At 44.8% G+C, this 144,179-nt stretch overlaps 2 protein-coding genes across 6 annotated transcripts; one reads left to right on the plus strand and one right to left on the minus strand.

The window, feature by feature from the left end:
- The first annotated feature begins 14,757 nt into the window (after nucleotides 1-14,757).
- Nucleotides 14,758-119,237, plus strand: USP49 (ubiquitin specific peptidase 49). Of its 5 annotated transcripts, XM_068269485.1 has the most exons (9): nucleotides 15,152-15,275; nucleotides 69,102-69,181; nucleotides 74,577-74,675; nucleotides 79,616-79,744; nucleotides 83,581-84,913; nucleotides 85,083-85,287; nucleotides 95,159-95,267; nucleotides 99,857-100,059; nucleotides 118,624-119,237. In XM_068269485.1, exons 5-9 carry the CDS (start codon nucleotides 83,597-83,599, stop codon nucleotides 118,842-118,844), a joined length of 2,055 nt encoding a protein of 684 aa, XP_068125586.1. In that variant the 5' UTR covers nucleotides 15,152-15,275; nucleotides 69,102-69,181; nucleotides 74,577-74,675; nucleotides 79,616-79,744; nucleotides 83,581-83,596; the 3' UTR covers nucleotides 118,845-119,237. The 5 variants fall into 5 exon arrangements, with proteins under 5 accessions (XP_068125588.1, XP_068125586.1, XP_068125584.1 ...); XM_068269487.1 differs by lacking the exons at nucleotides 15,152-15,275; nucleotides 69,102-69,181 and adding an exon at nucleotides 14,758-14,778; XM_068269483.1 differs by lacking the exon at nucleotides 69,102-69,181.
- Nucleotides 119,238-128,355: 9,118 nt separating this feature from the next.
- Nucleotides 128,356-136,047, minus strand: TOMM6 (translocase of outer mitochondrial membrane 6). Its single transcript, XM_068269489.1, has 3 exons — nucleotides 135,839-136,047; nucleotides 131,815-131,933; nucleotides 128,356-128,522 (listed from the first exon to the last, which is right to left on the minus strand). The coding sequence occupies exons 1-2, from the start codon at nucleotides 135,946-135,948 to the stop codon at nucleotides 131,837-131,839; spliced, it is 207 nt and encodes a 68-aa protein (XP_068125590.1). The 5' UTR covers nucleotides 135,949-136,047; the 3' UTR covers nucleotides 128,356-128,522; nucleotides 131,815-131,836.
- Between the last annotated feature and the right edge of the window lie 8,132 nt (nucleotides 136,048-144,179).

Consider the following 144,179-nt stretch of genomic DNA (forward strand, 5'->3'; position numbering starts at 1 on the left):
ATTGATGATGTGACTGCTGACAAAAGCAGCAGGATGAATTCAGAAGTGTTTCTGGCAATATTATCTGCTCATATTCAGCCAAATGCTTCAGAACTCATTGGAGGGCGCTTGGGTCCTGATCATGTCATATCATGTGATCGCGGTCCAGAACAGGATGTTGGCATTACAGGGGAAGAAGAGGAGAGGCGATCCAGCGTTTGGAACAGGTATATATGAAAGCTCTCCTTGGGCTTGCTCTGCATTGGGCAGCCTGACTAAGTAGCCTGCTGCTGCTGCCCTTCCCCAAGTTGTCTAAAATGAGATAACTCTGGCAGAGCTTCTAAAGATTTTTCAGCAGATTTACTGTCCGACCGATTTTCTGATCGGTTTCCATTCACTTCTATAAAAAATCGATCAGAAAAACGATCGAAAATCAGATTTGGACAGATGGGAAATTATCTATTGAACCATCTCTCTGCCAAAAAAATCTCATTGGTGTATTCCCAGCATAAAAGGTAAACTGGTATCAGACTCCCACTATTCAAGTTCTTGTACATAATCCTAGCTGAAATTATCGATAATTTTTTACATAGATTTGGTCTGTATTAATTATTGCAACTCTTCTGGATTTCCAGAATAATATTCCGGCCTGTAAAGACAGGCTGTACACCAACAGTACAAAACCACACTTTATGCACAAACTATCTGCACTCAGTTGTTTGCAATAATAAATCAGATTTTGCAGTGACAGCTTGCCCCTGTGTTCTTTCACATCATAATACAATTGCTCCTTTCAAAACAGCCTGAGCAAGCTAAGGAATTTGGAGGTTATAATTGTAGTGCTGCTGCCCTTATAGTGCTGACACAACACCCATCTATTTTTAACAGACACCAACATACCCTTCATAACAATTATCTGGCCTGGTAATAATTTGTAATCCTTTAGGGCCCGCTTCCACCACTATGGAATAAGCAGCGGAGTTGTTTGGGGAAACGCTGCCTATTCCGGCAATAGCATGCCGCTCGAATCGCATGCTCATGTGATACTGGGCGACATGCAGCAGTTTTTCGTAGCACGCCTCCAAATCCCTAAACACAACTATAACGTTTTGGCTCCGCAGCAGCATGGATGCCGTGACCGGTTTTGAAACCGGACGCTGCACCTACTGGAAAAACAATGTATAGGATTCATGTGGCACAAGGAAGAGATCAAATTATACTTGTGACTAGACACAAATAAGGGGGAATTTAACAGGCTACACTCTCTAAATACATACAAGGTGCCAGTGGCGAAGCTAAAGAGCTATGGGCCCCAGTATGAGTTTTACATGCCCTCACCCCCAAGCACTCTATATAGACAACAATTGATATGGCACACCAAAACCTGCCAAGCACAACACAGTGTCAGAGGTGCAGGAAGGGGATGGGGAACAGCTTGTTAATGATTATTATCATTCAAAGGGCTCTACGGGACCCCTCAGGCCCAAGTGCGGTTGAGACCTCTGCAACTCCTATTGCTACGCCACTGCAGGGTGCATTTCTCTGTTTTCCTTCTGTCCTGTGCAAGAGGTTCAGGTCCACTTTAAACAATTGTAATTGTAATGTACTGTATATGCCTAGCTACTTGATGCATTCATTGAAGAATAATCAGCGCCTTCCTATCACTTTCTTGCCATCAGTTCCTAATAATATACTACCATTAAGGCACTAAGGAAACTGGTAAACTGAAACCTTCCACTATTTCCCTTTCCTGCTGAATCTCTATAGCAGCATATGACCCTAGCTATTCTGAGGATAGTTACTAGACTAGCGCATGCCAGTCAGGCAGACATCAGATATTTATAATTAAATGGTCCTATGGAGATTGAGAGGGCTGGTTCAGCGCATTTGAAAACTGGAAAGTATTAATTTTCCTTTCATTTGTTTTTTTGTTCAAACAAATAATTGGTTAGCTGACTTGCATAGTTAGAGAAAAGATGCCCATGAAAATTAGCACCACACAATTTAAAAGTAATACAAAAATATGTACAATCTTTATTATATCACATTAGACAAAATCAATAACTCCATGATTGATCAATTCATTCAATTGACAAATTTACATTCATCACTATTTAATTCTTGTTAAGTATAATATTACTGATAATTCTACCTTACTTTAAATATACTTCAGTCCACTGTACACATTTTGAAAAAAAAATAAATATATTATTTTTTATTATTTAGTATTTATATAGCGCCGACATATTACGCAGCGCTGTACAGTGTATATATATATATATATATATATCTTGTCACTAACTGTCCCTCAAAGGAGCTCACAATCTAATCCCTACCATTGCCATATGTCTATATTATGTATTGTAAGTACTGTAGTCTAGGGCCAATTTTTTATGGGGAGCCAATTAACTTATCCGTATGTTTTTGGAATGTGGGAGGAAACCGGAGTGCCCGGAGGAAACCCACGCAGACACGGAGAGAACATACAAACTCTTTGCAGATAGTGCCCCGGCTGGGATTCGAACCAGGGACCCAGCACTGCAAGGCGAGAGCGCTAACCACTACGCCACCGTGCTGCCTATATATATATATTATATATATATATATATATATATATATATATATATATATATATATATATATATATATATATATATATATATATATATATATAATGATTTCTGATTTGATCAATCCGACTCCTCAGTTTATGAAACGCCTAAATCCAGGTACTCAAACTTGCTCAGTCTCCACAGCCCAGAATAAAAGTTGGCCTGAAAACTGTAGCCCAAGGAATCTAAACTATAATATTACCCACTTGAGCCATAGGGGAACATGGACATTACCTTGCTCATCAGTTGTCCTTTCAGTTATAACTGACAGCAACTGCTATATTTCAGTTCTGAAAAAATCTTGTGAGAACTGGAAGGAATTGTTCTAAGAAGAAAATGGTGATCTTCTAAGAGGAACTGACGGTGAGGTAAGTAAGTAATATTCATTTTCAGGTACATCATGTTTATTTGAAATCATTTTACTTGGTTCAGATTCACTTTAAAGAGAGCCCAAGGTGGGTTCATAGATTTCAAAAAAACCTAGGATACCTGATTCGGGGAGCTGAGCGGATTGGGTAGCCACAAATCCGTCGCTCCCATGGGCCGCACTGGCCCACCTTCACTTTTGTGACCTCTGGGTCATTATGCTGGAATGAGAGATTGTATCTCTCATTCACGTGCAGGGAGGTGGGGGAGCGGCCAGGGAGAGAAACCCTGCAGGAAAGCCCCTGGCGGGCGTTTTTAACAGAGAATCCCTCTCCCCTATGTTTACCTCCGAGATAGCGACACTATTTGTCGCTAATCTCGGGGAAGGGGGGGGGGGCTATAGTGCAGTGGTGGGGGGCAGAGAGCGGCGGTGGGGGGACACAGCGGCATGTCGAGTCAGAGAACATGCCTCTGTGTCCCATCTGCCCCCCTAAGAACCGCCTCGGGTTCTCTTTAAGGACCAGAGCACTTTCTTTCAACTCTCACCATGATCACTGTATTATGAGGCAATGAAATTGGTGTGGTGGGTGTGTGTGCAATATCGTGGCCGGAGCACATAAAGCCAGTGTAGTTAACGCTATGCTGTGTCAGGATTAAGCACCCATAAATAGAAGCAAAAAATGTGGGTACACACTAGCTGCGGAAACTTGGGCGCTGCCATACTGTAAAATTTGGGTGCCCGCTATTTAACGGTCAACATATTTCACAGCATAGCCACTATATATAACACCTGAAAATGTTGGTCAATGTCAGAATGGCAGTGGGTGGTTAAGGTTAGGTATGGTGGTGGGAGATTTTATTTTTTTATTTCTGTCCCCAAAGTAGGGCACCTTCCCTTTTTCCTTCACTGTCCGTAGAACAGAACAGTAACCCTTTTTAAACTGTTACCTGAAACAATCGCTGATAAATATTTGGGGCAACAGTCATTGCAAATATATGCATATTTTTTAGTTTGTGGTGGGGACATTAGCATGAGTGCCCCTCCATAGTGACATGAATTGTTAAACGTACCCTGTAAAGTGTGTCAGGTGTTGTATAACTGCCTATGTGGGAGGAAAGCCATACAACCATAGGGAAATGCACAAGCTCAATGCAGTTAATATAATGCGTGGTCAATATCAAGGCCAGTGTGCCAACTACTGTAGTGCTTCTTTTAAAGACGAGTTTCTAGCCTAGCTACCGCTTTTAAGAGGAGCTGTCAGACATACTATCTCAGGGAAAAAAACAAATTATATAAGTAGATAAATACTTTCTCTACTTACATAACATATTTCCTTATGCCTCCATGGCAGCACTAATGGGTAGTAGTCCCGCCCCCTACCCCCTATAGGACAGGTAACTAGATAAATTAAAGGTAGGCCGACTCCACCCTGTCTAATTTTTTCGTCCTCAAGCCTCGACAGTGTAACCAGTCAAGTGCACTCTCACCTGTCAGGTATTTCATCAGGTTGGCCTCTCCTGGTGTGGCAACAGACCCTAATAGGGTTTTCGTGCATGACCCCGTTCTGCTGGTCTTGGGGGTCGCACGCCAGATACTGCCGGGCTGTCGGGTAGGAGGCAAATTGCTTCCTTAGCAGTATGGCGCTAAATGCTGGTCAGGGGCCCTGGGTCCCCTAGATTGATCGGGGAGCCGCACTCCGGCTTCCGGGAGGATTAGCTGGACATCCGAGCGCGCGCGCGCGCCACTTCCGGTTTGCGCTCCACGCGGACAGGGATACGGAAGTACGTGTTCGCGGCGCCGCAGACTGTGCGTTCCAAGCCTCGGTGCGGCTGGGGGGAAGGAGGAGGCTTCAGGAAAAGGCTGGGTTTAACCTACTTTAGCAGGCAAGATGGCGAAGTCGGCGTCCTCAGTTCCCAGGAGCGCAGGGACATCGTGGACACGCTTTGCCAATTGCCAGTACTCAGGGAGAGTATCTTTCCTCCGCAGAAGGTAGGAACCAGTGGTTTCCTGTGTTTTTCTATCTTTGTGCCTCAGTGAGCGGTTTGAGTGCGCACAGTATTAAGTCTTGTGTTTCTGTTATTTTTCTGTGCAGTTACACTCTGGCACTCCCAGATCATGGACCCATCTGTGCCCGTCATAGACCTGCAACAGACTGATAGGTGAGATGCACTTAAGGTAGGTTTGTTTTTCCCCTGTTTAGGAAAAGAATGCGATAATAATAAGACATTCGTTTGTCTTCCGACAGCCCCATCGCAGAACAATCAAGCAAGCATCCAGAACCTCAATCACCCCGGAAGGCTTCTGCTAAACGGAAACATCGTTCCAAAAGTCTCCTAAAAAACATCATAACAAGCATCCCCCTAAACACTGTTGGGCATGCGGAGAAGACACACTCCCATGAAAGCTGGTGTGCGCAGAATGCTTTGGCCAGATGTCCAGAGAGGATCAATGGCCAGTAGAAGTCTCTGACCTTATTCGACAGGCGGTACAAGTATCAATGTCGCAATACATAGCAGCTCTCCCGCAACCGGTTATACCACCGGTTATACCCACCGAACCAACCCCATCGACCTCCCATCAATCAGGAGAGGTGGACAAGGAGGAGAGTACACTAGGGTTCAACTTCGCACTGGTAGAACCCTGCGTCCAACGCAGTGAGACAAGCCATAGAGTGGGAGGATGACTCCGAAGAGGAATCCGAAAAAGATAGAAAGAACAGGAAAACTTATTATAAACATCTCAAAAAATCGTGCACGGCTTTTCCCTTCATGGATGAAATTAGCGAAGTAATACAAGAAGAATGGCAAAAGGCAGAAAAGAGGATTGCTATGGCTAACAGACTGTCAAAACTCTATCCCCTACACGAAGAGAAAGTGGAAATCTTTGATAAACCACCAGTAGTAGATGCGCCTGTCATCAGACTCGCAAAACACGTAACTTTGCCGCTGGATGACGCAATATCCTTCAGAGATACAATCGACAGAAAGATGGATATGGATCTAAAAAAATCATATACATCCTCGGGAGGCGCCATGAAACCGGCTATCGCACTTACGTCAGTAGCGAAGGCAGTGGCCGCCTGGACGAATAATTTGGAGATAGCCATTATGGAAGATTCCGACAAGGAAACACTCATAGATGCTCTTCAGGAGTTTAAACTAACAGCAGACTTCCTTGGTGAAGCCTCGGTAGACATCATCCGTTCCACGGCAAGAGCCATGTTAAGTGCTGTGACAGCGAGACGCGCCCTGTGGCTGAGGTCCTGGTCGGCAGACCAAAACTCAAAGCAGAACTGGTGTAAGATACCGTTCAATGGGAAAAGTCTGTTCGGCGAACAGATGGACAAGGCCATATCTCGAGTCAGCGGGGGTAAATCTGGTTTAATACCGAGTGATAGGAGACCTAGAAGATCTTATCCGTCACAACAACCCAAGACACAACAGTCAAGATTTAGAAACACTAAAAGTTACAGACCTAACAAAGACTATAGGAAGACGTGGTAAGGTGGCCAGGCAACGTTAAGCAAGCTAAACAAACAGAAATCTTCCAGCACTTCAGGGAATACCCCCAAGAGTTTTTGATGGTGCGCTCGCCCACTTGTGTCCAGTGGGGGGCAGACTTCGTTCCTTTCGACACATCTGGGCGGAAAACTATTTGAACAGATGGGTGGTAAGAACAGTATCAAAGGGCCACAGATGGACCTTCAAACAAGAACCACCGAAGACACTCTTTACTCCCTCACGAATACCGACATCACAAGACAAGAAGAACATCCTCACAGTGTACATACAGGAACTGCTGACAAAGAGAGCTGTTGTCCCCACCCCTCCGCAGGAGAGAGGAACGGGAATTTACTCCCCACTGTTCTTTGTCGTAAAAAAGACGGGCGACCTAAGACCAGTGTTGGATCTTCGAACATTAAACAACTTCATAGCGCTTCCACGATTCAAAATGGAATCTCTCCAGTCCATAATCCAAGCAACAAGAATAGCAGATTGGATGTTGTCCATAGATTTAGAGGACGCGTACTTACACATTCCCATACACCCAGACTTCCAGAGGTTTCTAAGGTTCGCAATAGGAGACTTACATTTGCAATTTACCTGTCTGCCCTTCGGCATCAGCACAGCCCCAAGAACTTTCACAAAGATTCTAGTTCAAGTAGTAGCAGCTCTTCGTCTGAAGAATCTGAGAATTTACCACTACCTGGACGACATCATCATGCTTGCTCAAGACAGACAGATAATAGTCCAGCAAAGAGATCTACTGATAGAGACTCTACAACAGCATGGGTGGCTAGTCAGCTGGCGGAAAAGTCAGTTGTTACCAACCCAAGACATGATATTCCTAGGAGCCAGATTCCAGACACTCCACAATGCGGTGCGCCTACCAAAGGAAAAGAAATGGAAGATTCTACAAAAAGTACAGAAAGTCCTTTCCTGCAATTACTTGAGAGCGAGACAATGTCTAAGTCTGCTCGGTTTGTTAACTTCAACGATTCCCATGGTGAAATGGGCGCAATGGCACTCCTGGCCTTTCCAATGGGGTTTCTTAACCCAGTGGCGGAAGTCGAATCTTGCACAACGGATCCAGATAACACCAACAATGAAAAACAGTTTGTATTGGTGGCTGGACTTGAACAACCTGGACAAATATCAACCGATCCAGAAAGAAAGACCTATTCTGATAACGACGGATGCGAGCTCCAGGGGATGGGGAGCTCACCTGTCAACGCAAGTAGTACAGGGGACATGGAATCAGGAAGCATCACAAGACCCTGCGAACATTCTGGAGTTGAGGGCCATTTTACAGGCCTTGCAGGCGTTCTCCTCTCAGATAACCAACAAAGCAGTACTAGTAAAGAGCGACAACAAGACAGCGGTTGCTTATATCAACAGACAGGGGGGTACACGCAGCCTCCGCTTACTACAGCAGACGTCATTAATTATACAGTTTGCAGAGTCGCACCTAACAAGTTTAGAAGCTATGTATACTCCGGGGATGGAGAACAAGATGGCAGACTATCTCAGTCGGACGTCGATCAACAACAACGAATGGGTTCTCAAATCAGAAAATCTACCGCAAACTCTGCAGGAAGTGGGGAACCCCAGAAATAGATCTCATGGCAACAGTCCAGAACACCAAGTGCAAACGCTTTATCTCCAGGACCTATTGTCATCAAGCAGAGAGCACGGATGCCATAACAGCGAGATGGACATTTACTTTAGGGTATGTGTTCCCCCCGGTACCCATGATCCACAGATTACTCAGGAGACTAGAGCAGGAGAAAGTAACCATAATCGCGATTATACCATTCTGGAACTATCGTCCCTGGTTCCCCCTCCTATGGCAGCTGAAGATACTACCACCTTGGAAGTTACCAGTGACCCCGGATCTACTAATGCAAGGCCCAGTACATCACCCGGAACCCCGCAGACTTCATTTGATGGCATGGCTCTTGAGGGGCAAAGGTTAAAAGATGCGGGCTGCTCTGAAAATGTGATTAATACTATCTTGCAATCAAGAAAGACTACTACAAATAAGACGTACCATCGAATTTGGGAGAGATTCATGTCTTTCGCGAGAACAAAGAATTTTAATCCTAAAGATCCAGAGGTCCATCATCTCTTGGATTTTCTTTAGACAGGTCTGGAAAAAGAATTAAGTTATTTATCACTTAAAGTACAAGTAACTGCTTTGTCCGCCCTGACGGGCGTGAGGTGGGCACTGAACCCATTGGTAATCCAATGTTTGAAAGGAGTTATAAAGGTAAGGCCTCCAAGAAAAAACATGTTCCCTGCTTGGGATTTACCGCTTGTATTGAAAGCCTTAAGAACCTCCCCCTTCGAACCTCTCTGTGGCATATCACCTTAAAAGAAATCTTTCTAACAGCCCTGTCATCTGCACGCAGAGTCTCGGAGCTTGGAGCAATTGGGACAAAAGAACCTTACCTTTGCTTTTTTCCTGACAGAGTGGTCATTAGACCCATGCAAAACTTCATCCCAAAAGTGGCTACCTATTACCACTTTAATCAGGACTGGACTCTCCCCACTTTCCAGGACGAGGAGTCACAATCTCTGCACAGTTTGGACGTGGGACGCATATTAAAGCGATATCTGGAGATAACAGCAGACTTTCGTAAGGCTGAAAACCTCTTTATTATACCGGCTGGGTATAGGAAGGGGCAAGCCGCATCTCCAAGAACAATCGCGTCATGGATTGTAAAAACAATACAGATCGCTTACAAGGCTATCAGTCTGGAACCTCCATCCGATCTAAGGGCACACTCGATGAGGTCCATCTCGACATCATGGGCAGCTTACTCCAAGGTGTCGGCGAACCAAATTTGCCAGGCGGCAAACTGGAAAAACATACACACCTTCATACAGCACTATAAAGTTGATCCTGCAGCTAATTCTTCTGTAATATTTGGAAGGACGGTGTTGTCGGCTCGTCCTTAATTATATTTTCTTTTTCTTTCAAACTGATTATGCTAATAAATTGGTTTTCGTGCACTTGCAATTAGACTCTCCCTCCCTATGTTATATTTCTCATCGCTAGTTAAATCCCATTAGTGCTGCCATGGAGGCATAAGGAAAACGGAAAATTGAATACTTACCTATCGGTAATTTTCCTTTCCTGATGCATCCATGGCAGCACGGGAGACCCACCCACGTCTCGGCAAGTCCGAAATATATACACAGGGTGGAGTCGGCCTACCTTTAATTTATCTAGTTACCTGTCCTATAGGGGGCGGGACTACTACCCATTAGTGCTGCCATGGATGCATCAGGAAAGGAAAATTACCGATAGGTAAGTATTCAATTTTCCGTTGTATTGCACTGTCCACGTTATGATTCCTGTGAATTTTATAAAGGAAAAGTAGAGAATTCTATTCTAGACAGTTTACATATTTACTTTGGCTATTTTGAAGCCAGTCCTGATGTATCCGCCCGTAGTCTCCTCTGCCTGATTTGCCCCCCCCCCCCCCCCTTCATTATAGAAAAACAAAAGTTTGCTTTCTTAAAACAGAAAGATTTGCAATAATTCAGGTTGGAGTGAGCTTGAGATGTCTCCCAGAGCATCACTGCTGAATATATGCAAATTAACCATTGTACCCTTAGAAGCTAAACACACCTCCAGAACCGCTGGAATGCAATGATGTGTCAGCTTGTTAATTTGTACAGAGCCATAATAATCCAACATGCATACAGACTGTTTCGGATTGTTTGATCCTCATCAGTGCATGGCATGGATTAATTTGGCTCTATGCAGTAGGGCTTGTAACACCGAGAGGTACAGACTAACCAGCAAGCTCATGGTGACCCAGAACTCATTGGAGTGTGTAAGGGACTACAATGGTCCTAAAAGCCCCCTTACTAAGATGTTAAGAAAAACAAAAGTTTGCTTTCTTAAAACAGAAAGATTTGCAATAATTCAGGTTGGAGTGAGCTTGAGATGTCTCCCAGAGCATCACTGCTGAATATATGCAAATTAACCAAATTTTACCCTTAGAATCCAACAGTCTGTATGCATGTTGGATTGTTATGGCTCTGTACAAATTAACAAGCTGACACATCATTGCATTTCAGCAGTTCTGGAGGTGTGTTTAGCTTCTAAGGGTACAAAGGTTAATTTGCATATATTCAGCAGTGATGCTCTGGGAGACATCTCAAGCTCACACCAACCTGAATTATTGCAAATCTTTCTGTTTTAAGAAAGCAAATTTTGTTTTTCTTAACATCTTAGTAAGGGGGCTTTTAGGACCATTGTAGTCCCTTACACACTCCAATGAGTTCTGGTTCATTATAGAAAGTGCATTGTTTCAGCCTGAGAAATTTTGGCAAATCAGAGAGAAACAGAGGTGTGGGAGGGGAAAACAGGAGGGAAAGAGGCTTTGGCCAATTAGGCTGCATTAGTTAAGTCCAGGCATGTGCAGAGGGGGGTGCTCTGGGTGCCCAGGCACTGCCCCTTTTAAAAATCTTCAAAAAAGGCCCCTCTTGCTGCACAAAATAAGCTCCGCCCCCGATTGTGATAAACCCCACCCACCCGTGGGAAGCTCCGCCCCGTCTGGGACACTTTCAAGTGTACAGGCCCAGACAGGAATCCTAGTGTGGCATACTGACCTCTCCCTCCACCTAGGACCCATACTGACCTCAACCTCCCCCAGCACCCAGTGACCACTCCTTCCCCTAGCGCCCACAGTAACCTCTCCATCCACCTAGCACCCACACTGACCTCTCCATCCACCTAGCACCCACAGTGACTTTTCCCTCCTCCTAGGACCCATACTGACCTCTCCCTCCCCACAACCCACAGTGACATCTCCCTCCACCTAGCATCCACAGTGACATCTCCCTTACCCAGCACCCACAGTGACCTTTCCCTCCATCTAGCACCCGCAGTGACCTCTCCCTCCACCTAGCACCTACAGTGACCTCTCCCTCCCCCAGCACCCACAGTGACCTCTCCCTTCACCTAGCACCCACAGTGACCTCTCCCTCCCCAGCTCTAGCAGTGATCCTGCCTACCCCAGCACCCACACTGACCTATCCCTCCCTCAGCACCAACAGTGATCTTTCCCTCCCCCAGTGGCTACCCTTCTGTCCCCTGCAGCACCCACAGGGACCTCCCATTCCAAAAGCGGCACCTACAGTGACCTCCTATTTCCAGCACCCACAGTGGCTTCTCCCAACACCCAGCATCCACTCCCTCCTCCAGTAACCACACTGACTTCTCCCAGCACCCACAGTGACCTCCCCTTCCTCCAGCATCCATACTGATCTCTTCCTTCCACAGCACCCACAGTGACCTACCCTTCCCCCAGCACCAACACTGACCTCTACCTCCTTTAGCAGCAACTATACCATTCACAGCAGCACCCATAGTGACCTCCCTTTCCTCCAGCACCCACAATGACCTCTACCTCCCCCAAGACCCACAGTGACCTCTCCCAAAGGACCCACGGTGACCTCCCTTTCCTCCAGCACCCATACTGATTACTGACCTCTACCTTCCACAGCACCTACAGTTACTCCCCCTAGCACCCACAGTGACCTACCCTTCCCCCAGCACCCACACTGAGCTCTACCTCCCTCGGCAACCACACTGACCTCTACCTCCCCTAGCAGCAACTATGCCATTTATAGCAGTACCCACTGTGATCTCCCACCCCCTGCACCCACAACAATCCCACCAATATTCAGCACCCACATTACACTCAACTAGTAACCCCACTATAGCAAGCACCCAGTACTTGCACCAAGCACCCTGCACCCAATACTCACATCTGGCCCCCATACGGCACTTAGTACTTGCATCAAACAGCCACATGACACCCAGTACCTGCACCCCTTCAACCTATAGCTGGCACCCATTACTCACACCCACATGGCACAGTACTTGCACCCGGCCCCAACATGGCACTCACTACTCACACCTGCACACACAGCCTCCACATGGCACCCACTATCTGCACTCACATAACTAGTACTAGCACCCAAAGTACCTGCACTCAGAACCCACATAACACACAATTCCCACCCAGAGCTAGCACCCAGTGCATACATGGCACCAAGTATTCACACCTATGTGATACTCAGTACCTGCACCCAACACCCACATGCTTCATCTGCAGTAGTTCCAGTTGCACTAAGCCTCCACTTAGTGCCTAGCACAAACACTAAGCACTCACATATGACATCCAGTACTTGCACCCAGAACTCACAAGGGACTGAGTACCTGCAATCAACACCTACATGATGGGTGATACACACCCATACAGCCAGAATCCCCAGAATCCACATAACACCCTGTGCCAGCACCCAGAACCCACATGGCACCCAGCATCTGACTTTAGAATCCACATGACAACAAATTCCCCACTAGCAAGCACCCATCACCCATATCTCACCATGTACTCACTCCCAGTATCCACTTGGCACTCAGTATTTGCACCTAAGACCCACATACCCCCATAATCAACACCCACATGGCACAGTACTCACACGTCACCAAGTTCCAAAGCCATTATATACACATAGTACCCACGTCCATGGCCAGCACCCAAATAGCACCCAGTACCCATCCTTGGTCTGAACCCATATGAGAATCGGTAATCTCCCATGGCACACATCCAGACCACACATAGCACTCTACTCACTCATGTCCAACACTCACATGGCTCCCTGTACCAATTAACGCTCATATGGCACCCACTATTGTTTATTACCATCTGCTACTCATTCAGCACCCAATACTGCTTAGCACCCACTGCAAATAAACACCCAATACAAACTGGACCTTGGTTCCCACAGCAGCTTGACACAGACTGTACTTTGGCATCTCAGCACCCACTGCAACTTAGCACAAAGTGAACCTTTGCGTCATCCCATCTACTGCATCTGGGCACCCACTGCACCTTAGCACTTACTGCAGTTTTGCATCTACTAATGCTTAGCAACCACTGCATATTGGTAACCATTTCTTCTTTGCCTGAAAAGAAGCTTGGGTGCTGATCAAGAGGGACAGAGGTCCCAGTAATGAAAGACGAGTCCGTGCCTCCACTGTGCCCACTCTAACCCATTAAAAGTGGGCACCTATCACTGCTGATTTCAGGGTGGTGGCGCCAAAAGAGATGGTTGGAAGGAGACACAAAGTCTGCCTGATACTGCTATAAAGGTGTGTGTGTGTGTGTGTGTGTGTGTGTGTGTGTGTGTGTGTGTGTGTGTGTGTGTGTGTGTGTGTGTGTGTGTGTGTGTGTGTGTGTGTGTGTGTGTGTGTGTGTGTGTGTGTGTGTGTGTGTGTGTGTGTGTGTGTGTGTGTGTGTGTGTGTGTGTGTGTGTGTGACACCAAGTATCTGCACCCAGGCCTAAAATTGCACCCAGTACTCACACCTGCACATAGCTTTCACATGGTCCCCACTATCTGCACCAAGCACCCACTTAACCTGTACCCGCACCCAAAGTACCTGGATTCAAAACCCATGTGATGCCCAAAGCCCACCCATAGCCAGCACCCAGTACAGGCATGGCGCTAAGTATTTGCACCCATGTCACATCCAGTACCTGCACCCACATGACATCCAGTACATGCACCCAGATCTTACATGGCACTAACTACTTGCAATCAACACCCGCATGACACTCGATACCCAACCATAGCCAGAACCCACATGACACTCAGTACTTACACCTAGAACCTACATGGCACCCAGCATCTGCATTCAGCACCCATGTGAAAACCAATACCCCCCTAGCCAGAAACGAGAGGGGGAGAGCATGTGGGGAAAGGCGTTGCCAGGCCCCTTTTTTAAATATGAGCACCCCCCACTTAAGGACCCTCTGCACGGCCCTGGTTAAGTCTGAGGGGAAGTAGAGAAGAAAAAAAAAAAGGCAACCCAGCATGCCCTGCAACTTCTCTTTTGTGTACCAAATAAGAATCATGTAAACTAGGGAATGATAATTTATCAACAAGAAAAGTAATAGTGATTTTTAACTTTTGGATTGTCTGATTAGCATCCTTATTACTCGTTTACCAGATAAAAATAAAGAATTGATTTTTTATTTTATGCCCGACAGTTACTCTTATCAAGTAAATCCTCCGTTCCTTGTGTTAGTTGGAACAAAGCCTGTAGGGATGTGTACTCTAGCCCTGGTACCAGGAAGCTCTGCCAGCCCGCCTGGCACTAATGATAGCACGCACATCCTGTATACACACATAACCAGCTCAGACGGGGATAGCAAAATTCCTGTTACACCAGCATATGGCTAATTTCCCATTCCATAATGCGTTTCAGTTTACAGCAAACAAGAGGGAACGGTAAGCTCATCTTACTCTACAAATATAGCTTTTAGCTCGCTTATGGCCAACAACCATTAGCGCGTTTGAAGCTCTCAGACACACTGCTCCTTTAAGAGTTCTTTGTCTCTAGCAACCTTATTTACCCTTTTGCGGCTCAACCACACTTCCCGCTGCCCATCGCATTCACAAACGGGAGATGCGTTATCCAAACGCCTTTCCTTTATCCAAATTACGTATTTTGCGTAGTTCTAAAAGAATGCTCAAAGCACAGCCTGCGTGTGCTGAGCGTGGAGGAAGAAGGAGGCGACGCCTTGAGTGACAGCCATCCGCTCCAATCACACGAAGAAGAGGGACAGGCGCCGGCGGCGGGAACCAATCTGATTTAGGTATAGCGATCCGGGAGGCGGAGACGTGCGCGGTAACGACGGGTGACAGGTCGAGTGAAAAGAGCAGGATCAGCCGAGACATGAGGCGGAGACAACGTGGAGGAAGAGGGGCGGGCACCGGAGAAGCAGGTACCGGGCCAAGAGGGGCGGGGGGAAAGGGGAGGAGCCCAGGGGGAACCGGAGGAGGAGGTACCGGGGGAGGAACACACAGATCTTGTATACAGGCACATGTAAATAATACAAAGGCAGAAGTGCAGGTACTGAACCTAATGTTATTATTTCTACTGTTTCTTATTAGAGGGTACGGCGTTGATTTGCTATGGGCAGCAGTCTGTACAGTGTGAGTGTTGCTGCTTTGTGTTCTCCTTACTTCTATGCCTAGGAATACATACATTTCTCTAATAATGCTGTACATATAGCACACATGCACTGGGGATTGTCCCAAGGCAGCCATCCATAGCAGATGTGGGCTTAGTATTAGGTTTCCTGTGTTATGCTAGTCTGTCCTACAGATGTTCAGCCTGAAAGCTGCACTGCTTCCAGCTCATCTGGATCTTTAACGCTTCCCCTGATGTCACAGTGCTGTCCCTGCCTGAGACTCTGAGCTGCAGGATGATGGGACTTCAGCTGCTAGGCCTTTGTGACATGTAAACTTTTCAGAGTCTTCTTGTTAGGGATTCCTTGCACTTGTCCAGCTAAGATGGTGGTTTAAAACAGAGCTGGTGTAATTAAATGTTCTAGTACAGATCTAATCAGAGGAGGTGATCTACTGTACATTGTACATTTGCATGGATTTTGCCAGCAGCTTCCAAGAACTCTTAATTCTGTTGCAGTTTGCTGTTGAAAGTAGAGATGTGCAAACTGATTGACTTTCGTATAGAATGTCATTATACAGCAGCCAAGATTAGCGAGATTGAAACAGAATGTTGTCCAGGACTGGACAATTTCAGAAACAAATGATAAATTGACAGCTTTTGTTAATTATTGGAAGACTTTCAGCATTGTTGATGAAACATACAATTTCTGTGTAAAAATTATGCTAGTATTTAACAAAAAACAACAAACTTTTCTTTTCTATGGAAGATATAAGATTCTTTACGTAGTTTAGTAGTCTGGTGTGTGTGTGTGTGTGTGTGTGTGTGTGTGTGTGTGTGTGTGTGTGTGTGTGTGTGTGTGTGTGTGTGTGTGTGTGTGTGTGTGTGTGTGTATACCACTGGTTTCAGTTATGTTCAAGCATATGTGTTACAGTTTTGTATGTCCTGTTCAGCACCACTTAGTTTATGTGACTTTGTTACTTCCGAGGTGGAAGTGTGTGGTAATTAGACCTAGTATCTAAAAGAAGGGGTCAGTCTGTCCAATCTAGAAGTACACACAGTGAGATTTTCTGGCAGATCGATTGTTTCCAATCTGATTTCTGATCGATTTTTTCCATATAAGTCAATAAAATATCGGTCGGAAATCAGATCGGACATGTTTAAAATAATAGATTTGACAGTAAATCTGCCAGATAATCTCATTGTGTGTACCTAGCAAAAGGCTACGCTCACAGTGATGCCTTGCGGTGCAGCATAATAGCAGCTTTTTTTTAAAGGGAACCCGAGGTGAGATATGGAGGCTGACATGTTTATTTTCTTTTAAACTGTGCACATTGCCTGGCTGTCCTGCTGATCCTCTGCCTCTAATACTTTCAGCCATAGATCCTGAACAAGCATGCAGATCAGATGTCTATGACAAATCTGACAAGATTAGCCGCATGCTTGTTTCAGGTTTGTGATTTAGACTCCTACTGACTAGAAAGATCAGCAGGACTGCCCGGCAACTGGTATTGTTTAAAAGGAAATAAATGTGGCAGCTCCCATAGGTCTCACTCCTTGGGTTTCCTGCACTGTAATACACCACCTATAGCAATGTTTACAGTGCAGCGGGTGCAGTATAACGATGTGTTACCGCAGATTGCTTGCATACTTTTCATTGACTGTATGTGACTCAACACTTGGGCACATCTGCAAGTCTTTCTCGATAGTGCTGTGGTTGAGAGCATTCTGCGCTTGCACAGTTTACGTGTTTGCGAACTGCGCAGAATGCTTCTGAGCATGGCTATGCAGTCGACAGAGGCATGCATTGTAGCCTGCTACCCCAGCTCAGGTTGAGGATCTCTCAGCGGAGCTAGTGGCTAAGCCTGAATGATTTTAGGAACCTATTGAATTGCCCAATTTCCGTCAGAGATTGTGATTTCGATTCATGACTTTCTTTAAATCAAGCTTTAGCACTACATTCACAATGTACCATAAACCTTTACAAACATGCATTGACAGAAAATTCCATCATACTATCAAAGGGGAGGAGGGCAGCAGAACAAAAGCAACAGACCAGATAGACTGCTAGGGGCTGGAAAAGGCCCCAGGTAAGAAAATCTAATCCCCGCCCCCCCCTTAGCATGTGGTTAACCCACCTTGGCGGTATGAAACATTCCGCCAGGGGGAAGCGCAGCAGTTTTTTTTTATTTTACTTTGTTTAAATCATGTAGCGAGCCCAGGGCTCGCTACATGATAGCCGCTGCTCAGCGGCATCCCACCACCCTCTTCGATCGCCTTCGGCGATCTCCGATCAGGAAATCCCGTTCAAAGAACGGGATTTCCTGGAGGGCTTCCCCCGTCGCCATGGCAACGGGGCAGGATGACGTCACCGACATCAGCGACTTCGGGACGTCATTGGGAGTCCCGATCCACCCCTCGGCGCTGCCTGGCACTGATTGGCCAGGCAGCGCACGGGGTCTGGGGGGGGGGGCCGCACTCCGCACCCGATAGCGGCGATCAGGCGCGGAGCGGCGGCGATCGGGCGCGAAACGGCTGCGATCGGGGTGCTGACGCAGCTAGCAAAGTGCTAGCTGCGTCCAGCAAAAAAAAAATTATGTAAATCGGCCCAGCAGGGCCTGAGCGGCACCCTCCGGCGGCTTACCCTGTGTCACACACGGGGTCACCGCTAAGGAGGTTAATCTTGTAATATTTTTTTGTCAAATATCTGATCTGAATGCTTGTTCAGGGTCTATGGCTAATGCTGGAAATAATCCATGAGTTGTTTTGTTTTGGTTTTTTTTAGCAGATAGATGGCCCAATAGATCATTTCTGACAGGTCCGATCTGATTTTTTGATCATTTTTCTGAACGATTTTCTCCTCCAGAAGTGAACTGAAATTGATCAGAAAAAGGATCGGAAAGTAAATCTGCCCAAAAAACTCATTGTGTATTCCCAGCATAAGAGCATTAAGCCCCATCTACACCATACAATTTTTTTTGTGCTATTCAATTTGATTTGATTCAATCCGACATGTCCGATCGGAATTCAATTCATTTTGCCATTGCATTGAATCCCGATCGGACATGTCGGATTGAATTGAATCGAATCAATGAATCGAATCGCACAAAAAAGGTGTATGGTGTAGATGGGGCTTTAGAGGTAGAGGATCAACAGGGCAGCCAGGTATTCTTTAAAAGGAAATAAATATGGCAACCTCAATATGCCTTAAAGTCACCATTTATCACTCAGTTACTTTTAATTCATTATTTATCTCTCCTCATTTAACTTAAGTCATGATCTATCTCTCCTTAACTGACTCATCTCTACTGGGCTCATTTCTGCTAGGAGCTGATTCCGATTCAGCCGTGGCTACCATTCTGCCGTGAAGTCGCAGAATCACTAAGCCATACCATTAACTGGTAGAGGGATTTGGTTGCATTCTGCATAAATCTGCAGCATGTCTGTTTCTCTCCACTGTGCAATCTGGACGGCTAAATCACTAGTTAGATAGGCAGCGTTTCCCAACCACACTCATATGCGAGGAAACGCTGCAGATTCGGCCCGAATTTGGGTGTAGTGAAAATAGGCCCTAACTCATGATTTATCTCTCCTTATTTGTTTTTCTCATGCATTAGCTTTCCGTAAGGTGGTCAAACATTCAATGATTTTGAGGCCTGATCGATCATCTGATTCTATTGAATTGGGTGAAAATTGGAGCTACAACATGTCCACCTAATCGAAGATTCAATCGATTTCAGCCTAAAATTTGGTCGATTGCATCGATCAAGCATGCTGGAAAATCTCAGACGAATGTACTTGATCAGGTGCGCAGTGGTTACGTCGTTCGATATAGCAACAGGCGTACGCAACTGACCCCTGTCTCCCCAAGTGTAAAATGTCCCAGTTAAAGGGAATCTGAACTAAAAATAAACTTATGAGATAAAGAATTGTGTGTATATATACAGCTAAGAAATAGAACATTAGTAGCAAATATGAGTCTCATATTGTTTCCAGTACAGGAAGAGTTAAAGCGGAACTGAAATATTGTTTTCAAATGCAATAAAAAACATACCACTGGATTCTCTGGTATTCATTGATCACAGTCATGTAATTTTCGCAGCTCCCCGCTGCCGCAATCACTGGATTTTTATTTTTTTCTCTGCTTCCGTGATCCACTAAAGATGGCAGCGATACCTAAACCCTTCTGGGGCATTGCGAGTCAATGCTATGCGTTCAATTGCTACTAAAAATGTACACAAGATGACTAGAGCACTGAGCTCTAGTCATCTTGGAGTGTACTGAGAGTGTCCTCTCAGTACACTCCGAGATTTTGTCCTGCTCCTCCATATGTTTGGTTATGCCTGCCTCGTGGCTGCTCCGCTGTCATTCACTGCGTGTGTCCTGGCTCACCCTGTCACATCTGAGCAGCCATGATCAAAGAGCCCTTCGGAACGAGTTGAAGGAACGAGCACCGAGGGGCGGTGAATGGGAGGAGATTGCAGCCAGAGGCTATTTGCATAGGTCGCACTGTCAGAAAAGCACAGGCTCTTCCTGTCAGCACATCATCGACTTATGAGTCGATGATTTTAACCAGCGGATTTCGGGACCGGGAGAGCCTTTAATCCCAGAACTACACAGCTGTAAGGTATGTGAGAATTAAAGGGACATAGTGAACTGAAAAATAATTGAACAATACCAGTTTACAGTTCCGCTTTAAGAAAATTCACTTGTTATCTATGCAAAAGAGCTTCTTTAAGCTCTCCAACTAATTTAGTTGGCTACAGTGCTATTTTCTCAGGCACTTATGTCAAATTAACAGTGAAAGACAACTTCAGGCAAGATTTTACTGCAGGGAAGTTCAAATGATCATTATCTCTGCTCTGTTTCATAGTTTAAAATACAGAGTGTAGTTTGTAAACTGCAAACATTAGACAATAATGCACTGTTAAAAAAAAGCTATATGAATGAAAATGAGACTTTTTCTTTTGTACTAATGTTCTTTTAATTATCTGTACTACACATACAATTCATTATATCATAAGTTTTTTTTTTTTTTTTTTTTTTTTTTTTCCCGCTTCATTGTCACTTTAAGGTGAAAAATAAGTAAGCTTTGTTAAAGGGAATGTCCAAGCAAAATAAAAAAAATTAGTTTCACTTACCTGGGGCTTCTACCAGCCCCATGCAGCCATCCTGTGCCCTCGTAGTCACTCACTGCTGCTCCAGTCCCCCGTTGGCAGCTTGCCGACCTCGGAGGTCGGCGGGACGCATTGCGTACATTTTTACGCATTCCCGCTAGTGCAGAAACATTAACACATAAATTTTTACGCATTACTGGTTCAATGCGTAAAAATTTACGCATTGAACCAGTAACGCGTAAAATGTATGTGTTAAGTTCCTGCACTAGCGGGAATGCGTAAAAACGTACGCAATGCGGCCTGCCGACCTCCCAGGTCGGCAAGCTGCCAGCAGGGGACTGGAGCAACAGTGAGTGACTACGAGGGCACAGGATGGCTGCATGGGGCTGGTAGAATCCCCAGGCAAGTGAAACTCATTTTTTTATTTTGCTTGGACATTCCCTTTAATCAACCCAATAACCTGGCCTAGAGTTAATTCATGCAGTACTGTACCAGAAATGGGTAGGTTATATGTACATTTTATTATGTTACTTCTTTAAATCATGACCTAAGAATTTTTGATGATAAATTTAACTGAAACTATAAAATACATTATTTTTCTCACAATCATTCAGGGCAAAGATGAGATGTCGTTCCTCCCAGACACAGGAATAAACAGCACTACCCCTATAAAAAAAAAAAGTAACTTGGTTAGTCCACCCTCCAGTGCTGTTTGTTCCTGTTGCCAGGCGGATCAGTATCTTCCCTTGGGAATGTGCCTGTGCCCTAGAAGGCAGGGGTTCTCTTTCAGTGCCTGCCGAGGCTTTGATTCAGAGGCAGCCTGGTGTAGTTTCCCTGCATCTGGACAAATGTGGGGTTTGTCCAGCTTTTTACCCCTGCTGTAGAGTGGTGGCAAGTATGGATGATGCATGTACCTGGTTTCTGGTGCCAATTGAATATGGTGCAGCGGATGGAAGTTGGAGAAAACCGCATCCTGGGAAGCATGATGCTGACATGCAGGAGCAGCTGTCTGCTGTACCTCTGCTATGGTGGCATGGGAAGCGTGGCTTGTGCGGGCCAGTAGCTGGATATCGGGCAGGGGTGCGTCTTCTGTGTGATGGGTTGTGGAACGCATCAGAATGGTCTTTACTGGAGTTTCCATCTGGTATGCCGGAAGCAGGAATTATTGGCCAAAGTGTGCGCAATACCCTTGCTATGCTCCACCTGTTTGGTCATCTGCTTACCAGGAACTGTTAAAGGAATGTGGCGCATGCTGGACGGGTGGCATTGGGTGAGTGAACAGCTGATGCATCACTAGCCTGTTTGCTAAAGCTCTCATGTTACGTATAGATAATGTCATCTCCAGCACAAGCTGAAAGTTCTTCGGCTTCCCCTAAGGTGATTATTTATTTTTATCTTTTGTGAATTGCAAGGCAAATATTAAAAACAACTATTTTGATAAGTAAAACATTTGAGCTAAATGAAAGTTTGTGATTTTTAGCCTCTAGACACAGGAAAAACTAGATTTGAGAATCCTGTATGTACAGGATCTTCTCAAAAAATTAGCATATTGTGATAAACTTCATTTTTTTTCTGTAATGTACTGATAAACATTAGACTTTCATATATTTTAGATTCAAATACACACAACTGAAGTAGTTCAAGCCTTTTATTGTTTTAATATTGATGATTTTGGCATACAGCTCATGAAAACCCAAATTTCCTATCTCAAAAAATTAGCATATTTCATCCGACCAATAAAAGAAAAGTGTTTTTTAAACAAAAAAAAGTCAACCTTCAAATAATTATGTTCAGTTATGCACTCAATACTTGGTCGGGAATCCTTTTGCAGAAATGACTGCTTCAATGCGGCATGGCATGGAGGCAATCAGCCTGTGGCACTGCTCAGGTGTTATGGAGTCCCAGGATGCTTCGATAACTGCCTTAAGCTCATCCAGAGTGTTGGGTCTTGCATCTCTCAACTTTCTCTTCACAATATCCCACAGATTCTCTATGGGGTTCAGGTCAGGAGAGTTGGCAGGCCAATTGAGCACAGTAATACCATGGTCAGTAAACCATTTACGAGTGGTTTTGGCACTGTGAGCAGGTGCCAGGTCGTGCTGAAAAATGAAATCTTCATCTCCATAAAGCTTTTCAGCAGATGGAAGTATGAAGTGCTCCAAAATCTCCTTATAGCTAGCTGCATTGACCCTGCCCTTGATAAAACACAGTGGACCAACACCAGCAGCTGACATGGCACCCCAGACCATCACTGACTGTGGGTACTTGACACTGGACTTCAGGCATTTTGGCATTTCCCTCTCCCCAGTCTTCCTCCAGACTCTGGCACCTTGATTTCCGAAGGACATGTATAAGTTGCTTTCATCTGAAAAAAGTACTTTGGACCACTGAGCAACAGTCCAGTGCTGCTTCTCTGTAGCCCAGGTCAGGCGCTTCTGCCACTGTTTCTGGTTCAAAAGTGGGTTAATGCTTCCATCTGCTGAAAAGCTTTATGGAGATGAAGATTTCATTTGTCAGCACGACCTGGCACCTGCTCACAGTGCCAAAACCAGTACTTCAGTTGTGTATATTTGAATCTAAAATATATGAAAGTCTAATGTTTATCAGTACATTACAGAAAATAATGAACTTTATCACAATATGCTAATTTTTGAGAAGATCCTGTACACTGGCTAGCCTTCCAGAGGCCTGCACTCAGCGGGCATTTTCATAGTTGTTCAAAGCAAAAGGCCTGACTGAAGCTTCTTTAACATGACGGGCAATGGAGAGGTGGCTACGGTATTGAGTCACATCTGAGTGTGCGACGCAACATGACCTGTTCTTTTGCTACTGGGTAATCTCACTGCATGTGAAACACTGACACCCGTGTGGTTACAAATGCTGCCATTCGTTGCATGAAATGGTGACCTAAGGGTGCTCGTGGCCGACAGATGGAAGACAGAGCTGCCTGACAAGCACGCAGTTCAGCCGTCCATCTGAAAGAGTCCTTCTGAAGGTTCTCTATGGCTAGATATTACTGGAGAATGTGAGTTAAAAATTGTTGCAGGTGGCAAAAGGCCACCATACATTTAAGGTGTATGGTCAAGTTATCTCTTCCTCAAATGAAATTTATTGGATGCTATAAGTCATTGCTGGATGCAGTGTAAAACTGTGCAGCCAATGATCACACAGAGTGCTTACTTATACCTCCTTTAGGGTGCTCTATGCTATCGGCTGTCTATGCTCTAGCACTGTTACTGGTCTGAGAAAGCGGGCTTTAACTCGCGAAACGCGTTGCCTGTGCTAATAAAATTCTCTTTGTCTGTAACAAGACTGTTATCATTGAGGTAAGCCACCTCACCTTTTTTCGATTTTATTGCTGCTTTTAACTTAGTTTTATCCAACAAATGTTTTTTGTTTACTGCTAGATGGCATGAAAAAGTAGCCAGTGGGGTGCAAAGGGGGGAATGCAGGGCCAACGCAACTCTGCTTACAGCATAGGAAAAGCATGATGAGGCAAGCTGATGACAGCTGGGTGGAGCACCCAGCTAAAAGAGTCCGGGAGAGCACTGGTCCAGAGAGCAGGAAGTGAACATTTTGCTTTCCCTCAATTCTCTTTCCTCTACTTTTGAGCAGGAAGTAAACCTTTGTGTTCCCTAACTTTCCTCTGCTTAGAGTGATAAGCTCAGAGAGCAGGAAGTAAACCTTTTGCATTCCCTAAATTCTCTTTCCTCTTTTTTGAGTGATAGACTCATCAGAGAGTGGGAAGTAACGTATTTTCCCTCATATAAGATGCACTTAAGATGATACGACCTGCCATGAGGTCAGGGTCTCTTCACATTTCCCCTGTGTGTCTCTGTCTCCCCCGTGTCTCTGCCTCACTCCCATGTGTGTCTGCCCCCCCCCCCCCATTTCCTGTGTTTCGCTGCTCCCCCGTGTATAATTAGCAGTGTCAGGAGCGAGTCTCACCTAATCCATGGCTCCCTTGGCGATCGCAGACCTCTTCTCTCACATGGGGTGGGGTGCAAAGGAGGGAGTGCAGGCCGACGCAACTGCTTACAGGATAGGAAAAAGCATGAGGAGGAGAGCCGATGACAGCTGGGTGGAGCACCCGGCTAAAAGAGCCTGGGGAGAGCACTAGGTCCAGAGAGCAGGAAGTAAACCTTTTGCATTCCCAACTTTCCTCTACTTTGAGTGATAGGCTCAGTGAGAAGGACGTAAACCTTCTGCGTTTCCTAAATTGGGTGATAAGCTCAGAGAGCAGGAAGTAAACCATTTGTGTTGCCAAAATTCTGTTTTGAAGATAGGTCCACAGTGTTCTCCTCAGAATTGTTTTCCGGACAGATGGCATGAAAAAGTAGCCAGGTGGGGTGCGAGGGGGGAATGCAGGGCTGATGCTTGCCAGCAGCGGAGGAGAATGAGGAGGAGAGCCGACGACAGCCGGGTTCTCGCCAAAATTACCCGGGTAGAGCACCAGGCTAAAAGAGCCTCGGGAGAACACTGAATAAGCATTGGTAAGTGATGTATGGTCCGGTGTAAGTCGAGAAGCAGAAATGCAGACATCAAACCAACAAACGTTGATTTGGATAATAACTTTTGACGACTAACTGTACATGGTTAATTGCAAGCTATCGAAACCTTACATTTCTCTTCAGACATTATACAGAACTGGATCAGAACCATACAAAAGTGAACTTACATAAAGAGACTTCTATAAAATTAGTCTCTGTATGTTACAATTCACTTTTGTACGGTTCTGATCCAGTTCTGTATAATGCCTGAAGAAGGAACTTAACGTTCCCAAAGCTTGCAGTTAACCATGTACAGTTAGTCATTACCCAAATCCACGTTTGATGTCTGCATTGGTGTGTTGTAGTCCATTTTTAATAAGTCTAGAACAGTGTACGGTTTTTAAAAATTCTTGCTGCAAGTATGTGCATAAAATTTCAAAACACAAATGCTAAACTTTTCTTCACACAGAATTTTACGTTAAATGCCAAGAAAACATAAGTGTTGTTTTCCTGGCATTTGAATGTTGTTATGGCACTTGTTGCAGCTTTGAAAGTGCCAGGGAGGCACTAGATGTAGACCTATGCTCTGTATTTAACTGTACCCTTGGAAGCATCAGGTTTCTAGAGCTCCTTTTGCACTGTCAAAGATAAATACATTATTTTACCTCCTTGCTGTTCTGATTAATTCTGAGTTTTATGGTCTAAAGTGGTGCTTTTTTTTGTTTTAAAGGGCACGTACACACACCGTATTGTTACAAATGACGGGTCATCAGACCCTCCCACGGGGCGGTCGTTCTGCCGACAGTAGCATGTGAGTACAGGCTGTCGGCAGACTGATAAGACTGTTTTCGACTGATCCACTCTTATCAGTCTGCCGACAGCCTGTACTCACGTACTACATTCGTCAGAACGACCGCTTCGCGGGAGGGTCTGCCAGACTCATCGATTGTAACAATACGGCGTGTGTAAGCGCCTATACTTTTGAGCCTAAATTAAGAACTAATTAGTCACCCCCCACCCTTTCACCCCTCCATCAGCATATCAATTAAATCAAGTTACAGTAAAAAAAAAAATTTTTTGTGAGGTTAACTCTTCACTTTTTTTTTTGTGAAGTGTTAACCTCTCCCAGACTTATTAACCCCTTGTGTCAACTATACTTGGCCTTAAAGTAGACCTGAACTCTTGCATGGGACCAAAGGAATTATTACATTTATGGATTTAGAAATATACATCAACGAAGGTACCCTCCATTACAAAAACATTCAGGAAACCAACAGCTAGTAACGCTCTCCTCCATGCAGCGAGCAATCATCCTTCATCCTTGGTTAGGGGCATCATGACCGGACAATTCCTGCGGGTCCGACGAAACTGTTCTGTGAGAGGAGATTTACGTGACTAGTCCCAACAAATGTATACATGTTTTAGAGAATGCGGCTACTCGCATCGCGCCCTTCGCACGAGTTTGCGGAATGCAGATGAAAGGAGCGGAGTTCCTTGCTAGTTCCTCGAATGGAAGGAGTTGTGAAGGAGGGTAAAGATGCTGACACCAGAATCATCACAAAATATGGGGCACATTGGGATGAGATCAATAATATTTTTGCCACTCATTGGCCTGTATTGTGCCTATATCCAGTAATAATAAAGATTGTTGGTCCAAGACCAATGGTAGCCAGGAATTTGAGGTATGAACTGGTGCACACGGTCCTCCCCCTAAAAACTGGCAATAATTGGTTGGAGAGGAGACCCCCCCCCCTCCCCCCCCCCCCCCATGTGTTGATGGCTACCTAGCTGCCAGAGCGTAGATTTCAATACCCCCGACGCCGCGCGCTCTCGCCGACTTCGCCGCTGTCTCCCCTCCGCAGCTCACTCGCTCTGCTGTCTCTATAACAGCAGAGCCCTGTGAGCGGGTCAGGAGCCGTTTTCCGCTGGCTCCTAACTCTGTCTATCAAAGTAAGAAGCTCCCATTGGCTTACATTGATAGGCAGGGTCAGGAGCAAATGCAAGCAGCTCTTGGCCGTCTCACAGGAACTCTGCCTTTGTAGAGACAGCAGAGTGGGTGGCTGAGGTTCCCGGCGTGCGGCGATTGTGGCGGGTAGGTGCGGTTATACGTCGTCCCGCCGTTTCTTGTACTAGTGGTCTCTGGTGCTTAAAGGGGCAAAGACTGCTGGTACTTGAGGAACTTCAGCCTAAACAAACATACTGTCATTAAGTTACATTAGTTATGTTAATTAAAATAGATAATATATTCTCTTACCCACCCTGAACAGGCAAAGTTTTGTGAATTCATGAGGGCAGCCATCTTTTTGGTTGAAAGGAGGTGACAGGGAGCATGAGACACAGTTCCAACTGTCCTGTGTCCTGATCACCCCTCCCAGTTGCTAGGCGACGAGAACAACCTCAAAAATCCCATCATGCTTTGCATAGCATCAGGGGATAAACCCCGGGCAGTTTTCTTTGATGGGGCGGAGCTTAGCTTCTAAGCAGCTAAAAATTAGTCTTGGGTATGAAAAAAAAAAAGAAACACCAAGCCATTTCAGTGCTGCTGAGTAGATTTTTAGTCTGGAGCTTCACTTTAAGTGGTTAATGGGACAGTTGAAAACATTTTACTCTGGTGTTCATGTTCTATTGGTGTTTACTGAGTAGTGAAAAGGCTCCACAAGTAGCACTTTAGGAACTGCACCTATAAACACCTTCTAATGTGCAGCATCTGCCTGATGACTGCACCATTTTTCTGGTGCTAACTATTCCTTCTTGTGGTTGCATCGCATTTTGACTGATGGGTAATTTCCATGCAAATGGTGGGACCAAAACACAAGCGGCAGTTGCAATGCTGTACATGGTGAAAGTGGGCCATTCATGCGATTCAGGTGAATGAACCCTTAGTGCCCGTTTTCACTTGTATTTGCAAAATGCTAGCGATTAGCGTGGAAAAATCACTGTACACTCTTGAGATTTAATGATCGTGATTAGTGCTTTTTAAAGGGGCACTACAGCAAAAAACGTTAAAAATAAAAATGGGAAGTCAGTGCGTCTTATAGTTCCGACTGCTACATGTTTGGACCTGTGCCTGTGTGCTCTATCCCTGTGTCTACTATGTCTGCATGTCCCCCCGTGTCTGCATTTCCCTGTGTTGCAGTGTCTGCCTGCACTCTGTGGCCCCGGTGTTTGCGTTGCCCCAGTGTCTTAAACACATACAATTAGCTGCCACATATTCAACAGGCTGTCCCCAGTTTCCCAAATACATACCTCTCTTGCAGCTTTGATCATCGTGCAGTCCCCTGGTACCGTCATAGCTTGTATTAATCAGGAAGTCCCGGACATCTTTTGCAGAGAAATGCACCAATCTGGCGGGGGCGCTGGCCTCAACCGCCAATCACGCTGCGCACTGTTCGAGTGATGGTTTTAAGTGCGGGACCACCTCTCCGTCACTGGGGCCAATCACAGCGCCCCTCGTCTGATTGGTGTATTTCTCTGGGGACAGCGCGATGATCAAAGCTGCAAGGGAGGTATGTATTTGAGACAGCTTGATAATGAAGTGGTGTATGTGTTTAAACCACCAGACACGCAGACCAGGACAGGACACGCAGACAACGGGAACATGGAGTACATGCAGATACTGGGACACAGAGACACACAGACACGGGGACATAAGGAGATAGGCAGACACTGGGGCACAGGGGGGCATGCAGACACTGGGACAATGGGGATAGAAAACACCAGACATAGAGGAAACCGTGGACAAGGGGGACAGAGCACAGGGCATCGGACACCAGGACAGAGGACACAGGTGGACAGAGGACATTGAGACACCAGTGGACCAACAGGGATATGTGAGGGAGCAGGCTGGTGTTGTACTTTGTTCTCTGGTTGCACTCGATGGACGTATGTCTTTTTTCAACCCAAGTAACTATGTAACGGGGGGGGGGGGGGGGGGGGAGGGCACAAGGGGGACAGAGGACACAGAGGGACATAGGTGAACACAGGCGGGCACAAGAGGTACAAGAAGACATAAAGGGGGGGCATAATAATTAGGGGAAAAGGTCCATAAGACGCCCCTGCAGTGTTGCTCTGTCCAACTGCCAGAAAACTGTGTAAGCGAGCAGGGAAGCTGGCCAGCATCATTGTTTAAATCCTTTTTAGGGAATATCTTTGTAAAGAATTAAAGCTTTGCTGAGAATCCCCTATGAAGAGGTGGACTAGTCCAAAACCTGTCACTTCTGTCAGATTTCTACTACCTTCTGTAAGTGACAGCAAAATAGGAGAAAAGTAATTTATGGCTCATTTTACTCTGGAAAAAATGTACTTCTTATTTGTATATGTTTGCACAAATGTTACAGTTTTTCGCTGTAGTGCCCCTTTAAGTACTGAATCGCGATCGCTCTAGAATCACTGTAAAATGTAATGCTACATGTAGAGCGTTTTGCGATTGCCGTTAATTGCGGATCAACCGCAATTGTGGCAGTGAGAGCACTGCCATATAGTTTGTATTGTGCTAGTGCTTTAAAAAGCGTTGGCGCAAGTCAGCGATTAGCAGGAATCACCTGCTAATCACCCCAGTGAGAATGTGCCCTTAGTTCTGTCAGGCAAAAAGAAATCTTTGTGCGCCTTGACAGTCTGATGCTACGTACACACATGCGACAACGATCGTTCGTTATGAACGACGAACAAACTTTTAATTGAAGAAAGAACGACCTAAGTAAAGTTAGTTGTAAAAGGTGTGTAACGATCTGATCGTTAAAACGAACGTTACAACAAATAAAGCAACGATTGCGCTTGCGCATAAAAATGAAAAGTTCCATGGAGAAATAGTGAAATGCGCATGTCAAGCCTAGTACGAACGATCGTTTCCAACAATATACTACTTTTGCAAACGATCGTCGTTGGGAAAAATCCGCCAAGCTAGATCATTCGTTTTGAACGATCTAGCTCGTCCGTCGTTAGACTTCATGGTCGTTGGCTGCTTTTTTTTCAAACGATCGTCGTTTGGAATGATCGGGGAACGATAGTTTCAAACGACTATAGTCGCATGTGTGTACGCACCTTTAGTCTATTGCAAGCAACATATCTCAGTTGTTATTAGGGATGATCGATGAGATGCACATATTTCTGAGTTTATGTAAATGTATGCAATTTTTTTATGCAAATATATGCAGTTTTAAAATGAACCAGGTTAAAATTGATTGGTCCTTTTAAAATTTACATAAACTCAGAAATATTTGCATCTCATTTATCATCCCTAGCTGTAATAAAACAGTCTCATGCCTACACTAGGAGACTTTTGAAAACTGACACTTACCTGGGGCTTCTACCGGCCCCCTGCAACTGTAATGTCCCACTCTGTCCTCCAACGATCCTCCGTTCCCCGCTGCCGGTCTCGGTCTAATTACGATTCTAATTACGTGCTTGCTCCTGCACACGTCATCTGGAGCTTACTGCGCAGGCACAGTACAAGAAAACGTTGCACTGCTCCTGCGGAATAAGCTCCCGATAACTTGTGCGGGAGCGAGGACTATTCGTCTTGTTAGACCGATATCAGACTGGGACCGACGGCAGGGAACAGAGGATTGTAGGAGGATGGCGCGGGACATGACAGCTGCAGGGGGCCGGTAGAAGCCCCGGGTAAGTGTCCGTTTTTTATTTTCACATTCCAGAACCCGTTTAATAATCCAATGGCATAAACTTGTGGGTTCACTTCAATCCACTTTTATCAGCATAGTGCATTTTGGGATCACCTGGTGCTTGTCTGGGATCCCAAAGCACAGCTGAAATCAATCTATTGGGCCCCAGGCATAAGCAGATTGCAGTCAATAGGTCCTTTCAGACTGCACGCGTTTCCAGCCGCGTTTTGGAAACACGTGCAGGAGGCCGACACGCACGCCATCAGACAGTGCATAGAGTGCACTGTCTGATGTTCACACTGCATGTGTTCCGGAACTGTGCGGTCCGGGGACGCATGCTGCACGCAGATTTTGTTGCAAACGCGTGGCTGTCCCATTCACTTTTCAGTGATGGGATCAGCCACGCAACGCATACAAACGCGGATGGCATGCGTTTGCATGCGTTGCGTTCCGCATGCGTGGCCGTCCGCAATGTGAACCGGCTCTAAGCGTGATGCAGAAAGTAGTCAGTTTTAGAGCTCCTAGCCAGATACTGCAAAAGTGATTTATGTAACATCAGTTTATCACACCAAAAACCTCTAGCAGATCCGCCAAACATTTTATAGGTTTTTGAAGCAGATTTTCAGACCGATTCTATGCATGTTTAGAGAGATTTTCTAAACATGGCTAGTGATTTTTGGAGCGTTTTTGTTTAGCAGATGTCATGTATTGTTACAGTAAAGCTGTTACTGAACAGCTTCTGTAAAACAAAAAAAAAAGCCTGGAAAACCGCTCTGATGTAGCGTTTTTCAGAGCGGTTTGAGCTTTTCCTATACTTGACATTGAGGCAGAAACTCCTCTGCAAACTGCAAAAATGCTGCAGGAGCCACATTTGCGGTTTGCTAAAAACCTAAAACCACTGGTGTGCACCATCCCATTGAGATACATTAGCCAAGCGTTTTTACAGGCGGCAGCAGTTTTGAAAAGGCTACCAAAAACGCTTGGTGTGCACCAGCCCTTAGGGCCCGTTTCCACTAGAGCGAATCTGCATGCGTATTCTGCATGCAGATTCGCATAACCAATACAAGTGGATGGGACTGTTTCCACTTGTCAGGATTTCTTAGCGTTTTTCTGTGCAGAAAAAATCTGCACGGCAGAGCCATCAGAATCCGTACACCACAAGACGGTGTGCGAAAAACAATGTAAAAAAACACACCAGCATTGACATGGTTAAAAATGCTTGGCCACAAAACGCATGCGAAATCGCAAAAAAAAAAAACGCATGGAAAAAGCATCCGCATGCAAAATCGCACATGCGTTTTCCGCACTGGAATCACACCGCACCAATGGAAACGTACCCTCACACAGACAATGAGACGCTCCGATCAATGCATACATTTTGTGCGTGCAATGGAGCTTATAAAGCCCGTGCACATGTAAGATTAAAGTCGGCTGAGGTGGTTATGAACAGCCCCTTCAGCCGATAATCCAGGCATCTGTACTGTGGCCCCCTACTGAAATTGGATGTGTGTGATACATTCAAGGTGCGTACACACGCACTACTAAATGCAACGACGGGTCCGCCAGACCCTCCCGCTGGGTGGTCTTTAGCCGACAGTATGCGCTCGTGTGTACGCGCTGTTGACGGACTGATAAGGCTGTTTCTGAACGATCCGCTCAGCGGATCGTTCAGAAACAGCCTTATCAGTCCGTCAACAGCGCGTACACACGAGCGCATACTGTCGGCTGCAGCTACTGGTCCGTCAGCTGCAACGACTGGTCCGTCGTCACCTCCCGCTGGGTGGGCGTTCCAGCGACAGTCCGGCGTGTGTACAGTCTGTCGGCGGACTAATACGGCTGTTTCTGAGCGATCCGCCGGGCGGATCACTCAGAAACAGCCGTATCAGTCTGCAGACAGACTGTACACACGCCGGACTGTCGCTGGAACGCCCACCCAGCGCGAGGTGACGACGGACCCGTCGTTGCCAGCAGTCTGGCGTGTGTACGGATCTTGAGGGCTGGAACCCACAGGAGCGCTTTTGGCAGCGTTTTGGCAGCACTGCGATACGCTAGCAGTTTGCCAAAACGCTGGGCTAATGTTAATGGATGGGGCAACTTCCACAGGAGCGTTTGCGTTTCCCAGAAACGCAAACGCAGGACCTGCAGCATTTTGGGAGCGTTAGCGCTTCAATGTAAAGTATTGAAACGCTAGCAGAAACGCTCAGCAAAACCTAAACTGAGCGGTTTTGCTAGCGTTTTGCGGTTCAGCACACTGTAACAAAATGAAAAATAATTCACAGGACCAATCAGGATAAAAACGCAAAACGCTACGCACCCGCTGGGCAAAAAAATACAATGTTGCAAAACACAACCAAAAACGCGCATGAATCCGCTTGCAAACCGCTCAGACAAAACGCTAGCGGTTGCGTTTTGCGTTTGCTGATTTCAGTGGGTTCCAGGCCTAACAGACAAGTTTGGCAGATAGTTGGACAGATAGTTGGTAGGTGTGTATGAACCTTTAGTCAGTTTTTGTTTATTTCAAATGTTACAATCAATCAAAAGAAAATGTATTAAAGGTAGCCATACATCTAGCGATGATGGGCAGATTCGACCAAGAGACAAATCTCTCTCCAAATCTGATTAGAGAGAGATCTGTTGGTTGCCCATACACTGCAGACCGATTCCTGATCAATTTCATGATGTGATGCCACATCTGCCGCGAGAAAGAGATTTGTCTCTTGGTCAAATCTGCCCATGTATTCACACTACAACAAGGTTTGTGCTGTGGACTGGAACATTGGATCCACTGTCATCATTCTTGGCAAGACCCCCTTCTTCACAGTAGCTTTGGTGTGTCCGTTGCATTAGATGGATAATATGCATGTATGATATGTGCGACTTCAGTCCAGAGTCCAAAAAAATACTGCTGATTAGGACTTGGCATTCTGCCATTTTAATAGGCAGAACAAACATCTCTTCATGTTTAAAGAGAAACTCCGACCAAAAATTTAACTTTATCCCAATCAGTAGCTGATGCCCACTTTTACATGAGAAATCAATTCCTTTTCACAAACAGACCATCAGGGGGCGCTGTATGACTGATATTGTGGTGAAACCCCTCCCACAAGAAAAGTACATACTTTTTTGGCAGTTTCCTGACTGTAAGGCAGGGAACACACTTGTCTTTCAGTTTTCTACGCGCGTTTTTCTGCATACTTTTTCTGCACACCAAGTGTGTTTCTATGCAGGAAACCGCGCGCGTTTTTTTTCACAGCAGCTGATGTAATTGATAGAGAAAACTGACAAAATGTGCAGAGTCATGATGCAGAATATCAGTTTTTTTTCTGCGCGCGAACAACCTCTTAAGTGTGGACTAGCTCATTGATTAACATGAGTTCTCTGCAGAAAACGCGCACGAAAACAGTCAAGTGTGTTCCCTGCCTGATGAACCTTGCTGCATTGTGGGAAATAGCTGTACAGCTGTTTCCAACTGCCAAAAACCATGCAGCAGCTACATCACCTGCCAACAGTAAAATGTTCACTGGAGTCCCTCTTTAAACGGATCTGTTGACAAGTATGTTGGCCCACTGTGGTTTGTTCTGGGAAGCGGACAGTTTAAAGAGGAACTCCAGTGAAAATAATGTAATCAAAAAAGTGCTTCATTTTTACAATAATTATGTATGATTTAGTCAGTGTTTGCCCATTGTAAAATCTTTTAAATCCCTGATTTACATTCTGGCATTTATTACATGGTGACATTTTTACTGTGGGAAGGTGATGTAGCTGCTGCATGTTTTTTTTTGGCAGTTGTAAACAGCTATTTCCCACAATGCAGCAAGGTTTACAGACAGGAAACTGCCAGGAGTACGTACTCAAGAGTTTCTTGTGGGAGGGGTTTCACCACAATATCAGTCATACAGCGCCCCCTGATTGTCTGTTTGTGAAAAGGAATAGATATCGCATGTAAAAGGGGGTATCAGCTACTGATTGGGATAAAGTTCACTTCTTGGTCGGATTTTCTCTTTAAAGTATACCTGAAATAAGAGCGATATGGAGGCTGCCGTATTTATTTCCATTTAAAAAATACAGTTGACTAGCAGCCCTGCTGATCTTTGGCTGCAGTAGTGTCTGAATTACACACCTGACACAAGCATGTGGCAAATCCCGTCAGAGCTGGTTCACACTGGGCTCTTTTGCAGCGCTTTGCTGATCGACAGCGATCAACAAGGCCTTTTGCTAATGTATCTATGTGTTTTGATCAATTGAATGTGAACAAGCCCTTAGGCCCCATTCACACTTAGAAGCACAAAACGCTGACGACTTTTGCCAGCGTTTTGCAGGGGTGATTTTTCTGCAATTTCATGCAGAAAAATCACTGGACAGTGCAGCGTTTTCTCCGTGATCGCTTTCAGCGCTACTATAGCACTGAAACGCAATCGCCGGGAAATCACCTGAAAAGGGTGCAGGCTACGCGTTTGCAATTTGCGGCGATTAGCGCAAATCGCTCAAGTAAGAACTGGCCCATAGGGTTTTATTACACTAGTGCTTTCAAAAGCGCAAGGGTTTGAGCGTTCTTGCCGAAATCGCCGGCAAAACACTCTAGTGTGAATGGGGCCTTAGATTTCAGTCAGAGGCAGATGATCAGCAGGACAACCAGACAGTTGGCATTGTTTAACTGCTTGCCGACCGCGTCATGCCGATGGGCGTGGCCGCAGCGGCAGCCCCAGGACCGCCTAACGCCGATTGGCGTAAAGTCCTGGGGCAGCAGATTGCAGGAGATCGCCGCTCGGAAGACTGTTACACGGCGAAACCGCCGTGTATTTACATGTACAGCGCTGCGCTCAGCAGCAGCGCTGTACTGGGGACAGTGACATGGCTGTCCCCCTTTGGGACAAGAGAGCGATCGGGTCTCATACGCAGAAGCCTATGACAGCCGATCGCCATGATTGGCCGGCTGGGGGGAGGGAGGGGTTGTAAACAAAAATAATAAAAAAAATAGCAATAATAAAAAAAAAAAAAAAATATTTAAAAAAAAAATAAACACAGAGGGGGCTATCAGACCCCACCAACAGAGAGCTCTGTGGTGGTGTGTGTGTGTGTGTGTGTGTGTGTGTGTGTGTGTGTGTGTGTGTGTGTGTGTGTGTGTGTGTGTGTGGGGGGGGGGGGGGGGGGGTAGCCTGGTAACTAGGGGGGTTTAACACCATGGTCCTCGAGGTTAATAGAAAATAAATTTGGAAGTCTTCATATTGCTCTCACCTCGAGTACCCTTTAAAGAGGAGCTGTCAGCTATACTATCTCAGGAAAAAAAACCTCACATATATAAGTTGATAAATACTTGCTCTACTTACGTATGTATTGCACTGTCCCTGTTTTTGATTTTAGTAATTTTTCTACAGTAAAAAAAAAGGGAAAATCCTTCTTAGCATTTCCCATTTTAAGTGTGGCTATTTTGAAGCCAATCCTGAGGTGCAGGAGGCTTGCGCAGTAGAGTGGCCCTACAGCGATCGGCTACTTCTGCCTATCTCCGAGCAGAGAGCCGATCCTGTGCTGGAGCCGGAAGGTATTTACATCCTCTCCGTTCGGAGGGCCAGAGCGAGACCGCCGTGGGACACAGGAGGACGGGAAGCCTCGATAGGATCCGGAGGCTTCCCCCTACCGAGATGAGTAACCCCCGGGGAACTTATTGTCGTTTCAGGTTTCTCTTTAAAGAGAATCTAGAAGTTTAAAAAACAAAAACAAAAAAAAAACCTTGAGGGGGAGGCAAACTAACAGATTGTTTTTAATGCCAGTGTCAACGGGCCTAAGTGCTGTTATTTATTTAATCTCCTTAGCAGTTATCACAAGTCCAGCTCTGGGTGGAAAAAACAAGCTAGAAGCGGTTATCCCGAGCTGAACTCGTGGCAGCCGTCGGGAGGTCAATGCAGAGCAATGCGTTTTTACTAACCTCCTGGGGATCCCGACGTCCTTCTTCCTCTCCTCCGAGGCTCTGCTTCCCCCTGGTGAGATCGCTGTATGTTGTCATGATGACAGCTGACAATATCACTATAGGTTTACAGCGCCACCCGGAGGACGGAGGGAGAACTGCAGCGCTGGATCCCAGGGAGGTGATTGAGTACTGGGGCTGCTGCAGATCTCTCTGCTGTGTGATTTTTATTTTTTTCCCCAGGCCTTAGGGTCTTAAAGCATGCTAAAAGTGTATGTACATATATATATTATATTCTGATAAATAATGCAGAGTAACTGTATTTTTAATTTTTACTTTTTGTTTGGAAATGCAAGCTTACAAATGACCGTCTGAATTACAATAAAAGAGTTGGCAGCAGTTGAAGCTCCCATATTTATTGTTTGCAGATTTGCTCTGGACTTCAAGCTATTAAAGTGGAACTGTAAACTGTACAAAATAAAATAAGTTTCACTTACCTGGGGCTTCTGCCAGCCCCCTGCAGTCGACCTGTGCCCTTGCAGACCTGGCCCGATTCTCCGTTCCCCTGCCGCAGCTCACTTTTTTTCCAGTAATGGAGGTTGACTTGTAAGTCGACCACCATTGCGCCCTAGCCACGCCTATCCTAGTGTGAATTCCTTTAAGCCAGGAGCGCCCGGTGCAGTAGGAAAAAAATCTCTACTGCACAGTACGGGAACGGGAGCGTGAGGAGGAGCGTGGTCAGGGCCGGGTGAAGTGAAAGTGTGCTGCGGCATGGGACCAGAGCATCGGTATGTGTGGCTGCGTGGGAACAGGTCTACTGCACGGGGCTTGCAGAAGCCCCAGGTAAGTGAAACTCTTTTTTTTATTTTTTTATTTTTATACAGTTTACAGTTCCGTTTTAAGGGCTTGATTCACTAAATTGTGATAAATGCTATCTTGGCCGTGTTAAAGAGACTCCGTAACAAAAATTGCATCCTGTTTTTTATCATCCTACAAGTTCCAAAAGCTATTCTAATATGTTCTGGCTTACTGCAGCATAAATCAACTTATCTCTCTCTTGTCAGACTTGTCAGCCTGTGTCTGGAAGGCTGCCAAGTTCTTCAGTGTTGTGGTTCTGTGATGCATCTCCCCCCTCCAAGCCCCTCTCTGCACACTGCCTGTGTATTATTTAGATTAGGACAGCTTCTCTCTTATCTTTTACAAGCTGGATAAATCCTCCTCTGAGCTGGCTGGGCTTTCACATACTGAGGAATTACATACAGGCAGAGCTGTCTGCACTCTGCAGGAAGAAACAGCCTGACACTTCAGTGGAAGATAGCTGCAGGGGGAAAGAAACACACAAATGATCTCTTGAGATTCAAAAGGAAGGGTGTATACAGCCTGCTTGTGTATGAATGTATTTTCTATGTGTGGACATACTGTACATCAACCTACTTCCTGTTTTGGTGGCCATTTTGTTTGTTTATAAACAAACTTTTTAAAACTGTTTTTAACCACTTTTAATGTGGCGAGGAGCGCCGAAATTGTGACAGAGGGTAATAGGAGATGTCCCCTAACGCACTGGTATGTTTACTTTTGTGCGATTTTTAACAATACAGATTCTCTTTAAGCTCAGCGCGTGGGTTAGCGCGTGTACAGGCTTACATGCGTAATGGTAAAGGTTTGCGCGCATTAACTTTCCCAGTTCGCGCTAACCCATATGTTAGCGAGTGCATGCAAACCTTTACTATTACGCACGCAAAGCTGTACGCGCGCTAACCCGCATATGCGTTTTTGTCCGTGTAATCGAGCCGCTGGCTCGATTCCGGCACGTCACCACTCGTCCCCGCTGGCACCCGGATCGATTCCCGCTCGTCCCTGTGGGTGCTTATCTTTTAGTTTTTTACCATTGTGCTGCCCGCGGTATCGAGCGGGTAATCGATCCGGCGGGTGATCGGACGCATCGGAAATTATCAATCGAGCCATCAGTGGCTCGATTACACGGTACAAAATCGTACCGTGTATTCCCAGCATAAGTGTATTGTGTCAGTTGCGCCTGTGGAAATGATGGGTACATTTTAAAACACATTATTTAAGCAGAGATTAGCACACACTGTGCCTAGTTTATGTTCAATACAAGTACAGTGTAACAACCTTTTCTGTTCATAATAGAGGTGACAAGCCTGTATCCAAAAAATTGGGGTAAATAATAATGCAAGTATACTGTGTTTTTGATCAGGGCTTCCGTTTAACACTTTATTTTCCTTCTTCTGTTGTAGTGCTATGATTTCTGGCAGTTTGGTAGAAAGTCTTTAGCTTTCTTAGTACTTTTTCGCTGAGGGTGTAGCTAACTGGATGCAGCACTTTACCCCATGCGGTCCGTGAAGACCAAATAGCAGCTGTTTTGGGCTAGCCTCTGTTGCTATAGTAACAGAAGGCAGAGTATGTTCAGTCATCCACTGTGCATTCCTGATTTCCTGCTATTTAGTATTCTTTCAGGTAGCTTTAAGCCATACAAGGTGGTATTGTTGAAAGGAATGTTCTGTGGAATACATATGCCACGTTATACAGCTGATATTTTATTTAATTTTTTTATTTTTTTTTTTAAGTACATGCCGTGTAGGCATTCCTGCTGTGTGTATATTATTTTGAAAACAACTTGCATTTTAAGTTTTGAGAACAAATGGACCACCTATTCTACTATTGCATGCACTCATGTCTTTCTTAGAATTTTTTTTTCTTCAGTATCCTAATGACAGGGTATCTTTTGTTATAAAATAAATCTTTCTGTGACGTTTTAGCCTAGTTGCCGGGATCTAGTGGGCAATGCAAGAAAAAACAGCAACTGCGTCTTTTTAAGGTGCCCATACATGGTACAATTTTTAATTTTTTTTCGATTAGATAATTTAGTTAGATTATTCCGTTAGATCGAATAAAAATATTTTTCCAGCATGTCCGGTCAGATTTTTCTCAAAAAAACAGGATAATCGTTCGAATGTCTTGATCGGGAAAATTTTTTTTTCAACTTTCATTCGATCATGTAGATCGAATAAACGGGAAAATTGACCGTTTTTATTGTATCGTGTATGGGCACCATTAGAGACACTGATGCTTTGCAATCAGATTTCAAGTAGCATTTCCAGGATTGTATTATGCGACATGCTCACAGCAGCAAAGACATCTTTCTGAGTATGTGTTTTGTGTATTACGTGTTGCATTATTATTTTTTTATTTGTATAGCGCCAACATTTTCTGTAGCGCCTGTACATAGTATAAAGACATACAATAATGGGGAGCATAGATATATGAGCATTTCAACAAACTGTACAATCAGAACATCCAGTGATACAAGTACTAATACAAACAATTGATGTGAAGTTTGAAAAGTCTCTCCAATACTGACTGGTACATGTTCACTTGATAAAATACACAGAACAATACCAGTTGCCTAACAATCCTGCTGGTATATTTGGCTGCAGTAGCATCTGAATCAGACCAGAAAAAAGCATGCAGCTTATTAAGTCACATCTGACAATAATGTCAGAAACACCTGAACTGCATGCACTGCATGCTTGTTCAGGGTCTATGGCTAAAAGTATTAAAGGCAGATAGCATGCATATTAGAGGCAGATAGTATTAGAGGCAGGATAGCCAGGCAACTGGTATTGTTTAAAAGGAAATAAATATGGCATCCTCCATATACCTCTCACTACAGTTGTCCGTTAATAAAGAACTGTATGGGGGGATAGCTTATGTAGCGCTTTGTATGATAGTGTTAGGAGTTTGAATGGGATTCTTTGGGGGATTGGCAGAGAGGGGTGGCATCAGAGGCGGATGCATCCTTAGCGAACACTTACAAGTTGACTTCTGTTAAAAGTTATACAAAAAAGTGTGTTGTCAGGATAATATCTTCCCCAGTATTTAAAGGTTAAATGGTGTGTGTATGTCTGTAACTAGTTGCATGCCTTTTAATTTATATAAACACAAGTTGTAATTCTGGGTCGCTACTCGTAAGAGAAGCACATGAAGCTTTTAGCTACGTCTGTTAATTCTCCATTAATAGACCTAGCCAAACATTCCGAACAGCACTTCTGCCCAGAGGAAGCCGCTGATTGCAGGCGGCAAATCGCTACGGCTCTACGGCGGGACGCCCTGCTCCACATGCCCCTTTGATCCCTTTCTTGGTAAGCCCCACTTGCTTTCTCATCAGTGCTGTTGCACTGTCTTCTGCACTTCACCTCTTCATTATTTCTTTTCACCGGTCACTTTATTCCAACTTTTTGTTCGGACAACTATCACTCATTATAATATCTTTATTTTCCTTTTTGGGGACTCTGTTGTCTATTTCACCTGTCTCATGCACTTTATAATTGCTATTTTGCACATTCAAATAGAGGCTGCCCGTTGTCTTTTTGTGGCTTTAGTGTATTAGTAGCCACTTTTGTTATATGGATTACTAGCATACTTTGAGGAGTGTTGCTGACCATTAAGGGCCCTTTTCCACTTGTGCGGTGCGAATCGCCGTGGTAAAAATTCGCATGTGGGTGCAAATTTCGCATGCGGTTGTATGCAAATTTTCGTGCGAATTTGCATGGATGACGCTGTATGCGAATTTAACCATGGCAGTGCCAGTGTGCTTTTCCATTGATTTCCCCGCAGGCGATTTCCCTATTAAATACATTAGCGGCGATTCACATGCATTCCACACGCAGGCGAATTCTGAGGGCTCTGCCGTGCAGAAAAATCCTGCACAGAAAAACGCTCAGGAAAACTGACAATTGGAAACAGGCCCATCCACTTGTATTGGCTGTGCGAATCTGCATGCTGGAAACGCATGCAGATTCGCGATAGAGGAAACGGGCCCTGATACAACGTGTATTTTGACTATTATTTATTATTGATGACCATTTATGATTAATTGCATAGTCACCCGCTATTGTGTTTTTAGTGTGTTTTTTTTTTTTTTTTTTATTTATTTATTTATTTTTATTATATTTGTAGTTGAATAAAGATGGTAATTGAACTTTATCTATTTTGGAGTGGTGTGGTGCTTTGAGGGAATGTTCTTTGGTAGACTGAGGATATATGTTCAAATATTCCTTTCTGCACACTCCTGTACTATACATTTTTGATGGCATGGTTGATGGTGCTTGCCCAAACCCCTAACATATTTATTCTACATTATGCTGAACAAACATAACATACCGATTTCCTTGGTCACCACGTGTACATCTGTTGCTGACTTTATGCCTAGATTAACATTGGGCATCTTGTATAAAACTGTTACCCATGGCAACCCAACATTGCCAGCTGCCATTTTTGCAGTCCTTGTATGAAATCATGAAAGGTGATACTGTAGGCACAGAATGTATTCTTCGGGACATTTTTCTTACATGTGACCTAATATTTGGTTCTCACTGCTAGTGTGTGGTGTTTCTCAGCACGTTTAAAGTCAATGGGAACCGTTTTTTTGGAGGGGATTTTACTATAGAGGACCACTTACCTCATTGTCCTCTCATGCTCTGTCCCCATTACGCTGCTCTTTCTGCAGCCTGGCCCCCAAAATCAGCCATTTTGTTTTTTGACCAGTTTGGTCGAATATTTGAACACGAGAGAGGAGGCAGAGCTTATTTCCCCTGCTCTGTCAATCCTCCGGGAGGTGCGGCAATCTCCTCACCTTTCTCCACCCCCTGAGTCGTGCTCCCCTCCATGACCGCGCAGCGCTGCAGCCAAATTCTGATGCGCAGCTCCCTGCTAACACAGAGCGCGCAGAGTGACAATACTCAGAGTGACAATACTGCGCTGCAGGCCGATAAGACTTTATATAAAAAGTAAGGACTATTGTCATTATTCTATTATTCAACGTTTTGTGCAGCTGCCAGCAGCTCTTTTGACTGTGTGCACAGCTACGAGTCACAGTCACAGTGCGCGCGCTCTTCTATCCACACGCGCGTGCATGTGCTCACGGCCACGCACCAGAAATCTATTTCTCTCGTGCTATTTTATCGACACTTGAGAGTAAGAGGTAATAGAAAGGAAGAGGCTGCCGACCTGGAAGACAAAGCAAAGGTCGGCAGCCATATTGGATTTATCAGGCACCGTTCTGGGGCAAAATTTACAGATCCAGGGGCGGGGGAACGGCGAAAATAAGATAAGGTAAAAATATTTTTCATTTGCAAAAAAAAAAATTTGATTCCCATTGGCTTTAAAGCAGCTCATGATTGTGTGTGCAAAAATACAGATCAACGCCATGAATATATTAATTTTTATTGTAATATAATTTATGTGCAGCATTGACCATTTTATGATTAAATCTTGTTTTTTTTTCTTTGTGTTTTTTTTTTTGTTCCGATTTTTGGAGATTGGACATGTTGGACATTTCAGAACACCTTTATCAAGAATTGTATGGTGTGTGATGGATTGTCAGTTACTTGATGTACAGTTCTAATCAATTTTTTTTTCTGAGCGTTCAATTTACTTTATTCATGATTGGGGAAAAATTGAAGATAGGTGTGTGGTACATTGGTCATATTTTCGAATTGTTACAATCAGTCAGAAAAATTGATTGCTATTCTTGAATTGAACAGATATTTAAAAAATTGTATGGTGTGTGCAGGGCTGTGGAGTCGGAGTCGGGCAATTTTGGGTGCCTGGAGTCGGGAAAAAATGCACCGACTCTGACTCCTAATGAATTTGTAACTGTAATTAAAATAGAAAATATGATAAAATGTTCTATTTCTCAGATAATAGTCATTAAAAATAATGTATATATACAGTATATATACAGTAATAGCTGTGCTTAGTCCTCAAAAATGAAATAAACCAATCAAAATTAGTTACTTGTGCTGCTTCAATAAAGCAGTCCCCGTATTTTTAAGGTCAGATATACATATCTGATTGTGACTGTATATATGATGTGTACACAGGAATCTCTTATATATACTAAATAACATCTATGCTGTAAGAATAAAGCCTGATGTGTAGCTGTGTCACTAATAGAGATGGTCAATGAGATGGAAATAATTCTGCACTGATGCTGATTTATGCAAATGTATGCACTCCCTTTGCTGATGAAATCAAATAATTTGATATGTTGTTAAAATTTGGTTTGGTGACTACAAATTAAAGAGTACCTGAGACGGATGATAAGTAAAGTTATTTTTTTTTTTTTTTTTATACATACCTGGGGCTTCCTCCAGCCCCCTTCAGGCTAATCAGTCCCTCGCTGTCCTCCACCACCCGGATCTTCTGCTATGAGTACTGGTAATTCAGCCAGTCAGCGCTGTCTGGCCGCATGCCACTCCCACAGCCAGGAACATTCTGCACCTGCGCAATAGTGCTGCACAGGTGTAGTATGCTCCTGGCGGCGGAGTGTGTGCATGCGCACTACGCCCGACTGGCTCAAGTACCTGGACTCATAGCAGAAGATCCAGGTGCTGGAGGAGGACAACGAGGGACTGATTATCCTGAAGGCGGCTGGAGGAAGCCCCAGGTATGTATAAAACTGTAATTTCATCTGTCTCAGGTTTACTTTGTTACACAGTAGTACTATACTCTACATATGCACTCCCCACAGAGCTGCAGGGAATCCACTGAGAATGCTGTGCACATTGAACACAGAGGTGTTGTCTGTCACCCATAAACCTTGTTCAGATTCTGCATGAAGAATTTGTAATAGAGGAAGAATCTCCTTATTCCATCTCCAGACCTTCTCATCTCCTCACTTAACCCAGTTGGTGTGCATCAGCGTCCCTCTTGCTCTCAAAGTCACCTGACAGTTATCGAGGTTGGAGGGACACTAATGCTTGCTAACCTGCTTCAGTGAAGAAGACGTGAGAGGACCTGTCACCCAGCCAGGAAATGGGCATAACTAGAAATTCATGGACCCCCAAGCATAACGACCAGGATTTCAGCTGTTTTCCCCACCCACCTTCCTATAATGTTCTTAGGAAGTTAGGTGGTTAGCCACCTGACTATCTGGGTGGGGAATGGGAGGAGCTGCATTTGGCTTCTGGAGCAAAGCCAAACATACTCCTTTCAAGACAGTATGGGCCAGTGTTTACCACTGCACTATGGAACATAAAAAAAACACTTATTAAAATACAAGGAGGGCATTTTAGAAGCCAGTTAGTTTAGCTTTAAAGGGAAGGTTCAAGCAAAATAAAAAAATGAGTTTCACTTACCTGGGGCTTCTACCAGCCCCATGCAGCCATCCTGTGCCCTCGTAGTCACTCACTGCTGCTCCAGTCCCCCGCTGGCAGCTTGCCGACCTCAGAGGTCGGCGGGATGCATTGCGTACATTTTTACGCATTCCCGCTAGTCCAGGAACAGTAACGCATACATTTTTACGCGTTACTGGTTCAATACGTAAACCAGTAATGCGTAAAAATGTATGTGTTGATGTTCCTACAGCAGCGGTAATGCGTAAAAATGTACGCAATGCGTCCCGCTGACCTCGGAGGTCGGCAAGTTGCCAGCGGGGGACTGGAGCAGCAGTGAGTGACTACGAGGGCACAGGATGGCTGCATGGGGCTGGTAGAAGCCCCAGGTAAGTGAAACTCATTTTTTTATTTTGCTTGGACATTCCCTTTTAAGGGCCCTTTTCCACCAGCGCGTTTGCGCTGGCTGAATCGCAAAGTCGCAAACCGCTAGCGATTTTACAATCGCTACAGTTTGCTTTTTAACATAGGAATCGCGGTAGGTCATTTCCACTACCGCGATTCGTTTTTTACAGCAACGCGAACGTGCGGCGGAGCGATATTTGCCGCGATTTTGCCATGCAGTGCATAGCATAGCAAAATCGCGGCCGCAAACGTCGGGAAATCGCCGGCTTTGCGATTCAGCAATCGCTAGCATTCAGCGTGAACGCTAGCGATTGCAAGTGGAAAAGGGCCCTTAGGGACATGTTTATTCTTAGTATTTAAACCCACTTCGGCTACACCTTAAATGGTTTCTTCAAGATGTGGAATCTAAAGCCGGGTACACATGAGACTACGTTTACCCTACAAGGATCGGGACACGATCCCTCAAGCAACATTTTGGGGCTAAAGCTGTACAGACCCATTCCTAGCCAGTAGGCTAGTGACTTGCCTTGTCACCATGGAGAGAGACAAATGGACAATGTGGGTGGAGCATGGTAAAGAAAAATGGTGCTACTATACACACACAGTAGATTCAAGCACAAGGTGGCATTTAGCGTCTTCCTTGACCGAGTTTAAACTAAGGTGTATATGAACCTTACATGCCAGACTATTCCAAGGACTGGTACAAGAAAGTTTTGGAGTTGATTAAGGTTGGAGAGGGGCATTTCTGAAAGGTTAGTAAATTAGTTGTCACTAGTCATGCATGCACCGGAATTACTTTTTTTTTTTTTTTTTTTTTTAAATATTGGCTGTCCTGCATAATAAGTTCTTGTTTGGATGTGTGCAAAGCATGAACTCCTGGTTCCATAAGCCTCTAGCAGTTCTCATTGTATTCTGATATGACTCAAATGAGTGCTGCAAACTTTTGCCGCCTATTAGCTGATAGAATCCAGTCCAGATTGGTTTATATTTTACAGTGATCGTGATAGACAGAAGGGTAATGTGTGAAGGTGCAGATTAAAAAAAAAATACAAAGCTTTGTCAGGAAGTGTTTGAAGCCTTAACTTAAAAAATTACAATCCTTTTTTAACCATCATTTTTCTTTGTAATGTTTTGTGAAGATGTGTGGATTTCATTTGAAGGAGCTTTTATTGTTCAGTAATCCTGTCTGTGCACAAAGTTAATCCAGCATCCTCTCTGTCATTCTGGCCATCTGTTTACAAGTAAATGTCACACCCCCACCACACCACCACCACCACCACCACCACCTACTCTGAATGCTTGCCTTATTATTGTACAAAAATAAGGGATGGTTCCCTTGATGGGAAAATACAGTCCTATGGATAAGTCAAAATTCTAAAACGAATTAAGCCCATTGCTGATCATTTGAGTAATACTGGATGCTTTTTGCTAGTGGTGACAATAGTGCGTATCTAAAATTGTGTTGTATCTTTATATTATTAGGATATTGGCAAGATGTCAAGTGTGTGTTTAGCAAATATTACCTTACTACAAGAAAAAAAGGTTGATCTAGCTTGCTGTATATAATTACTCATTAATTGAGACCCTCAAGACGCCTAGTTTTTCATTACTCAACATGACCACCATATTCTTTAACGCCCCTTTTACACTTAAGGTAGCCATACACTGGTCGATTTTGCCATCAGATTCGACCAACAGATAGATCCCTCTCTGATCGAATCTGATCAGAGAGGGATTGTATGGCTACCTTTACTGCAAACAGATTGTGAACCGATTTCAGCCTGAAACCGTTCACAATCTCTTGAGGTGGTGGTGGTGCTGCCACCGCTCCCCCCCCCCCCCCCGCCCGCATACATTACCTGCTATGCTGGTGCGACTGCCCCCGGTCATCGCTGCTCCGTCTCCGCTCTGGTCTCCAGGTCCGGCATGCTTTACTCCTTCCTGCCCGGCAGGAAGTTTAAACAGTAGAGCGCCCTCTACTGTTTAAACTTCCTGCCGGGCAGGAGGAACTGAAGCATGCCGGAGACCAGCGCGGACATGGAGCAGCGGTGACCGGGGGTAGTCGCGCCGGCGGAGCAGGTAATGTATTGCCGCTCTATTGCGTCGGTCATCGGGCACTCGAACGCCGCTAGCGACGCGCTCCCTACCTGCGGGCGATCAACGGTAGTTTTCCGCACGGAGCGATCGACGGGATCGGACGAAGTGGATCGAAATTCAGCGTGTAGCGCGAACAATTGGCGGCAGATTCGATACCAGTGATCGAATCTGCTGTCGAAACGGCGGCAAATCGGGCCAGTGTATGGCCAGCTTTAGGCCTGGTTTCCACTTGTGCGTTTTCTGTCAGCTTTTTGGGGTCAGAAGATTTGCATAGATTTTTTAAACTAAACTAATGTAAGGCTATGTTTCCACTGTAGCGTTACATTTTCGCCTGCAAAAAATCGTATAAGATTTTTCTGATTGGTGAAAATTCGCATTTAAATTTGTACGCTTTTTATGTGAATTTTCATACGCAAAAATTCGCATTAGTTAAATATACATAATCTGCCTAGTAACAGCTTAGTCATGACTGCTGAGAACTTCCTGTAACCATGGATCTAATGCGAATTTTCGCACAAATAACGCAAAAATTTGCATTGCCTATACAAAGCATTGTACGCGAATCTTACGTGATGTCCGAAAATATGATGCAGGACCTCAGATTTTTCACACGTGCGAACCCGTACGAAAATTTGCAAAAAGTGAAAACCGCTGCATTGACTAACATTCATTTTAAAATCTATGCAAGTTTTCTGAGCAAAAAAACTGACACAACGAACAAGTGGAAACATCGCCTAAGTCAATGCAGCCGTTTCCACTTCATGCGAATTTTCATACGCGTGAAAAAATCTGAGGTCCTGCATAATATTTTCGGACACCGCATACGATTCACTTACAATGCTTTGTATAGGCAACGAAAATGTTCACGTGATTTGCACGAAAATTTGCATTAGATCCATGGTTACAGGAAGTTGTCAGCAGTCATGACAAAGCTGTTACTAGGCAGATTATGTAGATTTAACGAATGCAAATTTTCACGTACGAAAATTTGCATAAAAACGCGTACAAATTTGCATGCACATTTTTCATCAAGCAGAAAAATCTTATACTTTTTTTTTGCAGGCAAAAATGTCACGCTACAGTGGAAACGTAGCCTTAATCAGTTGCTCTGTTATAACTGAAAGAAAACTGATTTTCAAAGTAATGCACAGTTCACACTTAAAGGGGCACTATTGAAAAAAACTGTAAAATTTAAAATATGTGCAAACATATACAAATAAGAAGTACGTTTTTTTTTTTTTCCAGAGTAAAATGAGCCATAAATTACTTTTCTCCTATGTTGCTGTCACTTACAGTAGGTAGTAGAAATCTGACAGAAGTGACAGGTTTTGGACTAGTCCATCTCTTCATAGGGGATTCTCAGCAAGGCTTTTATTCTCTATATAAAGATATTCCCTAAAAAGGATTTAAACAATGATGCTGGCCAGCTTTCCTGCTCCCTACACAGTTTTTTTTGGCAGTTGGAAAGAGCAACTGTCATTTACTAAGTGCTTTTGAAAATAAATAAATAAATCCCAGAGAATCCCCTATGGAAAGAACACGTACTAACACACACTAACACATACCAACTGATTAAACGGGGGCCTAAGGGCTTGTTCACACTAAGGGCGTTTTCGACTTTTTTTTAAGCACTGACAATTTTCAAAATCGCCCTAATTGCTTGTGCAATGATTCCCTATGAGAGTGTTTGATTCCAACCTGCTGACCAAAGCGCTGCCTGTATCATTTTTGTGGCAATTTGCCTCGATGGAAGGTTTCGGAAAATTGCAAAACGCTTGAAAACGCACTTTGTATATCGATTTCCCCAGCGCTTTTAGGAATAAATACATTGTATTTATTCTTTTCCGGGTCAAAGAGTTTACTTCCTGACTTGCGTCAGGAAGTGAAAAAAATAAATCGCTCTGCGTTTTACAAAAAATCGCAACCCGCAGGTAAGCGCCGGGAAGCTCTAGAAATAATCGCGCACAAAATTGCAAAACCGCTGGCGTCAGCGATTGCGATTTTAGATGTGAACCAGGCATAACAGCATATGGGCTAATGAAGTCAAAGATGACTGCAAATTTTGGAAGTGCCTTGTGGAGAGCGATGACAAAATTTGTGTATTTGCCATGGTCAAATGTGGCCAGTCACAGGATTCATTCTCACATGATCATTAGTGTGATTATTAGTGTGCTGTATTCCTGTGTGTGCCTAGGGAGTTTGCTTGTGGTGGGTGGATAATGAGTGTGTCACAGGAAGAAGGGAGGAGGAATGTACTGCACGGAGTTGGTAGACATGTATAAACTAGATGAACCTAGTAAGGTAATGAGGGGAGTAGGTAGGGCTGGATATACAAGTTGGTACATGCCTGGAGGTAGCTGGTGCAAAAGAGGTAGAATACAGCCAACCACGACCCCCTCCCACTGTTTGACCTCTTTCCAATTCAGAATGAAAATTCAATTCAGATTTTTTATTTTTTCCTCTTCTGTAAAGGCCTCTTTCACAGTACGACGTTAAAGTCGCACATTAGAAAATGTTTTACCGCAGACTAACGCACAGCAATACTAAGTCTGTGTGACATTTACAGTGCACATGTTGCGTTTGTGTGTAGCGTTATTAGAAAGTGCTGCATGCTGTGCGTTATACATGTTATTAGGTGTGTTGGACTGTTTGCACATGCTCAGTAATGATTTGGAAGCATACTTTTCATTGCCTGTATGCTCTACTGTATGCGACGATAATGGGGCATTAAGTTGTGCTGCGACTTTTTTGGGGCGTTGCGTTGTAATTTGCGTTGCGACTTTAACGTCGCATCAAAACACAACGTCCTACTGTGAAAGAGGCAGGGCTGTGGAGTCGGTCCAAAAATCCACCGACTCCGACTCCTCAGTTTAGGATTCCTCCGACTCCTCTAATTTGCATATTACAATTTTGTTGATTAAAAGTATGTAACATGAAATTCGTCTCTTAACTGCCAACGCTTAGGAATTTTACAAGACAACTGAAGTGAGAAGGATATGTAGACTACTATATTTATTCCCTTTAGACTAAAACTAGTCCTTGGTAAGAGTACTTGTAAAAGGTACAAACCAGAACAAAGAACATCTATCAGGCCCTAGGCAATGTAAGTGTGGGTACATGTAAGAATGATGTGCAGGTACTCTGCAGGGGAAGGAGGAGATTGTAAACAGACACCACCTCTGTGTTCAATGTGCACAGCATTCTCAGTGGATTCCCTGCAGCTCTGTGGGGAGTGCATATGTAGAGTATAGTACTACTGTGTAACAAAGTAAACCTGAGGCAGATTAAATTAAGTTTTATACATACCTGGGGCTTCCTCCAGCCGCCTTCAGGATAATCAGTCCCTCGTTGTCCTCCTCCACCACCTGGATCTTCTGCTATGAGTCCAGGTACTTGAGCCAGCCAGGCGTAGTGCGCATGCACACACTCTGCCGCCAGGAGCATACTACACCTGTGTAGCACTATTGCGCAGGTGCAGAACGTTCCTGGCTGTGGGAGCTGCATGCGGCTGGACAGCGCTGACTGGCTGAATTACCAGGACTCATAGCAGAAGATCCGGGTGGTGGAGGACAGCGAGGGACTGATTAGCCTGAAGGGGGCTGGAGGAAGCCCCAGGTATGTATAAAACTTTACTTTTCATCCGTCTCAGTTACCCTTTAATTTGTAGTCCCCAAACCAAATTTTAATAACATATCAAATTATTTGATTTCATGAGCAAAGGGAGTGCATACATTTGCATAAATCAGCATCAATGCAGAATTATTTCCATCTCGTTGACCATCTCTATTAGTGACACAGCTACACATCAGGCTTTATTCTTACAGCATAGATGTTATTTAGTATATATAAGAGATTCCTGTGTACACATCATATATACAGTACAGTCACAATCAGATATGTATATCTGACCTTAAAAATACGAGGACTGCTTTATTGAAGCAGCACAAGTAACTAATTTTGATTGGTTTATTTCATTTTTGTGGACTAAGCACAGCTATTACTGTGTATATATACTGTATATATACATTATTTTTAATGACTATTATCTGAGAAATAGAACATTTTATCATATTTTCTATTTTAATTACAGTTACAAATTCATTAGGAGTCGGAGTCGGTGCATTTTTTCCCGACTCCGACTCCAGGCACCCAAAATTGCCCGACTCCACGACTCCGACTCCGACTCCACAGCCCTGGAAAGAGGCCCAAGTCAGTAATCACACTGAAGTGTACATATACTTTTTCCTGTAGCTGCACTTATAACAGGTTTTGGATAATACCCTTGTTTTATTTCAGTGTAATTTTTTTTCTTGTGTTTATCAGCATGACCTAGGGTGTAACATCTGCTGAGGGACAAAGTGTTGTTTTTTTTTCTTTTTTTTTTTTTTAGCTGCATAAACGCACAAGAGAAAACCTGGGGGTCTTGGCCATGTTCTCTCTAGTATAAGTGCATGATTATCCTGGCTGATAACCTAGCATGTGCTCAACTGCCCCATGATGAGGTGTTAGTGGGCCGCCACAGTGAATCACTGAATGGGGAACAAAGCGCATTGGCTTCCTATGTTGCTTGTGTCACAGGATGCTATTTTCTATTTCACTGCCAATTTACCCTCATCTTCTCCCCTTTGAGAAATATATAAAGACTGCATTAAAGGACAACTGAAGTGAGAAGAATGTGGAGGCTGCCATATGTATTTCCTTTTAAACAATACAAGTTGCCTGGCAGTCCTGCTGATCTATTTGGCTGCAGTAGTGTCATAACACCAAAAACAAGCATGTGGCTAATCTTGTCAGAGCTGACAATAATGTCAGAAACCCCTGATCTGCTGCATGCTTGTTCAGGGTCTATGGCTAAAAGTATCAGAGGCAAATGATCAGCAGGATATCTAGGCAACTGGTATTGTTTAAAAGGAAGTAAATATGACAGCCTCCATATCCTTTTTATTACAGTTGTCCTTTAAATATCAAGTCAGGAGCACTGTTTGGCAGAGAGGAGATTTTATTCCTCAATATCAACATTTTCTGCCTCAATATCAAACGCTTAAAGCCTAACATTTTATTAAACCAATGCTGCCTTCCTTCTCAGTCAAGTTATGTCAGGTAACTTTTAAATGATTGAAACTTCCCCTAAATACCCTTCTGTTTTGATTTAAAAAATGAACAAAACAAAAAAAAAAAAACCGAAAAACTCAGTTGGGCCTAGTGCACACCGAGCGGTTTTTGGAGCGACCCGCCGGCCGCATCCGCCTGGAAAAACACTTGGCTAATGTATTGCAATGGGATGGTGCACACCGGCGGTTTGAGTTTTTTGCCAAGCCGCAAACGCGCCTCCTGCTGCGCGTTAGCGGATTTCGGAAGCGTTTCGTCCTCAATGTAAAGTATAGGAAAAACGCAAACCGCTCTGAAAAACGCTACTTCAGAGCGGTTTGCCAGGCATTTTTGTTACAGAAGCTGTTCAGTAACAGCTTTTACTGTAACAATATGTGTAATCTGCTACACAAAAACGCAACCAAAACCGCTAGGTATGTTTAGAAAACCTCTCTAAACATACCTAGAATCGCTCTGAAATCAGCTCCCAAAACCGCTAGCGTATTGCGGATCTGCTAGCGGTTTGGGTGTGCACCAGGCCTTGGAGTCTACCTGAACTGCTGTTTTGGGTCAGTGGAGGAGGGCTGTGTTCCCTGAATGGAGGGAATTTTATTTTTAAGGCAGGTTTTTGCACCCTGAAAGCTTTGCTAGCTGTAGTGGCTGTCTCTTCTGAATACAGTAAAATCTTGGATTGAGAGTAACTTGGTTTGAGTGCTTTGATATGCATGCAAAACCATTAAATTTTGACTTGATATACAAGCAAAAAAAATAAACTAGATGGTGTCGTTTCTGAAGAAACCACAGGATGTTGGCTATGAAACTCAAGAGGTATTGAGGCAAGTTGCCCCCGGTGCATAGAGAGTACACAAAGTCGGTGAAACCTGGTTTAAAACTGTAAAAATTAAAGCAGAACAAAATGCGCCATTAAAAGCAATCCAAAAACCCGATTGGCTGTTTTTGGCCCTGCCCACTTGTAAAATTTGAATCCCAGTCACCCAGTGACCGACTGTGCCAAGTTTGAAGTCCCTGCCATAAACAGTAAAAGAATGGCAGCAACTTATATATTGACATTGATTAGTAATAGGTAACTTTTGATTGGCTGTTTTTAGCTCCGCCCATTTTTCTAAATTTTAACATTAACCACCATGCCATGGTCTGTGCCAAGTTTTGGACCTCTGGCTTTAAAACTGTGAGAGTGGCAGTATTTGAAAGTTTTATATTGAAGTGCATTGGTGAAATTTGATTGGATGTTAGTGGCTCCGCCCACTTTCCCTATTTTTTTTTCTCTTTTTTTTTTACCGCAATCACCCAGTGAGTAACTGAGCCAAGTTTGGGACACCTGGCATTTAAACTGTAATAATAGCAGTAGTTTATCATTTTTCATTAAAAGATACCACAACCGAAGGGTTGTGGTAAAAATCATTGCAGCGCTTTGTAGCTTGTTTTTGAACATACCCGCTGTTCCTTTGCGCCCTCTCCCCCCCCCCCCCCCCCCCCTCCGTCTGCTGCCGTTCAGAGTGTATCCATCCTGGTGAGCGGCGACTTCCCTGACCTTTGACCCGGACATACTGCTCCCTGTGCGCGCAGTATGTCCTTCCCCCTTGTCTTCTGGCCGGCGCAAAGTTCGAGGCTCAGAAGCACGCTGACTGCTCTGCACTGCGTGTGCGCTCCATTACACTGAGCGTCACATGCTAATCATGGCGCAGTATGTCCGGGTCAAAGGTCAGGGAAGTCGCCGCTCACCGGGATGGATACACTCTGAACGGCGGCAGATGGAGGGGGGGGGGGGGGCGGAGGAACAGCGGGTATGTTCTAATTACAAGCTACAAAGTGCTGCAATGATTTTTACCACAACGGTTCGGTTGTGGTATCCTTTAAGGTCAATGGCTGAAATCTGGCTGTTGCTGCCCTGCTCCCTTTTTTTCCTAATTGTGAACCACAGTCACTCAGTGACTAACACTCCAAAGTTTGTGAATGCTGGCATTTAACGTGTAAAAATGGCAGCAGTTTTATTGTTTTCTATTGAAAATCAATGAATGAAATTTGATTGGTTGCTGGTGGCTCCGCCCACTTTTTCTAAACATTAAGTGGAAACCTCCAACGACCACATTTGCGATATTCGAGGTCCCTGACATCAATATTGTGAGAATGGCAGCCTTTTGAATTTTTCCCATTTAAATCAATCAAAGAAATCTGATTGGATGGTTTTGGCTCCGCCCACTTTTATGAATTTTAATCTCAGTCCCCCAGTGACCAACTGTGCCAAGTGTCAGGACCCTGCCATTAACCGTCTAAGAGCAGCATCAAATTTTTATTTTCCCATTTAAACTAATGGCTGAAATTTGATTGGCTGTGGTAGACTCCGCCCACTTTTTATAAATTTTAAACCCAGTCACCTAGTGACCCACTGTGCCAAGTCTGGGAACTCTGGCTTTAATACTGTGAGAATAACAGCTGTTTACATTTTTCATTGAAGTCAATAGGGAAAATCTGGTTGTGGCTCCACCCACTTTTTTGGGTCCCTAAAATGTGACAGAATTTTTCTGCTTCCCCCATGAGCAAGTGACCCAAGTTTGGCGAGTCTAACTTCAAAGCTGTATGAGTGGCAGAAGTTTAACATTTTCCAATGAAAGTCTATGGGAAAAATGGGGTCTTCGGGGGGCCACCAGAGGGGCACGGAGGGTGGGATTGCTTAACAAAGCACAAGCACCCTATTCAGGTATGAGTCAAACAAGTGTGCAAAGTTTCATAATTGTACTCCTTAAACTTTGGGAGGAGTAGCGTATAGAAAATTGCTAAATTTTCTTTGGCCGTTGGTAGCTCCCCTCCCCCCCAAATACATATTTTTATTTGGGGTGACACCAACAATATGAGGTCCGAGTATGGGGAGTGTAGCTTCAAAATTTTACAAGTGGCAGCGGTGTGAAATCTTTCCTTGTCAAAGTCAATACGAAAAAAGGGGTCTTCCGGGGTCCGCTGCAGGGGCGCGGAGGGTGGGATCTCTTAATAAAGCACAAGCTTTGTATTTTGCTATAAGATGAATAAGTGTGGAAAGTTTGACGCTTGTACTCCTAAAACTGCAGGAGGAGTAGCGTATAGCAAATGGGGGGGGGGGGGGGGCGCTAATAATAATAAGAATAACGAGCTGAATTCAAAGAACAATATGTTGGCTATTTCCATAGCCAACATAATAAATAAATGCTCTAATACAAGTCGACCTCATGTATCAGTCGACTCCAGTATTCAACCCTCTTAACCACTTCCCGACCGCCCAACGCACAGAGGCGGCCGGGAAGTGGACCCCGCAAGGACCGCCGCATGCACAGAGGCGGCGGTCCTTGTAGGGGCATGGGCGGCGCAATCGCGTCATTCGTGACACGATCGGCCGCTGTGGACTGGCTCCGCCCACCTCGCGCTGTAACCCGCCGGCCGTTCGGAAGTGCCGGCGGGTTACTAGCACCCGGATCGCCGCATACAAAGTGTATAATACACTTTGTAATGTATACAAAGTGTATTATACAGGCTGCCTCCTGCACTGGTGGTCCCAGTGTCCGAGGGACCACCAGGGCAGGCTGCAGCCACCCTAGTCTGCACCCAAGCACACTGATTTCCCCCCCCCCCCCTGCCCCCTGATCGCCCACCCCCCAGACCACTGTTTGCACCCAATCACCCCCCTAATCACCCATCAATCACTCCCTGTCACTATCTGTCAACGCTATTTTTTTTTTTATTCCCTAAACTGCCCCCTGCTCCCTCCTGATCACCCCCTCACCCCTCAGATTCTCCCCAGACACCCCCCCCCCTGTGTACTGTATGCATCTATCCCCCTGATCACCTGTCAATCACCCCCTGTCACTGCCACCCATCAATCAGCCCCTAACCTGCCCCTTGCGGGCAATCTGATCACCCACCCACACCAATAGATCGCCCGAAGATCCGACGTCAGATCACCTCCCAAGTGCAGTGTTTACATCTGTTCTCTACCCTAAACACCCACTAATTACCCATCAATCACCCATCAATCACCACCTGTCACTGTTACCCATCAGATCAGACCCTAATCTGCCCCTTGCGGGCACCCAATCACCCGCCTACACGCTCAGATTGCCCTCAGACCCCCCCTTATTAATTTGCCAGTGCAATATTTACATCTGTTCTTCCCTGTAATAACCCACTGATCACCTGTCAATCACCCATCAATCACCCCCTGTCACTGCCACCCATCAATCACCCCCTGTCACTGCCACCCATCAATCAGCCCCTAACCTGCCCCTTGCGGGCAATCTGATCACCCACCCACACCAATAGATCGCCCGCAGATCCGACGTCCGATCACCTCCCAAGTGCAGTGTTTACATCTGTTCTCTACCCTAGACACCCACTAATTACCCATCAATCACCCCCTGTCACTGCTACCGATCAGATTAGACCCCTATCTGCCCCTAGGGCACTCAATCACCCACCCACACCCTCAGAATGCCCTCAGACCCCAGCCCTGATCACCTTGCCAGTGCATTGCTTGCATCTATTCCCCCCCCCTCTAATCACACCTTGAGACACCCATCAATTACCTCCTGTTACCCCCTAGCACACCTACCCATCAGATCAGGCCCTAATTTGCCCCGTGTGGGCTCCTGATCACTCGGCCAAACCCTCAGATCCCCCTCAAACCCCCTTCCGATCACCTCCCCAGTGCATTGATTGCATCTATTTTCCCCTCTAACCACCCCCTGAGACACCTATCAATCACCTCCTGTCACCCCCCCTAGCACTCCTATCCATCAGATCAGGCCCAATACAACCTGTCATCTAAAAGGCCACCCTGCTTATGACCGGTTCCACAAAATTCGCCCCCTCATAGACCACCTGTCATCAAAATTTGCAGATGCTTATACCCCTGAACAGTCATTTTGAGACATTTGGTTTCCAGACTACTCACGGTTTTGGGCCCGTAAAATGCCAGGGCGGTATAGGAACCCAAGTGACCCCATTTTAGAAAAAAAGACACCCCAAGGTATTCTGTTAGGTGTATGACAAGTTCATAGAAGATTTTATTTTTTGTCAAAAGTTAGCGGAAATTGATTTTTATTATTTTTTTTTCCCAAAGTGTCATTTTTCACTAACTTGTGACAAAAAATAAAATCTTCTATGAACTCGCCATACACCTAACGGAATACCTTGGGGTGTCTTCTTTCTAAAATGGGGTCACTTGTGGGGTTCCTATACTGCACTGGCATTTTAGGGGCCCTAAACCGCAAGGAGTAGTCTAGAAAACAAATGCCTCAAAATGACCTGTGAATAGGACGTTGGGCCCCTTAGCGCACCTAGGATGCAAAAAAGTGTGACACATGTGGTACCGCCGTACTCAGGAAAAGTAGTATAATGTGTTTTGGGGTGTATTTTTACACATACCCATGCTGGGTGGGAGAAATCTCTCTGTAAATGGACAATTGTGTGTAAAAAAAAATCAAACAGTTGTCATTTACAGAGATATTTCTCCCACCCAGCATGGGTATGTGTAAAAATACACCCCAAAACACATTATACTACTTCTCCTGAGTACGGCGGTACCACATGTGTGGAACTTTTTTACACCCTAAGTACGCTAAGGGGCCCAAAGTCCAATGAGTACCTTTAGGATTTCACAGGTCATTTTGCGACATTTGGTTTCAAGACTACTCCTCACGGTTTAGGGCCCCTAAAATGCCAGGGCAGTATAGGAACCCCACAAATGACCCCATTCTAGAAAGAAGACACCCAAAGGTATTCCGTTAGGAGTATGGTGAGTTCATAGAAGATTTTATTTTTTGTCACAAATTAGCGGAAAATGACACTTTGTGGAAAAAAACAATTAAAATCAATTTCCGCTAACTTGCGACAAAAAATAAAATCTTCTATGAACTCGCTATACTCCTAACGGAATACCTTGGGGTGTCTTCTTTCTAAAATGGGGTCATTAGTGGGGTTCCTATACTGCCCTGGCATTTTAGGGCCCAAAACCGTGAGGAGTAGTCTTGAAACAAAAATGACCTGTGAAATCCTAAAGGTACTCATTGGACTTTGGGCCCCTTAGCGCAGTTAGGGTGCAAAAAAGTGCCACACATGTGGTATCACCGTACTCAGGAGAAGTAGTATAATGTGTTTTGGGGTGTATTTTTACACATACCCATGCTGAGTGGGAGAAATCTCTCTGTAAATGGACAATTGTGTGTGTTAAAAATAAATAAATAAATAAATAAAACAATTGTCATTTACAGAGATATTTCTCCCACCCAGCATGGGTATGTGTAAAAATGCACCCCAAAACACATTATACTACTTCTCCTGAGTACGGCAATACCACATGTGTGGCACTTTTTTGCAGCCTAACTGCGCTAAGGGGCCCAAAGTCCAATGAGCACCTTTAGGCTTTACAGGGGTGCTTACAATTTAGCACCCCCAAAATGTCTTTACAGGGGTGCTTACAATTTAGCACCCCCAAAATGTCAGGACAGTAAACACACCCCACAAATGACCCCATTTTGGAAAGTAGACACTTCAAGGTATTCAGAGAGGAGCATAGTGAGTCCGTGGCAGATTTCATTTTTTTTTTTTTGTCGCAAGTTAGAAGAAATGGAAACTTTTTTTTTTTTTTTTTGTCACAAAGTGTCATTTTCCGCTTACTTGTGACAAAAAATAATATCTTCTATGAACTCACTATGCCTCTCAGTGAATACTTTGGGATGTCTTCTTTCCAAAATGGGGTCATTTGAGGGGTATTTATACTATCCTGGAATTCTAGCCCCTCATGAAACATGTCAGGTGGTCAGAAAAGGCAGAGATGATGGAAAATGGGAAAATTCACTTTTTGCACCATAGTTTGTAAACGCTATAACTTTTACCCACACCAATAAATATAGGCTGAATGGTTTTTTTTTTTTTTATCAAAAACATGTTTGTCCACATTTTTCGCGCTGCATGTATACAAAAATTTTACTTTATTTGAAAAAATGTCAGCACAGAAAGTTAAAAAAATATTTTTTTTGCCAAAATTCATGTCTTTTTTGATGAATATAATAAAAAGTAAAAATCGCAGCAGCAATCAAATAGCACCAAAAGAAAGCTTCATTAGTGACAAGAAAAGGAGGTAAAATTCATTTAGGTGGTAGGTTGTATGAGCGAGCAATAAACCGTGAAAGCTGCAGTGGTCTGAATGGAAAAAAAGTGCCTGGTCCTTAAGGGGGGTAAAGCCCACGGTCCTCAAGTGGTTAAGCTGGAATTTTTTATTGACTCAAGTTTAAGTCTACCCAGCAAAGTTAATGGCTGCACAGGAGAGGTTAATGACTGCACTGCATACAGTATTTCAGCCATTAACCTTTCCCTTAAAGGGATACTGTAGGGGGGTCGGGGGAACATGAGCTGAACTTACCCAGGGCTTCTAATGGTTCCCCGCAGACATCCTGTGTTGGCGCAGCCACTCACTGATGCTCCGGCCCCGCCTCCAGTTCACTTCTGGAATTTCTGACTTTAAAGTCAGAAAACCACTGCGCCTGCACGCCCGTGTCCTCACTCCCGCTGATGTCACCAGGAGTGTACTGCGCAGACACAGACCATACTGGGCCTGCGCTGTGCGCTCTTGATGACATCAGCGGGATCGAGGACACGGCAACGCAGGCGCAGTGGTTTTCAGACTTTAAAGTCTGAAATTCCAGAAGTGAACCGGAGGCGGGGCCGGAGCATCGGTGAGTGGCTGCGCCAACACAGGATGTCTGCGGGGGACCATTAGAAGCCCCGGGTAAGTTCAACTCATTTTCCCCCGACCCCCCTACAGTATCCCTTTAAGGGCTCTTTCACAGTGCGACGTTAAAGTCGCATGTTAGAAAATTTATAACGCAGACTAACGCACAGCAATACTAAAGTCTGTGTGACATTTACAGTGCACACGTTGCGTTTGTGTATGCCTCACGTTACGTGAGGCGTTATTAGAAAGTGCTGCATGCTGTGCGTTTAGCAATGAAGTTGCTGTGTTAGTTGTGTTGCACATGCTAGTGTGTTTTTGTTTTTTTTTAAATGTAACGCATGCGCCGTTTTCGTTCCATCACTGTACGACGAAAACGGTGCACCAAATGCAGGGCTAAAGAATGCACTATAACGTCCAAGTTATAGTGCACAATGCGTTGCGTCAAACGCACCGTCCTGATGTGAAAGTAGCCTGAAGGGAACCTAAACTGAGAAGGATACTGGAAAATTGAATACTCACCTATCGGTAATTTTCCTTTCCTGGATCAGATAATGGCGGCATACCTCTGGGTTTGGCTCCACCCCCCGAACCCGATTGGACAGGCCACATAATAAATCAAAGAAATCCGCCCCCTCCAGCCATTCTGCTAAAAATTAGTCCTCGAATGGACAAGAGGGAGGGATTCGTATGCCGCCATTATCTGATCCAGGAAAGGAAAATTACCGATAGGTGAGTATTCAATTTTCCAGTTTCCTGGACAGAGAATGGCGGCATACCTCTGGGACATAACAAATCACCACTGAGGGAGGGAAATTCAAATGCAAGAAAAAATGTATTAACCTCCCTGGCGGTTTATTTATTTTGCCAGGGAGGCTGCAATGTGGTTTTTTTTTTAATTAAAAAAAAAATATTTCATGCAGCCAACTGAAAGTTGGCTGCATGAAATCCCACTAGAGGGCGCTCCGGAAGCGTACTTTCGATCGCCTCCGGCAATCGAAAGTAACAAGATAGGCCGCAATGAGCGGCCTATCTTGTTTCGCTTTCCTCGTCGCCATGGCGACGAGCGGAGTGACGTCATGGACATCAGTCGACGTCCTGACGTCAGAGCCGCCCGATCCAGCCCCTAGCGCCGGCCGGAACTGTTTGTTCCGGCTGCGCTGGGCTCGGGCGGCTGGGGGGACCCTCTTTCGCCGCTGCACGCGGCGGATCGCCGCGGAGCGGCGGCGATCGGGCAGCACACGCGGCTGGCAAAGTGCCGGCTGAGTGTGCTGCTTTTTTCAGAACGGAAATCGGACCAGCAGGGCCTGAGCGGCGACCTCCGGCGGCATACCCAGAGCTCAGCTCGGGATTACCGCCAAGGAGGTTAACTCAACATGCAGACAAAACAGCCTTGCCAAAATTGACAGTAGTTAAGGCAGCAGAGGACCAACTGGCAGCTTTGCGTAGCGTGGAACGGAGGGGTTGGCCCTAGAGCTGCGCAGCCGCATTCGCGGCCAGGCGGACTGCGCAGCCGCGGCCAGAGGAAGCGGCCATCTTTGGAGGGGAAGGAGAGCCCGACCCGGGCCGTGGGGTCGGGAGCCGGCCCGGGGGGGGGATAATGAGCGGGGGACCCGGCGGCGCTGCACGGAGGGCGCGGACGGCGTCCTCCGTGCGTGAAACTTAGAGGCAGGTAATTAACTTTTTTTTACGTAGTTGGCCTCGTAAGTCCTTTAACAGAGTGGAGGCTACAGCTGCTGAACAACCTAATGAGAAATACCTTTCCCTTTCAATTTCCATGCCATCAAATTTAGGGTGTTGACCTCTGGATACAGTATGTTCTTCTGAAATAGAAGGTTGTGGATTACCGGAAGTTTTATGGGATCTCCCTGACTCAGCTTTAGCGCCATGGTAAACCAAGGCCTCCTTGGCCAATGAGGTAGAATAACAATGATCGTGCATGATTCTGTGGTCAGTCTTTGCAAGAATCTCGTTATCAATGGGAACGGGGGAAAGGCGTACCCCAGACTGAATCTCCAGACTTGGGATAGACAGTCCACTCCCGCTGAGCTCGGATGATGATACCTTGAGAAAAAGAGGCGAGTCTTCGCATTGAACGGAGAAGCACAAAGGTCTATCTGAGGAAGACCCCACTGATGTACTATGTTCTGATAGACTTCGTTGTTTAGGGCCCATTCGTGGGGATTTCAGAAATTCCTGCTGAGATGATCGGCTATCACATTCTGATTCCCTGGCAGATACGTTGCAGACAGGTTGAACAGAAACCTCTGTGCCCAGGACATCAAGTGACTTGTTTCCTGGAGAAGAACATAACTCCTTGTTCCTCCTTGGCGTTTGATGTAAGAGACAGCAGTCGTATTGTCTATTTGCAATAGAACAGACCTGTTGATGATCAGGTGCTGGAAGGCTTTCAGTGCCATAAATGCTGCTCTTAACTCCAATATGTTTGATTGGACTTGAGTCTGAGGCAGTCTCCATTTCTGCTGGACCCACTGCCCCTCGCAATGGGCTCCCCAGCCTATTTGACTGGCATCTGATGTCACCACGATTGGCATAATCGGTTGTATCTGATGACAATTGTGTAGATTCTAAGGGCGTAGCCACCAAAGGAGAGAGTCTCTTACTGACTGTGGAAGAAACAGATCTACTTTGTTCCAAGACCGTAACAGGAAATACTGAAAGCTCCTCAAATTCCAGTGTGCCCATTTCACCATGGGTATGGTAGAGGAAAGAGACCCTATAAGGCTTAGACATTCTGTTGCTGTAAGTATCTGCTGAGAGAGGATTCTCTTCACCTTCTGACACAACATCTCTATCTTCTCCTCTGGCAGGCAAATCTTGTTCTCGGTTGTTATGAAACGTGCTCCCAGGAATACCATGTCCTGAGAAGGGATTAACTGACTCTTCTGCCAGTTTATCAGCCACCCTAGATTTGACAATTCTTCTAGCAATAACTTCTGATGGAGAAGCAATGAAGACCGGTCTTGACTCACTAGTAGGATGTCGTCCAAGTAATGGAACACTCTGAGCCCTCTCACACGCAGAGAAGCAATTACCGGTAAGAGGACTTTGGAGAACGTCCGGGGAGCTGTTGACAGCCCGAAAGGGAGACATTGGAATTGATAGTGTTGATTGTTTACAGAAAACCTTAGATATTTCTGAAACTTCTTCCTTATTGGCACATGAAGGTATGCGTCCAATAAGTCTATTGTTGATAACCAATCGTTCTTCAGGATCATCTTTGTTATGGTTTGCAAGGACTCCATCCTGAAGTGCTGAATCTTGATGAACTGGTTTAGAAACTTGAGGTCTAGAATGGGTCTCCAACCTCCTGAATTTTTTGGAACCAAGAATAGTGGCGAATAGATCCCGTGAAACCTCTTTTTTACTGGAACTGAGACTACCGCCTTGACCTGGATTAATGACTCTATATATTCCAGAAGAACTTGACGTTTTTGATAAGAAAAAGGGATCTTTGTCTGAACAAATCTTCTCATAGGAGGCCTCCTTCTGAATCTCCATGAGTGCCCGTGCTCTAATGTTCTCAGTACCCATGGATCTTGAATCTTTGCCACCCAGTGTACTCGGAAGAAGCGGAGCCTTGCCCCCACTGGAACAGACTGGGTGGACGTACCTTCAAAAGGGCTTCTGGGACTGCTGGGCACCTAGAGTAGTCTTCTGCCTGTTTGACTTCAAGAAGGTAGACTGGGTACCTCTCCAATTCCTTGAAAAGGCTCTACCTGGCTTATAAGATTTTGACTGCTGGAAACGGTTGAAATATGGTCTCTTGGAGTTATGCTGACGGTTCTGCCGGGACTTCCTATCCTGAGGCAATAGACCAGATTTTCCACCAGTAACTTTGGCGATTGCACTGTCCATCTTTTCCCCGAACAAATATGTGCCATCAAATGGTATCTTGCACCAATTATTACGAGAAGATTGGTCTGCTGACCATGGCTTTAGCCACAATGCTCTTCTGGCTGTGACTGTATTAAGCATCGTCCGGGCTGAAGATCTTATCACATCTATAGCAGCCTCGCCTATGAAATCACTTGAAAGCTTTAATTCGTCTAAGGCTCTGATGATGTCCTGCTTGTCAGTGCCAGAGTTGAGGGCCAACTCAATATTTTCGACCCAGACTTTGGTGGCTTTAGCGAGGGAGGTCAAGGCCACCGCAGGTTTACAAGAAGCACCTGCAGAAAGAAAAGCCTTCTTGATATCTGAATCGATTTTCCTATTAAGAGGGTCCTTGAAAGAAATCACATCATCCATTGGTAATGTTACGTGCTTTGCTAACCTCATTATAGATGAATCTACAATAGGAGTAGAATCCATTAGTTTCGCATCCTGTTCAGTTAACGGATAAAGTTTTGAAAAACGATTAACCAATGACGGCTTCTGCTCCACCTTGTTCCATTCCTTTAGGAAAATATCTTTAATCACTTTCATAAGAGGAAAAGTCCTGGTTGTCTATCCAAATGAGGATAGTACTTATCCGGTTCCTGGCTTGATTCTTTATCCTCCTCCCAACCAATAGCAGATTTTATTGCTGTTACAAATGCGGGTACTAGGGCAAAATCGAAACCTACAGGAGGAGCTGAACTTTGTGCAGAAGCTTCATCACCCTGCATCTGAGATGTGGAAGGACCTGCCTGTGAAGCCTGGGCAGACATCTTGTCAAAGGTGTCCTGTACTGCTTGCTGAATAAATGACATAACCTGCATATTATCAGCCTCCTTGTCTCTTCCTAATTCACTGAAGCATGATTCACATAACATTTTATCAGGCATAGCAGGTTGAGCACAAGACCAACATAATGACTTTTCAGGTTGGTGATATCTCCTACTATCCTCCGTCTCAGGAGGAGGAGGAGGAGATCTATGGCTGCCATGATATAATGGAGAATGTCTATGAGAAGCCTAGTCGTATCTTCTTGGAGATCTTGATCTTGACTTATGCCAGCGCCTTGGTGAGCGACTGCGATAATAATATCCTCTTGAATAATGTCCGCTGGGAGATCGCCTATGGCGATCCCTGGAACGTCTCTCAGGAGAATGTCTCTTATCCTTATGTTCTCTAGAAGATCTCTTATGAGAGGAACTTGGTCTCTGGGAAGAACGGTGAGCTGCAGACAACCCCTCAACCCGATCCTTTCCAGACTGGTGACCTTTAGACACCGTATGTCTTCTTACTCATGCGGACTGTGGATGACATAAAAAGAAATATGTTCCACTAAGAAATCCGCAAAAAAGTTTACAGGAGAGAGAGAGAGAGAGAGCACTCTTTTATCCCAATTAAGCCCTGTGCCAATATTGAGGTAATAGGAAAAAAACACCTCGTGTAACTGACACCTAATATAAGAATATATCAAGTGATTACCTTCCCCTTGGATCATTAGTAACCTCATCACCAGTCACTTCCATATTCTTAGAAGAATCCATCTTAAATCAAGCATATAAAAGGGACTATTAGTACCCTAAAATACATGCTGATAAGGCAAGACAAGTCCATGAATACAATATATTGGTCTCACATACCTGGAGATAAAAGAATGACCTCCGGAATAATCCCCTGGAGAAATCAGCTGCCAAATGCTGGGTAAGGACGTGTGCCAGATGAGCGATACCGCCAGCATCCACGCTGACACTCGCTCTGGCGTCCCGGAAGACCACCACCGGAAGCTTTTTCAATGCGGCCAATCCGGAATGACCTCGCGTACTCTCGCGAGAACAGCAGGGGATCTTCCGCATTCCAGCAGCCAGAAACTGCGTCCCCGCTAGACGGACGCGCCAGAGACTGGGAGGCAAGGGGAAGGTAAGATGAGCAGGTGGGCTGGGCACATTTATTAACCCCTATCAGGGGTCTCAATGGCCAATAAAGCGGGAGAGGCTGAACCCGCTGTAGTGCGCCTAATAAATAATCAAAAAATAGGCATCAAAAAAGGAGAGAGAGAAAAAAAAAAGTGGACCTGTCCATTCGAGGACAGAGAAAAAAAGAATGGCTGGAGGGGGCGGATTTCTTTGATTTATTATGTGGCCTGTCCAATCGGGTTCGGGGGGTGGAGCCAAACCCAAAGGTATGCTGCCATTCTCTGTCCAGGGAGGGAACCTAAACTGAGAAGGATATGTATTTTTACTTTCAAAATAATAGCAGTAGCCTGACTCACTCCTGCTGATCTTGTGTCTTTAATACTTTTAGCCACAGCCCCTCAGCAAGCATGCAGATCAGGTGCTCTGACTGAAGTCAGACTGGATTAGCTGCATGCTTGTTTCAGGTGTAAAGAGATCAACAGGACTGCCAAGCAACTGGTATTGTTTAAAATGAAACCTCCATATCACTCTTAGTTTAGGTTCCCTTTAAAGTAAACCTTAAGCCGGGAAAAAAAATGAGTTTTAATCACCTGGGGCTTCCCTCAGCCCCCTGCAGCTGATCGGTGCCCTCGCAGCCTCGCTCCGATGCTCCTGGACACGCCGGCGGCTACTTCCGGTTTCGCCGTCACCGGCCGTCAGGCTGGGAACGCAACTGATTCTTCGCGTTCCCAGCTACAATAGCACCCCCTATACTGCTATTGCGGCAAGGAAGCGAGGCTGCAAGGGCACCGATCAGCTGCAGGGGGCTGAGGGAAGCCCCAGGTGAGTAAAACTCTTTTTTTCCCGGCTTAAAGAGAACCCGAGGTGGCATTTCATTACGTTAGTGGGGCACAGAGGCTGGTTGTGCACAGTAACACCAGCCTCTGTTGCCCCATGGTGTGCCTCAAAGACCCCCCTGCTCGCCGCTATAGACCCCACAGTGCTGGCGACACAGAGCGCGTCGCCAGCACAATGTTTACCTATGTGCTGTCTGTCAGCGCCGCTCCTCCGCATCGCCGCTACCCGCCCGCGTCCCTTCCCTCTTATCAGCGGGAGGGAAGGGACCCGGGCGGGTAGCGGCGATGCGGGGGAGCGGCGCTGACAGACAGCGCTAGGGTAAACATTGTGCTGGCGACGCGCTGCATGTCGCCAGCACTGTGGGGTCTATAGCGGCGAGCAGGGGGGTCTTTGAGGCACACCATGGGGCAACAGAGGCTGGTGTTAGTGTGCCCAACTAGCCTCTGTGCCCCACTAACGTAATGAAATGCCACCTCGGGTTCTCTTTAAGGTTCACTTTAAGTACAGCCAATAACTCCTCCAGGCCCCCAAGTGCAGCAATGATTCATTCCCCTTCCTGCATCCCAGTATTTCTCCCGTCCCTTTCCTTTTAATTGTTGTGTTCAGGACTTACAGACCTGTGTTTTCTTGGCATTTCCTTTCCTCAAAGTATCACTTACCACAGGATAAATTTCTGCAAATGGGAATGTCACTATTAGTACACACATTACTCATTGTGCTCAGTGTTGCCTGTGACTTGTGTAAAAGTTGACCCCTATACTTTTATGCAGTGAAACGGACCTAAATTTCTAGACTTCTACTCAAGCATACACGGGTATACATGTGTCACGTCATCACAACTGAGTCAATAGTTGTTCTCCCTTTGGCGCTGCAGTATTGTACTTAAAGAGACACTGAAGCGAGAATAAATCTCGCTTCAGAGCTTATATTGATCAGGGGCATGCGTGCCCCTGCTAAAATGCCGCTATCCCGCTGCTAAACGGGGGTCCCTTACCTCCCAAATCCCCCCCCCCCCCCCCCCACACGCAAAATCTTAGATTTTGCTGCTCTTGAGGCAGGGCTAACGGCTGCAGCCCTGCCTCTCAGCGCCGTCTATCAGCGGCGCATCGCCGCCTCTCCCCCGCCCCTCTCAGCGAAGGAAGACTGAGAGGGGCGGGGGAGAGGCGGAGATACGCGCTGATAGACGCGTGTGGAGGCAGGGCTGCGGCCATTAGCCTTGCCTCACCAGGAAGAGATCCCCTGGACTCCACGAGGGGATTTGGGAGGTAAGGGACCCCCGTTTAGCCGCGTGATAGCGGCGTTTTAGCAGGGACACACATGCCCCTGCTGAATATAAGAGCTGAAGCGAGTTTTTTATTCTCGCTTCAGACTCTCTTTAATCTGAGTGTAGAGACTGTGCAAAGTCACATTTCCATGAAATCCTCAAAAGTAACTGTCATTGGATAAGTTCCTTGTTAAAACCACACACACAAAAAAGGTTGCCGTGAGCCAGCAGATGGCAATGATGCTGTTAGTTCTAGTGAAAGTCTTGTTTACATTTTTATTTTATACTATTTTACTATAACTATTTTTGGGTTGTGGAACAAATCCACTGGGTTTCCATTAATTCTTATGGGGAAATTTGCTTTGATATAAGAGTGCTTTGGATTACAAGCATGTTTCCGGAACAATTTATGCTTGCAAACCAAAGTTCCACTGTAAAAGTATTTTTAGAGCACCTGAAGCATGCTAACCAATAAATGTTATGTAATTCATGTTTTAAAGTAAACCCGAAGAGATTGATGATGAATGATTGTATCTATCCTCCTGGCTTTGACTTTTTTTTCCCAATGGAATCTCACAGTTTTGTTACTTTTTTTTTTTTTCTTTTTTTAACCTTTTAAAAAGCTATGTTTAGGCTAGGTTCACAGTGGGACGTTGCGTTCCCTGTTTAACAGGAACACAACGAAAAAGTTGTACTGTACATTACCACCACACTTTACATTGCATACAGTATGTACAGTGAAGCATACAGACAATTAAAAGTATGCATCCCTGTACCTGTTAACGTGTGCGTTTAGAGGTAACGCCTGCATGCAGTGGGTTGCCATAACGCAACACATTACACCGTAACGCTAATGCCGCACTATGAACATCGCAGTACGGTGAGCAGCGTTATAGGACTTTATAACGTCTGACCATAACATCCCACTGTGAACCCAGCCTTAGTGATGTGTTGTCTCATATGAATGATAGTTTTTCATACAGTTTCAGTGTCCCAGAGATAAAATGAACTATCAACTTATCACTCAGAAGCTGTTCTTTTTCCAGGCTACAGTTTTATGACCGTAATTCCTTATCGTTAAAGATTATGCTATAGTCTGACTAGTTCCCCACTGGAAAGGACCAGTCATTTGCATACTTGAATGGTTAACTATTTCAGGAAGAAAAAGAAAGTGAACGCAGCCTAGTTATTTGTACGTGTGGCACTGTACTCAAGTTTCTCTCATCATGTCACCTCAGGTATATTTTAAAGTGAATCCATATTCAATATTGCCTGTGCTCTTAAAAATCAACAACACCACATAAAAACTTTTTAATTTAAACATAAGACAGGGCAATGTTCTCTCCAGGCTCTTTTAGCCAGGGGCTCCACCCGGCTAATTTTGGTGAGCACCCGGCTGTCATCGGCTTGCCTCCTCATCCTCCTCCTATACTGTAAGCAGCGTTGCGCCAGCCCTGCATTCCCCACTCATGCCCCACCTGGCTACATTTTTATGCCACCCGTCTAGAACAAATTCTGGGGGGAAAAAGATGACTTTTACTTGCCTTGGGCTCCTTCAAATTAAAGTTCACGATCACTGGAGTCAAAGGCCTTGACAGGCAAAATTGGTGCAGGTGGCGCACCATGCGTCGCCATAGACCGTAATGTGAATTACGGCTATAGAGGCGCTTGGACATTAAATTTGCATTAGAAGTTTTTGAGTGGGCTCTCCTTCCAAAGGCTGGGTGCTTGATATGGCAGCATACGCAATGTCGCCAAACAGATCAAAATCCAAATTATATTAGCACACCAATGTTGCAAATAAAACAGCATGCTCTATTGTGCTTTAGCATCCACTGTATGAACAGACAATTGTTTTTGGGGCTATACAGGGTCCCACTTTATCCACACGCCTTGATAAAGGGGGACCCTGTGTGGCCCCTGTCAGGAATAGCTGGGAGCCGTATTACATCTTATTCCTGAGTCCACAGCGGCCTGGAGGAGGAATAGACATTAACACCACTGGGACTTTTTGCGGGAGCATGGTGAGCCGTGTTTCAGCTCTGTCCTGCTTCCAAATTTCCTGTCGCCTCAATTACACGCATGCGTCACAAGCTTCTGCACATGTGCTGTCCTAGCCGCGCATGCATAGTTCGTATAGCCTTGGACCTGCACATGCACAGAATGCTCCCACCCAAGCACAAGTATTTCAATTTGCTGGAAAGGTTAATAATTACATGTTGTGGTAATTTAACTAACTATGGGACAAATACAAACAGTAGCAAAACAAGTGTTTGTTGCATACTATGCAAGACTGTAATCCCACTTTAGCTCTAGAGGGAACACCTTGGTTTAATATGGACACTGTATAGGTGCTTTAAAGTGGATCTTCAGCCTCATACTGGACTTGCTGTAGATAAGGTGTTTATTTCTTTACAAACAGCCCTATAAATTTGTTAGGCTGCAATTTAATTTACTCGAGAAACAGAAAGCAATTGTGTGGCACTTCCCACTAAAAAGATGATAGATCTCAGCATGAATAACACAGGCAACTTCCTATGAGGACCACTATATGCAGTTCATCTTTCCTGTCACAAGACGTGTGCTCCGCATATATAACTGAAAGAAAGGTCCAATCACATCTGTACAAAGAGGAAAAGAGGCGTGCACCTTCCGTCTTGGATTTATTTCCGTATATGTGACAGTTCCGTATTACAGTGCTAAACCATTATTGTAGCAAACTGCGTATAAATTTTCCATGCATACAAGTTCTTACGTGTCCTTGAATGTGTGGGTCATCATGGTGGAGGTGGGTGGTGGGTAAGAGGTGGCAAAGCGACGGCCGTTTCGCGTCTCCTGACGCTTGGTCACGCTGCAGACCACTGAGTCTGTGGTCTGCAGTGTGACCAAGCGTCAGGAGACGCGAAACGGCCGTCGCTTTGCCACCTCTTACCCACCACCCACCTCCACCATGATGACCCACACATTCAAGGACACGTAAGAACTTGTATGCACGGAAAATTTATACGCAGTTTGCTACAATAATGGTTTAGCACTGTAATACGGAACTGTCACATATACGGAAATAAATCCAAGACGGAAGGTGCACGCCTCTTTGCCTCTTTGTACAGATGCAATTTAATTTATACATGTTTTGAATTGATTTTTTCAGTTCTTTATGAAGAATCTTTGAGGCAGGGAACACACTTGACTGTTTTTGTGCGCGTTTTCTGCACAGAAAATCTGAGAACTCATGTTAATCAATGGGCTAGTTCACACTTAATATGTTCGCACGCAGAAAAAAAACTGACATTCTACATGAGGACTCTGCACATTTTGGCCCGGTGCACACCAAAAACCGCTAGCAGATCCGCAAAATGCTAGCAGATTTTGAAACGCTTTTTCTGCAGCGTTTCAGCTAGCGTTTTGCGTTTTTGTGTAGCGGTTTTGGTGTAGTAGATTTCATGTATTGTTACAGTAAAGCTGTTACTGAACAGCTACTGTAACAAAAACGCCTGGCAAACCGCTCTGAAGTGCCGTTTTTCAGAGCGGTTTGCGGTTTTCCTATACTTAACATTGAGGCAGAAACGCATCCGCAATCCAAAATCTGCAGCAGCCCGGGAGTATGCGTTTCTGCAAAACGCCTCCCGCTCTGGTGTGCACCAGCCCATTGAAATACATTACCCTAGCGGATCCGCACCCGCAAGCAGATCGCAAACCGCAGCGGAAACGCTCCGGTGTGCACTAGGCCGTCGTCAGTTTTCTCTAACAATTACATCAGCTGCTGTGAAAAAAGGCATGCGCTTTCCTGCAAAGAAACACACTTGGTGTGCAGAAAAAGTATGCAGAAAAACGCGCGCAGAAAACTGAAAGACAAGTGTGTTCCCTGCCTGACTATATAATTTTTCAGCGATCCTTTGGCTTTCCTCTGCATTTGGGGCCTGGACAGTTGTTGTTTTTATGCTATGCAATGCTTCATTTTGAGGGGATTTTTTGCAACATCAAGGCCTAGTTGCAGAATAATTCTGTATGTCAACTCACTGCCCATACAAATCTATGGGCCTGTTTACAGTACTGTTGTTACTTAATTGTGTTTATTCTAACTCACTGCATGCAGGCTTTGTATTAAAGTCTATGTCCAGTCTCCATTGCAGTTCAAACTCATCATAACTCGTGCATTATGCAACTGAGTACTGTGAATCCAGCCTGAGGCCTGGAACCCACTACACAACGCTATCACTAATCGCAATCTCTAGCGTTTTGTATGAGCAGTTTGTAAGCGATTAGGGAGCGATTTTAAAAAGTGTAATCACTTTGCCAGCGGTTGTGTAGCGATTAGCGGTTTAAAGTCTGATTGGTACTTTCAATTAATTTTGATTTTGCTACAGTGTAAAGGAACTTTAAAACGCTAGCAAAATCGCTCTGTGCAGGTTTTGATGAGCGATTACGCCAGCGATTATATATTTTACATTGAAGCGCAAATGCTAACAAAATGCTGCATGTCCTGCGTTTGCGATTTTGCTAATCGCAATCGCTTCTGTGGAATTTGCACCATCCATTTACATTGGCAGAGCGTTTAGGGAACTCGCTAGCGATTTATCATGCTCACTAAACACTCAAAAAATCGATTTAGTGGGTTCCAGCCCTAAAAGAGTAATATGGCAGCCAAAACCATGTTTTTTTTTCAACAGATAATACTGTGTGTGTCTGTTGACGAAATTTCCCATCACATTCATCAGAAAAAGCTGGCAATATAGTGGAGACAGGAGGACACAGACCGGGATGGGGACAGCAGGAAGTGAGAACACATGGATGTAAACTGACCCATAGAGAAACATGGAAAATTCCTTCTCTTGTCTGTTGCATTATAGCAGGCACCAACTGATTCAGTGTAACCCAACCCTTAGCCCCTTCTCTGCCTGCCTGTCACCCTGCACTTATGTGTATCTTTATGGCCCTTTTACACTTAGTGCGTTGGTATGCGGTTTTTCCATAGCCGTGCATTGTGAAAAAGCTTTCAGTTAAAACGCATATAGTGGGAACTGGGCCATAGGAAAACGTGGACATTAGTTTTTCTTTCAGTTATAACTGGGAGCAACTGATTAAGTGTAAAAGGGGCCTAAGTAAAATTAAGAAAAAACATACTTCCCTCAGTATAAGTAAGTCTCTGGATTATCCAGAAACTTTCCCCATCCACCTTGAAGTCACTGTTACAGCGCTTGGACATTATTCGACACGGGCCAGCCGGATATGTTTGCACGGCTGCGCTTCTTGTGCAGGCACAAGATGACTTGCGTAGTAGCACAGAGCCACTCGTGCACTGCCTTTTCCTCCAAGCACAACAAACTCCTTGCTACTACGCAGGCAGAGGCTGTCATTGCGCCTGCGCTCTTACATAGTTAGGAGCGTGGCCCTGAACAAGTCACAAATTTACATTAAACTGGACTGAAAAAGTGAAATTATGAAAGCTGCCATTGCTGACCTTGAGCTAGAAAAAAATGCCTTTCTGGTTGTGTACTAATCATCTGCATTTAAAAATTTTGAGTTACTACTAACGGCCGGTCCACACGGGTTTCTGTGGGCAGCGTGTGTAGTTAAGCTAAACGTTCTTCGGCAATCGAGCAGAAAGGCTTTTGGCATAGTTTTCTGTTCTGTCAGCCTCCATATTCCTCTCACGTCAGGTGTGCTATAAAATATATTTTGATTCTGATGCTAACCATTCTTCCTCGCTGGGAGAAAGTCGACTGACATTTGATTACGGATGGCTAAGGAGGTGCAGACAGTTCCAAGTTGCTACTAATTTATGGTAATTTGATCCCAACTTAGGGTGCGTACAGACATGTGACGATAGTCGTTTAAAACGATCGTTACCGACGGCATTGCCCGACGATCGTTCGTAAAATGTGCACGAACGATCATTAAAACGACCAACGAGATATGTCGTTGGTAAAGAACGATCCATTCTGCCAGATCTTTTCCAACGACCATCCTTCAAAAAGTAATGTCTGTACAACCATCGGTCGTTGATCGTTCGTTCTCAAAGCTTTGCACATGCTCAAACAGTTCTTTTTGACACTTGTGTTTAAAATCAGTTTATACATCATGTTGCGCACGCAATGCTCTTTCCAAGATCGTTCGTACACGAACGATGTTCAAAGTAGCCTTTCTTCAAACGATCATCGGCCGATACCTCCTTTAACATCGTTCGTCGTTCAGAACGATCGTTATCGTATGTCTGTACGTACCCTTAGGCAGCTTGAAAAAAATTCACTAATCGAATGCAATCCATTTTCAGGCTGCATACATTTGCCATAACATTGGCATACACTTGGAATTATTTGCATCTGGTTTATCACCCCTTCATTAGATTTGCTCCACTATAAATGTTCTTTATCCTGGGAATACACCATGAGATTTTTTTGGCAGATAGATGGTTCGAAAGATAATTTCCGACAGGTTGGATCTCATTTTCGATCGTTTTTTCTGATTGATTTCTCATAGAAGTGAATGGAAATCAAGTATAAAAACGATCAGAAAATCGATCGGACAGTAAATCTGCTGAATAATCTCATTGTGTATTCCCAGCATTAGTGACCAGAGACATTTTGGTAACGCTGATCTATATGATGTCACTTTTTTAATTTCTATTTTCAGAAGCAAATAAAGATATTCGGTGATCCGTTTCTTCTGCAAAAAGGTAGTTGCCATTTCTGGATTTTAGCTGGCGAAGGATGGCATGTTGCTAAAATTCAGGTATGTAACTAAGATTGTCATCATTTCTACCAGCCATACTCTATTTTGTGATGCATGAGGTACCCTTCTTGCTGCCCACAGACGTTACTAATTTAAGAAACATTCGTCGACATGGGACTTGGAGGGACTGTGCTGTGTGACCTGCAGATTCAACTTGGACATGGTTTTTAAGATCATATAAATCTTACAGCTTTTTATTAAAATAAAAAAAAAGACTAAAACAATAAAAAGATAAGCATTCTATAAAAAATGCATACGGTACTTGTCTTTTTTTCAGGGCTGTGGAGTTGGTCCAAAAATCTTCCGACTCCGGGTACCTAAAATGGCTCCAACTCCTGGACTCCGACTCCTTAGTCTAATACTTACCAGGGCTGTGGATTTCTTACAAAATCATCCTCATTTTATGAAATCTCCGACTCCGGGTACCCAAAATTGCTCCGACTCCTCGACTCTGACTCCAACTCTGACTCCACAGCCCTGCTTTTTTTGTGCTGAGCACTAGAAATCTATGAGCCTATTCACAGTTCAAATGTATCTTTTGCAGAACCTTTTTAATGAGAACTGGTGACTAACACAGTAAAGCATTTATGGCACTACTATACTTTAGGGGACCAAGCAGGAAACCTCATAGGGAAATTCCGCTAACGTGATTGGGTGGACAGCACACTCTTAAGCTGCTAGGTTTCAGATAGATCATAGTAAACTACGCCCACTCAAGGCTTCATGCTGTAGAGCAGCTTTTCTCAAACTTATTACCTTGGAGGTACCCTTCAAATAATTTTTGGTTCTCAAGGAACCCCTGCATTAATGAGGGGGGAGAGATTTGTTTTAAAGGATGCTTGGTCTTTAAAAGTGGGTGTAGTTGTTCATTGTATCAGCCTTGTTGTGCAGCCTTCATTCCATGTTTTTTCCTTACATTGCTTCCTATTATAGTACCATGTTAGTGTTTCTTGCTTTACACTGTAGACCCCACAATTGTCATGCCCCCCCCCCCCCCCCCCTATAAAAGTGCTCTTTATTACACTACCTCTTATTAAAGGGGAACTTCAGCCTAAACAAACATACTGTCATCAAGTTACATTAGTTATCTTAATTAGAATAGATAGGTAATATAATCTCTTACCCACCCTGTTTTAAAAGAACAGGCAAATGTTTGTGATTCATGGGGGCTGCCATCTTTGTCATGGGGGCAGCCATCTTTTTGGTTGAAAGGAGGTGACAAGGAGCAGGAGACACAGTTCCAAATATCCTGTGTCCTGATTACCCCTCCCAGCTGCACACACTAGGCTTCAAATGTCCAATTCAAAATGTAAAAAAGAAAAAATTGCACCAAAACAGCAGAACGAGAACAACAAAATCAGAAATCCCATCATGCTTTGCATAGCATCAGGGGAAAAAAGCCCGGGCAGTTTTCTTCTGTGCAGCTAAAAATGAGGCTTGTATAAGAGACTCAAAGTTCTGATGCTGTGAAACTGTTAAAGAAACACAAAGCCTTTTCAGTGCTGCTGAGTCAATTTTTAGTCCGGAGGTTCACTTTAAGGTGCCAGTCGTTATACTGCCTCCTTATTCTATTGCTTGTTATTAATGTGCACCTTATTATTCTGACCTCCATTGTCTATACAGTACCCCCTACTTTAGTGTGCTCTATTATACTCCACCCTCCCCTACCCCCATCACATACACGGCTGGCATAAACTGAGTAAACTAAATGACACTTTCTCAGCCCACCACTGTCACAGGAGAAGAAAAATGCTAGGGAGCCAGGAGCCTAGCCTAGTATGGGAGCAACCCCTGCAATCACAAGGGGGCCCCAAGCTGTAAGGGGACCCCAACGACTACTTCACTCCCCCTGATAAAGGGGTCCATCCTTCAGATCAGGTGTTTTTGAGGCTACACTTGTTATGGGTGTGAAGATAATGATGGCCATATTTGTTTTATGACCCTTGCAAGATGGGCCCCAAGGCTGTGAGGGCCACCAAGGATAGGCAGGGTAAAAGGTGTAAACATTGGGGGGCCCAGCAAAGTTTTGCTGGGTGACCTCATGATTTGCAGTTATGACCCGGCAGGGAACCCATGTAAAATCCTCAAGGAAACCTGGATGAGAGCCTGCTGTAGAGGTTGCTGTGATTGGAGAACTATTCCCTATGAGGTTTTTCTGCTGGGTCCCCTAAAGAAGACTAGCATGGCATTTCACTTCAGTATGTTGTCACTTCCCTCCACTTTTGGAAACGCAGCAGATCAGGGGCTTTCTCAGTCAAAAGCCTCTACTACAGGTGAAACTTGATAAATTAGAAAATCGTGTAAAAGTTCATTTATTTCAGTATTTCAGCTTAAAAGTTGAAACTAATATATGAAATAGACTTGTTACATGCAAAGCGAGATATTTCAGGTCTTCAAGCATTTGTTATGATTTTGATGATCATGGCTTAAAGCAAATGAAAACCCCAAAATCTAAATCTTAGACCATTAGAATATTGTGAAAAGGTTCCATATTCTAGACTCAAAGTGTCAGACTTTAATCAGCCATTTAATCCAAAACACCTGCAAAGGGTTCCTATTTTACATTTTAATTCACCTTTTAACCCTTTATGCCGCCAGGCGGCTGCTGTACGCTTCAGCGCGCCCCCGTGCCGCCCCCCATAGGTTCCCGTTCATTGGTCTAAGTCCCCAGCAGAAAAAATAACAGCTTCTCATCAGAGGCTGTGGGCTTTCTAAAAAAAAAAAAAAAAAAAAAAAAAAACATAAATGGGGTCTGAACTTTATAAATATGCATGTGAAGAGGGTATATTACGGCCATTGTTTTTAAATTATAAGCTTGTAAATAGTGATGGGGGAAAAACCTTTATTTCCCAAAAAAATTTTGGCGCCATACATTGTGATAGGGACAAATTTAAATTGTGTAATAACCAAGACAAATGGGCAAATAAAATACATAGGTCTTAATTATGGTAGCATGTATTATTTTAAAGCTATTATGGCCTAAAATTGAGAAAAAAATGAATTTTTCCATTTTTTTTCCTTAATATTCCTGTTAAAAAAAAAAAAAAAAAAAAAAAAAAGAATTCTTAGCAAAATGTACCACCCAAAGAAAGCCTAATTGGTGGCGTTAAATACAAGATATAGATCAATTCATTGTGATAATTGGTGATAAAGTTTTATTAGCGAACGAATGGAAGGTGAAAATTGCTCTGTTGCGTAAGGTGAAAAATCCCCGCGGGCTGAAATACTTGAAGAGACTCCGTAACAAAAATTTCATCCGGTTTTCTTCCATCCTACAAGTTCCAAAATCTATTCTAATGTGCTCTGGCTTACTGCAGCACGTTCTACTATCACCATCTCTGTAATAAATCAACTTATCTCTCTCTTGTCAGGCTGCATTTCCACTTGTGCGGTGCGAATCGCCGCGGTAAAAATTCGCATGCGGATGCGAAATTCGCATGCGGGTCCATGCGAATTTTCATGCGTATTCGCACGCGAATTCGCATGGATGACGATGTATGCGAATTTAACCATGGCAGTGCTGGTGTGCTTTTCCATTGTTTCTGTGCGAATTCGCATGAAAATTCGCATGAAAATTCGCATACCCAAACCTCATGCGAATTTCCTATTAAATGCATTGTATGCGATTCGCATAGCGGTATGCGGTATGCGAATTCTGATGGCTCTGCCATGCGAATTTTTTCTGCACAGAAAAACGCAAAGGAATCCTGACAAGTGGAAACAGTCCCATTCACTTGTATTGCTATGCGAATTTGCATGCGAAAAACGCATGCGAATTCGCGATAGTGGAAATGAGCCCTCAGACTTGTCGGCCTGTGTCTGGAAGGCTGCCAAGTTCTTCAGTGTTGTGGTTCTGTGATGCATCTCCCCCCTTCAGGCCCCTCTCTACACACTGCCTGTGTGTTATTTAGATTAGTGCAGCTTCTCTCTGCTCTATTATATTTTACAAGCTGGATAAATCCTCCTCTGAGCTGGCTGGGCTTTTACATACTGAGGAATTACATACAGGCAGAGCTGTCTGCACTCTGCAGGAAGAAACAGCCTGACACTTCAGTGGAAGATAGCTGCAGGGGGAAAGAAACACAAATGATCTCTTGAGATTAAAAAGGAAGGCTGTATACAGCCTGCTTGTGTATGAATGTATTTTCTATGTGTGGACATGCTGTACATCAACCTACTTCCTGTTTTGGTGGCCATTTTGTTTGTTTATAAACAAACTTTTTAAAACTGTTTTTAACCACTTTTAATGTGGCGGGGAGCAGCGAAATTGTGACAGAGGGTAATAGGAGATGTCCCCTAACGCACTGGTATGTTTACTTTTGTGCGATTTTAACAATACAGATTCTCTTTAAGTTGAATTACTGAAATAATTGGACTTGTGCACGATATTCAAATTTTTTGAGTTTCGCCTGTATTTTATCTGTGGCAGGAAAGGAGAGATCTTGTGATGTCTTGATAGTTTTCTTGGTCCTGCAGGTTGCGTCAGACTTCCTAGGGGGATAGGAAAATAGGACTTTCTACTCTCTGAACTATTTTTTTATAATGCCAAGTAATCTCTTTTAACAGTGGATTCCTGGCACACTGTTCACAGACTGTATGAGGCATTGTTCATTGCTTATACAGTAGAATCCCTTTATAGTAAACTCCAAGGGACCAGGAAAAGTAGTTTACTTTATTAGAATTGGTCATACATTGTTTATTTATACAGGCACAGTTGCTGGGACCTGAGGGCTAAGTTTACTATATCCAGAGGTTGACTATATCAGAGTTTACTATAACGAGAGTCTACTGTAGCATGTTTGGTTATGATTTGTGTATAGGCTGTTTTAAAGTAAATGGTTGTATGTGGTCATTAACATTACCAGATCTGTTCAACTTTTTATTCATTTATTTTAACTTCATTAAGTACTCCATTATATGTTCTTTTAATTTTAATGAAGGTATCTTCAGTGGTCACATGGGGCTGTAGATGGTTCTTCCTGGTATGCACTGTGATTATCTGACATGGGGAAAAACCAGATTCCACTTTTTTCATCTGTGCAAGGGATATCTCCTGACACTGTCAGCAGGTAACATAAACTATTTAATGGAACTGTTAATGCGTGGTTGTATTGTATCAGTTTTCATGGGGCACATTACCATCTGCTTTCAGAATGGTTTGTTTGATAGCAAAAAAGGACATTTGTAATAATCACTGAGCCTATAAGTAGAATGTGAGGTACCGTATATACTCACATATAAGCCAACCCACATATAAGACGACTCCCCAACTTTTACCCCAGAAAGCAGGAAAAAGTTATTGACTCGCATATAAGCCCTCGCATATAAGAGGGAGATGCACCTGGAAGGGGATTGCTGCACATGGAAGGGGGTTGCTGCACATGGAAGGGGGTTGCTGCACATAGAAGGGGGTTGCTGCACATGGAAGGGGGGTTGCTGCACATGGAAGGGGGGTTGCTGCACATGGAAGGGGGGTTGCTGCACATGGAAGGGGGGTTGCTGCACATGGTGGGGGGTTGCTGCACATGGAAGGGGGTTGATGCACATGGAAGAAGGAGACGCACATGGAAGTGGGTTGATGCACATGGAAGGGGGTTGCTGCACATGGAAGAAGGAGACGCACATGGAAGGGGAAGGGGGTTGCTGCACATGGAAGAGGGTGCAGCACATGGAAGGGGAAGGGGGCTGCTGTACATGGAAGGAGACTCACATGGAAGGGGAAGGGGGTTGCTGCACATGGAAGGAGACGCACATGGAAGGGGAAGGGGGTTGCTGCACATGGAAGAGGGTGCAGCACATGGAAGGGGGCTGCTGTACATGGAAGGAGACTCACATGGAAGGGGAAGGGGGTTGCTGTACATGGAAGAAGACTCACATGGAAGGGGGTTGCTGCACATGGAAGAGGGAGATGCCCATGTAATGGAAAGGGGGTGCTGGACATGGAGAAGTGAGATGCACATGGAAGGGAGAGGGAGTTGCCCCCTACCCCCGTGATTTGCAGAGCTTTCTGCAGTGGAGCGTTCACTTACTATGACCCCTGTAACCATGTCGGTGGTTAGAGGAGTGCCAGCGTCACATGTCCGGGGCCCCGTAATGCTATCTGCAGGTAGAGGAGAGCAGAGAATCCGCATCACATGTCCGGGGATTCCCTTCTTCCCTGTGTCTCAAGACGCCACAAGATGGCGTCATAGATATGAGACACATATGAGTCAGAGAAGAAGGGAATCCCCGGACATGTGATGCTGACACTCAGCTCTCCTCTACCTGCAGACAGCATTACGGGGCCCCGGACATTTGACTCGGGCACTCCTCTACACCATTACGGGGCTCCGGACTGGACCAGTAAGTGCGAAAAGCCCCACTTTTGGAACACTTTTTTGGGGGTCAAAAATTCGGCATATATGCGAGTATATACGGTATTCGATATTTTGTTACTTTGTATGCAGTGAAGTACTCATTATTTACGGTAACATTTTAGCAACTGCCTAAAACTACAAGTTAGTCAGGGAGTGGTCCTGGTTAGCACCATGAGCAGCAGTGGAGGTCCACATATTTTGGCTTTCATAAAAATGTTTTTTGACAAAATTTAAAAAGCAAAAAAGCTATTGATTTTACACAAAAGTCTCTCCAACTCTATTATTTTAATTTGCCAAAACTACAACCAGAGGAGCAATCTATGGAGACAATGACTGCACATTTTGAAAACCCTAGTTTGGCCTCCCATTTCTGATTCATTAAAAGGACCCTGTAGTGAGGGAGAAGTACTCACTGTACTAAGTCAGTGCCACCAGTCACCTGATACTTGTTGCATAGTGTAGTATCCTCTGATGCATGCTCCAGACACATCCAACCAGATGCGTGGTTGAAGGAAACATGACCTGGATTCAGTGGCCTACTCTGCCCACATCATGATGCCCTGCCCACCTCCTGCAAGCATGAACAGATGAGCTGGCAAAAGGATGGTGAGCAGATCACGACATAATTGTTTGGACAGAGAATGGCAAAGTCTGTCACTATAACCAGGCTCTATGCAACCAGGCAAAGGGTCAGATTTGCACAAAGCTTTCATTAAGGGGGGGGGGGGGGGTACTGCACTATACTAAAGATCAGTAACGTGTAAGTAACACCAGCTTTAGGTACAGTTAGGGCTGGTTCACACTGAGGGTGACTGCATTGTGCTTGCTGATCATCGGCAAAGAGCTAGTGCAGTCTAAACCGAAATCAATAAAGTTCAAGCAATTCTAAGAATTATTCATAATATGTAAAACTACAACAAAAAGTGAATGTACACATTAGTGCCCTGATTCAATAAAACTGGAGAAAAGTGGTGAGGCTGAGAAATCCTTGTCTGGATTCCATTGCCTGGTACACACAATGCAATTTTCCATCAGATTGACAGTCAAATCAATTTCTTTTCGACAGGTCCGATCTGATTTCCAATCACTTTTATACAAAATTGATCAGAAAAATGAATGGAAATCAGATCGAATCTGTTGGAAATAATAGTTTTGACTGTCAGAGGCTGAGTCCAATTGATTTTCAAAAGATTCCCTGCTGGAATCTATTGAAAATGTATGTTCAGTGCTTGATAGATTCTTTCCTGAGTCGACTCCTTTCAGAGAGGACTCAATCATTTTGCCGCACCGGGTGGCAATCTATAAGTGTATGGCCAGCTTTACTGTATTGGGAGTTTGGGGGTTCCTCCCTATAGCTTTGCAGCCGACAATACTCTTTATTGCCCCACTGGATTGAGATTCATTGTGGGTTTTCAGATACTGTTTATCACATGTTCATTATAAAACCACTTCTGATTATGTGCTTTTAGTGGTTTAAAAAATAAATAAAAAATAGCAAATACAGTACTTGGATCGCAAAGTACCTGCATTCCAGAGGCACATTTTCGTTTTCAAAGTAGCGCAAGTGAAAGCATTTTATCGAAACGCATCAGTGTATTGTTTTGCGATATAAAAGTTTATTCTATGAATCAGTTGTTTGGCAGATTTCCCATATTCAAGATTTCTTATAAAGGTGTCCACTGCAGCCTTAAGACTAGGAAGACTAGGAAAAGTATACAGTATCTCAGTATTCAGTTTGAGAAACAAACTTCTTAAGTTTGGCGGATCGTTCATATCCAGTCTTATCAGGAGAACGACCGGCAGTACACACGTCCGATTTGACATCCAAACGACCGGATGTTCAAACATCCAAACGAGGGGTTAGTGAGTGCAATACTTAATTCAGTGCAGCCATTAACCCCTACTGGTCCTCAAGTACAATAAGTATCAAGTAACACTGCTGATCCCCACTTGTTGGCCACGAGCTGACTGAAACTAGAGTTTCTAAAAAAAAAAGCCAGGTTAAGAGGGGTAAATACTGGGGTCGACTTATATTCGATATATATGGTACTTCGATATGTTATAATTGCCATTCAATTGCCAAAGTTGGATGTGTATATGCACCTTTAGATTAAAGGCATATATGTCGATCTGAATGTGAACAGGAGAATCTTTTACTGCTTGACTCATTTCACAGTGATAAGCTAGGTACACAGACTAGACTTTCGTCTTTTACTGTGTACTGATGTCCCCCAATCCCACTGATGCCAATGTTAGTGATCCATACTGTCTGATCAGAAATGACTGATCTCTGTTGTTCTTCCGTTGTAGTAACTGTAGTAAGGTACCACTTAATCATCCTTCCTCCTCCCCTCTTCATAGACCAGAACAGCTTCCCAAGCTCTTTGCCAGTACAAAGATCATTACTTGAATTTTCCCAGAAAGATCTGTTGGCCGACAGTTATTGACAGTGTTTACATGGCTTTAGTTTTTGAACACAAGGATAAGAAATATAGGAACTGCAGATTGCTTATAATGTTTTACAGAGTATTCTGCTTTATTCTTGACAGGACCTTCCTGTGAGACATGGATCGATGTAAACACGTGGGACGCTTACGCTTAGCCCAAGATCACTCCATATTAAATCCACAAAAATGGCACTGTGTGGACTGTGATACAAAAGAGTCTGTATGGGCGTGTCTTAAGTGTTCTCATGTGGCCTGTGGACGTTACATTGAGGAGCATGCCTTGCGCCACTTCCAAGAAAGCAGACATCCCCTGGTTATGGAGGTGTATGAGCTCTATGTCTTCTGCTACTTGTGCCAGGACTATGTGTTAAATGATAACCCAGAGGGTGACTTAAAGTTGCTGAGAAGTTCTCTGTCTGCGGTGCGAAGTCAAAGTCAGACAACATCCAGTCGTAGGAGTTTGCGTTCACAAACCACAGCTGTTGATGGGGCTGGAGGCCATAAGTCACCACAGGGGCAACCAATGATGCTAACAGCTCTGAGACATCGACGTCAAACACTGTTGGCAAAGGCACTCAGGCATTGGTTTGAAAAAAGTTCAAGGGGGCAACTTAAATTGGAAGAAAAGAGGCAGAAGGCTGAATTAGAGAGAAAGAAAGAAGAAGCTAGGCTGAAGCGTCAAGAAGTTAAACGGCGCCTTTTAGAAGAGCTAGCAAGCACTCCTCCGAGGAAAAGTGCCCGTCTCTTGTCACATTCACACAGGGACAGCCTTATCCCCCGCAAATTCAGGGACATGACCAGCAGCCCAGCTTCAAGAAAGGAGGCTCAAAGGCGCTTTAATGAACTATATTCCATAAAGCCCCATGTGACTCCAGGAGTGACAGGACTTCGCAACCTTGGAAACACCTGCTACATGAACTCCATTCTGCAGGTGCTGAGCCACCTGCAGAAGTTCAGGGAATGCTTCCTTACCTTAGATCCAAGTGAAAAAGAGGAACTTCTGGGAAAAGCCACCAATGGCAAGCACCCTATTAGTGATAGTGGTGTGCAGTGTCCATCTGGGGGACTTAAGTTAAATGGGGGGTCATCACTTAAAAAGAACTTGGAGCTAATTCAAACCAAGGAACCAAGCACCAAGCAACTTTCTCTTTGCCATGAGCTGCACACCCTCTTTAGAGTAATGTGGTCAGGGAAGTGGGCGCTGGTTTCGCCCTTTGCCATGTTGCACTCTGTGTGGAACCTAATTCCAGCCTTTAGAGGATATGACCAGCAGGATGCCCAAGAGTTCTTGTGTGAGCTTTTGGATAAGGTGCAACAGGAATTGGAGTCTGAAGGTAGCAAACACAGAATACTTATCCCAATTTCCCAGCGGAAGCTCACCAAACAGGTGCTTAAGGTGGTGAACACGATATTCCATGGACAGTTGCTTAGCCAGGTGAGAGCATGTTTGTTTCTATATTGTCTCTTTTGTGCAAACTGTTTTCAATTACAGATCTAGTTATTCAGTGGTCTTATTTTTCAGCTATCATATTATTCTTGTAAAACTATATTACAGACCAAATCAGCTATGTAGAGATTGATATACTCCCTATTTTTCTCAAAAGGTTACATGTCTGACCTGCAGTTACAAGTCTGACACAGTGGAACCTTTCTGGGATTTGTCCTTGGAATTCCCTGAGCGTTATCACTCCCTAGAAAACCGGATCGCCCCAGTCACTGCTACTGAGTGCACTCTTACGGAAATGTTGGCCAAGTTCACAGAAACTGAAGCCTTGGAAGGAAGAATCTATGCTTGTGACCAGTGTAATAGTAAGTGACATTTTAAGAGTTTTTGTTGTTTCAGTAGAAAAAGATATACTTGTTTTACTAGCTGGCTTGAAACTTGCCTGTTACTAGCAGGGCTGTGGAGTCGGTACAAAAATCCACCGACTCAGACTCCTCAGTTTAGGATTCCTCCGACTCTTCTAATTTGCATATCACAATCTTGTTGATTGAAAGTATGTAACATGAAATTCGTCTCTTAACTGCCAACGCTTAGGAATTTTAAAAGACAACTGAAGTGAGAAGGATATGGAGACTGCCATATTTATTCCCTTTAGTCATAGACTAAAACTAGTCCTTGGTAAGAGTACTTGTAAAATGTACAGATCGGAACAAAGAACATCTTATCAGGCCCTAGGCAATATAACTGTGGGTACATGTAAGAGTGATGTGCAGGTACTCTGCAGGGGAATAAGGAGATTCTTCCTCTATTACACATTCTTCATGCACAATCTAAACCAGGTTTATGGGTGATAGACAACACCTCTGTGTTCAATGTGCACAACATTCTCCGTGGATTCCCTGCAGCTCTGTGGAGAGTGTACATGTAGAGTATAGTACTACTGTGTAACAAAGTAAACCTGAGACAGATGAAATTAAAGTTTTATACATACCTGGGGCTTCCTCCAGCCCCCTTCAGGCTAATCAGTCCCTCGCTATCCTCCTCCGCCACCTGGATCTTCTGCTATGAGTCCAGGTACTTGAGCCAGTCTGGTGTAGTGCGCATGCACACACTCCGCTGCTGGGAGCGCACTACACCTGCGCAGCACTATTGCGCAGGTGCAGAACGCTCCTAGCTGTGGAAGCGGCATGCGGCCGGACAGCGCTGACTGGCTGAATTACCAGGACTCATAGCAGAAGATCCAGGTGTTAGAGGTGGACAGCGAGGGACTGATTAGCCTGAAGGGGGCTGGAGGAAGCCCAAGGTATGTATAAAACTTTTCTTTTCATCCTTCTCAGGTACCATTTAATTCGTAGTCACCAAGCCAAATTTGAACAACATATCAAATTATTTGATTTCACAAGCAAAGAGAACATTTGCATAAATCAGAATCAACGCAGAATTATTTCCATCTCATTGACCATCTCTATTAGTGACACGGCTACACATCAGGCTTTATTCTTACAGCATAGATGTTATTTAGTATATATAAGAGATTCCTGTGTACACATCATATATGCAGTCACAATCAGATGTGTATATCTGACTTTAAAAATATGGGGACTGCTTTATTGAAGCAGCACAAGTAACTAATTTTGACTGGTTTATTTCATTTTTGTGGACTAAGCACAGCTATTACTGTATGTATAAATTACTTATGATGACTATTATCTGAGAAATAGAACATTTTATCATATTTTTTCTATTTTAATTACAGTTTAAATGCATTAGCATTTTTTCCTGACTCCGACTCCAGGCACCCAAAATTACTCCGACTCCACAGCCCTGGTTACTAGGGCAGGGCAACACATGAAAGTGTTTGATTTCTAGGGAGTAGAAAATGTTCTACAGTTAACATTCCATGTGTTACTCTGATGAATAGGAGGTGGTTATGGCAGGTTTCTCTGCAATCTGTAAACATTGCATGAATGTGAAGCTCATAAAATGGGGAAGTTAACTGATTATACATAGTTTGCAAGAGCTATAGAAAATTGTCATGTTTTAGTGGTATGTCTGTTGTTGTTGTTATTATATAAGCGTGCTGACCTCTTTTGCAGCCCTTCACAAACTATATATATATATATATATATATATATATATATATATATATATATATATATATATATATATATATATATATATATATATATATATATATATATATATATATATATATATATATATATATATATATATATATATATATATATATATATATATATATATCTCAAAAAAACAGTGTGTTAGGAAAAAGTGGGTATGACCCGGTTGAGCACAAATCACAGGCAATTGATTACTGTATCAAACACATTTTACTTTATTAATCCAAAAAATATATATATATAAAACACATCAATTAAAAATGTGCCCACCCCGCACCCCCAATAGTCCCACCAACCTGGACCCTCGAACCCATGCAGCAGACCCACTATTGGATCTATATCTCGGCTAGTATATAGAAATTTTCGAGCCTGTGAGGCCCCTATAAGTTGTTAATTCAGCTGAAAGATAAAGTGTCACTGGTTTGGACAATGAAAGTTATTATGCACGTGCATTGATAAAAGCAAAAAAAACTGGAAGAAATCCAAATAATCAATCAGACTCAAACACTTATTGGGGACAGATCCAGCAATCCTCCAGCAAGTCACATGAATATGCTTCCATATTGAAGAGTAGCAGGACCACAGCGGGTCAGATCATCATGCATCTGTGTAGTTTGAGTCTATGCAATAACAGCCTAATTGAACGGCAGCAGGAGGCACAAAGAAGCACATAAAGCACAGTTCCATGCAGGCACAGTTAATGAGGCAAAAGCTCCGTGTTGATAACAGGCACACACAGGCAACAATCCAGCCTTTGAAGCAGACAGCACTTGCTTGTAAGCAGACAGAAGGATGGCAGCAGGCAGATAAAGCAGTAACAGTTGTCTCATAGAGGTTGTCTTACATGCTCCAAAGATTGCTGTGCCAAGAGAGCAGTGGATTGCTGATTTGCAGGCTCAAACAGGTGCTTTGCCATGGGATATCCTGAGGCCGCATCAGGAGCTAGACCAGGTCCACGTAATGGAGGACAATGGAGGCCGGGACACAGCACATGCGTCCTCGATCGGTTTCGCCGGACTTCCGGCTTCCACTGGAGGTGTACATCAGTTCTCATGTTCCCCTATGGGGGATCTTAACTCACCGCCGGTCTGACGTCACCAATGGGTCGGCCCCGCCCGCCCCGACAAGCGGCCAATGCCGGGTGGGCGGGGCAGGCAGACACGACGGCAGGTCGCCTTAGCAACCCGCCGGCGCGTCCGCCAAACCCCGCCCACCCATCCGAACGTCGCACACGGGGCGGGCAGGGCGGACGGACACAGCGAAAGGGAGCAGCCGGGCCAGACCGGCACCGCACACCACTCCCCCCCCCACTCCCCGGGACACTGCGTCCATCAAGCACCAACCACACCAGGCGACGCCGCCAGAGGGGGCGGGCGGGACTGGACCAAAGCACAGCCCAGAACAGAGGGGAGAAACAAGAGCCCCGTCCAGGTATTCTGCCCAAAAACACAACTACAAACCAATCCACAAACTTACATTGGAATATTTTGTTAATTATATCAAAAAAGGTTGATGGCAAACAATATTATATATCTTAGAACATAGTACAAGGGGGGGCGACCAAAATGAGGCCCCCACATAGTACAGATGCCAAAAGCATCTTTAATACATGAAATTTATAGAAAAATAGTGTTCAGTAATGAATACGGCAAAGGACACCCCACTTAGTCAGAGAGAGAGCACAAGCGAACCAGAACAATGATGTTCTAAAGGGTAGGGGTAGGGACATCAGACAGATAAAAAATAACTAGTATTCTCATTCAATCCTGGGGGTAATGTTGCCTCCAGGTCAAAAATCCACCTGGATTCTCGCTGTAACAGAAGTCTGTCCATGTCCCCACCCCGTTGAGATGCATGAATGCGGTCCAAACCAATGAAACGCATTTGAGCTGGGTTGCCAGCGTGCATGGTTTTGAAATGCCTGGCCACCGGGGTGAGATTGGACATATTTTTATTTCTTATATTAGTCACATGATCAGAAATCCTGGCACGTAACTCTCGCTTGGTTTTACCTATATAAAATGCACCACATGGGCATAATGGCAGATAAACTACCAACGTAGTATTGCAGTTCACATAATGAGCAAGTGTCCAATCCCTACCATCCGGTAGCCTGACATTCCGACCCACCTGCACGTATCTACACATGGTGCAACCACCGCACGTGTACGTGCCCACTACTTTACAATGTTTAGATGTTGTTGAAGGATTTACAAAATGGCTACTGACCAATTTATCTCTAAGAGAGGGTGACCGGCGAAATGAAAAAAGGGGTCTTTCAGGAACAAATCTACTGAGCTTTGTGTCATTGGTAAGAATGTGCCAGTGTTTATTAATTATGTGACTGATCTGTTGATGTTGGGCCGAATATCTAGTACAAAAGCGCACAGCGTCCCTACCATCCTGTACCCCCCGATATTTATTCGAGAGAAGGGATGTACGGCTACTTGCATCAGCTCTCTTAAAAGCCCTCCTCAGCGTCCCCTCAGAATAGCCCCTTTCCTTGAATCTACTCCTCAGTTTATTGGCCTCTGTCCTAAAGGTACAGTCATCTGAGCAATTCCGCCTTATCCGTAGATACTGTCCCAACCGGAATGCCCCTAACAGTGTGGGAGGGATGGAAGCTGTCTGCTCTTAAGAGAGAGTTAGTGGCTGTCTCCTTTCTATATAGACTGGTGGATACAACTCCACCCTCCCCCAATGAAATCAAAATATCCAGGAAGGGGATTGAAGAAGGACTAAATTGCATAGTAAACTTAAGATTCCTCGAATTTCCATTCAAGGTTTCTACAAACTGATGCAAGAGGCTTTGACCACCCGTCCAAAAAATGATGATCTTATCGATGTACCTATGCCAAGCCAAAATGTGGCACAGGTACATCGAGAGGCCATCACTAGAAAAAAGTTCACGCTCCCACTCCCCCAGGTACAGGTTCGCGTACGACGGGGCACAGGTAGTTCCCATCGCCGCGCCCTGCACCTAGAGGTAGTGGGACTTGGTAAGTAAAAATTCAAGCAGGGACAGTAGGAACCCGCTGTGCGCCGTGCACTGTATCCCCAGCTCACTAAGGAATACACTTACAGCCGGAATTCCCAAGTCATAGGGAATACTTGAATAGAGTGCCTCCACGTCCATGGCCACCAAAAGTGTGTCAGGGGGCAATTGTAACCCCTCCAAAATGCGTAATAAATGCGACGTATCACGGATGTACGATGGGAGTGCTTGCACATGTGATTGGAGATAGCGATCTATATATATACACTAGCCTTTCCGGTCAGGGAACCACATCCCGACACGATTGGGCGGCCCGGGGGTTTATCCAATTTTTTATGTACCTTCGGTAAGGCATAAAACGTCGGTGTAATTGGTTTATCGACCTTTAGAAATCTGACTGTATTCTCATCAATCACTGATCTCATTGCAGCATCATCGATGATCGAAAACAATTTACGTTGACATAAGGTGGCCATAGACGCGGGGACCCTCCTATAACAATCACGTCTATTTAAAATATCCAAGCACATGTTCCTGTACAACTCGACCGACATGACAACCACGTTTCCCCCCTTATCGGAGGGTTTGATAACCCACCTACCGTTGCCCTCAGTTATCTCCTGTAAAGTTTTACGTTCTTCAACATTTAAATTATCCGTGGTCGTTTTTTGGTTTTTCAATTTCACCAAATCTTTTTCAACCACATTGATAAAGGTTTTAAGGTTTGGACTCAATGTAAAGGGAGGGAACTTTTTTGATTTGTTGTGCAAGCCAATATCATCCAGCTGAGGTAGAAAATAACGAGGACCCGGACCAAAAGTAGCACCACCCGTGTCAACCGTATCCATGGGTGCAGTTTCTAATGCCAGTTCTTGTAAAGATTGGAGGGTCAGTAAATCCTCGTCAGACCAAGGACTGTCGTCAAAAGTTATTCTAGTTTGTTTGGGTGTATCCCCAAACAAGGACTGTAGGAGAACCCTGCGCCCAAACAAGTGCAGGTCAACCACAGTCTCAAAGATGTCAGCATTATGAGTGGGACAAAAACCCAATCCTTTCGACAGTAGAGCCAGGTATGACTGAGGAACAACCTCCCCCGTTAGATTAATAATCTGCATACCATCTAGACCCAGGTGCTGCCCAATTGGCCGAGAGCCGTCAATCACCTCCCTGGATCAGCATTGGCTAAAAAAGCTGAGACAGAGGATGAAGCTGATGTGGATCCTAATGAGGCCATCAAGGACTGAGCCGAATCTGATGGGCCTCCTATTGTTGTGGCTGTCACTATATTCTCTAGAGCTTCCTGACATGATGGTTCGTTTTTCTTTGATCTCTTATCCTTTTCTTTCTGTTTAGTAGATTTGAGAGGGTCACGCCCCGACCTAGTGTCGTGTTTGCGTGAACCCTCACCAGCTGATGCAGAACTCTGACACTGCTTGATTCCTCTGTTTCCGAAGGACGCGGTTGAGGTTTACCTCCCGCTGGACTGCGAGGTTTCGGTCCCTCTCTCAGAAATTTCTTGGGGGGGGCCGTTCCAGAGTTATGCAGTACCTGCTTTATAAGCCGTCCTGTCTCTCAGCACTTTCTGGTCTCTCTGCACCACAAGCTTTTTATTAAATTGTGTTATATGTTTTTCCAATTCCTCGTTTCTAGTTTTATAGAGTGGGTCACTTTTAAATGGTGCCAGGGAATCAGATAATTTATTAATCTCTATCTCCAACTCAGCCAAATCATCAGTATCCAGTTCGTTCATAAGAGTAAGACAAATCTTAGCACAACATTCAAAGTTTCTCTCCCATCTCCATTTAAAGTCCTCACTCAAATTGCGTCGGTGTGGAAACACCTGAAATCGCAACCAAAGGGGGGCAAAGTGGTCGTCTAAGGCCCCGTTCACACTTGCGGTTTTTTAAAAACCGGAACGGATGTCCGGACCGCACCGGATCCGGACCGGACCTGATCCGTACGGTTCCTATCCGGATCCGGTCCGTTTGCATCCGTTTTCCGTGCGGTATGAACATGGTTGCGGTCCGGATCCGGTTTCTTAAAGAGATAACAACCTGTATAAATACCTGGGGTCTGGGAGGTCAGCAGAAGCTCTGGGGTCATTGTTGGAGACAGGTGGACGTGTGGAGACCATCCGTGGATACAGAGACTGCAGTTGGGACCATGGATCCAGTCATTTTTTACTTGTATACATGGGAATTCTCTCCTTCCTGTTGTTCACCTACTCGTTATCAGACATATCAGACATGTTGCTGCCAAAGAGCTCCAGCATGAAATCGCTGCTGCTCCACTCTGTGAACGCTGGGCCCATGTGGTCCCCATCCAAAATGCATAGGAAGTGGGGTAGAACGTCCGGTTTTTATAGCCAGTGTGTTGTGCGCTCTCCGTTTCTCATTGGTTTGTATTGGCCGGATGCAACAGTCAGGCTCCGCTCCGGATACGTTTGCCGGAGGAGCCGGACCAAAAAATAGCGCATGTTGGATCTTATGCCGGAGTCCGGATCCGGTCCGGCTCCGGTCCGGAGGAAACGGACGCATGTGAACGGACGCATAGACTTTCATTGCTATGCCGTGCGTCTGTTCCGTCCGTTCCGCATGCGGTCCGGCTCCGGCACGGCGATTCCGGACGGCGACCGCTAATGTGAACCGGGCCTTAGTAAGTCTTATTGTACTTAAGGTTCCACCAAAGTCTGGATTTCCTCTCATATAACTTGGTCAGTTTCCTAAATCCTCCATTAATAAGTTGTTGCGCATCCCTGCTGCCCTGTGTCTGTGAACACTCACGCTCCACCTCTGCAAGGAGGGTATCCCACCGTAACATCGCCAAACGCTCACCATCAACAGAACAAACTCATATAAGGAACCCCCCTGACACTAAGAGCCAATTTTAACCCGCACAGATCGGGTATTAATCTCCCGGGGGATATGAGTTGTATCAATTTGTAGACACTCGTGCCATCCCACCTTTCAACATATGTATCAAAAAAACAGTGAGATAGGAAAGAGTGGGTATGACCCGGTTGAGCACAAATCACAGGCAATTGATTACTGTATCAAACACATTTTACTTTATTAATCCAAAAAATATATATAAATCACATCAATTAAAAACAATTTACAAACTATATATAGTCTTGCCACTAACTGTCCCTTGGAGGAGCTCACAATCTAATATACTACAACCTACTATATTCATATATCCATTTTAAACTACGGCCAATTTAGGGGAATTCCCATTTAAATTATCTGTGTGTTTTTGGTATGTGGAAGGGAACAGGCGTGCCTGGAAAAAACTTGAGGCTAATGGGTTACAACAGCAGAAGACCCCACCGGGTACCACTCATCTCGACTACAAATAGGAAAAAGAGGCTACAATTTGCACAAGCTCACCAAAATTGGACGGTTGAAGACTAAAAAAATGTTGCCTGGTCTGATGAGTCGATAGTCAGAATTTGGCGTAAACAGGATGAGAACATAGATCCATCATGCCTTGTTACCACTGTGCAGGCTGGTGGTGAAATGATGTGGGGGATGTTTTCGTGGCACACTTAAGGCCGCTTAGTGCCAATTGGGCATCGTTTAAACGCCACGGGCTACCGCATTTGTTTCTGACCATGTCCATCCCTTTATGACCACCATATACCCATCTTTTGATGGCTACTTCCAGCAGGATAATGCACCATGTCACAAAGCTTGAATCATTTCAAATTGGTTTCTTGAACATGACAGTGAGTTCACTGTACTAAAATGGCCCCCACAGTCACCAGAGCTCAACCCAATAGAGCATCTTTGGAATGTGATGGAACGGGAGCTTCGTGCCCTGGATGTGCATCCCACAAATCTCTATCAACTGCAAGATGCTATCCTATCAATATGGGCCAACATTTCTAAAGAATGCTTTCAGCACCTTGTTGAATCAATGCCACGTAGATTTAAGGCAGTTCTGAAGGCGAAAGGTGGTCAAACACCATATTAGTATGGTGTTCCTAATTATCCTATAGGTGAGTGTATATTAGATGCTGCTAGGGATGCCTGGGACTCACCCAATCACAATATGCTGTACATCAATGCAGTCAATAGTGGAGGAGTGCATGCACCAAGAAAGATATAACGGTCGTGTCCTCAGTTACCAATAGAGGGCCCTTCTCTCACCAAAGTTCCCAGTGTGGCTCAGATTATGCCGGGTATTGCACCCCAAGCATCACAGCTGGTTTACGCATTACACAACACCCTCACTGGGGTACCAATAGAGTCAATGTGTCGCTAAAAGATCCAAGGGTTCCAGATTGTTTGGATGAAGTGCATTGTCCCCCCTTCACATCACTAGGCCTGATGCTTAAGGGGGGCAATTTTTGTGCATGTGTAGGCATCTTTACTTCAGTACTAGACACTGAAAATGTATGTCGGTTTGGTCTTCTGAATTCCCTCTCTCTTTAGGGCCTGAGACCACTGATGCAGTTGTGACCACTTCTATCTGCTTTTCAGCATTTGTAATATTGATGTGTAACTGTAAGGCGGGCACAACTGTTTCAGTGGGCTCAGGCCTGTTTGCACATGAAATTAAAGGGATAGCATTAAGGCGCGTACGCACGCCATACTGTAGCAAACGACTGGTCCGTCAGACCCTCCCGCTGGGCAGATGTTCTGCCGACAGTAGCAAGTGTGCACACGCTGTCGGCAGACTGATAAGACTGTTTCTGACAGAGCGGATCTGTCAGAAACCTTCTTATCAGTCTGCTGACAGAGTGTACACACGTGCTACTCTCGCCCAGCAGGAGGGTCTGACGGACCAGTCGTTTTCTACAGTATGGCGTGTACGCACCTTTACAGCCAGGCAAGAAGTTTTTTTTTTTTTTTCCTTTGCGGTTTCTCAACAATAGCAACCTATGCAATATATTTTTTGTTGTTGTTGCTGTTTTTCAAACTGACAGTAGGCTTCTATTACACTTTATTGCAACCATTGCAACAGTACATTGCTTGGAATACAGATTGCCCAGAAACTCCCATCTTGCCACATGAGTAGTTCTCAACAAAAGTGGAATCTGCCTTAAACTGTGCAGCATTATTGAAATGATTGACCACTCTGGCACCTTTCTTTCAGGCCGGAGGCGGAAGTCATCCCCAAAACCTCTCGTGCTTAGCGAGGCCAAGAAGCAGCTTATGATATTCAGACTACCTCAGGTCCTGCGGCTGCATCTTAAGCGTTTCAGGTAAGATCAATAATTGCTACTCAGTTGTTTGTCTGCTCAGTTTGCCTTGTATTGAAATGCTGATTAAACCCTAAACAGAGCCGGTTCTAATGGCTCACACCATGCACATCTGCAACAGTTAACGCTAAATGCAGTTTTTCATCTCAAACTATTGGTCATGTTACCTGTGGCTAGGGATAAAAGCGAATAAACAGGGCTGCCATAGGAGTGTTCTCATCTGCACTGCATGATTAAAGAAAGGGTGCTCAGATCAGGCAGCACCTGATTAATATATGGCTGCAACAAAGGCTTCACAGAAAAGTTAGATACATGGTATGCTGTAACTTCTCTAGCACAAATACAGCAGGAGCTGAAACCCAAATGCAAAAGATCTTGGTTCCACTTATTGCAATGCAGGCTGTCCCCAAATTGTGGTTATGAGAGAGAGCGAGAGAGGCTAGGAGAGAACACCTTTGCAAAGTGACTTGGGAGTTATCTTGCCTGAAATGTATGTTTTGAATGCAGGGGGTTAATGACTACATAACATGTACTTTGTTCCTATCAAGCTTTTAACGGAACATGACAAGTTGCCCCAGGGGAATTTGGAAAAACCTAGTACAGTATAGAAAATTAAAAATGAAAGTTTATTTTAGTATTACGCATGAACACCAGTGTTATACTGTATATTTATATACAAGCTACCGCCTTATAAACACACACTGGGTAAAGACTTGGGCACCCGGAGTCACCCGAAAAAATAGCAGGCACAGAGGCTTCCCCTATGCAAATTGCAGCATTACATAGCAAGCACCCTTATTTTCAAGGCACCTGGGGTGCCCTTTTTGCCGGCTTCAGCCAAAGAGATCAGCAGGACTGACAGATGACTGGTACAGCCACCCATGTCTTTGTCAGGTGAAATTTAAATCTCAAGCTTTGCATAAATGAAAAAGAGAATTGCACGATTCTGATATGACTGGGTGGTTATTTTAAACTTTTCTCCATGCAGTGAAGCAAAGGTTTGCCTATGCTTGTCCTGTAAATATCCTCCTCTGCTGCTCCTATGGTATGGTTTGTATTTTTGTCTCAGCTGCTATCCTTTCACCTTTCTGATTTACTCTTTGGTTTCTGATTGTTGTCATTGGGTAAATCTACCAAGGAATAGCGATGCAGCTAAATTGAAACCTTTACAGGTGACAAAGTTGAACACCAGGTTCTCTTTGTACTCTGCACCACCTATGACACAGAGGGTTTTGCACCCATTTATGTATTGTATTCAGGTGGGTGCTACACATATTATGGTGATGTAGCCTTTAAACTTCATGCAGTGGCTTAAAGGTGGTTGACTTCACTGTTCAAATACACACACAAGTCTGATGTGAGGCAGCACACCTTCCAAAGCACACTTTAAATCCTCCTATATAGAATGCAAAAGTTTTTGACTTCTTGCACAGCCCATTTCCTAAAGTGTACCTGAACTGACATATATAGTTTTTTTTTTTTTTACATAGTTATTTTGGTTGAAAAAAGACATGCGTCCATCGAGTTCAACCAGTACAAAGGACATGAGATAAATATAAGGATATAAAGAACTAATTCTACTAAGAAATTATTCGAATTAAGTTTTTCTGTTTTCATGTATAGCAACTGTTAACAGCACTACTGTAGTTTTTATCTATGCAGAATAGGCAGTAAAACGAAATTTGGACAAACTAGATATCCTGAAAACTGGCAGACAACACAGTTTTATCTTACCAAACACACAGGAGATACTCACTTCCCAAACAGTTCTCTGCTGCTTATATAAAGCCTGCAGGCTGCTTGTAAGCCAATCAAGAAGTGCACATACACATTACACCTAGTCTGCAGTGATTAATTCAAACAGAAGCTGAGCTACTCAGCTAGTCATAGGAGAGGGTTTCAGTTGCATATAGACAATGGCTATATGGCCAGCAGGGGGCACCAGCGTGCAGGATATACCCTCTCATCTGCCCCCCTCCTAACTAAACTGCATGGGAATCTACATTAAAATTTAAAAACAATAATGGTGCACAAGCCAGCCTGGGGCCCCAGGAACTCTCACTGCCCGGGGCCCCAGAACCAGCATGCAACACCATATGTGAGCGCAGCCAAGCCCTGGATCTGCCACACCCAGGAGCTTGTCCCCAACTGCTCTGAAACTTACCAAACACACAGGAGATACTCACTTCCCAAACAGTTCTCTGCTGCTTATATAAAGCCTGCAGGCTGCTTGTAAGCCAATCAAGAAGTGCACATACACATTACACCTAGTCTGCAGTGATTAATTCAAACAGAAGCTGAGCTACTCAGCTAGTCATAGGAGAGGGTTTCAGTTGCATATAGACAATGGCTATATGGCCAGCAGGGGGCACCAGCGTGCAGGATATACCCTCTCATCTGCCCCCCTCCTAACTAAACTGCATGGGAACACAGTTTTATCTGACTGAAGAAACAACGCTGATAAGGTTTTAGTGATGAAAATTTCAAAGGGTCATTACTTCTGTTTTGTTTTGCAGCAGAGTCTTTACTTCTGAGATGATTTTACAGCAGAGTTCAGTCATTAAAATTAAGATCTTAAACCGAAATTAAAAATTATGAGATTCTATGTTACTAGTGTTCTATTTACCATTAGTTAAACACATACAATTAAATTATTTTAAGTTTATTTTCAGTTCAGGTTTGCTCTAAGGCAACATGGTCACTGTTGGTCACATCATTGTAGGAAAGTATACTGTACATACGGAAAGTATTCATAACGCATCACTTTTTCCACATTTTATTATGTTATAGCCTTTTTCAAAAATTGATTAAATTCAATTAAATTCATTGCAGTGAAGCATAGCGATGGCCGCATCATGCTGTGGAGATGTTTTTCAGTGGTAGGAAGTGGGAGACTAGTGAGGATAAAGGGAAAGATGAATGCAGCAATGTACAGAGACATCCTGAATGAAAACCTGTTTAGTAACTCAGACTGGGTTGATTATTCATCTTTCAGCAGGACTGTTCCTAGCTTTATCAGTCCGCTGACAGTGCGTACACACTCACTACTGTCTGCTGAAAGTCTGCCCAGCGGGAGGGTCCGATGGATTCGTTGAATTCTGTAGTGCGTGTGTACGCACCTTAAGCACACAGCCAAGATATCAAAGGAATGGCTTCAGGACAACTCTGAATGCCCTTGAGTGGCCCAGCCAGAGCCCAGACTTGAATCAGATTGAACATCTCTGAAGAGATCTTAAAATGGCTGTGCACCACCGCTTCCCATCCAACATGATGGAGCTTGAGAGGTGCTGCAAATAGGAATGGGCAAAACTGAACCAAGATTGGTGTGTCAGCTTGTGGCATCATATTCAAAAAGACTGGAGGTTGTTATTGCTGCCAAAGGTGTATCAACAAAGTAATGAGCAAAGGCTGTGAACTTTTGTGTACGTGTGATTTCTCTCCATTCCATTTTGGAATAAGGCTGTTACGTAACAATATGTGGAAAAAGTGATGCGCTGTGAATACTTTCCGGATGCACTGTAGATCTTATATATAACTGATCTACAATCACCTTGCCTTAAAGGGGTTCTGTGAGGTCTGGAAGCATTGGCAGTGTACATAAGAACAATGTCAAGTATGTTTTTTTTTTGTTTTGTTTTGTTTTTTTTGTTTCGAAGATATGCTGACTTATACTAAATGTGCATCTACACCTGTTCATGATGTCTGCTTTCCTGGAACGTTGCTTAACCACTTGATGACCCACCCTTTACCCCCCCTTAAGGACCAGCGCTGGTTTGATTGATCTGTGCTGGGTGAGCTCTGCAGCCCCCAGCACAGATCAGGGTGCAGGCAGGGAGATCAGATTGCCCCCCTTTTTTCCCCCCTATGGGGATGATGTGCTGGGGGGGGTCTGATCTCTCCTGCCTGCTGTGGGTGGCGGGGGGGGCACCTCAAAGCCCCCCTCCGCGGCGAAATTCCCCCTCCCTCTCCTACCTGCTGCCTCCCCCTGGTGTTCCGGGCTGCACAGGACGCTATCCGTCCTGTGCAGCCAGTGACAGGATGTGGTCTGTCACATGGCGGCGATCCCCGGCCGCTGATTGGCCGGGGATCGCCGATCTGCCTTACGGCGCTGCTGCGCAGCAGCGCCGTACAAATGTAAACAAAGCGGATTATTTCCGCTTGTGTTTACATCTAGCCTGCGAGCCGCCATCGGCGGCCCGCAGGCTATTCACGGAGCCCCCCGCCGTGATTTGACAGGAAGCAGCCGCTCGTACGAGCGGCTGCTTCCTGATTAATTAGGCTGCAGCTGGCGACGCAGTACTGCGTCGCTGGTCCTGCAGCTGCCACTTTGCCGACGCACGTTATGAGTGTGCGGTCGGCAAGTGGTTAATATACAGTTAAAAAAAAAAAAACCTATAGCCCTTCTTGGCAGCACCATTCAGCAGTAGAGCCTCAAGTGATTTCATAGGGAGCGTGACTGATAAAAGCAGTATGAGCTTATTATCTATCAAAATTTTGTGGCATGTGTATAGAAGAATTGTTTAGTAGATATTTTAATTATGGAACTATTTCACGCAGCTGTAAGATTTATATACTGCTGTCATTTCATACAGGTGGTCTGGCCGTAATCACCGTGAGAAAATTGGAGTCCATGTGTTTTTTGACCAAGTGTTGAACATGGAGCCATATTGCAGAGGTGCCCTATCTCCCACAGATCCAGGGACCTATCAGTATGACCTCTCTGCAGTGGTGATGCATCATGGTAAAGGATTTGGATCTGGCCACTACACAGCATACTGTTACAACACGGAGGGTGGTAAGTACAGCAAAAGAAGACTGTATGTGACAAGAGCAGCATATATGGCCAAACATATATGGCCATGTATTGTATTGCCATATAGAGTGAGTGCACGTCAACTCAAAACTTTGGGCTCGTGAGAAAAAGTGCTGTTTTGTGTGCAAGTCAATCAGTGCAAGATCCAATTTTACAGTAAGCAGATGACTTAAAGTTAAACAAAAATGCCCATTTACTTACCTGGGACTTCTTCCTGGTCCCTTGACGTCATCCCACATCCTGCTGTTGCTCCGGTGTCCCCCTCCAACGCTTGATGCGTGGCTTGGTGCTGTGCGCATCATCTATTGGCTCCCGTGGCCAGGAGTGCACTGCGCTAATTGCTACTGCGCATGAGCAGAGCACTCCTGGCCACTGGCCAACTCGTCAGCCAGACTACACAGGAGGGGGGGGGGGGCGACTAAGGAACAGCTGAGCACGGGATGATGGTGAGGGACCAGGAAGACTTCACGGGGCTGGAAGAAGCCCCAGGTAATTAAATGGGCTATTATTTTTTCTTTTTTTTTTCTTTTGGTTCACTTTAACCACTTAAGGACTGGGCTATCTTTCTGTGATCTGTGCTGCGTGGTCTCATAGCACAGATCACTTTGCAGGCAGGGCGACCAGACTCCCCACCCCCCCCCCCACCCCCTTTTTTCCCCACTAGGGGGATGTCCTGCTGGGGGGGTCTGATCGCCGCCGGCTACCTGCGTGTAGCGGGGGGAGGGCTCCTCAAAGCCCCCCTCTGCAGCGATTCCCAGCCTCCTTCTCTTTCCCTCCCTCCCCTCCTCTTTCTGGGCGGCACAGGACGGCGATCCGTCCTGCGCCGCCTCTAATAGGCTTTAGCCTATCAGATGCCAGCGATCCCCGGCCAATCAGAGGCCGGAGGTCGCCGATCTCCTTTACGGTATGATGTAAACAGCAGGGATTTCTTCCCCGCGTGTTTACATTTTGCCTGCGAGCCACGATCAGAGGCTCGCAGGCTGTTCGTGGAGACACCCTCCGTGAACTGACATGGAACATGGAAAACCACAAACGACCAGGCGCCGCCTATCGGCGTTAGCTGGTCGTTAAGTGGTTAAAACCTGTAGTTACCATTTGTTCAAACAGACTTAATCTTAGAAAAAGAATACAAAATTATGAATATAGAGTGGGACATGTTTCATGTTCTTACAGTCTGGGGCTCATATGCAATTATAGAAAAAAATTCACGTATATCTGGTTGCCCCATGTATGCTTTCTGTGCCACTTTTCCAATATTAAATCTGGGGATCACCACTTTAGTGCAACCTTTTTGACAATTTCTATACAAGAACTAGAAAGTAGGTCTAGGCACATCTTTTTAAGTGATCCACTGTAGAAAAGTTTATTACACACATAATCTTGGTGACATCAAATACTAATGCTGGGGATACACTGTACGTTTCTGTACCGTGTATCGACCAGCTGATCCGGCCAGCTGATAATATTCAGCTGGCCCGATCAAGCCGCTCGACCCCCGCCCGCTCCATTCCCGCCTGCGGACAATGGCAGGGAATCGAGCGCTGATAAGGAAGCACCGGCGGGGACGAGCGCTAATCGATCCGCGGGGACGCGGCTGGGGTCGATCCGGCGGCTTAGTCGAGCCGCCGGTCGACCCGTGTATTCCCGGCATAAGGAGCCAAAACAGTACAAATATCTAAAATGCGCAGAAAAGATAATAAATTAATACCACATAGGGGCCAGCAATTCACTGCACTTTCATTGGCTTAACTTGCTTGCAGGAGGGGCGGTCATCCAGACTCAATTCGTCCCTGCAGTCAAGCGCCCACCTGCTGATCATTCAAACAGTCATCCATGCCATCCACTTGCATAAAGCAGATGCCCCCCCCCCCCCCCCCCCCCCCCCCCTACAGGGGATAGTCCATAAACAATAGCCAAAGTTTTGCATATATTGTTGGCCGGCAGAACAGACAGTATATTCAGGGTTTCTCAACATGCGGTACGCGTACCCCTGGGGGTACGCCAGACCATTGCAGGGGGTACGCACAGACCCTTGTTACCCATGCCAAAAAATCTATTTATCTCCTCCTGCTCAGCGCTGCTTTTTACAGCTCCCCTACAGCTCTGTGCAATGTCCAGTGCTATACGTTAGTGATTAGATAACACAAAGTTCAAACAGAGGAGAGAGGAACTATAGCAGCACCCCTACCAGGCAGAATGAGCTCGTCCACCAGTGCCGCCACCTCAGGAATGTGGAGGAGGAGAAGAGAAGAGAGAGATACACATTACCACGTGCTGCAATAACGGAGACAGACAGTGACAGAGCAGCGTGAGTTGAAGCTGCTGCTTATTTGTGTGTGTGTTCTGCTGACTGTGTAATGTTTTATGACTGTTTGTATTGCTTGTGTGTGCTGACTGTGTGTGTATATGTGTTCTACTTGTGTGTGCTGTGTGTGTACTGCTTGTGTGTGCTGACTGTGTAATGTTTTATGACTGTTCGTTGTGTGTGTGTGTGTTCTTCTTGTGTATGCTGACTGTGTGTGTGTGTGTGTGTGTGTGTGTACTGCTTATGTGTGCTGACTGTGTAATGTTTGCTGACTGTTTGTACTGCTCTTTTGTTCTGACTCTTGTGTGTGTGTGCTGACTGTTTGTGTGCTGTGTGTGTACTGCTTGTGTGTACTGCTTGTGTGTGCTGACTCTCTGTGTGTGTGTGTGTGTGTGTGTGTGTGTGTGTGTGTGTGTGTGTGTGTGTGTGTGTGTGTGTGTGTGTGTGTGTGTGTGCAACAAATACAGCAGCAGCACTGAGTGGTAAGCATATACTTGCAGTCGGCAGCGTCACTCTGATCCACTTCACTCGAGCGCTTCATATGTCATGCCCGCACGGTGAGGGTAGAGATATCACCATTCAGCTCTAAAGGTACTTTACCCTCCTGACGCTGGGCAACCCGGATAGGTTCTATACGATCTTCACCTTGCCAATCTTGGCGTGGATGGCGGCGAGTCACGTGTTCACATGCACGGAACTTGATGGCCCCTCCTACCTACGCATTTCGCGTCATCTGACGCTTCCTCAGGGCTCATATGCAATTAACTTTTTCTCCTGAATGTATTCCTAGGTGATATTTTCACACCTTGTTGTTAAAATGCCTTTTAACCACTTAACCTCCCTGGGGGTAAGCCCGACACAGTGTCAGGCTAGCCGCCTCAGGGGATCACATGGCCCCGGGAGGATTGTTTAAAAAAATAAAATGTGTTCTATATTGTTAAGCTAGCACTTGGCTAGCTAAATATGGTCCCCCAAGTGCCTCCGGTCCCCACCGATCGCCGCTGTAATTTGTACCCCACAGGGATCCCGCGATGGCGCAGCCTCCCAATCCGCTCCAGGCTTCGCTATGGGGAGGATCGGGACTGCGCATAACGCCGATGACGTCATGCCTGATCGTCGCCATAATGACGAGTGAAGCTGCGGCTTTCGCGGGATCGTGGAGGGGTAAATATTGCTGGCGGCAATCGGGGGTTTAGTTAGGTGCTGTGGGGCTTGTGGGGTATAGTTAGCTAGCAAAGTGCTAGCTTAGGCATATAAATTTCATTTTATTACAAAAAATCCTCCCACGGGCGCAGCCTCTAAAACTGCGTACCGCCAGGGATGTTAAGTACCAGCGGTCTCTGCCCTTTAAAGACCAGAAACCGTTGGATACCAACGAATCGCCGCACATACCTGCAGCAACCGCCATCCACAACGCACACCCGGAACCTCAGGCCACCCTCTCTGCCGTCTCTTATGACGGTAGAGCTCTGTGAGCTGGTCAGGAGCTGCTTTCATTGGCTCCTGACCGTGTGATCAGTGTAAGCCAATGGGAGTTGCTTACATTGATTGACAGGGTCAGAAGCCAATAAAATCGGCTCCTGACCTGCTCACAGGGCTCTGCTGTCATAGAGATGGCAGGGCGAGTAAGCTACGGTAGGCAGAGAGTGACGCGATTGGCAGGAGCGGCGAGAACGCGTGGCAGCGGTGATATGAAATCTACGCCCTGGCAGGTATTAGGGGATCAAAACGGAATAGATTTTAATCACCGCCATCCGTAAGCGGATAGACCTGCCAGCAAGAACATTCTCATTAAAATGTTGACAGTCATTTTTAATACTTTTTTTTTTGGGGGGGGGGGGGGGGGGGCTGTGCATGTGTTAATTTGTGCTTCAAAAATAATCTTTCTATCTTTTATAGTTTTTGAAATATTCAAGTTTTTATAAAGGTCAAAAGTTCACCATTGCTATGTTGTAGGGAGTGAACTTTTGACCTTTATGAAAGTGTGAATACCTCAAAATCTCCCTTTTTTTCAGTCCAGGTCATAGTAAAGAAGAAAATGGCAGATCTGTTCACAAAGTAAATTTTTTTTTTTTTTTTTTGTTCAGACAAATGAATTTCGACTTTACATATGGTTTAATGATATTATATTAAAGTTAGATTGAAGCGGAAAAAAAGACATCAGGTGTACTTATACTTCACATGACTGTAAGTACCTGAATGTGTCCACTGCAGTACACATGGATTCACACAGAGAGAGGGGCAGTGCGGTTCTGTCTCTTTCACCCCTTTACACACTCCAAGAAGTTGTGGTCCACCATGAGCTTGCTGGGTACTCTGAAACTCCAGGGTTTTCAAATCCTACCCCATAGAGCCACATTAATCCATTCCATGCACTGATCCGAAACAGTCTGTATGCATGTTGCATTAGTTTGCTCTGCAGTATTAATAAGCTGGCACATCATGATAATAAGGAAAAGCCGGCACCATCTATTTATATTCTTCTGCTCTTTTATTGCATAGAGAAATCCCAGCAGTTAAAGCAACGTTTCAAGGTTGCACACCTCTTTATCAAGCTTGCTGGAAGTCAAATACACACTAAACTTGAACACACATCATTATAAATCATACATGATTAGCAGCAACCAATAAAATTCAAACCTATCTGCCCCAATCATAACAGTCCTAAGCTGCCGGACCTGATGAACTTCTATGTAGCTGCTATGATAGGTTGCAGTATTGTGGAACCACCCACCTGTTAAGCCCCACATAGCCTGACCAAACACCGTCATCCTGTGTCCACCGGACGTCACAGCGAGTCCTACCCTCCACCCATGGCGTACCTGATAGGATCCCCGCGTGTAAATACACAATGGGCGGCGCCCAAGCTCTGTCCCAGCGTGTCTCGGCGGATACTATGGAGACGTGAGCGGCTAACAGCCGCTGACGTCACCAGCTGGAAATGAGGAGGACGGCACCGCAAGCCAATCGGAGCCCTCCTACGTGTATGCGACGTGGTTGTCGCCTAGCAACAATAGGAAACATGCTGCCAGAGCGGCGCATTCATTACCCATAGCTGTTTAGCATAAGTAAAGAAAAAATAATCCTAGAAATAAGGAGAATAAATGAAGGGGCGGGGGGAAGAAACAAATGGCAAGGATATAACAAAAATAATATATATAGAGAAGAGAGGGGGAAGTATATACAGCCAAGAAGAGGTCACACATAATTCTTTCTAGCCATCATCCAATCTCAAAATTCTTTATATAATATCAGCCAATATAATACTAGCTAATGCATTACACATGGATAAGGATAAGGCTGGGCACAATGGAGCCCAACGGGAGTCAAGAAAACATAAAAAAATACGAAAATTAACTATAAAAAAAGGTAACAAATCAAGCTCTCTATTAAGTCCTCTCGGCTCCATTGTGTCCAGCCTTTTAATCCAATGTGCCTCTCTCCAAAGTAATTTCTTCAAACGATCACCCCCTCTCCATAATGGTGCTATCCTTTCAATTACCATAAATCTAAGCTGACTAACATGATGACCTGCATGTGTAAAATTATATGCCAGTGCCTGATCCGTTAACTTTTCTCTAATTGCATGTTTATGGGATGATAAGCGGTTTTTAAAGAGACTCCGTAACAAAAATTGCATCCTGTTTTTTATCATCCTACAAGTTCCAAAAGCTATTCTAATGTGTTCTGGCTTACTGCAGCACGTTCTACTATCACCATCTCTGTAATAAATCAACTTATCTCTCTCTTGTCAGACTTGTCAGCCTGTGTCTGGAAGGCTGCCAAGTTCTTCAGTGTTGTGGTTCTGTGATGCATCTCCCCCCTCCAGGCCCCTCTCTGCACACTGCCTGTGTATTATTTAGATTAGGGCAGCTTCTCTCTTATCTTTTACAAGCTGGATAAATCCTCCTCTGAGCTGGCTGGGCTTTCACTTACTGAGGAATTGCATACAGGCAGAGCTGTCTGTACTCTGCAGGAAGAAACAGCCTGACACTTCAGTGGAAGATAGCTGCAGGGGGAAAGAAACACACAAATGATCTCTTGAGATTCAAAAGGAAGGGTGTATACAGCCTGCTTGTGTATGGATGTATTTTCTATGTGTGGAAATACTGTACATCAACCTACTTCCTGTTTTGGTGGCCATTTTGTTTGTTTATAAACAAACTTTTAAAAACTGTTTTTAACCACTTTTAATGCGGCGAGGAGCGGCGAAATTGTGACAGAGGGTAATAGGAGATGTCCCCTAACGCACTGGTATGTTTACTTTTGTGCGATTTTAAGAATACAGATTCTCTTTAAGTTTTTGTGTGGTCTGTCCAATATATAATAGGCCACATGGGCACTTTAAAGCATAGGCCACATGATCTGAATCGCATGTATGCCACCCCCTGATCGTGATTTTAGTGCCCTGATGGGGATGTAACAATACAGGGCCCTTAATAACGGAACTGCAATGGACACCCTCGCCTTTGTGTATATGTTATATTAGTATCTGTATTCAGGTCTGCATGTACTAAATGATCTCTCAATGTAGGCGGTCTTTTATAAGATTTAAGAGGGGGATTCCTAAAATATTCAATCTCGGGAAAACTATCAGATAGCAGATGCCAATGACGTCTGATAATCTTGGAAATGCCAGGACTATGGCCTCGATTCATCATTGTCTTTGAGATAACTTTTTCCAGTTTGTTAAATTACCGAATTCGAAGTTTAGCGATTTCTAGTTGTATTCATCAAGGTTTTTCGGCATTCGGTGTGAATTCGATAACAATTCGGTAAACATTCGGTAACGTGTCGATATTTCCATTTTACAGCGGTAATTTAACACAAGGCCATAAGATTCCCATGGAATTGTGGGTAAAAGGCAGTCCTTTGAGCACTACGTAGCAACATTCTGAATAGGGCTTAACCACTTGAGGACCCACCCTTTACCCCCCCTTAAGGACCAGCGCTGTTTGATGGGATCTGTGCTGGGTGGGCTCTGCAGCCCCCAGCACAGATCAGCGGGCACGCAGAGCGATCAGATCGCCCCCCTTTTTTTTCCCCCTATGGGGATGATGTGCAGGGGGGGTCTGATCGCTCCTGCGTGCAGGCTAGTTGCGGGGGGGGCACCTCAAAGCCCCCCCTCCGCGGCGACATTCCCTCCCCCTCCCTCTCCTACCTGTCCCCCCAGTGATCCGGGCTGCACAGGACGCTATCCGTCCTGTGCAGCCAGTGACAGGACGTCCTCTGTAACATGGCGGCGATCCCGATCGCCGATCTGCCTTACGGCGCTGCTGCGCAGCAGCGCCGTACAATGTAAACAAAGCGGATTATTTCCGCTTGTGTTTACATTTAGCCTGCGAGCCGCCATCGGCGGTCCGCAGGCTATTCACGGAGCCCCCCGCCGTGAATTGACAGGAAGCAGCCGCTCGCGCGAGCTTCCTGATTAATCAGCCTGCAGCTGGCGACGCAGTACTGCGTCGCTGGTCCTGCAGCTGCCACTTTGCCGACGCACGGTATAAGCGTGCGGTCGGCAAGTGGTTAACACCTGGACCAGGATTCTGGAAGTGGTTGGGACAATCTCACAATTTGATAGGAGCCTTTTCTAAAAAATTATAGTGCAGCTAGCAGAAATAGTTAACCCTGGCACTGCCTGTGTTCTCTTACAAGATGATTCAAGAGAAATGCAGATGTCGTGTTATAGCAAATAAATCTATTCTCTTACAAATTTATATGGTTGCAGACCTTATTCTTGCCCTTCTGCGCCTTTGAATCACTCTCAGCTGATACATAACCACTTCAAATGGCTCCATCTTCTCTGTCAGCAATGATCTGACAGGAATAACGACAGAGCAGTGAAGGAGATAACTAATCCTAAATGTAACGCTAAACCACGCCCACTTTCTTTTTCATGAATTGCACTTTCTTCCGTTTTAGCGAATCGTTAACGAATGTTCGCTAACAGCTGTAGATAACTTTGATGAATCCTGAAATGAAGTTAACAAATTCGGTATTTTACCAAACTGTAAAACAAATTTACTAAGTGTTGATGAATCGAGGCCATTGTGTGTTAAATTTAGTAACAAAAGGAATGCGATTTTGAATCTGCTGTCTATTCCTCTGTCCTGTTACTTCGTGCATCTGCTCTAGTGCGAGCCCTCTGTAAAACTTGAACTGGATACCCCCTATTCTCAAATCTATTCTGCATCTCATCAAGTCTAATCCTCCGCGTGGCCTCATCCTCAACAATATGCTGAATCCTTTGACTGTAAGTACCTGAATGTGTCCACTGCAGTACACATGGATTCACACAGAGAGAGGGGCAGTGCGGTTCTGTCTCTTTCACCCCTTTACACACTCCAAGAAGTTGTGGTCCACCATGAGCTTGCTGGGTACTCTGAAACTCCAGGGTTTTCAAATCCTACCCCATAGAGCCACATTAATCCATTCCATGCACTGATCCGAAACAGTCTGTATGCATGTTGCATTAGTTTGCTCTGCAGTATTAATAAGCTGGCACATCATGATAATAAGGAAAAGCCGGCACCATCTATTTATATTCTTCTGCTCTTTTATTGCATAGAGAAATCCCAGCAGTTAAAGCAACGTTTCAAGGTTGCACACCTCTTTATCAAGCTTGCTGGAAGTCAAATACACACTAAACTTGAACACACATCATTATAAATCATACATGATTAGCAGCAACCAATAAAATTCAAACCTATCTGCCCCAATCATAACAGTCCTAAGCTGCCGGACCTGATGAACTTCTATGTAGCTGCTATGATAGGTTGCAGTATTGTGGAACCACCCACCTGTTAAGCCCCACATAGCCTGACCAAACACCGTCATCCTGTGTCCACCGGACGTCACAGCGAGTCCTACCCTCCACCCATGGCGTACCTGATAGGATCCCCGCGTGTAAATACACAATGGGCGGCGCCCAAGCTCTGTCCCAGCGTGTCTCGGCGGATACTATGGAGACGTGAGCGGCTAACAGCCGCTGACGTCACCAGCTGGAAATGAGGAGGACGGCACCGCAAGCCAATCGGAGCCCTCCTACGTGTATGCGACGTGGTTGTCGCCTAGCAACAATAGGAAACATGCTGCCAGAGCGGCGCATTCATTACCCATAGCTGTTTAGCATAAGTAAAGAAAAAATAATCCTAGAAATAAGGAGAATAAATGAAGGGGCGGGGGGAAGAAACAAATGGCAAGGATATAACAAAAATAATATATATAGAGAAGAGAGGGGGAAGTATATACAGCCAAGAAGAGGTCACACATAATTCTTTCTAGCCATCATCCAATCTCAAAATTCTTTATATAATATCAGCCAATATAATACTAGCTAATGCATTACACATGGATAAGGATAAGGCTGGGCACAATGGAGCCCAACGGGAGTCAAGAAAACATAAAAAAATACGAAAATTAACTATAAAAAAAGGTAACAAATCAAGCTCTCTATTAAGTCCTCTCGGCTCCATTGTGTCCAGCCTTTTAATCCAATGTGCCTCTCTCCAAAGTAATTTCTTCAAACGATCACCCCCTCTCCATAATGGTGCTATCCTTTCAATTACCATAAATCTAAGCTGACTAACATGATGACCTGCATGTGTAAAATTATATGCCAGTGCCTGATCCGTTAACTTTTCTCTAATTGCATGTTTATGGGATGATAAGCGGTTTTTAAAGAGACTCCGTAACAAAAATTGCATCCTGTTTTTTATCATCCTACAAGTTCCAAAAGCTATTCTAATGTGTTCTGGCTTACTGCAGCACGTTCTACTATCACCATCTCTGTAATAAATCAACTTATCTCTCTCTTGTCAGACTTGTCAGCCTGTGTCTGGAAGGCTGCCAAGTTCTTCAGTGTTGTGGTTCTGTGATGCATCTCCCCCCTCCAGGCCCCTCTCTGCACACTGCCTGTGTATTATTTAGATTAGGGCAGCTTCTCTCTTATCTTTTACAAGCTGGATAAATCCTCCTCTGAGCTGGCTGGGCTTTCACTTACTGAGGAATTGCATACAGGCAGAGCTGTCTGTACTCTGCAGGAAGAAACAGCCTGACACTTCAGTGGAAGATAGCTGCAGGGGGAAAGAAACACACAAATGATCTCTTGAGATTCAAAAGGAAGGGTGTATACAGCCTGCTTGTGTATGGATGTATTTTCTATGTGTGGAAATACTGTACATCAACCTACTTCCTGTTTTGGTGGCCATTTTGTTTGTTTATAAACAAACTTTTAAAAACTGTTTTTAACCACTTTTAATGCGGCGAGGAGCGGCGAAATTGTGACAGAGGGTAATAGGAGATGTCCCCTAACGCACTGGTATGTTTACTTTTGTGCGATTTTAAGAATACAGATTCTCTTTAAGTTTTTGTGTGGTCTGTCCAATATATAATAGGCCACATGGGCACTTTAAAGCATAGGCCACATGATCTGAATCGCATGTATGCCACCCCCTGATCGTGATTTTAGTGCCCTGATGGGGATGTAACAATACAGGGCCCTTAATAACGGAACTGCAATGGACACCCTCGCCTTTGTGTATATGTTATATTAGTATCTGTATTCAGGTCTGCATGTACTAAATGATCTCTCAATGTAGGCGGTCTTTTATAAGATTTAAGAGGGGGATTCCTAAAATATTCAATCTCGGGAAAACTATCAGATAGCAGATGCCAATGACGTCTGATAATCTTGGAAATGCCAGGACTATGGCCTCGATTCATCATTGTCTTTGAGATAACTTTTTCCAGTTTGTTAAATTACCGAATTCGAAGTTTAGCGATTTCTAGTTGTATTCATCAAGGTTTTTCGGCATTCGGTGTGAATTCGATAACAATTCGGTAAACATTCGGTAACGTGTCGATATTTCCATTTTACAGCGGTAATTTAACACAAGGCCATAAGATTCCCATGGAATTGTGGGTAAAAGGCAGTCCTTTGAGCACTACGTAGCAACATTCTGAATAGGGCTTAACCACTTGAGGACCCACCCTTTACCCCCCCTTAAGGACCAGCGCTGTTTGATGGGATCTGTGCTGGGTGGGCTCTGCAGCCCCCAGCACAGATCAGCGGGCACGCAGAGCGATCAGATCGCCCCCCTTTTTTTTCCCCCTATGGGGATGATGTGCAGGGGGGGTCTGATCGCTCCTGCGTGCAGGCTAGTTGCGGGGGGGGCACCTCAAAGCCCCCTTCCGCGGCGACATTCCCTCCCCCTCCCTCTCCTACCTGTCCCCCCAGTGATCCGGGCTGCACAGGACGCTATCCGTCCTGTGCAGCCAGTGACAGGACGTCCTCTGTAACATGGCGGCGATCCCGATCGCCGATCTGCCTTACGGCGCTGCTGCGCAGCAGCGCCGTACAATGTAAACAAAGCGGATTATTTCCGCTTGTGTTTACATTTAGCCTGCGAGCCGCCATCGGCGGTCCGCAGGCTATTCACGGAGCCCCCCGCCGTGAATTGACAGGAAGCAGCCGCTCGCGCGAGCTTCCTGATTAATCAGCCTGCAGCTGGCGACGCAGTACTGCGTCGCTGGTCCTGCAGCTGCCACTTTGCCGACGCACGGTATAAGCGTGCGGTCGGCAAGTGGTTAACACCTGGACCAGGATTCTGGAAGTGGTTGGGACAATCTCACAATTTGATAGGAGCCTTTTCTAAAAAATTATAGTGCAGCTAGCAGAAATAGTTAACCCTGGCACTGCCTGTGTTCTCTTACAAGATGATTCAAGAGAAATGCAGATGTCGTGTTATAGCAAATAAATCTATTCTCTTACAAATTTATATGGTTGCAGACCTTATTCTTGCCCTTCTGCGCCTTTGAATCACTCTCAGCTGATACATAACCACTTCAAATGGCTCCATCTTCTCTGTCAGCAATGATCTGACAGGAATAACGACAGAGCAGTGAAGGAGATAACTAATCCTAAATGTAACGCTAAACCACGCCCACTTTCTTTTTCATGAATTGCACTTTCTTCCGTTTTAGCGAATCGTTAACGAATGTTCGCTAACAGCTGTAGATAACTTTGATGAATCCTGAAATGAAGTTAACAAATTCGGTATTTTACCAAACTGTAAAACAAATTTACTAAGTGTTGATGAATCGAGGCCATTGTGTGTTAAATTTAGTAACAAAAGGAATGCGATTTTGAATCTGCTGTCTATTCCTCTGTCCTGTTACTTCGTGCATCTGCTCTAGTGCGAGCCCTCTGTAAAACTTGAACTGGATACCCCCTATTCTCAAATCTATTCTGCATCTCATCAAGTCTAATCCTCCGCGTGGCCTCATCCTCAACAATATGCTGAATCCTTTGACTGTAAGTACCTGAATGTGTCCACTGCAGTACACATGGATTCACACAGAGAGAGGGGCAGTGCGGTTCTGTCTCTTTCACCCCTTTACACACTCCAAGAAGTTGTGGTCCACCATGAGCTTGCTGGGTACTCTGAAACTCCAGGGTTTTCAAATCCTACCCCATAGAGCCACATTAATCCATTCCATGCACTGATCCGAAACAGTCTGTATGCATGTTGCATTAGTTTGCTCTGCAGTATTAATAAGCTGGCACATCATGATAATAAGGAAAAGCCGGCACCATCTATTTATATTCTTCTGCTCTTTTATTGCATAGAGAAATCCCAGCAGTTAAAGCAACGTTTCAAGGTTGCACACCTCTTTATCAAGCTTGCTGGAAGTCAAATACACACTAAACTTGAACACACATCATTATAAATCATACATGATTAGCAGCAACCAATAAAATTCAAACCTATCTGCCCCAATCATAACAGTCCTAAGCTGCCGGACCTGATGAACTTCTATGTAGCTGCTATGATAGGTTGCAGTATTGTGGAACCACCCACCTGTTAAGCCCCACATAGCCTGACCAAACACCGTCATCCTGTGTCCACCGGACGTCACAGCGAGTCCTACCCTCCACCCATGGCGTACCTGATAGGATCCCCGCGTGTAAATACACAATGGGCGGCGCCCAAGCTCTGTCCCAGCGTGTCTCGGCGGATACTATGGAGACGTGAGCGGCTAACAGCCGCTGACGTCACCAGCTGGAAATGAGGAGGACGGCACCGCAAGCCAATCGGAGCCCTCCTACGTGTATGCGACGTGGTTGTCGCCTAGCAACAATAGGAAACATGCTGCCAGAGCGGCGCATTCATTACCCATAGCTGTTTAGCATAAGTAAAGAAAAAATAATCCTAGAAATAAGGAGAATAAATGAAGGGGCGGGGGGAAGAAACAAATGGCAAGGATATAACAAAAATAATATATATAGAGAAGAGAGGGGGAAGTATATACAGCCAAGAAGAGGTCACACATAATTCTTTCTAGCCATCATCCAATCTCAAAATTCTTTATATAATATCAGCCAATATAATACTAGCTAATGCATTACACATGGATAAGGATAAGGCTGGGCACAATGGAGCCCAACGGGAGTCAAGAAAACATAAAAAAATACGAAAATTAACTATAAAAAAAGGTAACAAATCAAGCTCTCTATTAAGTCCTCTCGGCTCCATTGTGTCCAGCCTTTTAATCCAATGTGCCTCTCTCCAAAGTAATTTCTTCAAACGATCACCCCCTCTCCATAATGGTGCTATCCTTTCAATTACCATAAATCTAAGCTGACTAACATGATGACCTGCATGTGTAAAATTATATGCCAGTGCCTGATCCGTTAACTTTTCTCTAATTGCATGTTTATGGGATGATAAGCGGTTTTTAAAGAGACTCCGTAACAAAAATTGCATCCTGTTTTTTATCATCCTACAAGTTCCAAAAGCTATTCTAATGTGTTCTGGCTTACTGCAGCACGTTCTACTATCACCATCTCTGTAATAAATCAACTTATCTCTCTCTTGTCAGACTTGTCAGCCTGTGTCTGGAAGGCTGCCAAGTTCTTCAGTGTTGTGGTTCTGTGATGCATCTCCCCCCTCCAGGCCCCTCTCTGCACACTGCCTGTGTATTATTTAGATTAGGGCAGCTTCTCTCTTATCTTTTACAAGCTGGATAAATCCTCCTCTGAGCTGGCTGGGCTTTCACTTACTGAGGAATTGCATACAGGCAGAGCTGTCTGTACTCTGCAGGAAGAAACAGCCTGACACTTCAGTGGAAGATAGCTGCAGGGGGAAAGAAACACACAAATGATCTCTTGAGATTCAAAAGGAAGGGTGTATACAGCCTGCTTGTGTATGGATGTATTTTCTATGTGTGGAAATACTGTACATCAACCTACTTCCTGTTTTGGTGGCCATTTTGTTTGTTTATAAACAAACTTTTAAAAACTGTTTTTAACCACTTTTAATGCGGCGAGGAGCGGCGAAATTGTGACAGAGGGTAATAGGAGATGTCCCCTAACGCACTGATATGTTTACTTTTGTGCGATTTTAAGAATACAGATTCTCTTTAAGTTTTTGTGTGGTCTGTCCAATATATAATAGGCCACATGGGCACTTTAAAGCATAGGCCACATGATCTGAATCGCATGTATGCCACCCCCTGATCGTGATTTTAGTGCCTTGATGGGGATGTAACAATACAGGGCCCTTAATAACGGAACTGCAATGGACACCCTCGCCTTTGTGTATATGTTATATTAGTATCTGTATTCAGGTCTGCATGTACTAAATGATCTCTCAATGTAGGCGGTCTTTTATAAGATTTAAGAGGGGGATTCCTAAAATATTCAATCTCGGGAAAACTATCAGATAGCAGATGCCAATGACGTCTGATAATCTTGGAAATGCCAGGACTATGGCCTCGATTCATCATTGTCTTTGAGATAACTTTTTCCAGTTTGTTAAATTACCGAATTCGAAGTTTAGCGATTTCTAGTTGTATTCATCAAGGTTTTTCGGCATTCGGTGTGAATTCGATAACAATTCGGTAAACATTCGGTAACGTGTCGATATTTCCATTTTACAGCGGTAATTTAACACAAGGCCATAAGATTCCCATGGAATTGTGGGTAAAAGGCAGTCCTTTGAGCACTACGTAGCAACATTCTGAATAGGGCTTAACCACTTGAGGACCCACCCTTTACCCCCCCTTAAGGACCAGCGCTGTTTGATGGGATCTGTGCTGGGTGGGCTCTGCAGCCCCCAGCACAGATCAGCGGGCACGCAGAGCGATCAGATCGCCCCCCTTTTTTTTCCCCCTATGGGGATGATGTGCAGGGGGGGTCTGATCGCTCCTGCGTGCAGGCTAGTTGCGGGGGGGGCACCTCAAAGCCCCCCCTCCGCGGCGACATTCCCTCCCCCTCCCTCTCCTACCTGTCCCCCCAGTGATCCGGGCTGCACAGGACGCTATCCGTCCTGTGCAGCCAGTGACAGGACGTCCTCTGTAACATGGCGGCGATCCCGATCGCCGATCTGCCTTACGGCGCTGCTGCGCAGCAGCGCCGTACAATGTAAACAAAGCGGATTATTTCCGCTTGTGTTTACATTTAGCCTGCGAGCCGCCATCGGCGGTCCGCAGGCTATTCACGGAGCCCCCCGCCGTGAATTGACAGGAAGCAGCCGCTCGCGCGAGCTTCCTGATTAATCAGCCTGCAGCTGGCGACGCAGTACTGCGTCGCTGGTCCTGCAGCTGCCACTTTGCCGACGCACGGTATAAGCGTGCGGTCGGCAAGTGGTTAACACCTGGACCAGGATTCTGGAAGTGGTTGGGACAATCTCACAATTTGATAGGAGCCTTTTCTAAAAAATTATAGTGCAGCTAGCAGAAATAGTTAACCCTGGCACTGCCTGTGTTCTCTTACAAGATGATTCAAGAGAAATGCAGATGTCGTGTTATAGCAAATAAATCTATTCTCTTACAAATTTATATGGTTGCAGACCTTATTCTTGCCCTTCTGCGCCTTTGAATCACTCTCAGCTGATACATAACCACTTCAAATGGCTCCATCTTCTCTGTCAGCAATGATCTGACAGGAATAACGACAGAGCAGTGAAGGAGATAACTAATCCTAAATGTAACGCTAAACCACGCCCACTTTCTTTTTCATGAATTGCACTTTCTTCCGTTTTAGCGAATCGTTAACGAATGTTCGCTAACAGCTGTAGATAACTTTGATGAATCCTGAAATGAAGTTAACAAATTCGGTATTTTACCAAACTGTAAAACAAATTTACTAAGTGTTGATGAATCGAGGCCATTGTGTGTTAAATTTAGTAACAAAAGGAATGCGATTTTGAATCTGCTGTCTATTCCTCTGTCCTGTTACTTCGTGCATCTGCTCTAGTGCGAGCCCTCTGTAAAACTTGAACTGGATACCCCCTATTCTCAAATCTATTCTGCATCTCATCAAGTCTAATCCTCCGCGTGGCCTCATCCTCAACAATATGCTGAATCCTTTGACTGTAAGTACCTGAATGTGTCCACTGCAGTACACATGGATTCACACAGAGAGAGGGGCAGTGCGGTTCTGTCTCTTTCACCCCTTTACACACTCCAAGAAGTTGTGGTCCACCATGAGCTTGCTGGGTACTCTGAAACTCCAGGGTTTTCAAATCCTACCCCATAGAGCCACATTAATCCATTCCATGCACTGATCCGAAACAGTCTGTATGCATGTTGCATTAGTTTTCTCTGCAGTATTAATAAGCTGGCACATTATTGTATTCCAGCAGTTCTAAAGGTGCGTTTACCTTAAAGGGACAACAAAGGGTGATTTGCTTATTCAGCAGAGATGCATTGTAGGACACCTCCAAGCTCACTCCAAACCGAATAATCACAAATCCCTTCTTTTTTAAGAAGGCCAACTTCTGTTTTGCGTAGCATTTTAGTAAGGAGGCTGTTTGATCCATTTTAGCCCCTTACACACTCTTATGGGTTCTGGTTCACCGTGAGCTCGCTGGGCAATCTGTAATTTATTTATTGTATTTATAAAGCGCCAACATATTACGCAGAGCTGAACATTAATTTAGGTTACAGACAATATTTAGGGGTGACATACAGCAATTTGACAATACAGGAATACAAGAAAACCAGATCACACACCATAGTATGAGTACCAGGTAATGCTTAGTCAGTCACTGGATGGAGCATGGAGATTAGGCAAGTTAGGTTCACTCAGATGCATAGTATGGGTTCACAGTAATGGAGGTGCAAGATCAGGTAGGACACAAAAGGAGGAGGACCCTGCCCAAAGGCTTACAATCTAGAGGGAGAGGTAAGGACACGAATGGTAGGGGACCAGAGTTCAGCTGTAGGTTTAGAGCACTTGTGAGGGGTAGTAGGCCAGAGTGAAAAGGTGAGTTTTGAGGGCTTTCTTGAAGATGTTGAAGGAGGGGGCTGCCCTAATGGGTGGAGGTAGGGAGTTCCATAGTGTTGGAGCAGCTCTTGAGAAGTCCGGGAGGCGTGCATGGGACTGGGTGATGCGGGGGGCGGTTAGACGAAGTTCATTGGAAGAGCGGAGTGAGCGGCTAGGTGTGTACCTCTGAGTAAGATCGGAAATGTAGGTTGGACAGGTTTTGTGGACAGATTTGTAGGTCAGACACAGTATCTTGAATCTGATTCTGGACTGGATAGGAAGCCAGTGGAGGGATGCTAGGAGGGGATCTGCCGTGGTGGAGCGATGGGAGCAGTGGATAATTCTGGCTGCCGCATTCATGATGGACTGCAGTGGGGCTGTTCAGGTCATAGGGAGACCAGACAGCAGAGCATTGCAGTAATCAAGGCGGGAAATTATTAGGGCATGGATGAAGAGTTTGGTGGTGGCAGAGGTCAGGACAGGGCGAATCTTACAGATGTTACGAAGGTGGAAGTTGCAGGACTTTGTGAGGTTTTGGATGTGGGAAGTGAAGGAGAGTGCGGAGTCCAGGGTGACACCCAGACAGCGGGCTTGAGAGGTAGGGCGAATGGTAGTGTGGTTAACAGTGACATGCACATCTGGAAGGTTCGTGGATGGCCGGGGTGGGAAGATCATAAATTCCGTTTTGTCTAGATTTAGTTTCAGGAACCTAGCGGACATCCAGGAGGAGATGGCTGATTAATGTGAGGTGAACCTGTTGGCAATACTGTCTGCCTGGGCTCGCTATAGAACCTTTCCAATGTCAGGACTGCTGAATAAAATTACAAATGTTTTTTGGCATGTGAGACATTGTAATTGATAGTGTATTTACCTGCTTGCATACAGTTACTATTTACTAGTTTACTCTTTTGTAGTACATAGCTTAGATTTCCAATGTTTTTCTGTGTATAATGTATGCTCTGTTTACCTCTAGGTTTCTGGGTCCATTGCAATGATTCCAAGCTGAACATGTGCTCTGTTGAAGAGGTGTGCAGGACACAGGCCTACATCCTTTTCTACACCCAGAGGAGTAAGCCACAGAGCGGTGTACAAAGCAGCAACATACCAAGTGATGCAGGGATCCCTGATCTTCTTTTCTCACCTCAGGCTCCGTCCAGTACAGAGGAGAGCAACAGGCGGATAACCATACCCTGACACCACTAGCACTAGCAAAAATACTGGCTTTTTTCCTACGTTCTTTTGTTGGGGGTGTTTTTAAATATGTAGACTGATTCTTAGCTGTGTTTTTTATCATCTTGTCAGAGTAGCACCAGACGACTTGCAGTGTGACCAGTAGGTCCTCCGAAATGGAACTTGGCAAATGGCTCCTACGTGTGTCTGCATGGTGGGGAAATTACACCGTCCTCCAAATTTGTCTTTAGGGCAGAAGTTATTGCTAAAGATCTAGGGTTGGTTACCTGATTTTTGTATGTTAAAAACTGCCTTTTTTATCTCTAGAATGTACAGGATATAGATTGGAGCCTCTCAAGCATTCATCGGTGTGATGAGTGTCACATTAGCCTTTTAATTAAATTATTAGCAGCTATAGTGATTTTGTGGAGTAGCATTCAATCATCAGTCAGGTGTCTGCTATATGGTAGATGCTCATCTTTCTAAACCTGAAACCTGGCCATTCTGATGCAACTTATTCATTTGTCTGTATCTCCACTCATGTTCTTCACAAGAACAAACGTCAGCTTTTTATGGCAACATCCAATAGGCTGTACCATTTCTAGATAAATATATATTGTGCCTTCATTGTGGCATCAGAACATTTGTGGCAAACATTTCTCAAATAGACATTTGTACTGTGGAAATTCGAATCAAATCTGAAAGGATAAGTGCAGTTATCCTTGCCGCACTGTCTGAATACAGCCACGCTTGCCTCATATGAATGGAGGCCCCACTTCTCCCTGCTTAGTAGTGTTCTCAATGCACAAAACCTTGATAATTTCAGCAACCAGTTCTAGAAGCCCAGAGAGTACAAAGGGAGGACAGGGTACCTTTATTTGCATTCACTAGGAAGGAGAGAGTCAGGGCTGGTGCACGTCTAGAGCGCTTCTGAGCACTTTTCAAAACGCTAGCGCTTTGAAAACCGCTTGGCTAATGTATTTGAATGGCATGAACTACACGAGTGATGTGATTATTTTTTTTTCCAAACGCAAGTCCTGCAGCATTTCTGAGGCAATTCTGCCTCAATGTTAAGCATAGGAAAGTGGAAAATCACTCAGAAAAGCTCTAGAACAGAGCGATTTTCCAAGCGGTTTGGGTTTTGTCTTTTACAAAAGCTGTACACTTCCAGCTCTACTGTATAAAAACTAAAAACATGCTACACCAAAACGCTCCAAAAACTGCTAGGCATAACTAGAAAATCGCTAGGCACATGCCTAGAAACTCTTAGAAAAATCACTTCTAAAAGCGCTGAGCATTTGCGATTATGCTAGCGCTTTGTGCACCAGCCCTCACTATCTTACACTTTCTCGGGTGATCACAGGATTACTGAGCAAGCAGGCATAGTGGAGAAAAAGAGCCCTGTGTTTTATTTTCTTTGCTTTCTGAGCCCCCTGGTGGTTGGAAGATGCCAAGCTTGGAGGAAGCAGGTAAGCCCAGACAGGGAGAAGTGGGTCCATTCAAGTGAAGAGGTTAAAGGGATACTGTAGGGGGGGGGGGTCGGGGGAAAATGAGCTGAACTTACCCGGGGCTTCTAATGGTCCCCCGCAGACATCCTGTGTTGGCGCAGCCACTCCCAAATGCTCCGGCCCCGTCTCTGGTTCACTTCTGGAATTTCTGACTTTAAAGTCAGAAACGAACTGCGCCTGCGTTGCCGTGTCCTCACTCCCGCTGATGTCACCAGGAGTGTACTGCGCAGACACAGACCATACTGGGCCTGCGCTGTGCGCTCTTGATGACATCAGCGGGATCGAGGACACGGCAACGCAGGCGCAGTGGTTTTCAGACTTTAAAGTCAGAAATTCCAGAAGTGGACCGGAGGTGGGGCCGGAGCATTGGGGAGTGGCTGCGCCAACACAGGATGTCTGCGGGGGACCATTAGAAGCCCCGGGTAAGTTCAGCTCATTTTCCCCCGACCCCCCCCCTACAGTATCCCTTTAAGGTTACTTAGTATTTTACAGGATAGCTGCATAAGTGTGCCCATCGTTCAATTCTTACACAAGATGACCCAGACAGGGTGAGAATCTAATTATGAGGAATTCAGCTATTTAGCAACTTTGTGGATATACCGAAGACAACTGAGGCAGGCTGCATTGTTCAGCCTTACCAGTTTCTTTGTCAGGCATCTTGAATAGTAACACTGCAAAGAGCACTGTGAAGTGGTGCTGCATTTGGGTTTCCAGGTGCAGGACCCACAACCTACTTCCTCGTAATCCAAAAGCAGCAGGACCTGACAGGGCTTGGTGGAGCTGAGCTTTAAAAAAAAATGCAGAAAATCTGCTAAGGCTGGAATATGTTGCTGCTCCAGCAACAGTGAGCGCTCTGGTGTGAATAGATTTTACCATTTCCATTTCTGGAGTGTATTCTCCATCTCTGGAGCAACTACAGCCTGCTGTGACTGGGATGTATGGGGAATTCACTCCACAGAGAGGAAACAGGAAGTTCAGCTTCTAGCAGAGTCCTTGTTACTGGGATAGGAAAGGGGGAAAATTTCCCCAATGGTAATCTAGTCAGCAGCAATACCCAATTGTAGCCACAGTTGTTTACTGGTAAATTTGAATGATTTGGGAAACAAGTTTAACCCTCCTGGCGGTTTGCAACAAAATCGCCAGGGGGCAGCAAATCTTTTTTTTTTTTATTTTTCATGTAGCGAGACAAAGTCTCGCTACATGATAGCCGCTGCTCAGCGGCATCCCCCCAGCCCCTCCGATCGCCGCCGGCGATCGGAGATCCGGAGATCCCGTTTAAAGAACGGGATCTCCCGGAGGGCTTCCCCCGTCGCCATGGCGACGGGGCGGGATGACGTCATCGACGTCGTGACGTCAAAGGGGATTCCGATCCACCCCATAGAGCTGCCTGGCACTGATTGGCCAGGCAGCGCACGGGGTCTGGGGGGGGGGGGGGGGGGGGGGGCGGCGATCGGGCACTGCACGCAGCTAGCAAAGTGCTAGCTGCGTGCAGCAAAAAAAAAAATTATGCAAATAGGCCCAGCGGGGCCTGAGCGGTGCCTTCCGGCGGCATAGCCCGAACTCAGTTCGGGCTTACCGCCAGGAAGGTTAAAAATTATTTTCTAGTCTCTTCGATGTACGTTTATCTTTTCTCAAGAAAGAAAAATGCAATGAACGGAAATGTTTTGATAACATATGCTGAATTACCACTTTTTGTTTGGTCTCACTTGTTGGCAGTTTGATCACTTTCAATAACAGAAATTATCAAATCAAAAATTGACAAATTGGCATGTGTTTTGGCCAGCAATAGAGTGCTTCTAAGTCTTCTTCCATGCTGTAACAAGAAATAACTGAACGCTAGGATTGACATTTTTTTTGTTGCAACTTTGTAAAACAATGTCAGATGGGCGCTTTTCCTGTGTACAACTGATTAGCACTTTTTAAAGTCATAAAGAAATGCACTTTAACCGCATGCACAAAAATATTGTAGTTTCAGGAGGAGAGGCACAAGTATGAGGTGTGTCTTGCAAACCTTCCTACATCCACCAGTTCTGCAAACAACTTCATTTATAACCACTGCCCCATCCTGTTACGCTAGTGTTGATGCACATTTTATGTTACTTGCATGTTGTTATGCAGCTTGGAATAGGACCTTCCAACTACGGTACTCTGGTGCATTTGCAAGCTGCATATATTTCCATAAAATTAACATACTATTTGCATCAGCTCAAAAATATTAGCATCCTCATCAACCATATCTGCTGAGCACATTAGGAATGCGTATGAATGGAGTCCTCCTCAATGTGCCCCTCTTCCCTGCCCCCCCCCTTCCTTTTTTTTTTTTTTAATCTTTTAGTGTGCCCATGTGACATTGCCATCTATTGAGTGGTATAATTTTATATATATATATATATATATATATATATATATATATATATATATATATATATATATATATATATATATATATATATATATATATATATATATATATATATATATAAGGAAGTTGCCATTGCATCCATCCTAAGTGTCAGTTTACTGGCTATAATGCTGATGCTCTATAGGTGGCCCCTAATGATTCAATTTGCCAAATGATTGTTTGCGAACAATTCTTCAAAATGAACGATCGGAAATGATCATTTGGGAACACTAATGGACAAAAATCTCCTAACCAATCCAATCAGATTAACAGGATCAATCCAAAAATTGGAACATTTTCATTATTCTGGATTGGTTAATTTTTTTTTTTCCATCAATAGTCACAAACTATTACTCAAATTGTATCATTAGTGTCCCTCCTTAACATGTTCCAAGTGAATGATTTATAACAAGTATGCAGCTCATGATGTCTGCCTGCGCATGTTTGTTTAAAAGTGTCAGAACACTAATACTAAAGGGGTCTAGCATTTTCAGGTTGTCTGCAGTGGCAGCTTTTATTTTTTCATGACCGATATAGTTTTTAATTTTTTTAACCTGGAGAGGTAGATGTATGGGTCCATTCACACTGGATTAATTGCTCTTATAACAGAATGTGCAGTCCAGTGTCCATGTTTCCCTATGGGTCAGTTCAAATGAGATATTTTTTAACTGAAAGCTTTTCAAAATGCACTGCTACAGAACAACTGATCAGTTAACTACCTAAAGACCGCCCCACACCAATGGACGAGGACGTGGCGGTAGCCCCAGGACAGCCTAATGGCAATTGGCGTCAGGTCCTGGAGCCGGCTACTGAAGATCGCGCGTATGGTGCGTGCGCATCTCCTTCTCGGGGGGCGGCGCTCCGCCCCCTCTTAGTCTCCGGGAGACTGTTAGACGGCATGATCGCCGTCTATTTACATAGTGCAGTGCTGCGATCAGCGATGTGACACGGCTGTCGCCCTGGGGGACAAGAGAGTGATCGGCTCTCATAGGCAGAAGCCGATGACAGCCGATCACGTGATTGGCCGGCTGGGGGGAGGGAGGGGTTTGCTTAAAAAAAAAAAAAAGATACAAAAAACACACAATATAACATTTATTTAAAAGAAAAATAAACTGGGGGGGGGCAGCAATCAGACCCCACCAACAGAGAGCTCTGTTGGTGGGGGGGAAAATCACTCCTGTGCTGTGTTGTTCGGCCCTGCAGCTTGGCCTTAAAGCTGTAGTGGCCATTTTAGTAAAAATTAGCCTGGTCTTTATGGGGGTTTAGCACTGCGGTTCTTAAGTGGTTAAAATGCATCAGTTGGGTTTTTTTTGTGTGTATGAACAGGCCCTAAACTTGGTATGCAGGCTTTTTATACCTCTGTTCGCTTTCAGTTCATGTTTTGTTTGCCATTAGTTTATTTCCTTTATATAGTAGTGAATTGGAAAACCACACTGAGCTGAGATCTAACTGATCAACTCACAGTGAGCTGAAACAGACATTGGACAAATAGGCATTTAATTCTAACATCAGAAAATGGCTTTCTGTGGCTGTCTGTAAGAAGCCCCTTTAGTACATGGCTCACTAGCACTTGAAATGTATTATGATGCTAGGAATACACGGTACATTTTTGCAGCTCGATTGAGCTATTTAGATGGCTTGATTGATAATTACCGACATGCCCGATCGATTCCGCGCTCGATACTGCATGGGGGACAATGGAAAAAGATAAGGAAAACTAGCAGAAGATAAGAGAATCACCCGTGGGAATCGAGCAGGTGGCAGAATCGATCCGCAAAAACCCGTGTATTTACAGCATAAGAAGAATATTCCAGCATCACTATGTTCTGCTATGTTACAGTTGTGTTGGGAGAAGTGTGGATACTCTTGAAATGATTTACGATTCCTGTCTGTTCCCATTACAATTTCCCATAGTTAATTTTTCACCAGTGCAAGCATTGCACTATAGTTAGCCATTCTCTGTTTGGGAAGGAATAGCATATTATAGAAGAGCAGCTGACATTGCTGCTTACATTTCAGCAGTTTGACAGGTTGTCATCTGACACTGTAATATTGGCTTCTTAGAAGCAATATTATGCTATGTTTTATATGTGGTGTTTGTTCAGCTTCATCTCCTTTTTCTGTAAGCTAGAGAGGCAGTTGAACTCAGGGGCTAAAGCCATCTCTCCAAAGCCTCTGTTTCCTGTGCTTTTGTGTTGGCAACAGTGGTCAGTCTACAGTGTCTTAGATTTTAATTCTAAATTAACTCAATTTTTAATCTGTTAGAATTCCAAGGGAGCTCTATGCTCCTGTTGGTGCTCTCTTCACCTGCCAAACTCAGGAGTCGTTCCACACACCCAAGTCTCATACGTGCTGGCACAACAAATGTATTCAGTTTTATTTTGTAATGACCCAACTCTTCAAAGCTTAATAAATATCTGGAGTCTGGTACACCTTGATCTGCATGGTTTCTTTTAACTTGACTTCTGTTTACAGTTTTTTCTGCCACTCTTCAATCAAATCCGAAGTGAGCACCATGTCTCTGGTTGGTAATTGCAGGATGCCGTAAGGGGCCATCCTCAGGCTACGTTTGGATAGAAGGGTTTGCATACCTAATGATGTCAGCACCCTCACCATATTACACACACACAAAATACTCTTCAGACACTGAGCTCCCAACACACAGCACTCAAATGTAAAGTCACACACTCCTAACAAAAGCTCAACCAGTATATAACCATTCTGTAGAGATGTGTGCAAGAAGCTTGGCACCTAACAAAACACATACATTAGGAGCCACACCTAGTACCACCACAGAACCCAAAACCAAAGAACATAATAAACCAAACATAAAAAAAAAAAAACTTCAAATAATCAGTTAAGGTGGCCATACATCTCTCGACTTGGCATCCAGTTGACCATCTGATTCGATAATTATCACATCGGATGAACATCCGTGTTGCCAAGAGAATACCTAATCGATGATGCAACCAATTTTGACCTGAAATTGGTCGCATGTATCAACCAGACATGCTGCAAGATGTCTAGCCGTCATGGTTGATCGGGTGTGCAGCAGTAACGGCGAGTGATATCGGGACTAACGATTAAAACCCCGGCGCTCTTCCATTAGCACTATACACACTACCGGCGTATAGCACATGGCAAGGTTGGCGATACAGGACAGGTAATTTATAAATGCACACATGGAGGGCACATTTATATCCTAGAGGGGCAGCGGTGAGGCGGCAGACTTTCATGCTGAAATCTATCAGGAATCTGCCTGCGGTGTATGTGCAGCTGACAGATCTTTCTAATCAGATTTGATCAGAGAGAGTTGGTTGAATCTGCCCATCATTGCTAGATATATAGCTACCTTTAAAGTATAAGCTCATTCTCACTGTGGAGCATACTGCAGGACAGCTAATATATCATGGCCTCCTGTGCACTTAATGCAATGGACCATTTGTCTACTTAGTATTGTCCACACAATTAACTTTTGGGCTACCCAAAACTGCCCACATGACGAAACCATCAAATCCAACTTCCCAGATTGATTAATTTATAAAAGCATAGTGTAATGTTTAAAGTGTCATGGCTGCCACTGTAGGCAATCACATGACCTCACAGGCACAGTGACTAGATATGTAACACTTAGGACTGGGCAGCTTCACCATGTGCACAATTCCATTAACACTTGATAGCATTCTCAGACAGTACAAAATAATGAATTGAAAGCAGCCCCTTCCAGATTTAAAAAAAAAATTGTTGCCAATGAAACTCATCAGCATGTACCAGAATCACATTTATTTGCCAAGTACGTCGATGACATACCCAGAATTGCACATAGCACCACCATATTAAGACTTAAAAAGAAGACAGGCTTTACATTGGTGGTATTTTACCAAATACATATCAATAGCTAGATTCTAATCCTCATCAGCTAAAGCCACACTGCTTTACCAAGGCAGAGGGGGAATAAGTAGCCTGCACAGTGACCACATTTATGTGCCAGGTGTGAAGCTTGGCTGTGCAAAGACAGTTGTCAGAGAAAGGAATGGGAGTTTTACTATGGTGTAAGCACCAGAATGTTGGGTTGGGCGGTAAGTAACAGGTTTTTGGCTTCAAAAAACAAGTGCAGGAAAAGGGTTTAGCAGTGTAAGGAGTGATCCATGCAGCCTAGAAAAGGGCATAAACAAGGCTACTGTAACATTCTAAGCATCAGCTTCAAACTATAGTGTGGTCTCCAGGCCGCACTTCCCTGCAGCTTACCAGAGGTGCAAGGTCAGTCCGCCAGAGAACCAGGCAGGACAGAAGTCCAAAGATATGCAAGATCCAACACTCCCCACAAAGTCTTTTTCCAAAAATCAGCAGATTAGTTTGGGAAATATGATGCTGTGAACTTTGTCTACCCGCTTTTCCACTTTTACAGCATGTTGGATCTAGGAGAGTAAGCTATTTAATGGACATTGATCATTTTTGATGATTCTCTAATTGCTGTGGATATTACCTGGTCCTCTCACTATTTTGTATGACAAGATTTTGAATAAAGAAAGTCTGTTTTTTGGAAACAAAAAAAACTTTATGGAGAGTGGTGGTCATTTCATATCTTTCAGCTTCACAAGCTATGACAAAGGTGGGGGAGGGATGAAAAGCTGGAAGCAAAACAAACATTTTAGGGGCACTAACAGTCATTCCCATATGCTGAATCAAATGTGGGGAGAGGGGTTCAGTGCACATGTGTAGGTGAGGCGAATCTGATTTAGTGCAAGACATCTCCAAATGCCTTATTCCTAAAATCCTCTATAGCCGACGTCAGCGTTGATTATTTCCACATAAACAAAACAGCATCTGGAAATACAGAGGCTTCAATGCTGATCACCTGGATTTCATATACATCTTGTCTTACTAAGCACATTTTAATAAAAGGTTTGATTTTGGCATGTTATGAAGAAGCCTTTTATTAATGGTTGTTACTCTTCCACTTCTTAAAGAAAACCTGTAACGAGAAAAATTTCCCCTGGGGGGTACTCACCCCATATGGGGTAAGCCTCCGGATCCTATCAAGCCTTCCCCTGTGTCCCACGGCGGTGTCACTGTGACCCTCCGAACAGCCAGGATGTAAATATTTACCTTCCCGGCTCCAGCTCAGCTCCTCTCGGAGATGGGCGGAAATAGCCGATCGCTGTCGGGCCGCTCTACTGCGCAGACGCAAGTCGCCTGTGTAGTAGAGTGGACCCGACGGAGATCAGCTATTTCCGCCTATTTCCATGCTGAGAGCTGCAACAGCACCACCCGCTGGAGCCAGGGAAGGTAAATAAATGTAGCTTGTAAGGCTTGTTGAGCCAGGATTGCCAGCGCTGGATTTCCTGCAGCTACAGGGGAGGGGGAAGCCTCATTGCGACCCTAAGGCTTCCCCCTCCTGAGGTAAGTACCCCCCAGAGGACTTTTTTTTCAGTACAGGGTCTCTATGGGCTTGAAGTCTTATTTATATATGGATCAAATTAATGACATTTCGGTGAAACTGCAATATACAGTATATATTTCTTATACGCAAAAGGCATGAAACTCCAAATACAGTACTTTAACATTTGATTAACTTTTGTCAACACTAAATACACCTGTAAAGAAACTACATTTGGAAACAAAGTAGTACATAAATAATATTTATGGACATTGAAGTTCATTTAGTTATATGGTAAGTCTTCAGCTATGTTTCACTTCGCCAACTCCAAGATTGGTCCATTCTCTGTACAGCATTTGGAACAGTGCCCAGGCAGTTCTTCAGAGTAGCCATGGATGAAGAAAGTTCCCTACCTGTATGAAACATTGGGAGTGCAACAGTCTTAACATTTTCATAACTTCTAATTATTTCACAAATAAAGGCAAATCATTTTGTGAACACAAAACCTTTGGCCTCAATGCACTCTTCCTTCTGTATTAAAGAGAGACTGAAGTCTTTAGTCCTCTTCAGCAATAAATTCTAAGCAGATTCTATGCATTCCCACAGCAGAACGAATGATTTATAGCAAAGAAATAACACAGCAAAGTTCCTGGTAGAGGCAGAGCTTTGCGCAGTAGCTCTGCCTCCTCTCCAATCTCCACCTCTTCACACCACTCATTTTTCACTGAGAGGGGCGGGAAGAGGCGAAAATCGACTGGATAGGAGGCAGAGCTACTGCGCAAAGCTCTGCCTCCCCCGGGCAGCAAATTCTGCGACCTGCAAAGTAGTGGAACTTTGCAGGACATTTCTTTGCTATAAATCACTCGCTCCTGTTCAATTTCACATTAATGCAATTATCTAATCAACCAATCACATGGCAGTTGCTTCAGTGCATTTATGGGTGTGGTCCTGGTCAAGACAATCTCCTGAACTCCAAACTAAATGTCAGAATGGGAAAAAAAGAGGATTTAAGCAATTTTGAGCGCGGCATGGTTGTTGGTGCCAGATGGGCCGTTCTGAGTATTTCACAATCTGCTCAGTTACTGGGATTTTCACGCACAACAATCTCTAGGGTTTATAAAGAATGGTGTGAAAAGGGAACAACATTCAGTATGCGGCAGTCCTGTGGGCGAAAATGCCTTGTTAATGCTAGAGGTCAGAGGAGAATGGCCTGACTGAAATAACCACTCGTTACAAGGTATGCAGCAAAGCATTTGTGAAGCCACAACATGCGCAACCTTGAGGCGGATGGGCTACAAGAGCAGAAGATCCCAACGGGTACCACCCATTTCCACTACAAATAGGAAAAAGAGGTTTCAATTTGCACGAGCTCACCAAAATTGGACAGTTGACTGGAAAAATGTTGCCTGGTCTGATGAATTTCGAGTCAGAATTTGGCGTAAACAAAATGAGAAAATGGATCTATCATGCCTTGTTACCACTGTGCAGGCTGGTGGTGTAATGGTGTGGGAGAGGTTTTCTTAGCACACTTTAGGCCCCTTAGTGCCAACTGGGCATCGTTTAAATGCCATGGGCTACCTGAGCATTGTTTGACCATGCCTTCAAGACCACCATATACCCATCCTCTGATGGCCACTTCCAGCAGAATAGTGCACCATGTCACAAAGCTTGAATCATTTCAAATTGGTTTCTTGAACATGAGTTCACTGTAGTAAAATGGCCCCCACAGTCACCAGATCTCAACCCAATAGAGCATCTTTGGGATGTGATGGAACATGAGCTTCGTGCCCTGGATGTGCATCCCACAAATCTCTATCAACTGCAAGATGCTATCCTATTAATATGGGCCAACATTTTTAAAGAATGCTTTCAGTACCTTGTTAAATCAATGCTACGTAGAATTAAGGCAGTTCTAAAGGCTAAAGGGGGTCAAACACTGTATTAGTATGGTATTCCTAATAATCCTTTAGGAAGGGGGGAGGGTGTATTTTTTTTTTTTAAATACATATATCAGTGCTATACTGGACAGCTATATATAAAGGACAACTGGAGTGAGGTGAATATGAAGGTGGCCATATGTATTTCCTTTGAAACAATACCAGTTGCCCGGCAGCCCTGCTGGTCTGTTAGGCTGCAGTAGTGTCTGAACCACACTAGAGACAAACATGCAGCTAATCTTGTCAGATCTGACAATGTCAGAAACCCCTGATCTGCTGCATGCTTGTTCAGGGTCTATGGCTAAAAGTATTAGAGACCAAGGATCAGCGGGACTGCCAGGCAACTGGTATTATAAGTAAATATGGCAATCCATATCCCTCTTGCGTTAGGTGTCATTTAATGCCATTGGTATTGATTCACTAATGATAACTCACTCAAGCAGCGCAAGTTAATACAAGTGAGCACTACGTGTGGCCCTGTAAGCCAAGCGTGCACTCTTAAAGAGAAACTCCAGTGAAAATAATGTAATAAAAAAAGTGCTTCATTTTTACAATAATTATGTATAAATGGATTTAGTCAGTGTTTGCCCATTGTAAAATATTTTAAACCCTTATTTACATTCTGACATTTATCACATGGTGAAATTTTTACTGCTGGTAGGTGATGTAGCTGCTGTTTGCTTTTTTGGCAGTTGGAAACAGCTGGTATTTCACACTATGCAACAAGGTTCACAGACAGGAAACTGCCAGGACCATGGTCCTCAGTTTCTTGTGGGAGGGGTTTCACCACAATATCAGCCATACAACGCCCCCTGATGATCAGTTTGTGAATGTAAAAGGGGGTATCAGCTACTGATTGGGATGAAGTTCAATTCTTGGTCACGGTTTCAACTTCTGCACAATGTGATGGTAACACGACACTTCACTAGTGTGGCCGCTTGAGGCCCGCAGTGTTAAACCCCCCTAGTGACCAGGCCATTTTTAGTAAAATAGGCCACTGCAGCTTTAAGGCCAACCTGCAGGGCCATACAACACAGCACATTAGTGATCCCCCCTTTTCTCCCCACCAACAGTGTTCTCTGTGTCCCCAGAGAACTCTGGGTCCAGGTGGGGTCTGATCGTCCCCCAGATTTTTTTTTTTATAAATATCTCCCCTCCCTCCCCGTAGCCGGCCAATCATGGCGATCGGCTGTCATAAGCTTCTGCCTATGAGAGCCGATCGCTCTCTAATGTCCCAGGGGGACAGCCGTGTCATATGGCTGTCCCCAGTACAGCGCTGCTGCTGATCGCAGCGCTGTACTACCCTATTAGACGGCAGAGACTGAAGGCGGAGCGGAGCTCCGCCCCCCGAGCAGGAGATGCGCACGCAGCCTGCGCGCAATCTCTTGCTAGCCCCATAGACGGTCGTTCAAGCCAATCGGCATGGTGCGGTCCTGAGGCTGCTCACGCCAATTGGCGTGGAGCAGGCGGTAGTAATTAATGTAGTAGCAGTTGTGCTAGAGAAGTTTTGCAGTCATGCTACCATCACATTGCACGGAAGTTGAAAGCGCACGCTACGCTGACAGGACTGCGCTTACATGTATTAACTTCGGCTTCCTGAGTGCCTTATTATCAGTGAATCAATCCCATTGTAAGCTCAAAGGGTCCAGCGCTATGGGTCTAGATTTTGCATTTCTAAGGGGCAAACAGTGATACAAATGATGTCTACATATAAGGCTCATAAAAATCATACACCACGAGCTAGTAAATGAATTAGATTGCTTATTACCTCATCAGGACACAAAAGTTCTCTATACACCTGGCTGAGGAGTCGTCAAGTCAATGTCACTCATGTTTCTAGCCACCCAAACGCCAATGCCAAATAGTCCAAGGTTCACTAGAAGATTTCTGTGGAGAGAACAGATAGCATTATTGTATTATCACATGGTTACTAGAGGTGAAGAACCATCTTTATTTAGCCTCTCATACAGGCAATTTAACGTACCCAGTAACAGGCACCAAGATGTAAGTACAGTAATTCTGACTGGCAAGCCAGTTTAATGCACATTGTATGTGACTTGGAATTGAGCCAATCAAAATCAACAGGAAGTAATATGACTGGCTAAATTCCAAGCTGCATACAATCTTCATTACATTTTCATGCAAGTCAGTATTATGTGTACGTCATTGACCATCTCTGCACAGCAACATCATCATTTGTCAAGTGCTCCAGTTCAGGGATTTTGTTGTAACTCAATTTTTATTAGAAAAAGCTGGTAAGAAATCAATTATACAACCATATCTTCTGTGTACGCATACAATACCTGGACACAGCCAGGCATTAGCAGAAGATACAATGAAGCGGCACATGAGGAACGTTGCAGAGCGGGCTGAGTCTAATTTAGGGGACCCAGCAGGAAACTTGATAGGGAACAAGACTCCAATCACAGCACATTCTACAGCATGAAGCGTTGTTATTGGACGTATAGTGCGGGCACAGTTTACTTCAACCTATCCGAGTGGTTGTCGTCCACCCAATCACATTAGTGGAATTTCCCTATGAGGTTAACTGCTGGGTCCCCTAAAACTAGATTAGCGGCATGTGAGCGAGGGGAACAATGCTCTCAGCCCAGTTGATCCCCTTACTGGTTGGGTGCAGCTGTAATCACGATTCATTCTCAGCAGAGGTTGTCAGTATCAGCTATTGGTCTCAATGGCAGAAATGATCTGTCATCTTTCCTGGATCCATATGATTAACAATATATTAAGAACCAGGGCTGTGGAATCGGTTAAAAAATCTTCCGACTCAAACTCAGACTCCTCAGTTTATGAAACCACCAACTCCGACTCCGGGTACCCAAAATGGCTCCGACTCCTTAGACTAATACTTACCAGGGCTGTGGATTTTGTACAAAATCATCCGACTCAGACTCCTCGGTTTATGAAATCACTGACTGCGGGTACCCAAAATTACTCCGACTCCTCCTCCAACTCCACAGCCCTGTTAAGAACTTTTGATAAATTAATTGCTGTATCGTTATATAGCTTGTATACACTGACTTCCCTAAAAGATTCTACTCTCTATATACCACGGCCACCTGGTGTTCTTGTTCATCACAATTTTTGGTGCTATGCCCATGCTCGATCAGCCGCCTTTAGTCAATTGTGCATATGAGCCTTTAGACACAGGTTGAAAAGTATTTAACAGTCCCTAGACTCTCTACTCAGCTTTCAGGAGACATTACTTATCTGATTACAGGATCTGAACCCCTTGGGTGACATCATTGGTTGAGCCAGTACAGACGCATGTTATCTATGTAGCTGACAACACGTTCTATACGGGGGGGGGGGGGACTGTGTTGCATTGTGTGCAGAGTGAACAATGAAGTTGGCCTTCAGTCGGGTGAGTCAATCCACCGGGCGGATTGCTTGCTGTTGGGGGTTGCAGTACACACAAGCTTGATTATCGGCTAAGGTGGTAATTATTGGCCACCTCAGATGCAGCTTTTAAACTGCACAGGCCTTGGTGAAATCCTCTGCTTGCATGGCAGACAGGGAGCACACTTTTTAGAAATGAATGCGTTTTGTCCAGAGCTGAAAATGCATGAAAAGTTGTATAATGTATGGCTAGGTTCACAGTAGGCACTGCAATCCCTGTAATAGCAGAAAAACAACAGAATGGAAAGGCGTTGCTTGCAGTGAAATATACACTCGATTAAAAGTATGCTTCACTGTAATAGTTAACATGCTTGTTTCATGGTAACGCACTACATGCACCGTGAGCTTTACATAGCAGTTACATTGCAGTGTGATGTTTCGTGTTATAATGCACACAGTGGAACAGACAGTTATTATAGGTTATTGACAGTTTTAGGTTATGCATAGTTGTTATAAATAATATATGACGCAGGCACAAATTTTATATAGATCTGGAAAGAGGGGGGGGGGGGGGGGGGGGAAGAGACACGCATCGTCACAATTTTGCTTCAGGCCAAAGAAAGTCTAGAACCTGCCCTGATCTCACCCACCACACTTCGTATGTCGCTATAAGTGGTGCATTGCAAACGGGCCAATATGCCACTATGCACCACTAAGAATGTAGCCTTACTGGCAAAGGTACTTAAAGGTATTTCTGTGTAAAACACAAATATATTGATAAAGTTTATTTTGAAATGTGTATAAAGTGCATACAGCATTGTAAAGCATAATACAACCATTAAGGGGGCCATAGACCTGACAAATATGGGCAGATTCAACAAACGAATCTGATTAGAGATAAATTTGTCTGTTGGTTGAAGCTGTCCATAAACTACAGGCCAATTCCTGTCCTATTTCCAGGGCTGTGGAGTCAGAGTAATTTTGGGGTACCTGGAGTCGTCGTTGGAGTCGATGATTTTTGTACAAAATCCATAGCCCTGGTAAGTATTATACTAAGGAGTCGAAGTCATTTTGGGTATATGGAGTGCCCACCCCCCCAGTGTGTGGATTTGTACATTACCTGTCTGGTAGCAGCCTCCGTGTGGTGACACTCCATCTTGCTGGGCAGCCGCATATACGCTAGCGGCGCATATCGCCTGACGCTACGCGCTGCTAGCGTGTATGCGGAACCCGGCAAGATGGACAGTCACCGTGCAGAGGCTAACACCGGACAGGTAAATGTATAAATCCACACACGGCGCATTTATACATTGCAGCGGCGAGTTCGTCACTTTGCCGCTTGTTCCAAAATCAGCCACCGTACCACCGCACACCCAACCAACCAACTTCGGCCTGACATCTTGCGGCATGCGTGATCAATAATGCAACCAATTATCATCCCGAAATTGGTCATTTTGTCAGTCATGCATACACAGATTTTCATCCAATTCAATTATAATAATCGAATTGGATGGTCAATCAGCCGCCAAGTCGTCAGGTGCATGGCCACCTTTACACTATTATCTACTCTGGGACTTAAATGTACGGATGCTAACAAAAGTTAGTTTAATTGTGGAGTAGTGTTGGCTGTGGTGAAATTTTTTGCAACTTTATCAGATTTTGCAACCGGTTGCACTTATTTATACGTATAGCTATCAGAAAGTGCAACCTAGCCATTGACTTTAACCTATCTGTATCAGAAAATGCAACCCAACCAAACCCTATTCTCACACAGAACCCTCCCCTCTTGCTCAACTAATAACCCCCCCCTGGAGGGAACAATCCCCCCTGTTGCTCAACTAATAACCCCCCCTGGAGGGAACAATCCCCCCTGTTGCTCAACTAATAACCCCCCCTGGAGGGAACAATCCCCCCTCTTCCTCAACTAATAACCCCCCACCCCCCGAGGAAACAATCCCCCCTCTTGCTCAACTAATAACCCCCCCTGGAGGGAACAATCCCCCTTCTAGCTCAATGGGATCTGTGGTTGCAAAAAATTACAGGCGTGTTAACAGAGAGGAGCCACGCCTACACAGTCATACACTGTCCTCTATGGCAAGTTGCAAAATATGATAGGTAGCAAAAATTTTCACTACATTGGCCATTGACTTTATCTTCCAAGGTCTAGTTAAGTAAATGAGTTATACGGCTAGGTCTAGCTCTAGCCCAATGTATAACGTACTGCTACTATTTTATATCATGCTTCTTCCACCCATGTTGGCACAACAGACGCAGCACTTCTCTCTATGCTGTCCCGTCTCTACAGTCAATGTCAGCAGCTATTAAAAGGCTATCACCGTGTATATATCCGTGTGTTACCAAAGCTTTGTGGCTGATGATATCTCGTGTAAAGCCTCAGCCTACAACAGTCCGCAGCACAAATATATATACCTTACCTGCGGAAATCATTCTTGTCCGTGGCGAAGCGGTACATTCCGCGGAACCAGTTCCGGTATCCGCCAAATGAAGGGCTCCCTGCAGCTCGCTCCACGTTACCAGCTGCCATGCTGCTTCCTGACCTACTTACAGCCCACAGATGACCTCGGAAGTGACGCTACTGGCGCAGAAATTGGGCAGAGCTTTCCGAGAGTAACACAACAAGACGAGAGTACACTACTTTCACTATGCCCTCAGAGTGTCGCGCTTGGTAGGGGAGGGATCAAGCGTAGCTGCCTGATTGGGTACTGTGCTGGAGCGGGGAGGAGATCTGCGTGTGTTTTATCCAATGGATCTAGCATTACAACAGTGCAGGGATCAGAGATACTAGTCAATGAATGAAAATAATTTCGAGTTTTTGCAGAATTATGCAAATTTACAGAGCTTGAAAATGGACCAATGGATTGAAGCTAAGGTGAGGTTGGATCATGTCCATTTCAAATTATATTAAATTGGACCCAAAGGAGCAGAGTTTGGTAATCCAGAAATCATAGCTATTTCTGGAACACGATTTTCAGGGCCTGTTCACATTAGGGGCGATTTCGTTTTTTTTTTTTAAGCGCTGGCGATTTTAAAAATTGCCTTAGAAGCACTTGTCTAATGTTCGATTACGTGAGTATTCTCACAAAAGCGATGAGCTTTCTATCTGATCGCAAACGTGGCTCCTGCACCATTTTCAGAGCATTTGCGATTCAATAGAAAGGACAGGGAAATCGCTAAGTTGAAAAAGTGTGTTGAAAGCGATTTCCCAAGCGCTTTTAACGAATAAATACACTGCACTTATTCATTTCCGGGGCACAAAGTTCACTTCCTGACTGATGTCAGGAAGTGGGAAAAAAAAAGCTACAAAAAAACGTTTAAAAAAGAGCTTTCAAAATCGCTCAGCTATTGCACTGGCGATTTATAATGTGAACAAGGCCTCAGTGTGATTTTCTGGAACGATTGGGATTTAACCATTTGCTGATGGATTGGTCTGGGAAAATGTCAGAATTGCTGCAGGACCCGCAATTGTGATTTGGGGAAATCCCAATGGCGCCTGTGGAATCTCCCCAAGGCTATCTGCCATTGATTGGCTAAATTGATCTGCCTGGCTCGGGTCTGCTGTACACATGGTGGATTATTGAAAGAAGATGTCGCAATCGGCTGCCTCGACAACCCGCCGGCAGTGTCGGCTCTTCTGCACCTACATGGGCACTTGTGCCTGCGTGTCCTTGTCATCTGGCGCATACTGCGCCTACACACTACTGCGCATGCACAGTACGCGCCAAATGACGTGGACGCACACCCAGCGTGTACTGCCCTACGCACAACTACTGTGCTGATCGCCAGCGAAAGCCGAATCACGGGCAAAAAGTGCCAGAGTGTGAAAGGGCCTTTAGAGCAGACTTTCTTAACCCCCTTGGCGGTATGAAAAATACCGCCAGGGGGCAGCGCAGCAGTTTTTTTTTTATTTTTATTTTTTTAAATCATGTAGCGAGCCCAGGGCTCGCTACATGATAGCCGCTGCTCAGCGGCATCCCCCCAGCCCCGCCGATCGCCTCCGGCGATAGGCGATCAGGAAATCCCGTTCAAAGAACGGGATTTCCTGGAGGGCTTCCCCCGTCGCCATTGGGAGACCCGATCCACCCCTTGGCGCTGCCTGGCACTGATTGGCCAGGCAGCGCAGGGGTCTGGGGGGGGGCGCGCGCCGCACCGGATAGCGGCGATCGGGCGCGCGGCGGCGGCGATCGGGGTGCTGGCGCAGCTAGCAAAGTGCTAGCTGCGTCCAGCAAAAAAAAAATTATGAAAATCGTCCCAGCAAGGCCTGAGCGGCACCCTCCGGCGGCTTACCCCGTGTCACACACGGGGTTACCGCTAAGGAGGTTAAAGGGAATGTCTGAGGATGGGGAAAAAAAGGATCTAATTACCCGGGGCTACCTCCAGCCCCTGGCAGCCATCTTGTGCTCTTGGTGCAGCTCCAGTGTCCCGGGATCCACTCCGTTTGAGATGCCGACCTCGCCAGGTTGACACCTACTGTGCCTGCGCATGTTCCGCCGATGACCGCACTCACGTGGTTTGTAGCATTCTGCACAGGACGCAGGAACACTTCAAATAATTTTTGGATCTCTGAGAACACCTGTATTAGCAGGGTGAGTGGGGATGTATGTATTTTGCAGAAGGTGTGGTCTTTAAAAATGAGTGTGGCTATTTACTGTAACAGCCAGGGGCATATCTGGGCAATATAGCACTTATGGCAAACATTGAAATTGTGCCCCCCCCCACCCACCAATAACAATAGGTAGCCAGATGTGCCACCCAGAATTATGTAGCCAGAAGTGCCCCCAATATTAGCCAGAGTGCCCAGTATAAGGCCTCTTGCACACTGCAAGTGATTCCGATTCCGCTTTTTAATCAGTTTTTACATCCGATTCAGATTCCGATTTGCAGTTTGCTCCCTGCACACTGCAAATCGGAATCTGAATCGGATGTAAAAACTGATTAAAAAGCGGAATCTGAATCGGAATCGCTTGCAGTGTGCAAGAGGCCTAAGTAGTGAGAGGCCCCCTTCCCCCTAGGCTCCTCTTAGTAAGGCCCGGTGCACACCAAAAACCGCTAGCAGATCCGCAAAATGCTAGCAGATTTTGAAACGCTTTTTTTTATTTTTCTATGGCGTTTTGCTAGCGTTTTGCGGATTGCTGCTGCGGTTTTCAGTATAGTAGATTTCATATATTGTTACAGTAAAGCTGTTACTGAACAGCTTCTGTAACAAAAACGCCTGCAAAACCACTCTGAAGTGCCGTTTTTCAGAGCGGTTTGCGTTTTTCCTATACTTAACATTGAGGCAGAAACGCATCCACAATCCAAAAAATGCCTCACCTCGGGAGTATGCGTTTCAGCAAAACGCCTTCCGCTCTGGTGTGCACCACCCCATTGAGATACATTGACCAAGCAGATCCGCAGCCGCAAGCGGATCTGAAAACGCCCAAAAAGCCGCTCGGTGTGCACCAGCCCAGAGAGAGGAAGCGCATTGCCCACACATTTCACATGTGGAAAGTGTCCAATGACATCCATGTGTGTCCGTGTCACTGTGCGGACACACATGGATGTCTCTCTGTTTGGTGACCACTGATCTGAGGTCTGAGTGACAGGGAGTCACCAAGGAAAGCATGGTGCCGCAGCACAGGTGCAGGCATTGCGCCCATGGCAAAAGCCATGCCTGTACCACTCTAGGTATGCCACTGGTAACAGCCTTGTAGTTTAGCCTCTATTCTATGTTTCTCCTGTACAGTGTTCCCTATTATTGTAGTGCATGATGCTGTTTCTTATAGCTCCTACAATTACAGAGCTCCCCTATCAGTACTCTTTATTATACCAACCCTTATCATAGTGCCCCTCATTATACTGTACTCCTGTTCTAGTGCATTTTATTAATGTGTCCATTAAAGGAATACTTAAGTCAAAATATAAAAAATGATTTTTACTCACCTGGGGCATCCCTCAGCCCCCTGAAGCTGGATGGTGCCCTCGCAGCCTCCGATCCTCCAGTCCCCGGCGGCGGCTACTTCCGGGTTCGGCGACAGCCGCCGACAGGCTGGGAACGCGAGTGATTCTCCTCGTTCCCAGCCGCTATATCACCCTCTAGGCTGCTATAGCGTATAACATATACGCTATAGCAGCATAGAGGGTGATATAGCGGCTGGGAACGCGGAGAATCACTCGCGTTCCCAGCCTGTCGGCGGCTGTCGCCGAACCCGGAAGTAGCCGCAGGCGGTGACAGGAGGATCGGAGCCAGGCTGCGAGGGCACCATACAGCTTCAGGGGGCTGAGGGATGCCCCAGGTGAGTAAAAATCATTTTTTTATTTTTACACATGTTCAATATAATGCACAACCAACCGCACAACATGGCCAACCGCTTCCCCTACCATTGGGGACAAGCATACGATGAGTGAAGAGGACACAGAGGAGCCCAAGAGGTACTTTTTAAATTTGCTCAGGCTGCCAGCTTAGATCACTATCACAGAAGGGGTAAATGGCAGGGAACACTGGTTAAGAAAGCCTGCCATAAAGTACTCATACACTCTTCAATTTTCTTGTTCGAGTACCTGTGGATTTAACCACTTCACCCCCAATGGTTTTTACCCTAACGGACTAGTGCAATTTTCACCTGTCAGTGATCCTCCCTTTCATTCGCCAATAACTTTTTTCATAAGTTATCACAACAAAATGATCTATACCTTGTTTTTTTTTTTTTTGCCACAAATTAGGCTTTTTTTAGGGTGATATTTGTTTTCAGTACGGTAATTACTGGTACTTTCTATGCATTTTAAAGGGAAAAACAAGGAAACAATGAGAAAATACATAATTTATCCAATTCCAACCCTTATAATTTTAAAATAAACAAATCATACCATACATAAAACCCACACATTTTATCTGGCTATTTGTCCTGGTTATAACAAGATTCAAATTATGTCCATGGTACAAAGTATGTTGACAATATATTATTTGGAAATAAAGGTGTATTTTTTCTATGTTGTGGTTTTCATTTTCCTATTGCACACTATCAAGGAGTACAAGCTCTTATTAGCAAAAATAAGGGCTTGTTCACATCTACAATCAAAATTGCTGAAGGCAGCAGTTTACGATTTTTTGTACGTTTTTATTTTCTCCTCCCGGCGCTTAGCTGTGTGCTGTGATTTTGTATAAAGCGCTTTTTCAGAGCGATTTTTTTCACTTCCTGATGCAAGTCAGGAGGTGAACTCTTTGACCCGAAAAAAAGAATAAATACAATGTATTTATTCTTAAAAGCGCTGGGGAAATCACTATATAAAGAGCTTTCCCTATACCTTCCATTGAGCAAAAATGCTCAGAAAATGTTACAGGCAACGCTTTGCTGAGCAGATCAGAAACGAACCGCTCAGATGTGAACACTCTCTTAGGCCTGGTGCACACCAAAACCCGCTAGCAGATCCGCAAAATGCTAGCAGATTTTGAAACGCTTTTTCTTCTTCTTCTGTAGCGTTTCAGCTAGCGTTTTACGGTTTTGTGTAGCGGTTTTGGTGTAGTAGATTTCATATATTGTTACAGTAAAGCTGTTACTGAACAGCTTCTGTAACAAAAACGCCGGCAAAACCGCTCTGAACAGGCGGTTTTCAGAGCGGTTTGCGTTTTTCCTATACTTAACATTGAGGTAGAAACACATCCGCAATCCAAAAAATGCCTCACCCCGGGAGTATGCGTTTCTGCAAAACGCCTCCCGCTCTGGTGTGAACCACCCCATTGAGATACATTACCCTAGAGTATCCGCAGCTGCAAGCGGCTGCAGAAACACTGAAACAGCCGCTCGGTGTGCACCAGCCCATAGGCCTGGTGCACACCAGAGGAGTTTTTCTGAGCGTTTTGAGTTTTTAAATCTGCTGCTAATGTTATCCTATGTGTCTGTGCACACTGGAGCAATGAGGTTTTGTAAAAAAACCCATAGCATTACATTGGGAAGAGCTTTTAGAGGTTTCAAAAGCTCTTCCCAATGTAATGCTATGGGTTTTTTTTTACAACCACATAGGATAACATTAGCAGCAGATTTAAAAACTCAAAATGCTCAGAAAAACTCCTCTGGTGTGCACCAGGCCTTATAGAATCATTGCACAAGCACTTTTAGGTCGATTTTGAAAATCACCGGCGCTTAAATAAGGGTGAAAACGCCCTAGGTGTGAACATGCTTAAGGGCTGGAACCCACAGGAGCGCTTTTGGCAGCGTTTTGGCAGCACTGCGATACGCTAGCAGTTTGCCAAAACGCTGGGCTAATGTTAATGGATGGGGCAACTTCCACAGGAGCGTTTGCGTTTCTCAGAAACGCAAACGCAGGACATGCAGCATTTTGGGAGCGTTAGCGCTTCAATGTAAAGTATTGAACCGCTAGCGGAAACGCGCAGCAAAACCTAAACTGAGCGGTTTTGCTAGCGTTTTGCGGTTCAGCACACTGTAACAAAAATAGAATTTGGGGTGTTTGAGATCTGAGGCCTAAGCCATTTGAATTTTTTAGCAGCAAACTGAGTTAAAAGTTATAAAATTGTTATTTTCATACACTTTGTACCAAAATAAAACACTTGTAAAAAAAAACCCAAAAGTGACATAATTGAAAAGAGAAAACTCTTAGGCCTGGAACCCACTGAAAACCGCAAACGCAAAACGCAACCGCTAGCGTTTTGTCTGAGCGGTTTGCAAGCGGATTCATGCGCGTTTTTGGTCGTGTTTTGCAACATTGTATTTTTTTCCCCAGCGGGTGCCTAGCGTTTTGCGTTTTGCGTTTTTATCCTGATTGGTCCTGTGAATTATTTTTAATATCTCGCTTGTCACAATTAAAATAATACCCTATATACATAATCAGATAACTTTTTGGCCATACAATACGCTGTTAACCATGAGCTGCTCCAATTGATTTTTCAAGGCCATTTTTTTGCACCAAAAGTAAGGCTATGTTGACATAAATCGCCAGCGCTATTTCAAGCGCTGAGCAATTTATAATGATTTTTTTAAATTGCCTTTACCTATGCTTTGTAAGCGCTTTTGCAGAGCAATTGTTTTTTCACTTCCTGATGTCAGTCAGGAAGTGAACTCTTTCACCTGGAAATGAATAAATACAATGTATTTTTTCATAGAAGCGCTCGGGAAATCGCTATACAAAGCGCTTTTTCAAGCGCTTTGTGATTTCCCTATACCTTCCACTATAGCCGAATCGCCCAAAAATGGTACAGGCAGCGCTTTTGTAAGCAGGTGGCAATCAAACCACTTACATGTAAACACTCTCATAGGGAATCATTGCACAAGCGCTATGAGGGCTGGAACCCACTAGAGCGATTTTCTGAGCGTTTAGGGAGTGATTCAAACCGCTAGCGATTTCCCTAAACGCTCAGCTAATGTTAATGGATGGGCCAAATTCCACGGGAGCGATTGCGATTACCAAATCGCTAAACTCAGGACATGCAGCATTTTTGAGTGTTAGCGTTTCTGCAATGTAAAGTATATAAACGCTGGCATAATCGCTCGTCAAAACCTACACAGAGCGAATTTGCAAGCGTTTTTACATTACTGCACACTGTAACAAAATGAAAATTAATTGAAAGGACCAATCAGAATTAAGCTAATCATTAATCGCTACACAAACGCTAGCAAATTACTTACACTTTTTAAAATCGCTCCCGAAAACGCTCATGGAATCGCTTACAAACCACTCATACAAAACGCTAGCGATTGCTATTAGCGATAGTGTTTTGTACTAGGTTCCAGGCCTTCCGGCGATTTCTGAAATCGCCAGCGGCTAAACAAACCCGCAAACGCTCATAGGGTGAACAAGCCCTAATACATTCATTCTGTCACTTATGGAGTGTCTGAACAGTCAAGAAAAGCCATATATGTCACCATTCTGAAAACTAGAGACCCGGGCCTACTCAGATATAAATATTTTGAAACATTTTTACTTATGTGGTTTTGCTGAAATTACACCATTAATATGAAAATTGAATTTTTTTTACAGTTTTTTTCACTTTGGCACAAAAAAAAATCTAATTACTTAGGCCTCAGCTCTCAAACAGACCAAATTCTGTTCTCTTGCTTGTCATGGTTTAAATGATACCCCATATTCACAATCAGATAGCTTTTGGCCACGCAATACACTGTTAACCATGAGCAGCACCAATTGTATTTTCAAGGCCATGTTTTGCACCAAAAGTAATACAGTCATTATTTCTTTGCAAAGCCCATTCTGAAAACTAGAATAGGAGTTTCTGTCGTGTGTGTCCTGCGCATGCGCAGTATGTGATTTTCTCCTACTGTGCATGCGCAGGACGCTCCCGGCGGGGTCCTGCACATGCGCAGTACAAGGTTTTCTACTGCACATGCGCCGGACACTACTAGTGGGGAGAGTGTGATCGAGGACGCGTGGGGCCAGGGCAGCGCAAGCGCAGTGGCTGGCGACCAGCTCTGTTGCCAGAATTGAAACTAAGCAACTGTTGGGGACTTGAAGGTTCGTTCCAGGACGTCGCGGGCACAGGGCAGCTATAGGGGGCTATTATAGATGCCCCAGGTAAGTGAAACTCGTTTTTTTTTTTAGTTTATTTAATGCTCACTTTAGGCAGGGGATACACTAGACGCGTTTGTGTGTGTTTTGCCACGGACGGCAAAACGTGCATGAGTCTACAGTGCCCACGCATGTGCACATGCATCTGCACATGCACTTTAAGGCAGGTAACACACTTGCAGGGCCATTTTCCCCTGGGATTTATGGGTCTCCATTGGATTTTGTATTTGTGTTTAACACGAA

The sequence above is a fragment of the Hyperolius riggenbachi genome, chromosome 2 (genome assembly GCF_040937935.1).
Source record: "Hyperolius riggenbachi isolate aHypRig1 chromosome 2, aHypRig1.pri, whole genome shotgun sequence".
In the NCBI taxonomy this organism is placed as follows: Eukaryota; Metazoa; Chordata; class Amphibia; order Anura; family Hyperoliidae; genus Hyperolius; species Hyperolius riggenbachi.

Bases quoted from the DNA above. Each gene is read 5' to 3' on its own strand.
- USP49 (XM_068269487.1), top strand. From the start codon at position 83,597: ATGGATCGATGTAAACACGTGGGACGCTTACGCTTAGCCCAAGATCAC. The intron at 85,288-95,158 runs GTAAGTGACATT...CCTTTCTTTCAG, and splicing joins TGCTTGTGACCAGTGTAATA to GCCGGAGGCGGAAGTCATCC. The intron at 100,060-118,623 runs GTAAGTACAGCA...GTTTACCTCTAG, and splicing joins CTGTTACAACACGGAGGGTG to GTTTCTGGGTCCATTGCAAT.
- TOMM6 (XM_068269489.1), bottom strand. From the start codon at position 135,948: ATGGCAGCTGGTAACGTGGAGCGAGCTGCAGGGAGCCCTTCATTTGGC. The intron at 131,934-135,838 runs GTAAGGTATATA...TTCTCTCCACAG, and splicing joins GACAAGAATGATTTCCGCAG to AAATCTTCTAGTGAACCTTG.